Source organism: Odontesthes bonariensis, chromosome 2, assembly GCF_027942865.1.
Source record: "Odontesthes bonariensis isolate fOdoBon6 chromosome 2, fOdoBon6.hap1, whole genome shotgun sequence".
NCBI classification, from domain to species: Eukaryota; Metazoa; Chordata; class Actinopteri; order Atheriniformes; family Atherinopsidae; genus Odontesthes; species Odontesthes bonariensis.
Genome location: NC_134507.1, coordinates 44,657,510 through 44,790,168, shown reverse-complemented (window position 1 = coordinate 44,790,168; position 132,659 = coordinate 44,657,510). Strand labels below are relative to the sequence as shown.

The 132,659-nt window shown below is 44.1% G+C and overlaps 5 protein-coding genes across 8 annotated transcripts in view; 4 read left to right on the top strand and 1 right to left on the bottom strand.

Moving 5' to 3' along the window:
- Positions 1-3,913, top strand: part of cdk1 (cyclin dependent kinase 1) — a 15,021-nt gene extending 11,108 nt beyond the window's left edge. Inside the window, exons 7-8 of the mRNA XM_075485974.1 lie at positions 2,965-3,106; positions 3,678-3,913. Coding sequence (XP_075342089.1) covers positions 2,965-3,106; positions 3,678-3,794 — 259 coding nt within the window. The 3' untranslated portion in view covers positions 3,795-3,913. The remainder of the gene's footprint in view (positions 1-2,964; positions 3,107-3,677) is intronic.
- Positions 3,914-11,027: 7,114 nt separating this feature from the next.
- Positions 11,028-34,128, bottom strand: ctu2 (cytosolic thiouridylase subunit 2 homolog (S. pombe)). 2 transcript variants are annotated; one of them, XM_075482239.1, is made up of 16 exons: positions 33,858-34,128; positions 31,191-31,265; positions 30,744-30,822; positions 21,509-21,568; positions 19,600-19,660; positions 19,383-19,492; positions 18,745-18,986; positions 18,089-18,224; positions 17,829-17,960; positions 17,339-17,475; positions 17,166-17,263; positions 16,774-16,869; positions 16,422-16,530; positions 14,793-14,895; positions 13,559-13,617; positions 11,028-12,514 (listed from the first exon to the last, which is right to left on the bottom strand). In XM_075482239.1, the coding sequence occupies exons 1-16, from the start codon at positions 33,911-33,913 to the stop codon at positions 12,421-12,423; spliced, it is 1,647 nt and encodes a 548-aa protein (XP_075338354.1). In that variant the 5' UTR covers positions 33,914-34,128; the 3' UTR covers positions 11,028-12,420. The 2 variants fall into 2 exon arrangements, with proteins under 2 accessions (XP_075338354.1, XP_075338357.1); XM_075482242.1 differs by having other exon boundaries at positions 11,033-12,514; positions 17,339-17,430.
- Positions 34,129-53,496: 19,368 nt separating this feature from the next.
- On the top strand, positions 53,497-64,128 carry fam98a (family with sequence similarity 98 member A). Its single transcript, XM_075482231.1, has 8 exons — positions 53,497-53,625; positions 54,635-54,783; positions 55,196-55,330; positions 56,872-57,053; positions 57,329-57,409; positions 57,507-57,623; positions 58,454-58,621; positions 62,284-64,128. The coding sequence occupies exons 1-8, from the start codon at positions 53,588-53,590 to the stop codon at positions 62,953-62,955; spliced, it is 1,542 nt and encodes a 513-aa protein (XP_075338346.1). The 5' UTR covers positions 53,497-53,587; the 3' UTR covers positions 62,956-64,128.
- A 376-nt stretch (positions 64,129-64,504) lies between these two features.
- Positions 64,505-81,086, top strand: LOC142398247 (uncharacterized). 2 transcript variants are annotated; one of them, XM_075482218.1, is made up of 8 exons: positions 64,505-64,797; positions 72,442-72,551; positions 72,647-73,286; positions 75,802-76,390; positions 77,298-77,356; positions 77,455-77,551; positions 77,647-77,765; positions 79,924-81,086. In XM_075482218.1, the coding sequence occupies exons 1-8, from the start codon at positions 64,615-64,617 to the stop codon at positions 80,458-80,460; spliced, it is 2,334 nt and encodes a 777-aa protein (XP_075338333.1). In that variant the 5' UTR covers positions 64,505-64,614; the 3' UTR covers positions 80,461-81,086. The 2 variants fall into 2 exon arrangements, with proteins under 2 accessions (XP_075338333.1, XP_075338324.1); XM_075482209.1 differs by having other exon boundaries at positions 79,921-81,086.
- Positions 81,087-110,260: 29,174 nt separating this feature from the next.
- LOC142398230 (cadherin-1) overlaps positions 110,261-132,659 on the top strand; it is a 130,214-nt gene continuing 107,815 nt past the window's right edge. For both annotated transcript variants that reach the window (XM_075482192.1, XM_075482200.1), the window contains exons 1-6: positions 110,261-110,464; positions 112,054-112,159; positions 112,528-112,616; positions 114,568-114,741; positions 115,602-115,742; positions 121,100-121,255. In XM_075482192.1, the coding sequence (XP_075338307.1) occupies positions 110,390-110,464; positions 112,054-112,159; positions 112,528-112,616; positions 114,568-114,741; positions 115,602-115,742; positions 121,100-121,255 (741 nt within the window). In that variant the 5' untranslated portion in view covers positions 110,261-110,389. The remainder of the gene's footprint in view (positions 110,465-112,053; positions 112,160-112,527; positions 112,617-114,567; positions 114,742-115,601; positions 115,743-121,099; positions 121,256-132,659) is intronic.

The following is a 132,659-nucleotide window of genomic DNA, read 5'->3' as shown; positions in this document are numbered from 1 at the left end:
GCATTTTGGATCAACTGAAGGCTTTTCAGAGAATCTGTTCAGAGCTGGTGAAAGGTCTGGACTGCAGGGAGGTCAGTTCTGGACCCAGATTCTTCTTCTATGAAGCCATGCTGTTGGAATTACTTTGTCCTGCTGAAACATGCACGGCCTTCCCTGAAGAAGACAGCCTGGATGCGAGCAGGTGTTGCTCTAAAAGCTGTTTTTACCCTTCCTGAGAGGAACTCAGTTACTGGATCAGAATCAGAATCAGAATCGCTTTTTATTGCCAGGTATGTGGACACACACGAGGAATTTGACTCCGGTTACACCTCACTCTCTTTAGTGCAACAATTACAAAAAAATAGACATAGAACAAGATTAAATCAGAAGTGCAAATTGGTGCATGGTGCAAGGATGAAACACTGAAGTCCGGTTTTAGCTGTTTAACACAGACAGCCTGAGGGAAGAAACTGTTCCTGTGTCTTGTTGTTTTGGCGTACAGAGTTCTGTAGCGCCTTGCAGAAGGGAGGAGTTTAAACAGTTTGTGTCCAGGGTGTGATGGGTCTGCAGAGATGTAACCTGCCCGTTTCCTGACTCTGGACAGGTACAGATCCTGGATGGAGGGCAGGCTGACACCAATAATCTTCTCTGCAGATCTTATTGTCCGTTGCAGTCTGTTTTTTTCCTGTTTGGTGGTTGATCCGAACCAAACGGTGATGGATGAACAGAGAACAGACTGAACAATGGCGGTGTAAAACTGGATCAGCAGCTCCTTAGGTAGGTTGAGCTTCCTGAGCTGCCGCAGGAAGTACAACCTCTGCTGGGCCTTTTTGATGGTAGTGACTGTGTTGGTCTCCCACTTCAGGTCCTGAGAGATTGTGGGGCCCAGAAACCTGAAGGATTCCACAGCAGACACTGCGTTGTTGGTGATGGTGATGGGTGGCAGAGTGGGGGGGCTTCTCCTAAAGTCCACTGTCATCTCCACTGTTTTTAGCGTGTTCAGCTCCAGATTGTTCTGACCACACCAGCAGACCAGCCGTTCAACCTCCCGTCTGTATGCAGACTCATCACCGTCCCGGATGAGGCCGATGACTGTTGTGTCATCTGCAAACTTCAGGAGTTTAACAGACGGGTCTCTTGAGGTGCAGTTGTTGGTGTAAAGGGAGAAGAGCAGTGGGGAGAGTACACACCCCTGGGGGGCACCTGTGCTGATGGTCCGGGTGCTGGATGTGATGCTCCTCAGCCTCACCTGCTGCTTCCTGTCAGTCAGGAAGTTTGTAATCCACTGACAGGTGGAGGAGGGCACAGTGAGCTGGGTGAGTTTGTTGCGGAGGATGGCTGGGACGATGGTGTTGAAAGCCGAACTGAAGTCCACAAACAGGATCCTGGCGTACGTCCCTGCAGAGTCGAGGTGTTGCAGGATGTAGTGCAGTCCCATGTTAATGGCATCATCCGCTGACCTGTTTGCCCGGTAGGCGAACTGCAGGGGGTCCAGCAGGGGGTCTGTAATGTCCTTTAGGTACCCCAACACCAGTCTCTCGAAGGACTTCATGAGTACAGATGTGAGGGCAACAGGCCTGTAGTCGTTCAGTCCTGTGATGGTGGGTTTCTTGGGGACCGGGATTATTGTGGAGAGTTTGAAGCATGAGGGGACTTCGCACAGCTCCAGGGATCTGTTGAAGATCCGGGTGAAGATGGGGGCCAGTTGGTCAGCACAGACCTTCAGGCAGGAAGGTGACACACCGTCTGGGCCGGGTGCCTTCCTGATCTTTTGTCTGTGAAAGACTGACAGAACATCCTCTTCACAGATCGTGAGTGCTGGTGGGGGGTCAGAGGGGAGAGGTGGCAGAGTGGCAGGTGATGTCAATGGGGGGGGGAGGTGGAGAGGTGTGAATGTGTCAAACCTGCAGTAGAACACATTCAGCTCGTCAGCCAGTTGATGATTCGCTGCAGTGTTTGGGGATGGTCTCCTGTAGTTGGTGATGGACTGCAGGCCTCTCCACACTGACGCTGGATCGTTGGCTGAAAGGCTGTTTTTAATCTTTTCAGCGTAGCTCCTCTTGGCTGCTTTCACCTCCATTGTCAGCGTGTTTCTGGCCTGGTTGTACAGGACTCTGTCCCCACTTCTGTAGGCCTCCTCCTTGGCCTGACGAAGTTGCCTGAGTTTTGCAGTGAACCAGGGTTTGTTGTTGCTGTATGTGCGGAAGGTTTTGGTGGGCACACACATGTCTCACAAAAGCTGATGTAAGATGTCACGGTATCAGTCAGTTCATGCAGGTCTGAGGCTGCAGTCTCAAAAACACTCCAATCAGTGCAGTCAAAGCAGGCTTGTAATTCCACTTTGGCGTTGTTGGTCCATCTCCTCACCGTCTTGACCACAGGCTTAGCAGATTTCAGCTTCTGCCTGTAGGTCGGGATAAGATGAACCATGCAGTGGTCAGAGAGTCCCAGGGCTGCACGGGGGACAGAGTTATATGAGTTCTTATAAACAGTGTAACAGTGGTCCAGAGTGTTTGTGTCCCTGGTGGGACACTTAATATGCTGTTTATATTTTGGCAGTTCGTGGCTGAGGTTTGCTCTGTTAAAGTCCCCCAAAACAATGAGCAGAGAGTCCGGGTGTTTTTTCTCCACGTTATTAATCTGGTCGGCCAGGTGTTGTAACGCCTCAGTAACACAGGCCTGAGGAGGGATGTAGACTCCGACCAGAACAAACGAGGAAAACTCCCGCGGCGAATAGAACGGTTTACAGTTGATGAAGAGTGTTTCTAGTTGAGGACTGCATGATTTGTTTATAAGTGATAAGTTTACTGTATGTTTTCTGCACATGGTCTGGTTGTCTCTAACAAACTGAACAGTAGCTGTGAATCTTTCTGATTTTTATTTGTTGTCTTCATAGAAAGATCTACATACCTTAATTCCTTTTTGGAAAAACCAAACAAACGACAGAGTCCCTGTCTTCTTAAAATGTCTGTTTTCTCCTTCCAGGACTCTGGGAACCCCAAACAATGATGTGTGGCCGGATGTAGAGAGCCTGCCTGACTACAAAAACACTTTCCCTAAATGGAAGTCTGGCAACTTGTCCCCCATGGTGAAAAACCTGGATAAGAACGGTCTGGACCTACTTGCGGTAAGGATGAGGGCTGCTTGGGAGGAGATGTAGACGAGTAACACAAACACTGGGAATGATGAAGGGTGGTGAATCTACTAACCTGCCTATAAGGCCTGGGACAATCCAGTAACATTGCAATTTGTATAGGATCTTCATATTAAGGTGCCAATTTTGTCAGTGCTGTATGTTGAATCTTACAAGCTAAGATGACCCGTCATGTATTCTAGGGCTGCATGTCCGCTCCATATGGACAGATTCTTTTGTTTTCCTTTTGTGAACAGCGCTGTGTGGATTATTTTTGTGGAAGGTGGAGGTGTTCATGCTTTCTTGGCCCTAGCTTGATGAGCTGCAAGAATTTTGAATAGATGGACAAAAAGCAACCAGATGAAGTGAAGCACACAATCCACTCGGCCCATCTCTGTCAGCTGAAACAGTTGCACTTTGTTTCATGTGCAACTGGGAGTTCATAATTCTATATTGTTTAAAATTATAATGCTGAGCACTATTCTCACTGTACATGTAATCAGAACCAATGGAATCCTGTCAACACTGTAAGACCTAATGTCTCCTTTTCTTCTCTGTTCTGTAGAAAATGTTGATCTATAATCCTCCCAAAAGGATTTCCGCCCGCGAGGCCATGACACACTCTTACTTTGATGACTTGGACAAGTCCACCTTGCCAGCTGCCAGCATCAACAAAATCTAGATCAAATACTGACTTAGTATAGTAACTCGTTTCTATCCTTTGTGGACTATTATTCTGTAAATACTTCTGTGTATTTGTGTGGAAATTGTTGCAGTGTGTCTCTTCAATAAAACTGCACTTTGTTTGATTCCAATTTTTTTTTATTTTCTCTACCCCTCCCCCCTTCCAAAATTACCTTGGAAAAAAATGCCTGCTTATGTTTGGCCTTCTGGGAAGAGATGTTTTAGAATGGCGTTGTCAAATAGAGGGGTGGTGGGTGGTCCTCCTGCTGGGCTCCACTCTTCTTCTTTATTGCACAATGACCACAACAAGTGATCAGAGGTCCGTTTCACGAAGCAGGTTTAGTGAAAACTCTGAGTTGGTTAACCCTGAAATGAGGGAAACTTTGAGTTTTCCGTTTCACAAAGGGAGGTAACTCAACCCCGAGAAAGAGGGGTAACTCTAGCCTGTTTCACAAAGAGAGGTAACTTAAGCTCTCGGTCAGTTACCGTAGTAACAGACTCTGAACCTAACCTGGTCGGGACCAGGTTTTATTCAAGAAACCTGGAGTTTCTTTCTGTCTCCGCCCTCTTTCAGCCACACACGCCATTTGATTTCCTCATTCATTCAGTCAGCAGAGCGAGTTCTTCTACTTCTAGAAGTCCATTAGGCACAGTAGGAGATGACTTTTTTCACCAACATGTCCTTTTGACAACGATCCCGTGGATGAAGGTGCAGCGTTATTGCGCAGAGAATTAAATATTCGTCGGAGATGGTTATCAGACCGCGCATAGATTTTTGCATTTACAGACAATTATCTTTTTGAGCGGCACCATCAGAATGGGTTGGGACAAAAGAAAAAAAAGACAAATAAATATTTGTATGAATAGGCTTAAAAAAGACATATATAGGCCTATTGTATTTTATAAAGGCACTCGTGTCTTGGGGGTGGACTCCCTCCGGGGATTCCCTCAGCCACTGGCCCTCCCGTTAGAGGTGGCGGTGCTGGGCACCACCCGTTTTACGGGCATCTGCCTTCTTTCTGTTTGCTCAGTAGAAGTGTGTGTTAGTTTAAATAGGCTTAATTATTTAACAGAACATGATATAGATGATGACTCTAAATTGTCCTTAGTGTGTAGAGTGAGTGTGAGTGTGTGTGGTCGTTTGTCTCGTTTGTCTCTATGTGGCCCTGTGATGGACTGGCGGCCTGTCCAGGGTGTACCCCGCCTCTTGCCCATTGACCGCTGGGATAGGCTCCAGCCCCCCCGCGACCCGACTGACGGATTCAGCGGTGTATAGATAATGGATGGATGGATGATATAGATGAGAAGACATAGTTTATGTGTGTGAAAACAGCATTATGTTGGGAATAAAATAACTGCACAGTCAAATAGCCACTTAATATTTATTTTACAGTGTAAAACATGATCAAAATGAGGTACCTCCATGCCGAGGTCTCACCTGTTTGAACAATGTTTTTATATTTCATCTTAAACTGCTGCCAAGAGCGCTTCTCCCCTGCGGGATTGCACCTAAATGAAATAAATGAATGGGCTACCATTCAAGCAGTTTCCCTGTAATATTATTGTGATTGCAAAGGACTACATTTAAACTTACACTTTTGCAGCTGCAGCGGTGTTGCACTTCTTTCTAAAAATGTATTGAAACTCGCCGTATGAGCGCATTAAGATGTCCAATTCCAGGTTGGTGAAAAACGTAGCCCCTCCTCTTCCCCGTTGCCATGGTGACTTGTCGAATCGGGGCTCCATTGATGCTGGCTTTTTAAAGTTGTGGTGCACGTGCTAAACTCAAGATGAACCTACTCAGAGTTGATTAAACTCCCTCAAATCAGCGTTTGTGGAACCGAAAACTCAGAGTTTTCTTTCTCAGAGTAGATCAACTCAGAGGTCAGGAATAGACTCAGAGTTGGTTGAACCTGCTTTGTGAAATGGACCCCAGGATGTGTGCCAAGTCTCCGATAAGAAACAACAAACCTTACCTGCAGAAAACAATCATTTTCTATTAATGATCTGTGGGCTTGTAAGAAGAATAGATTCTTTTACATATTGATATCACAAAATAATTAATTGAATTCCAATTGACTTGAATTGGACTTTATTATCTAAGTGACTTGAGATGACATTTGTTGTATTTGGCGCTATATAAATAAAAATTAATTTAATTGAAAATATACAACCCGAAATCAGTTAGTTGAGATGGTATGTGAAAGGGGGGGATTAGTAACATTAATGTATTACACTTTTCTTTTTTCATACAAGCTGACAATTTCCTGAGGTCTTACTGAAATATGAGGTCTAAATATCTGGTTTACTGTGCCCGTATAGAGTGTTTCTAGACAATTTAACCACTCGCTGTGCCTGTGCACCACATTCAGCCATTCTCAAACACACGTATTGTACATCTTAATCTATACAATGATGCAGGCTACACTGCTTTGTCTCTGTCACATCGACAGGCAATGTGGGCTTCAGTGTCAACATGTTGTCGAAGTGTCCGTTCACATTGATGCCACCGACCTTTTGGTAGATGACTGCTATTTTTCCTAATAGTTAATAATTGCAGCTCAACTTTGTGATCATTTCCACAGAAATAATCTGTTTGAAGAGTTTCAGTCAGGATTCAGAGTGCATCATAGCACAGAAACTGCACTGCTGAAAGTTACCAATGATCTCCTCTTAGCCTCTGATAGCGGACTTGTGTCTGTGCTTGTCCTGTTGGATCTCAGTGCTGCATTTGATACGGTCGATCACAGTATCTTATTACACAGACTTGAACATGTTATTGGGATTAAAGGAACTGCATTAGGCTGGTTTAAGTCATATTTATCTGATAGATTTCAGTTTGTTCTTGTAAATGAAGAATCTTCCTCACACACCAGAGTAAGTCATGGAGTTCCCCAGGGTTCTGTGCTTGGACCGATTCTTTTCACTTTATACATGCTTCCATTAGGTAACATTATTAGACAGCATGGCATACATTTCCATTGCTAAGCTGATGATACCCAGTTGTACTTATCTATAAAACCAGATGAACCCAATAGGTTGGTCAGACTACAAGCATGTCTTAAAGACATAAAGACCTGGATCCAATTCAGTTCATTTATATAGCACCAAATTACAACAAATGTCATCTCAACGCACTTAAATGATATAGTCCAATTCAAGGCAATTGGAGTTCAGTTTATTGTAATTATAATAAAATCCAATTAATTACTTTCTAAATTAGTCCAATTCATTCATATAGAACAGGGGTGTCAAACTGATCCATGAAAGGGCCGTGTTGGTGCAGGTTTTTGTTCCAACCCTGCAACAGCACAGCTGACTTGTGTCCTTCAACCAAGTGAACTGGTTAAGACATTCAGTGCAGACAGTTCAGTTGATTGAATGAAACAAGTTAGCTGTGCTGACTGGATTATGATTACAATGAATTTGACTGTAATTGGCTTGAATTGGACTGTATCATTGAAGTGGCATGAGATGACATTTGTTCTAATTTGGCACTATATAAATGATCTGAATTTAATTCAATGAATCTGTTTAGCAGGTGGATGTGAGTAGGCGTGGCTTAGCAGAGGAGGTGGAGTGGACTTAACTCGTTACTTAAGTTTATACAGAAAATGTGAACAGCTCATTATGCGAGATATTTTAAAAGCAGGTGGGCCAAAACCAAAATTCTAGGGTTCAATTAATTTCAATTCAGTTGTGTTAGTCAATTCATACATTGCCAATTCCAAAACAATTAAGGAAACCAGAAGATTGGATTGAAACTTTCTTTTTGATTCAATCCTATCTTGAGCGTGCACGAGACGACTGTGAAAAGGAAAAAGTTCCTCAGTTTCGGTTGGAAGTGACTTCAGACACCAAATATATAGTTAATTTTTCCAGATGTCCCATTTCACTTGACTTTTTGTCATTGCTTATAGCTGTGATATTTCATTTTTCTCGTTAATAAACCTGTTTTCACATTTCAGGCCTACAACACATTCCAGAATGATCTCAACCAAGTGACTTATTCCTGATTTGGTCCAAAAGCAGCATCCATGATGGAAAAGGGTTTGATTTTCTCACACATTTGCTCACAAAATATTTACTCTTCACTGAACTGTTCAGAAACAATGTTCCTCAAGGGGTAAAACCACAAAGGAAAGCCTGAAAGCTCACAAAAGCCTTGATGCACCTTGAAATTCATGGAGAGGGTCGTCAGTGAAGTCAAGGTGTCAAAGTCCCCGGTCAGCATTCTTGGAGTATGCAGACAGGTTCCATCAGACATTCTGCTTGTGATACATCTTCACAGTGACAGCCAGTGGGATGCATTACTGTTCATTTCTGGAGCCATTCTCACACACGATGCTCCACATTCACTTCTGGAACTGCATGACATCACCTGAGGGCTGGACAGGGATAACAGGTTCGACCACAGCGGTTCGGATCTTTCTTTGGAAAACGGTTTTTCCTCATCACACTTGGTGCATCCTCACAGAACGGCAAAGTCTTTGCTGTTTGATGTTATCAGAACAAAATACACAGATGGCCTGACATCAGTGTGAAGAATAGAAACATTTCAACATCAAAAACCATCAATGAGGCTACACCAAGTCTTAATTGTACAAATGAATGAAAATGTTTTATTGAATTAACATTATAACATGATCAAATTCTTTTATTCTTTCAGGCAACATTTCAACCTGACTTTACCGTCTGGGAGAGCATCAGGTTTAAAGGCAGGGCATCTTTATTTATACAGCGCATTTCATACCACAGGCAACTCAATGTGCTTTACATAAAGACAAGGCATTTAAAAGAACAGCATAAAGCAGCATAAAACAAGCAATTTAAAAAGAAAAAAAAATAGAATACAAATTAAAACACAGTTAAAAGCAATCAAAGAAGAGGGGAAAAAGAAAGATATAAACTCAACCATACGCACACCGAAAGAGAAATGTTTTTAACCTGGATTTAAAAGTGCTTACAGTTGGGGCTGATTTCAGTTCTGCTGGTAGTTTGTTCCAGTTGTGTGCAGCATAACAGCTAAAAGCTGCTTCACCGGGTCCAGTTTGAACTCTGGGCTCCACTATCTGACCTGAGTCAGTAGATCTCAGAGCTCTGCTGGGTTTATACTCTGCTAGCATGTCATTCATGTGTTCTGGACCTAAACCATTCTGTGATTTGTAGACGAGCAGCAGAACTTTAAAATCTATTCTGTATCTGACCGGGAGCCAATGTAAAGACTTGAGAACTGGGGTGATGTGACGTGATCTCTTTGTTCGGTTAAAACTCGGGCTGCAGCGTTCTGAATGAGCTGCAGCTGTTTGAGACTCTTTTGGGGGAGTCCAGTCAGAAGACCTTTACAGTAGTCCAGTCTGCTGGAGATGAAAGCATGAATCAGCTTCTCCTGATCTGTTTGGGACATGAAACCCTTCATTCTGGATATGTTCTTAAGTTGATAAAAGGCTGATTTGGTGACTGATTTGATATGATTGTTGAAGGTCAGGTCTGAGTCTATCAGCACGCCGAGGTTCCGGACTTGGTCTTTAGTTACTAGAGACAGTGACTCAAGATGTTTACTGACAGCAAACCTCTTCTCTTTGTTGCCAAACACAATGACCTCAGTTTTTTCTTGATTTAACTGAAGGAAATTTTGATTCATCCACTTTTTGACTTGCTCTAAGCAGTCGCACAATGACTCTATAGGACTGCAGTCATCTGGAGACAGTGCCAGATATATCTGTGTGTCATCTGCATAGCTGTGGTAGTTGACTTTAGAGTTCTTCAGAATTTGACCCAGAGGCAGCATATATAGGGTGAACAGAAGGGGTCCAAGAACTGACCCCTGAGGAACTCCACGTCATAGCCACTCGATCAGATTGATTACTTCCAATAGTCACAAAATAACTCTGCTCCTCCAAGTAGGACCTGAACCATTCTAGGACTGTCCCGCTGAGTCCTGCCCAGGTTTCCAACCTGTTCAGCAGTATACTGTGATCCACAGTGTCAAATGCAGCGCTGAGATCCAACAGGACCAGAACTGACACCTTGCCTGAGTCAGTGTTCAACCTTATGTCATTTAACACTTTAATAAGAGCCGTTTCTGTACTGTGGTGAGGTCGGAAGCCTGACTGAAATTTGTCAAGGAGTCCACTGGAGTTCAAGAAGTTACTGAGTTGATTAAAAACCACTTTCTCAACAATCTTGGCTATAAAAGGAAGATTTGAGATGGGTCTGTAGTTGGTTAAAATGGAAGCATCCAATGTTGTCTTTTTTAGGAGTGGCTTGATGGCAGCTACTTTTAAGGGTTTAGGAAACGTGCCTGATTGAAGTGAGCAGTTTATTATTTGCTGCAAATCTGTTTGGACAGAGCTTACAATAGTTTTAAAGAAGTCAGATGGCATTGTGTCAAGACAGGATGTCGATGGTTTAAGATGCTGGACTGTTTCTTCTATGGTTTTTTGGTCAACTGTATTGAATTCGGACATCATAGTTGATGATATAGCTATAACTTCCATAAACTTAGCACTGGTATTCTCATTTATGTACCTTTTTCTAACAGACACACGGGTTAACTGAATGTTTGGAGTTAACTGTAAGTCAGAGAACACAATGAAATGATCAGAGAGCGCCAAGTCCTTGATATCAACAGAAGCACAGGATTATGCCATTAAAAGGGCCCCTTGCAGGTCAGACAGAACAGACCTGGGGTCCGGTTGCTAAGGTTCCTAAATGACCCGGAAACATCTGAGCCCAAGACAAGATAAGAGCTGGCCCAATTCTACAAAAACTGAGGAAACTTTAACATCCGGACCATCCTTTATGAAAGAAAAGAGACAAACCCACCCCCCCCCCATTCCTTCTGGCTGCAACTTTAATGCAAAACTCAATTATTTTCCATTAGTTGTGCGTTTTGTGTGGATAAATGTGAGGAGACGGTGATAGTCAGCAGCCTTTTTTAAATTTCCTTTCCACTTTTAACGGTGAACATTGATAAAGTGATATTCTGAGACGTAACAATGTGGTATGATTGCATCAGATGCGTTTGCAGAACATTTATTGTACATGTTTAAGTTCAAAGCTGCAGATCCCCCTCACAGCTGGATGTCGGTGCGCTCATCTTTTCATCAGGCAGAAGAGCTATTCCACCAAACCCCTGGAAGTAGAAGCTGATTTGTCTACCATCACTCCAGAAATAAGATTAGTGGGTCGTCTTAAAAGCTAAGAGGGTTCCAGGTTGGATTCTGACTGTGAGGAGCATGTTCTCCCCCTGTGGACCCTGCCTGTGACCCAATGACAGCTGCGATAGGCTCCAGCCCTGAGTTAGTTTGAGCAGGTATAGAAAATGGATGGCTGGGTTGTAGTGGTCTGAGCGATCCGATCCGACTGCGTCCTGCACGCAGGTTATTGCCCTCACACTCGGTAGCACCAGGTCTGATGGGCCTCTTGGGTCCCATCCAAAATGTAGCCACACCTCAGCCCTGGCTCACCTTCCATGGGTGAAAAGAAACTTTTTACATCAGGATGTATCTTGTTTTATTATATCATCTGTACAAGCAGAACAGAACCAGAACAGAACCAGAGCAACCAACAGCTGTAATATTTCGACCAGTAAAAAAAAAAAAAAAAAAAAAAAGTTTCAATTCAATTCAGTTTTATTTATATAGCGCCAAATACAACAAATGTCATCTCAAGGCACTTAGATAATAAAGTCCAATTCAAGCCAATTGGAATTCAATTCATTGTAATCATAATTATTAAATAATAATAATTATAAAATTTCAGTGCAATCTGTTGAATTGCAACAGATTGCAATTCAACAGAAATGAATTGCAATTGAAATGAAAATGAATTGTTGGTTTCTTTAGCTAGGAAATTGTTTTTGAATTGGCTCTATATGAACGAATTGGATTATTTTATGAATAATTATGATTACAATGAATTGAATTCCAATTGGCTTGAATTGGACTTTACTATCTAAGTGCCTTGAGATGACATTTTTTGTATTTTGGCGCTATATAAATAAAAATGAATTGAATTAAAACAGGCTGTGGTCAGTGTCTGCCTGATTTATAAAAAAAAAAAAAAACAAACAAACAAAAAAAACATCTTCAGGTTTAACTTGCAGGAACGAACATGTTGAGGGCTGCATGTTGGCATCAGAAGGCTGTACAGAGGCAGGATTACATGCTGTATCCACAGCCTGCACTCCGCAGACTGAAGTCATATTTCTAATTCAGATCATATACATCACAGTTGCAATGATTGAAAAAGGTGCACGTGGAGGATGGGAAAAGAGTTGATTCGATGCAGGTTGGATGGTGACGTTTTCTGGTGAGCTCCAGGCTTTAATGGCGGGTGAAGAACGGATCCATCACACACATTCTGCATTAGGTTAAACATGCCTCCTCCTTTTAAACGCACCTGTACAGATGTTACACATCCTGGTAGGTAACCTAGGTAATGAAACGGTTTCCACAGTGGAACTTTCAAAGTTAACATCCTGAACATCAAAGGGCCTTCAGGCCCAGGTGGTGCCTTGCTCAAGAGTTCAAAACACCATTTACAGGCTGCTTTTATTCATTTTGATTCAGTTTCAGTAACATTCATTATACTCAGAATGAACCTTCACTTCTGCTGGTTCATTTGTTTGTGCCGTCACTCGCCTCCTCTTCATCACCATCATCATCATCACCATCCAGCAGGAACTCACTGACCTCCTCCCTCATCAGAGTCCTGCAGAACACAACACAAAGTGTTACTCCTGTCCTGAGTTCTGGGGCTTTTCTACAGGTTGGGAAGTCCCATCAAACCCAACACAACAAGCATGAAGGACAGACGGTCGAGCCCGGAGTCAAGGGGACAGAGGGAGCACCAGGAGTGAGAACAGAGAGCCAGTCAGACCAGTACAAAATCAAACTCCCAGCACAAACAGCTCAGCATGGCATCCCGCAGTGGGAGGGTGCTGCATCGACCTGTTCCATGTGCAGCTGGAAGCCACACATTGTTTCCCTTTGAATCTAAAGGAACATTTCCAACATTTCCATCTAACAAACACAAGTGGCCAATTTATAGTTCATTTAGCCAAAAATCATGACTGACAAAAACAACAATAATAACAGTTAACAGCTGGGCACACATGGTTGATGTATTCAACCGTTCTGTCCGGTGAGTAAAACTTGCTTTCATGCCATCATTAGATGGGACTTGTTCTGGGTTTATAGCCACACTTGCTGGGCGTTCTTAACATAGCTGCACAGTCAGTTCCTGGTCTGACAGAGAGCACCAGATGATTGGTTGCGTGTGGTCAGGTGGTCTGTAAGCCCATGCTTTACTTCGGCCTTTGCATTCTGAACTCATCTGCTTGTTAAAAGCCTTGCACACGCACCGCTGGTGTTACTCTAAGTTTAATGATGATTTTGTACTATTTGTCCACCTCAGCTCACCCATTATGTTCAGCGTGTTCAGGCCATTTGGAGTTTGTATTTACATGATTTACAGTGTTTGCATGTGACGCTCTGCAGGTTTGCCTTATTTCTGCCGACTATGCAGACAAATAAATACTAAAGCTGAATATTGTTTTTCTTATTAGTTACTCATTAGATAATGAGTTTGATCACATTGATCATTTTCATGTTATTTTGTTCTCAACACATTCCACTCTGTGATGAATAATGATTTTCATCTGGAATATTTCCCTCATTGTTATTTTGGTGTTCCCTTTATGTGTGTGTGTTGTATAGTTGATATAAACGTGTGAAGGATGCAGTGAGTCCTCACCTCCTCTGCCTCCTCTGAGCCTCTGACAGGATGTAGTGAGGGAGACAGTTCACCGACGACTGGAAGGGAAACACAAGGGAAGCCTCAGATTCAGGTGGAATGAAGGAGTTCACCCTTTTCACACATGCACTGCAGTTTGAAATGAACTAAGCCTTTACTGGACATGTTCCACCCAGGCCTGATCAGCAGGTTGAAGGCAGCAGCGAATCCTTCTTTAGGGGGCGAGGAGTTTCTGCCCGAGCCCCAGTACTGTGGCTTCCTCAGATAAATGCAGCAGTGACAGTCATCAACCTGCTCTGCTCTGAACGTTCAGTGATGAAAACATAGTGAGCCGCATCTTTGAATGTCAGACCTGAACTTTAACAGCCACATTAAATCTGTAACATCAGCAGCTTTTTACCATCTAAAAAACATTGCCAGAATCAAAGGAATAGTGTCTAAACCAGACTTAGAGAGACTGATCCATGCGTTTGTCTCCAGCAGGTTAGACTGCTGTAATGGCCTGCTCACTGGGCTCTAAACGGGCTGTAAGACAGCTGCAGTACATCCAGAACGCTGCTGCTCGAGTCCTGACTAGAACCAGGAAATACCACCATATTAGTCCAGTGCTCAGGTCTCTGCACTGGCTTCCTGTCGCTCAGAAAATAGACTTTAAAACAGCTCTGCTTGTGTACAAGTCTCTTCATGGTCCAGCACCAAAGTACATCTCTGACATGTTAGAGCCATATGAACCAACTCGGGCTCTGAGAACCTCAGGGAGGGGTCTCCTGCCTCAGGGAGGGGTCTCCTGCTGGTGCCCAGAGTCAGGACTAAACAAGGTGAGGCTGCGTTTCAGTTTGATGCTCCTAACATCTGGAACAGTCTTCCAGAAGATGTGAGACAGGCCTCAACTCTGACAATGTTTAAATCCAGGCTGAAAACAGTTCTGTTTAGCTGTGCATATGACACCTGAAAGTAGTTTATCTGCACTCTTTATGGAATGATTTTATTTGCCTTCTTGTGATTTTATGTAGCTGTAAAGCACTTTGAACTGTGCTCTACAGATAAACCTGCGTTGCCTTGACAACCCTCCATCCTCCCTGATGGGAATCAAAGACCTGGTAGTAGGTCACACCCAAACCCATCTTTCTATGAATAAATCTAGAAATGACTTACTAAAACCACATGGGTTACATCAGTGGATGCTAACTTCTCTGCTGGTTAACCCAACAGGCACAGAGATGTCTGAGCTCACCATGTCCCTGACGGTCAGCCGGCAGCTGTAACACAGCAGGCTGCTCAGCTCAGGCGGCCCCTCAGGCGGCCCCTCAGGCGGCCCCTCAGGCGGCCCCTCAGCCCTGCAACACACAGAGAAACAACAGCTTTGAGGAATCCACATGCCCCCGCAGATGTTCTCCAGATGTTCTCAGGAACCTCAGGATTGGGACAGTTTCTGGATACATATTGGATGTATGGATATATTTAGTAGGGCTGGGTGAGTTAACTCGTTATTATCGTGTTAACTTGTTAAGGCGAGACACTACAGGTGAATAGGGTAATATTTTAAAATAATAGATATCACCATGAAACTTCCTCAGTTGATTACTTATACAAGTATGAAAAAAAAAGTATCAATTTTTTTTAATTTGTGTTTAATTATGCAAATGAGGCATTATCTCATTAAATATGCGCACATTTGCATATATTTCCGGAAGCTAGATCTGAACATGTGATAAAGCCAGGTGCAAAATTCTTTTTTCATTTTGTTTAAACACAAAATGAAAAGAAAATTACAGAGGGATTTCAGGATATCTGCTTTCATTTCCTAGGAAATCAAAATATACTGCCCATAGCCTAAAAAACATCAACTTTTGCCATATTTTTTTATTATAATGTCACATAAATCAGGCCAGGAATGATTTATCAACAAATCCTTCTGTAAATATCTTCAGAATACTGCTAAGTGTATAACTGGAAAGTTTGGTGTTAGTAGGTGCTCCATAGGCTGAGATATTGATGCTGGAAAAATACAAAAAAATTAGTTTGAGAAAACGGCATTTAAAGATTTAAATAGGGGAATTCATTTTGGTAAATTTGGGCGAAACGTACTGCCGCGAGTAAACAAAATGTGATGAAATAAACATTTTAATTTATGTTTTTAACGTTTTCTTTATAGCAGGTTGAAATAACACATATTGAAGGAGTAGACTGGCCCAGAATCTAAAAATTGACCACTGCATGAAAAATCCCTGTTTTTGCCCGCCGTGTCTCGCCTTAATTATTTAACGTTGATAAATATTTTATCGCATTAACGCAGGTTTTATTATTTATTGTATTTTGTTGCTCACAGGCTTTTATTTTGTAAAAGTCTGTTGCTGTCTGCTGTGGAACAGGAACAGGAAAAGAAAGTAATCGGCGGATCCACCAAACATGGAGAAGGGTACGGAACTTTTACTCGGCCGTTTTCATTTTAAAGTTCTTCCAGACGGCGGAGTCGACAGAACCAAAGTCATCTGTAAACACTGCCAAGTTGAATTGTCTTCTCAGCGTAGTAGTTCCAGTCTAAAATATCACTTAAAGGCAAAACACACAACTGATAGCAGCAAGTCATTCAAGGAAACAGACAGCGGAGCGAGGCTTGACCGGAAGGTGACCCGGTGATGCTTCCTCTTTAGATGAAGGCCTGAAAGCAGAGGAGACATGAGGAGGGGGCTACATGCACAGGTGAGTCCCCTCACCCCCCAGGACCTCAGATTCTGCCTCCACACAGGAAGACCCATTTAAAGACTTTCTATTTCCCATTCAGAAAACTTCCTGTTGGAATGTTACCCTAAGCTACAGATGAGTGAAAGTGTCCGTTAGGGCGAGATAAAAGCAAACTTACGCAGCTGAAGAGCAGCAGCCTCCCCCTCCTGCCGGCCCCCAGCAGCCCTCTCCTCCAGCGGAGGAACAGCACACTCTGGCAGCAGCAGCTGATTCCGGCTTTGCTCCACCTTTACCAAAGCAAAGACATGCGCAACATGCCTCAGAACTGAAAGGTGTACATGACATCTTCCTTTTACAGGACAACAAATGGCTGAAGACAAGAAACTGGACTGATACACAAGACCTGGGAGAAGCTTCAATGCTCACCTGGAATGATGACAAATCCATGTTCTAAACATGCTGTCAAAGGAAAGGGTTACGAGCCACACAGCATACGGAAGCTAAAGTCCTTCACTGACTGGGTACTGTACCTGGGTTCTGCTTTAGGATCCCAGATCTGGCAGCTGGACTTGCAGAATGAGAGAGCTGCTCCGAGATCAGCGTGGCCTGGAGGGCTGAAGCCTTCTCTAAAGAAAGAAGAGACCGGATAAATATAATTTTCATTTGTTATTTGCTTTATTTCCTGCCAGAACAAACCCACTGGTCAAATAAAAATGTGTACCAAATCAAAAGTTGGCATGGGTCTGAATAATCAGCTTTAACTGCACTTTATGGGGATGGCTATAAAGGATATAAATAACCCATAAATCTGTTTAGTTCAACCATATTTTACGAGAACCAACTGTTGGCCTAAAGTCTGACACCAATATAATATTACATCAAATCTATGTGAGATGGGACATTGTGTTGTTTTGTCGCTCACCAGCAGCAGTATCCAGGGCGCACACACACAGCAAACATCTGGCACATCTGTCAGCTGCAGCGGGGGTCCCGCACGCCGTCTGCAGCTTCTCACCGGTCCTGCACACACACATCTGCCCTTAATGAGGAGCAGTTTCCAACATGAACTCTGGCCCAGCAGGGTCACACACTGACCGGTAGATGGTGCTGACAGTGGAAGGAAAGTCTGCCTGCAGTCTGGTGACGAAGCTCTCAGTCAGACGCTGGATGCTGGCTTTGTCGGGGGCCTGCGGGACACACTTTCTCTTTTTATTGGTTTCAAAAGGTTTTATCTACCGAGGGATCACAGAAAGAAGCGCCTGGGCTCAAAATGTGCCGAGGAAAACAGAATACAAGGAAATAATCAAATCAATCACTACATAAGAAATTCCATAAGAAATCCATAAGAAATCATAAAAGCATGAAAATGAAAATAAAACAAAGCAGATGGGAGCAAAATGAAAAACTATGTGAAGCCATTGAAAAGATTCAATTCTTCAATGTTAACTGTTGCCATGGATGCGGCCACCGTCACCTGACAGCAAAGCCATCAGTGACGCTGGCAGAACATCTGGAATAATCAGCTGATTCAGCAGATTATTCCAGATGTTCAATCCGAGAAAATAATGCAGCTGCTCCATCTCACCTGAGTGTCCAGGCCTGGAAGCACCACAGATGGCACTCTGAACATATGAGCGTAGTAAGCAATTTCTTTGGCTGAGTATTCCCTCATTGGCCTCACTGATATGATGTCCCCATATCTGGAGTCTGAGAAACCCTATGAAGACAAACAACAACATTTACATTTGGTGTTTTTCCATTTAACTCTTAGATATGCCATCAGAAGAAAGGAAAAGAATGTCTGGGTGTACAGTAAAGTGCCCTCCTCTCCGCACACATACCCACCGTGTCCTGAGCCAGCTGTGCCCCCCGGCCCAGCGATATGCTGCTGAGCAGCTTCACAGCCAGCCTGGTGCAGTTGTCTCCCAGCATCACTTTGCTGTAGCCTTCAGTTCGAGCCGTGTGCACCAGCAGATGCTGCCTGTAAGACAATGCACTGGGGTTAGGCTGCTCTGAGCCAGCAGTAAACAGGAGGCATTCATGCCACCGCCAGGACACGTCAGCCAGAACATTAAAACCACCTGCTAATAACGAGTTAACCTGCCACCAAACTCTTCAAACCCGTACACTGGTGTCTTTGTTGGATAGGTGGCTGCCTAAGTAACCTTTTTGTGAGGTCAAGTTAGTTTAGAAGGGCTTGAACTCACTGCACATCAAAGCAGAGATCCTAACTGAATCCTCACAGCAGATGTAGGTTGTCCTGTAAGGTTAATTCAGTGAAATCAGAAGAAAGTTTCCACATGTGTCCGGTGTAGCACCGGTGGCAGCAAAGAAACCTCAGCCATGAGGACAATTCTCAGCTGTTTTTTTTTTTTATTGTTAAAACCTCACATTTCACAAGTCGCCCGTAGTTTCCCCAGAAGCTCTGAACCTCAATGCATTCAGAAGAACAAGTGTTTCAGTTTCAACTAAAAAAAAAAAAACACCTTAATGAACCTGACCTTAATTTGTTCAGCAGGTCCTCTTTGGCTGTCAGGCTCTGAGCAGAACCAATCAGCTGCTGCAGCAGACGTGTCTGCGACTCCGGAACATTAGGGGGCGACGTATCCTCCGGGTCCTGTGCCGTCAGAGAGCTGCTGCTGCCAGTCTGAATGAAGTGATCCACAGCTGCTTTGTAGCCGCTGGCCGGTCGCTCCGGAAGCGACGAAGCCGTCGCCACCACTGAACTCGGGAGGCCCAAAACCTTAATGGGGGGGTGGGGGACACGCGCAGTCGTAAGGTTCTTTTAGGAGGATGTAGCAGGACCTGCTCTGTGCTGTGTCACAGCATCAGTTTCAGTGCAATCTGTTGGTTTCCTTAGCTAGGAAACTGTTTTTGAATTGGCTCTATATGAACGAATTGGATTATTTTATGAATAATTATGATTACAATAAATTGAATTCCAATTGGCTTGAATTGGACTTTATTATCTAAGTGCCTTGAGATGATATTTGTTGTATTTGGCGCTATATAAATACAAATTAATTGAATCAGTGCTATTTGGGTCCTGTGGGGACCTTCATAGAAAAGTGCCTGAAGTGTTCTACGGGTGTAACATCTGCTAAACTCCAGCAGGACATCCCCCCGCAGTCTCACCAACCTGCTCCAGAGGAACAGTGTAGAAGGGGAAACCAGTAGTTCTGAACAGTGCCTGCAGCTCCGACACCGCCCTGCATCTCTGCTCCTGAGACTGACCGACAGCGCCCCCCTCTGGAAGCACACACACAAAATCCTTTTCATGACTTCAGAAATGAGCCAGCTCTTCTGAGACGCAGCACATGAAAACCAGCCTTTCAGGAATAATTGATTTCATTTACCATCGATGTAGACGATGCCAGGCAAGAATCTCAGCTTTTTGTGGGCATTCTGACTCAAACCCTGAGGAGGAAAACATTTCAGACGCGTAAGCTTCAGCAGACCAACATTAAACCCAACGTGGACACATTTTCAACATGCGATGGTTGAGTCTGTCAGTGTGAAACTGGATTCATCCACAGAGAACAGTTCAGTGGCTCCAGTACATCATGGTGTCCCACAGTAGCCCACTGCTTTCAGGAGTTCCATATAATGTGGTTGTGTTCTGTTAAATCTGTGCTTTGACAAAATTAGGCCTCTCATACCAGTACTGCAACAAATTTAAGAGATAAAATGAACCACAATAGATTGATTTCAGTTGGATTAAATTCCAGACAGTTAATCGTAGTTTGTCCCCCAACAAATCCCTTAATGAACAAGCTCCAATATATCACAAAGATGCCATAGCACCATAAAATCTCAGGCTTTCCAGAACTGCAATTCTACTTGAGGTTCCCAGAGTTTCTAAAAGTAGAATGGGAGGCAGAGCCTTCAGTTATCAGGCCCCTCTCTGTGGAACCAGCTGCCAGTTTGGGAGGCAGAGCCTTCAGTTATCAGGCCCCTCTATTGTGGAACCAGCTGCCAGTTTGGGAGGCAGAGCCTTCAGTTATCAGGCCCCTCTCTGTGGAACCAGCTGCCAGTTTGGGAGGCAGAGCCTTCAGTTATCAGGCCCCTCTCTGTGGAACCAGCTGCCAGTTTGGGAGGCAGAGCCTTCAGTTATCAGGCCCCTCTCTGTGGAACCAGCTGCCAGTTTGGGAGGCAGAGCCTTCAGTTATCAGGCCCCTCTCTGTGGAACCAGCTGCCAGTTTGGCTTCAGGAAGCAGACACCCTCTCTACCTTTAAGACCAGGCTTAAAACTTTCCTTTCTGATAAAGCTTATAGTTAGGGATGGATCAGGTGATCCTGAAACATCCCATAGTTCTGCTGCTATGCACTAAGCCCATCTCCGGAGACGGAGAAGTTTTACACCGGAACTCTGCCGACAACAGGATGGATTTTATCATTTATAATTTATTGGGTTTGTCTCTGTAAAGTGGCCATAGATAAGTTTTTGCAGTGAACTAGCAAAACTGATATTAAGGACAGATTAAAGGTAGGGTAGGAGATCCTGGATTTTGAGTCCAGCGAAGCTGCATTTTGAAAATACACAGGTAAAAAGTCCCAACACTTTTCTTCACTTTCCCCCCGAAGGCACGCCTCTAGAGTACATGAACGCGCACGAGCACGAAGGTGCACGAGCGCTGTTCTGACAGCAAGCATCGATCGTTGCCGTATTTAGTATTTAGTTTATGCTAACTATATGTTTAATAATGCTAGGTGCTAGCCAAGCTGGCTCTAGTTTAGCTTCCTGCCAAGCTTCTGGACGTTCACGGAGCAGGGTACGCGCACAGGGGGAAGGAGGGGGAAGGAGGGGGAGGGAGGAGCAGATTGCAGTTTGATAGACGGCATCAGAATCCAATCATTGTGAACGGTCCGTTCACAATGATTGGATAGTGTTTTTCCTAGATTGTACGTTCTAGAGGCCACTAAAACTTTTCATATTTGTGTCAAAACTTTTAATTAATTGGTTGCAATGGGGGTGTGAAGAGTATTTCAAGCAATATGTAAAAAAATGTTCCAGAAAAAGATCCCCTACCCTGCCTTTAAAGGCCAACTTGTTTATATCGTTTATAATATTTAAGCTCCACTTCAACCCGTTTATAATATTTAAGCCCAACCTAAAAACTAACATGTAGAGAACTGATTTCTGACATTCGTGAATCAACTGAGAATCCTCCTCCCCTTACAACCAAAAACATTAAGATGATTTCTCTTTTGTCCAGTCACCAGTTTTTATGAGCATCACAAAGAGACTGAGAGAAACGGATATACCTCTTGGACTTGACTGAGCATTGAACAGGAAGAAGGACCTCCAGATACAGCCAGCAGCACCTACAAACAGAGGAGGCACTCAGTCACACACAGTTCATTACATTATATCCATGTTTTCTCAGTTTGTAGATCCTAATCAGTTTCTTCATCTCATCTCCTTGTGTTTTCATCCCTCTGAGCTGAGATGTGGTGGCAGGAGAAACACAAGCGGTACAAGACATTCAACAAATCAGACATTATTGACACAGATGGTATTTTATGATCTCTGCCAGCACTCAGAGAAAATTATAGGTCTGAAAATATTTAGACACCAACGCATGTTTAGTTATTTTACTTGTTTAAGACATAAAGGTTCAAATTGGAGGAGGGGCTTAGTAATTACAGCTCTTCATTATGTGGAACCATTTTTCCTTCAAGGGACCAAAGAGGTGAGCAGTTTCCTCAAAAGCTTCTCCAGTTGAAAAGAGAAAAAGCCCCAAGTGTGATATAAAATGTTATTTATCATGTTTTAAAGCACAAGTTCAGGACAAGCCCACAGAAAAGTGCAGAACTCCACCAACACTTGAAAAAACACACACTGAGCTTTCACACATCAGAGCACAATTCAACAAACATCTGCTGCTTACCAGCAGCTCATTTTACCAAAATCCAACTATCTCAATATTTATGGAACAAAATCTGAGACAAAATACAGAAGCACTCAGTGGCTCTACATGAGATTAATGTGATTATAGCTATAGTTGGGTTCTGCTCCTTATCTGAGCGAGGGTAATTCTCCTTGGATATATGGCGGTGAATGAATGGGATCAGAGACACAAAGCGTGTCATACCCCGGTATGATAGGTGGCGGTGAATGAATGGGATCAAAGGCACAAAGCGTGTCATACCCCGGTATGATAGGTGGCGGTGAATGAATGGGATCAGAGGCACAAAGCGTGTCATACCCCGGTATGATAGGTGGCGCTGTACCCATTCCACCTGTTGCTAATAGAGCCACTTCCTGTTGACCTCTTCACCACCAACAACAACAACAAACTCAGGCATTGGAGAAAGATGGAGAACGCAGAGCCAGATGAAGCTACGTCCCTCTACATTTGGTCTGTGATGAGCTGCTTGTTGCACAAACTCGATGCCCAACGGAGCATTCTCCATCGCGTTGTTTCTTTCTTTCTGACGGCGACAACAACAGGAATATCGTCTCCTTTGACATCCGGGTCATGACCCCGGGAAAACATCTGGAGCATGCGCAGAACGCAAAGTCTGATTCACCACGTGCTTCAGCGTCTACAAGCAGGTTTAGAGTGACTTTCAACCCAGTTATCTCGGGGTCTGAATCCGATCCGATCCAATTCTTAGTCAGCTGTTCCAGGTCACTGCTCATGTGGTGACCGGTGGCATAGCAAGCAGCTCTTTTATGTTTTTATGTTGTTTTTTAAAGACTATTCTGGCGTAACGCTATCGTTGACGGCTCTTTGTCCCTTACATTCGGACATTCTGTGCCTGTGCAAGTGACTGTGAGAAGTTGTCGTGTGTGGTTGAAGGAGGTGTGGAGTACGGAAGCCAACGTGGCTAGTGCCAGCTAGCACTAGCCCAGTGACACGGAGGATGGATTACAGTAATATCCTGTGGATTACGGCGTTCCTGCTGCAACTAATGGACTATTGTCTCTGTCTAACAAGTGGATACAGTCTTCCGGACATACAGCGGATCGCATATTCCCGGGAATTACTTCTGCAGCTGCGGCTGCTGTCCAACCAAGTTGTTTTCACCGAGAAGCTAACGGAGGCGATACAAGGTAAATATACGCCTGGACATACAGACTCAGCACAACACAAAAAGAAGGTAACACGGAGGGGGAAGAAAAAGGCAGGAGGCAGAGCAAGACTGAAACGGGGTAAAGTGAAACATCGGACTCTCCCGTCAGTTATTTTAGCAAATGTACGTTCACTTCGCAATAAGACTGATGAACTGCAAGCTAACGTCAAGCACATGTATGAATATCGGACGGCATCAATTCTAGCATTTACTGAGACTTGGTTAAATGGGAATGACAGTAATGATGCCCTGCACATAGATGGCTTTGGCTCTCCCATAAGGCTTGACAGAGACTCTCTACTCACTGGAAAACATCATGGAGGGGGGGTCTGCATCTATGTAAACACAAACTGGTGCTCAAAACAAGTCATGGTTCTGTTTTGCCGAGCCGAGTTTGATGTGAACGCAATCGACGCGGGTCGGACGTGGGCGTGGCGTGAGGAGTTTAAAAGACAGAATGGACAGCTGATTCAGAACAACAGCGACAGGTGAGGACAAGTTTTACTCAAGTTCGAGACATTTTTGAAGATGGCCAACTGGGGAGACAAGGAGGTCCGCGAGCTCCTCAGCCTCCGAGCAGAGGACGTTATTTTGAAAGATGGACCTCTGCTGGAAGGGCTGGCGAGAAAGATGGGAGAGCACGGTTTCCCACGCAGCAAGATGCAGGTGACCAACAAATTAAAGGCCATGAGGAAAAAGTTCCATGCTGTTAATGACCACAACGGCAGGAGTGGCAGAGGGCGATTGGACTGGCCATATTTTGACATGTGCCACGCCATCTGGGGAGGAAGCCACTCTGTATTTAAACCTACCTCCGGCGCATGGCTTGTGCCTACGTCATTGTACACGCCCAGCATTTTAAGTGTTTCGTGTGACGCTCTGCCACTAGGCCACGCCCCCTGAACTCGGCTTCAGGCGACACGGGTCACCTAACACGGCAAGCGTTCACATTGCTCGACGCGGGTCGAAGGTGCAATTTGGACCCGCTAAGGTAGCGGGTCTCAGTGTGAAAGGGGCTAGTGATGAGCAAGTCGATAAAGTGACTTCATATATATCCTTTTGTGTGGACAGTGTAATCCCAACCAAAACCATTAAAATATTTCCCAACAATAAACCCTGGGTCACTAAAGAAATAAAACATGTACTCAACAAGAAAAAAAGGGTCTTCTTCACTGGCTTGGAGGAGGAAAAGAAGGAGGTCAATCGTGAGGTCAAGCGTGCCATCAAAAAGGCCAAGCATGAATATAAGAATAAAGTGGAGGCCTCCTTTTCTCAGGGGAACCTCCGCTCTGCCTGGCAGGGCCTGAAGAATATGGCAGCTGTTAACAATATCACATCCAGTCGTAAACCCATCCAGGTTGACGGCTGTAACATAACATCTCTACCTAACGACCTCAACTCATTCTTTTCACGATTTGAAAAGGACAACAGCGCAGAGCTAAATAACATCGTCTCCACACTTCATCCTGATGATTCAACCCTAATCTTCAGCAGGGAAGAGGTGGTAAAAACCCTTAAGAGGACTAATCCCAACACTGCTGCTGAAAACATCTGTGGCTGGACCCTGAAGTACTGTGCTGAGCAGCTGGGGGAGGTATTCCAGCAGTTGTTTCAGACCTCCATGAACTGCAGCTCTGTGCCCCTGAAGTGGAAATACTCCACAGTCATTCCCATCCCCAAGAAGGTACACACTAAGGTAATGAATGACCTGAGGCCTGTGGCCTTGACTTCCCTGGTGATGAAGGCGATGGAGAGGATTGTCAAAAAAAATCTATCACCAAGTCTGTTGAGCCATTAATGGACCCATTGCAGTTTGCATACAGGGCTGGCAGGGGAGTGGACGATGCCAAGTTATTCATCTTGGAGACCACCCATAAACATCTGGAAACCCCCAACACCATCGCCAGGCTCCTGTTTGCAGACTTCTCTTCTGCATTCAACACCATGCAGCCACACATCCTTGCAGGAAAGTTAAGTACCCGGTTCAATCTGAATCACCTGAGGTCCATTTCACGAAGCAGGTTTAGTGAAAACTCTGAGTTGGTTAACCCTGAAATGAGGGAAACCCTGAGTTTTCCGTTTCACAAAGGGAGGTAACTCAACCCCGAGAAAGAGGGGTAACTCTAGCCTGTTTCACAAAGAGAGGTAACTTAAGCTCTCGGTCAGTTACCGTAGTAACAGACTCTCTGAACCTAACCTGGTCGGGACCAGGTTTTATTCAAGAAACCTGGAGTTTCTCTCTGTCTCCGCCCTCTTTCAGCCACACACGCCATTTGATTTCCTCATTCATTCAGTCAGCAGAGCGAGTTCTTCTACTTCTAGAAGTCCATTAGGCACAGTAGGAGATGACTTTTTTCACCAACATGTCCTTTTGACAACGATCCCGTGGATGAAGGTGCAGCGTTATTGCGCAGAGAAATAAATATTCGTCGGAGATGGTTATCAGACCGTGCATAGATTTTTGCATTTACAGACAATTATCTTTTTGAGCGGCACTATCAGAATGTGTTGGGACAAAAGAAAAAAAAGACATAAAAGACAAATAAATATTTGTATGAATAGGCTTAAAAAAAAGATATATATAGGCCTATTATATTTTTGAAAGGCACTCGTGTCTTGGGGGTGGACTCCCCCCGGGGATTCCCTCAGCCACTGGCCCTCCGTTAAGAGGTGGCGGTGCTGGGCACCACCCGTTTTATGGGCATCTGCCTTCTTTCTGTTTGCTCAGTAGAAGTCTGTGTTAGTTTAAATAGGCTAAATTATTTAACAGAACATGATATAGATGAAAAGACATAGTTTATGTGTGTGAAAACAGCATTATGTTGGGAATAAAATAACTGCACAGTCAAATAGCCACTTAATATTTATTTTACAGTGTAAAACATGATCAAAATGAGGTACCTCCATGCCGAGGTCTCACCTGTTTGAACAATGTTTTTATATTTCATCTTAAGCTGCTGCCAAGAGCGCTTCTCCCCAGCGAGATTGCACCTAAATGAAATAAATGAATGGGCTACCATTCAAGCAGTTTCCCTGTAATATTATTGTGATTGCAAAGGACTACATTTAAACTTACACTTTTGCAGCTGCAGCGGTGTTGCACTTATTTCTAAAAACGTATTGAAACTCGCCGTATGAGCGCATTAAGATTTCCAATTTGAGGTTGGTGAAAAACGTAGCCCCTCCTCTTCCCCGTTGCCATGGTGACTCGTCGAATCGGGGCTCCATTGATGCTGGCTTTTTATAGTTGTGGCGCACACGCAAAACTCAAGGTGAACCTACTCAGAGTTGATTAAACTCCCTCAAATCAGCGTTTGTGGAACCGAAAACTCAGGGTTTTCTTTCTCAGAGTAGATCAACTCAGAGGTCAGGAATAGACTCAGAGTTGGTTGAACCTGCTTTGTGAAACGGACCCCAGCTCATTATGTGGATAACTGACTTTTTAACCAACAGGCCACAGAGGGTGTTTGTAAATGGCTCCTACTCCAACATCCTCCACACCTCCACTGGCTCCCCGCAGGGCTGTGTCCTGTCGCCCCTGCTTTACATCCTCTACACCGATGACTGCAGGTCCACCCAACCAAATTGTCACCTGGTTAAATTTGCCGACGACACAGTCCTGCTGTCTCTGCTCTCTACCTCAAGTCTTCACCACAGCTCTGTTCTTCAGGACTTCATCTCCTGGTGTGAGGGAGCCTGTCTCCAGCTGAACTCAGCAAAAACTAAAGAGGTGATTATGACATTTTCAAGCAAGCAGAGACAACTGGCAGAGGCTATCACTACCACCATCCGGGGTGAGCCTGTGGAGGTGGTGGGGGAATACAGGTACTTGGGTACAGTTTGACAGCCTTCTGAGGTTTTCTGCTAATACGGACGAGATCCTGAAAAAGTGTCACCAAAGACAATATCTGCTGAGGAAGCTGAGATCATTCGGAGTGAACAAAGCAATCCTCCTGACTTTCTATCGCTCCTTCATTGAGAGCGTCCTATCTTTTTCGTTCATTTCCTGGTTCTATTCCATCAGCCTGCAAGATCGGACGCGACTACTCAGCATCACCAGAGTTTGCTCAAAAATCATTGGACACCCTGTTCGAGCACTGTCTGTCCTCTGTGAACAACAAACACTCCGCACTGCTCACAGGATCTTACAGGACCCTTCACACATTCTTCACTCCGTGTTCGAGTGGCTCCCATCAGGTCGCAGGTTGCGTTGCCCACGCTGTAGAACTGAAAGGAGGGCCACCTTTGTCCCCAAAGCAATCCAGCTCATGAACTCTGACCCCACCCTGTCTCAACATCACTGCCCCCCCCCTTTTGACTGAATGCACATAGCACTTGCACTTTCATTTCACAGCACAGAGCACTTTGACTGTGTCAGAGGGTACTGACCAGAGTACTGACTGTAGCACTTTAGTTTTTTATGTTGTTAATGTTGTTTTTGTTTTTAATGATGCTGCTTCTTATGCCTTTTAAATTGCCCTTCGGGGACAAATAAAGTGTTATCAAATCGAAGATTAAGGTGTCTACATGCACTTAATAACTCAGTCTGATTGTAATTTAGCCATTAATCCGATTTTTACAGCCATGTAACCCTGCTGACTGTGTGATAAACTAAGTGAACCCTCACTGCTTCCACAGGAACTCAGAGGGTCAGTAGCAGCCAGGTGCTGCTGATCAATGCTCTGATTAACTGATCATCAGTCAGTGTGAGCTCCTCTGAAACATCCCATAGTTAAGCTGCTATAGGCCTAGACTGCTGGGGGGCCTCATCTGTCACACCTTTCCTCACTTTACTCTCTTTATGTATATGTGACATTATTGTGGTCATTAACTCGTGTTTCCCTGTTCCAACAGATATCCTTTGAATGGTGTTACAGTGTTTGTTGTCCCCTCTTTTCTGTCTTCTCAAACCCCAGCTGGTGGAGGCGGATGGCCACCCTTCCTGAGTCTGGTTCTGCCAGAGGTTTCTTCCTGTTCAAAGGGAGTCGTTCCTCTCCACAGTCGCCTCAGGCACGCTCAGGCCGGGAGATTGGACTGAAAACAAGTTTCAGTGGAAAACATAGAAAAAAATTAAACTCTTCTTGCATTTACTTGGAACTTTGATCTAATCTTCTTATCTGTCGGTTCATGGAAGCAACAGGTCCAGGAGGGAACCATTTATGCTCAGACATCCCTCTCCCCCGGGGGGGATCACAAATACCAGAGGGGATGTCATCCCAGTAGGACATGAAAAACCGACCAGAAGGTGGCCAAGCTCCTCCCCCTATCTCTATACCACTTTATATCCACAACCTCCTTCTTTGGGTCACTCCCCAGATCTGTGCCCACAGGTGAGGGTTGGAGCAGAGGTGGAGCAGCAACCTGAAAGCTTCTCCTTCCGGCTCAGCTCCTTCTTCACCACAACGGACCGGAGCAGCGCCCTCATTACTGCTGACGGAGCCCCGATCCGTCTGTCCATCTCTGACTGCAACTCCCCATCCAGAGATGCTGAAGCTCCTCCTCCTGAGGCAGAGACTCATCCCCGACCCGGATGTTCAGAACCGTGGCCTCAGATCAGAAAGAGCCGACTTTCATCAGGCTACTTCACACTCAGCTGTGAACTGCTCCAGAGCAGCTGAAGGTCAATAGCAGCAAACCACCCCCACATCCTGTCCATGAAAACACGCTCTATAAACAAGTTCAACCTGGTGCTCTTACTTTAGTTCTACAGTTTAGTTCTACCCAGCTCTGTGAGCACAGGTGGGGGTTGGAGCAAAGGTGGAGCAGCAGCCTGAAAGCGTCAGTGTGCTGTTGGTATTTAAAGCGCTGGATAAGTGCAATAAAAACAAAGACTATGAAAAGCATCACAGAGAGAGTTGTGCGTTTGGTTACGTCTGAGGGGTTCTGTAGGGCCCGATCCACTCTTACCAGGACAGGTTACTAAAGAAACTTTGGAAAAAAAGAAAAGAAAAGCTCTCTGTTCTCACTGCGTTACAGACGGAAAAGATTTCAGGAGTTCTGGCTCACTGAGCATGCTCACAATGTTCCAACTGGATTAATGTGGAGGTCTTATTGGTCTAGTAGGGGTGGAACGGTACAAAAAACTCACGGCTCGGTACGGACCCTACGGTCCGGTACATTTTCGGTACAGTGCCGAAGGAGGCGTGTAGCGAGGTTCGAGCACATGTAATAGATATCTGAATCCTGCCTCTTCTACAGGGGAATATGGGCGCATAGCAGATGCGATGTAAATTCCAATTGCTTCTGTAATTTTTTTTGCTCTGCATGTATTCGTATCCAGGGGTTGTTGTAATACATTTGGGAGACGTAATTGGTCGGGTCTTTTCATGGTTCTATAGAACAATCTGACGGAGGTGTGTGGTGGTCGGTAGCTACGCCCCATGTCATGCTATCACGGCTGAAATGTTTCATCATACCACACAGACAGAACCTTGGCGTGTTTAATAAGTTAAACTTACACGTTGTCTCTTTGTCTGTGGCACGCTGCTCTCCTTTCTTCCTTCATGAAATGAAGAAGTATCGCCTGCACTTGATCCTGACTCTCTGTGAGCTCTTCCAGCCTCCATGTTAGACGCCTGATGTGATCGTCCATGATTAATATCACCACCATGCAGACCATGAACACGGTGGCCTCCCCGCTCTCCATGTTAGCTTCTTTGTGGTGTTTTTTCTTCTCTCGAGTTTTGTTTTTTTTTGTTGTTGAATGTGGCGCTAAATGGCTAACGTGACACGTCACTGACGCAGACGGCTGCGCATCAGTCCCGATTCATGTGGGAATGCAGACTGAAACAGCTCCGCTGGGGAAGGATAGTTATCAGAACGAAATTCGAGTAGGACAGTTCTGATAACTGCGTTCTTATAACTACTCTGTCTGAAAGCGTATATCTCTACGGACCAATCAGAGCTTGCATGTGGCAGTGTTTAAATGGGTCCTGAAGGAAACTTAAAATAACAGTTCCGCGTTCAGAAAACTTCCGTACCGTGTGTATTCTGCGTGGAAATGCGCATACCGAACCGTGACCCCCGAACCGTGACGGTTCGGTACGAATACATATACCGTGCCGGCCCTATGGTCTAGCTTGATTCTTTTTCAGTCCTAAAGAAAAACATCTGTAGTACTCATTAACTGTAACTTGTTTTGCGTAACAGTTCAAATAGAAAATGTTTGTGTCCATAATTTCATTTCCAATCTTGCATAATGTGTCATTCCCCTTTTATATTCCAAAAGGACCTAAGAAAAAGACCGAGTTGTGTGTCCGTTCTCATAGACCTCTAAAACGTAATCCATACCCGGTCCCACAGCTGAACTGCCACTGGCAGCCCCCCAACAGCTGAACTGCCACTGGCAGCCCCCCCCCCCCAGCTGAACTGCCACTGGCAGCCCCCATTAATACACCTGGACATTTCTGAGGTGACTCACCTTCTCTCCTGGGAAAATCACTCTGGTTTTCCCCAGCATGGCTCTGAACTTGTGAATGAAGTTCTCTTTGAAGCAGCTTCTAACAACGAGAAAGGATTTCACAAAGCTTAGTACAACACACCGTTGCTTCTCCCCACACCTCCTGCCTCGCAGCCTTTTCTTTTTCAAAACTGTAGAATTTTAGAAAAATCGATAGAATTTTAGAAACTTTTCTGTAAATAGTCATTTGAACGCTTAATGCTGGAAATATAAAAGCTTTTTGTGCTTGAGCTCCAGATGTTCCAGATGAGAAACCGGGTTGGACAGGAAGGAATGCTGTGTGTGGGTTGTGGATCTCTGTGTCCGATCCAATCCAACGCAGTTCCACCCTGCAGCCTCCAGAACCAGCAGATATAAACCCTTTGTGCTGGAACATTAGGTGCCCCCCCTCACTAATGCACATCTCACCTGCAGTATGCATCTCCTGCTCTGATGACCACAGCTGCCAACTCTGCTTTGCATTTCACGCATTTCTTAGAAACACTAAAGAAAAAGAAAGAACAGCGTACATGTTAAAAACCCATGTGCACAACTTAATGCTGCATGGCCTCATTTCTACCAAAAACACAGACCAAACATACTGCACTAAAATCACTTCAATATTTCAGTTGATTATTGGAAACACTCATCTTTTTGTTTCTTTCCAGCAATCCACCGTACGAACTATCAGTGACAGTAAACAGTTGGTTTTTGACCGTTTTCTCAAAGAAATTTGACATTTAATATTCCCTGTTGAGCAGAACTTAGCCTGGTGTGTTTTAGTAGACAACCCAGCGGATTTTAAGGTCCTATAAATCCAACTGATCACTGGGTCACTGTGCTGTTAACTTCAACTATCATCCATCTAAAATTGTACCATCTTTTGACCCTGAACAGAGCATTTTACACAGTGAACAGACTGAAGGAAAAAAGGGTGGAGGTCAGTGATCAGAATGGGAATGATGTGGGGAAAGCTCAAGTCTTTAGTTTTTTTACAGTTCACATTTACTCATTTTAGAAGACTTAAAACAGACATTCAAGCACTTCAAATCTACAACTTTGCAATTCATTTGGTCACTAGTTTGTGCATTTTCCCTGATAAAATCCAAACCATGATATAAATGAAAGGCACCGGGGAAACAAACACACCATGCCTCAGCACAGCCACCTGCTGTGGGATTACATTACACTCTTTCTTTTGTGTGACTCCCATGAAATTTAACAATGAATTCATTGTACTGAAGAAGGTTCTCACTGGTGCCGAATTAAATGTGGAACAGATTAAATAAAACCAAACCAAAAAGCATAAAGATTTCCTTTTGGACCAAACTGATCTGATAAACCAAATGTGGGAGTTGTGTGGAGTCAACTGGGGCTGTAGATCGGTTTAAAGCAGAGGATGGCGTGCTGGTTAAATTAGTGGGTTGTGTAGTAAACATGTTAGAAGTGTTAAGCAGCTGTCGGCTTTAATCACATCTGTAAGCGTTCAACTCCACCTTTAAATTCATCCCCTCAGTCAATCACACTTCACTACACCTCAGGGGCGAGGCTAGGGTGTTTTTAGTGGTGTCAAGGCACCACCGTGAGATAGCTCGGCACCCCCTGGCTCAGCACATTTTTAAAATATTATTTATTATTATGCAAAAAACTTGCTCTGCCCCTGCGCAATACTTTGGTGCGACTGGCCAATCTGGCAACGTTGTGTGTCTGGCAACCCTGCTTCAAAACGAGGCTTGTGACCAGTCCACTTATCAACTACATCTCTTCTGATTGGTTGGCACATTCACGCAACTGCTTGCCACTAGAGTTGTCTATGGCTTGGCATTTTGTTCTGGTCGTAAGCTAGCTGTTCCACACATAGAATTCTACATTTTAGTGACCATTTTATTTATCTTCTAGCATTTGTTTTTGTTTTAACTCTTTACTCCCAAAATAAATGTTGAGTTATCTTCAATATTTGTCTCAGGCTCTCTGTTATCCCTGTCGAGCCACAGTCTTTTGAAATGAAGAGGTCACAATTGAATGTGAAAATACTACTCAAAGCAAAACTAATACGGGTCCAAAATTAATACACGTACTAGTTCGCCTCAATTAGTGAGAAATAATGTGCCTCTAAGCACTGGGGGCTGGGCACCCCTAAAGACCAGATCCTAAAATCGCCCCTGCTACACCTTCTGTCCTGAGGTAAAAGCCTTTAGTTTTATTCTAATGATCAGGAATGAGTCAGGAGGATGGGGGACCCAACATGCTGATCACAGTAAAACATGTTCCTTCTGTCACCAGGAGTTAGATGGGATCTGCTTTCTGATTTCAGGCTGATCATAGACCGCCTGAACTCAAATGATCTGAGGGGTCCTGAGGATGGGGCCAATAAAGGCCCATTTATGCCCTACGTTAACTACGGAAACGGACGCTTTCACCCGGTTCCGGGGGTCGTTTCATCCGTCAGTTTGTCCGTAGGTCAAGAGCTTAGCAATCCGATGAGCTCCGGGCGAAACGGAGCAATACCAGAGGAATTCGTGGGGGCAGTAGAGAGTCAGGAGCGTGTTGGCTCCGGAAGTTATGGAGGAAGAAGAAGAACGAAGAGTGGAAGATTAAAACATTTTAAGATTTAAAAATGCCAGGTAATGGAGGAGAGGATTTGTGAGATGGTCAGGGTGTATATACATTTGTATGACTGCAACTTCCTCAATTGACGCCATGTTTCTCAAACCCGCGGCCGACAATGACTCAATATATACCGCCCTCTAGAGGATTTCTTACGGACGTGCGCAATACGGACGGAGGCATAAATAGAAGCTCCGGGAGCAACGTATGGACCGGACAGACGAATTTCGTCCGGTTCCGTAGGGCATAAATCGGGCTTAACGCTGCTGCCCGACACGTTCAGACTTTAAAAATAAGTTCAACTGTTCCTGTCATCAGACCTTAAGTTCTGTAAACATGTAAGTTCGGCTGGACGCTTGTCTGAAGTCTAACAACAACCCTGAGTGCCCCCCTCTCTGGGGGAGTAATGGCCCAAAATGGCGGAGATAAAGTCGCGCTGCTGCTGGTGTCACGATTATCCTTTCTCATGTCAGAAATGTTCACTCTTACCTGAGCAGGTCTACGCGCTCCAGCTGATGTTGGTAGTCTTCATCCACCTGGCACATGGTGGGACAGGCCGCCTCCGTTTGGGGGCTTCAGCTCTGAACACTTCCGGTCAGCCGGTATTCTTCCAGCACGTGAGGCAGCAGACCTGAGGACGTCCTACGTCCTACTGAAGCTCAGTCAGAAAACTGTAAGCAAGCTAAAACATTTCTGTCCATGCCTCAACTCATGTGCCAACGCCGACCTCTTTTAATGACGTAACTACAACAACTTCTTCTTCTACGGTCGCTGCTGCTCCGGGTGGCAACCGCAGCAACGTTGCATTACCGCCCCCAGGTGTTCGGGTTGGCTGAAATGCACAACTCTCTGAAGAGATTTCACAGATTGTTCTCCAATCTGTTTCGTTCCCTTTGATCCCAGATCAGGGGCGATTTTAGGATATGGTCTTTAGGGGCGCCCAGCATTATTTCTCACTAATTGAGGTGAACTAGTACATTTATAAATTTTGGAGCCGTATTAGTTTTGCTTTGAGTAGTGTTTTCCCTACAACATTCAATTTTGACCTCTTCATTTCAAAAGACTGTGGCTTGACAGGGATAACAGAGAGCCTGAGACAAATATTGAAGATAACTCAACATTTATTTTGGGAGTAGAGTTAAAATAAAAAGAAATGCTAGAAAATAAATAAAATGGTCACTGAAATAATGCATCCTTGAGCAAAAAAAAAGTGTGTTTTTGCACAATATAATATTTTTAAAATGTGCTGAGCCAGGGGGTGCCGAGCTATCTCACGGTGGTGCCTTGGCACCGCTAAAAATACTCTAGCCTCGCCCCTGTCCCAGATAGAACCCACACGAGAGGAGATTCAAACCAGGAACCTTTCTTCTGAGAAGTGACAGTGCCAACCACACCCAGCTCTGCAACAAGCTGCAGAAGCACTTTTATTTGTAGCCTACTATTCACAGACATTCCCAAGCATGCAAACCCATTGTGGAGTACAGCCGCTTTTCGGCTCTTGGAAGTGTCAGATCAGACTTAAGTCTGGGAGTGGAAGAAGCATTAAAAATACATAAAAGAATATAATTTCATTACCCCCTACCCGAACCAGGGTTTGCATCCCCACCCCGCTGTGACTGGTGTGCAGTTGGTGAGAGGCTGAGGTAGCTTGTGGCTGTAAAAAGATGGTTGTTGTGGTGTGAGGAGCAGATCTATATAGGGAGTATAGGGAATTACTCACTGAGTCTGGTCCTTTATTTTATTATTTATTTTTTCGTTAGCACAAGTTTCTTGTGTTTACCTTGAATAGGGATGGCTCAGGTAATCCTGAAACATCCCATAGTTAAGCTGCTATAGGCCTAGACTGCTGGGGGGTCTCATCTGTCACACCTTTCCTCACTTTACTCTCTTTATGTATATGTGATATTATTGTGGTCATTAACTCGTGTTTCCCTGTTCCAACAGATATCCTTTGAATGGTGTTACAGTGCCGCCGCCGCTGCACCCCCCCCCCCCCCCCCCCTTTCTGTCTTCTCAAACCCCAGCTGGTGGAGGCGGATGGCCACCCTTCCTGGTTCTGGTTCTGCCAGAGGTTTCTTCCTGTTAAAAGGGAGTCGTTTCTCTCCACAGTCGCCTCAGGCACGCTCAGGCCGGGAGATTGGACCGAAAAACAAAAAGTTTTCAGTGCAATCTGTTGGTTTTCTTAGCTAGGAAATTGTTTTTGAATTGGCTCTATATGAACGAATTGGATTATTTTATGAATTATGATTATTATTAATTAATTGAATTCCAATTGGCTTGAATTGGACTTACTATCTAAGTGCCTTGAGATGACATTTGTTGTATTTGGCGCTATATAAATAAAAATGAATTGAATTGAATTGAATTGAATATAAAGAGAAACAAATAAAATCATTTAAATGAATTTAAAAACAAGCAACAGTCCAGATAAGTTCAAAGATAGCGTGCAGATTTCATGCATAGACACATGAGAACAGAAATGTCTTTAACCTGGATTTAAAAATGTCTCCATTTGGTGAAAGTTTAATCTCCACTGGCAGTTTGTTCCACTTGTTTGCAGCATAACAGCTAAATGCTGCTTCTCCATGTTTAGTCTGGACTCTGGACTGGACCAGCTGACCTGAGTCCTTGGATCTAAGAGCTCTGCTGGCTTTATATTCTCTGAACATATCACAGATCTATTTTGGGCCTAAACCGTTCTGGGATTTGTAAACCATCAGCAGGCTTTTAAAATGATGATAATGTACAACACAGATGTCCCAGTTAATAATAATAATATTTTCAAATGTGTAAACTTTCAGTGTGTACTGCACCATTCCTTGACATCCATTAAACAGATCCAACAAAATGCTATATTATTCCATTTCCATGGGGCAACTCAGTGCCATATTTTTTCTTTCAATTCAGTTCAGTTTATTCATATAGCACCAAATCACAACAAATGTCATCCCAAGGCACTTCAGTGATACAGTCCAATTCAAGCCAATTAGATCCAATTCACACAGAGCCAATTAAAAAAGCATCCTAGCTAAGGAAACCAACAGATTGCACCGAAACTTCTCTCTGATCCAATCTCCCGTCCTGAGCGTGCCTGAGGCGACTGTGGAAACGACTCCCTTTTAACAGGAAGAAACCTCTGGCAGAACCAGACTCAGGAAGGGTGGCCATCCGCCTCCACCAGCTGGGGGCTGAGAAGACAAAAGAGAAAAGAGGGGACAACAAACACTGTAACACCATTCAAGGGATACCTGTTGGAACAGGGAAACACGAGTTAATGACCACAATAATGTCACATGTACACAATATCATTTGAGAAATTGAGAAAAAACACAGTAAAGTGAGGATGAGGCCCCCCAGCAGTCTGGGCATATAGCAGCTTAACTATGGGATGTTTCAGGGTCACCTGAACGATCCCTAACTATAAGCTTTATCAGAAAGGAAAGTTTTGGCTTCCGGTGATGATGTGGACAGGAGAGGCTGCGACTAGGGTTGCCAACCGTCCCTTGAAAAACGGAATCATCCCGTATTTAGAGACAAATGTACGCGTCCCGTATTGAGCTGAAAAGGGACGCACTTTGTCCCGTATTATCGTGAGAATCAAAAATAGTCCATAGAATGTCAGTGGAATAAATGAATAACACGGCGCTTTATATGAAAATGTAAGGTAAACTTGCTCCCTGGCCCTCTCCTGCTCTGTGACCAATGAGCTGACAGCATATTCATAAAGGAGTACGACAATACGGAATCCCGCTCATCTCATTGGTCGAGGTTGCCTAGCTGCGAAGAAGATAGCGGAGGAGAACAAAGCAGCATGGGTGACCGTGACAGTGACACAGACGCCGAGAAAAAAACTAAAAAGACTGCAAAAATACAGAGAGGAATGGGAGAAGGTAAACACCTGGGTGGAAAAGGTGCGCGTTTTACTCTGTAGCACTCAAAGACAAACAGCTCCTTGCTGCAGCAAGAGCTCAGAGGAAGTACAGATGGAAAAAGTAGCGTAGAGTTGCGCATGCAAAATTTCATTGACTTGAGTTGTGCATTAAGTTCATAAGTTCCATTTTGAAATATGTTTACAAGTTTACAAGTCTGTTTGCACTTTTGTTATTGTCTATCTATTGTTTTATATTTCTTTATACCGTTTTAAGTTTAAGACAGATTTCCGTTTAAGAAAGATATTTATTTGATTCAGTTTATTTTGTTAGTTTGTAATAAAGTACATTTCTGGTTAAACATTTGTTTTCCATGTGTTTAATATCACTCAAAATATGCATTTAATTCAATTTAGGTTCAAGTCAAATAGTTAATAGTTACACAGCAGAAAATGTATATATATGTACACACACACACACACACACACACACACGTGTGTAGCCTATATCACAATACCACAAGACTTTAATTTTAGCTTAAACATTCTATCTATCCATCTTTCTCTGTGTATATTGAAATGAACGATAAAGGCAAGGCATCTTTATTTATACACACAGGCAACTCAATGTGCTTTACATAAAGACAAGGCATTTAAAAGATAAAAATTAAAACACAGTTAAAAGCAATCAAAGAAAAGGGGGGGAAATAAGAATATGGGCGGACCAAAATAGCTCAGTGGCGCCCCCTAGAAATTTTCAAAAACCCCTCTGCCTTGGGGTAATGATGTGCTCGTACGTACGCAGAGGGTATCGTGCGTGTTGGCAGAGCTGCGGCTCCAGCGTCCAGCGCATGCCCCAACGTACGCACATCCCAACGTACGCACACCTCGGTCCCGCTCACAGCTGCTTGCAGCTTTCTAGTTAGGGACCGAGCAGTGAAACTGCAAGGACCCTATTGTGTCTGTAAGGTTTATTATTATTCCGATTTTCTTCTTATTCTTTGCAAAAGGTATGGGAAAACTCAGGAAATTTTGCGAGCGCCACCTGCCAGTCGACGACATGAAAAAATCTAAACTTTATATTTTTGGGAGTCGCTCATTGACTCTGTAGCGCCCCCTATGATGCAAAAAAATGGTCCCCTTAATAGGATTAGTTTCGCGTGGGACGACGTAATTCGGTACACTCATTCATCATGTCCAGACGCACAAAAAAGTCTCGGGTCGCCATGGTCCCATGTCCACAGGAAGGCGGCCATTTTGGATGGAAATTGCGTTTTTGACCGATTCCACGCCTTGCATAAGATCGAACTTGTCCTACAGATTTAATGCTACAGACTTCAAACTTGATCAGGTTACTCTTAAGACACGGAGGGAAAAAATCATGGAGAAACTTTTTCAAAACTTAAAGGGCATGGGCGTGGCGACGCCTCAAAGTTTGATGACTCGCCATCACTCGCCACAAAAAATGAAGTCGCTTATAACTCCCACATACATTATCCAATCTGTCCGAAACTTCTTACAGTGAATGCTGGACCCAGCCTGAACGCGTACATATTATCATAGTATCATCCACCTATAGCGCCACCTGCTGGTGGTTGGAAACATCTTTTTTTTTCCACACCTCGCATTTGATCAAACTCCTCCTACATATTTAATGCAAAAACCTTCAAGCTTGGCCAGGTTACCCTTAAGACATGGGGGGAAAGAATCATGGAGAAACTTTTTCAAACCTCAAAGGGCGTGGCCCTGGCAACGCCTCAAAGTTATGACTCGCCATGAAGAATTAAGTCGCTTATAACTTCCACACACATTATCCAATCTGTCCCAAACTTCATACGGTGATTGCTGGACCCAGCCTGAACGTGCACATAAAAAATAGTGACAACCACATATAGCGCCACCTGCTGGTGGTTGGAAACATCTTTTTTTTTCCACACCTCGCATTTGATCAAACTCCTCCTACATATTTAATGCAAAAACCTTCAGACTTGGCCAGGTTGCTCTTAGGACATGGGGGGAAAATTTCATGGAGAAACTTTTCAAACCTCAAAGGGCGTGGCCGTGGCAACGCCTCAAAGTTATGACTCGCCATGAAAAATTAAGTCGCTTATAACTCCCACATACATTATCCAATCTGTCCCAAACTTCATACGGTGATTGGTTGACCCAGCCTGAACGCGCACATATAAAATAGTGACATCCACCTACAGCCCCACCTGCTGGTGGTTGTAAACATCTTTTATTTTCCACACGTCGCATTTGATCAAACTCCTCCTACATATTTAATGCAAAAACCTTCAAACTTGGCCAGGTTACTCTTAAGACATGGGGGGAAAGATTCATGGAGAAACTTTTTCAAACCTCAAAGGGCGTGGCCGTGGCAACGCCTCAAAGTTATGACTCGCCATGAAGAATTAAATCGCTTATAACTTCCACACACATTATCCAATCTGTCCCAAACTTCATACGGTGTTTGCTGGACCCAGCCTGAACGTGCAAATATAAAATAGTGACAACCACATATAGCGCCACCTGCTGGTCGTTGGAAACGTCTCTTTTTTTCAACAACTCGCATTTTATCAAACTCCTCCAACATATTGAATGCTACAAGCTTCAAACTTGGCCAGGTTACTCCTAAGACATGGAGGAAACGAATCATGGAGAAACTTTTTCAAACTCTCAATGGTGTGGGCGTGGCCACGGCCACGCGTTGAAAATCGTGTGATTGCATTTGTGATTTGAAAGCTTATCATCATCGCAAAGTCATGAAACTTGCCCCACACGTCCACATTTACCACCTCACACGTATAAAAAGGGTATCGTGTGTGGGCGGATTAAAATGGCTTATTGGCGCCCCCTACAATATTTAAAAATTGTCCACGCAATGGGGTTATTTTGACGTGGGACGACAAAATTCGATACACTCATTCACCATGCCCAGACGCACAAAAAAGTCTCACGCCAACATGGTCCCACATCCACAGGAAGGCGGCCATTTTGGATGGAAAGTGCATTTTGGTGCCATTTTTTAACGATTCCACGCCTTGCTTAAGATCGAACTTGTCCTACAGATTTAATGCTACAGACTTCAAACTTGGCCAGGTTACTCTTAAGACATGGGGGGGAAAATTCATGGAAAAACTTTTTCAAAACTTAAAGGGCGTGGGCGTGGCAACTCCTCAAAGTTCGATGACTCGCCATCACTCGCCACAAAAAATGAAGTCGCTTATATCTCCCACATACATTATCCAATCTGTCCCAAACTTCATACGGTGAATGCTGGACCCAGCCTGAACGCGTATATATTATCATAGTGACATCCACCTATAGCGCCACCTGCTGGTGGTCGGAAACGTCTTTTTTTTCCCACACCTCGCATTTGATCGAACTTGTCCTACAGATTTGATGCTACAGACTTCAAACTTGGCCAGGTTACTCTTAAGACATGGGGGAAAATATTCATGGAGAAACTTTTTCAAACCTCAAAGGGCGTGGCCGTGGCGACGCCTCAAATGTATGACTCGCCATGAAAAATTAAGTCGCTTATAACTTCCACATACATTATCCAATCTGTCCCAAACTTCATACGGTGAATGCTGGACCCGGCCTGAACGCGTACATATTATCATAGTGACATCCTCATATAGCGCCACCTGCTGGTGGTTGGAAAACTCTTTTTTTTCCGCATGTCACATTTTTTCAAACTCCTCCTACAGATTTAATGCCACAAGCTTCAAACTTGGCCAGGTTACTCTTAAGTCATGTGGGGAAAAATTCATGGAGACACTTTTCCAAACTCTGAACGGTGTGGGCGTGGCCAGGCGGTGAAAATCATGTGATGGCGTTTGTGATTTGAAAGCCTTATCATGATCGCAAGGTCATGAAACTTGGCACACACGTCCACCCTGATGACCTCGTACATATGTAAAGGGTATCGTGTGTGGGCGGAGCAAAATGGCTCAGTGGCGCCCCCTAGAAATTTTCAAAAACCCCTCCGCATTTGGGTTTTTATGTGCTCGTAAGTACGCAGAGGGTATCGTGCGTGTGGGCAGAGGTGCAGCTCAAGCGTCCAGCGCATGCCCCAACGTGCGCACATCCCAACGTACGCACACCTCGGTCCCGCTCACAGCTGCTTGCAGCTTTCTAGTTAGGGACCGAGCAGTGAAACTACAAGGACCCCATTGTATCTGTAAGGTTTATTATTAGGGACCGAGCAGTGAAACTGCAAGGACCCTATTGTATCTGTAAGGTTTATTATTTTTTTTAGGGACCGAGCAGTGAAACTGCAAGGACCCTATTGTATCTGTAAGGTTTATTATTATTATTATTAGGGACCGAGCAGTGAAACTGCAAGGACCCTATTGTATCTGTAAGGTTTATTAGGGACCGAGCAGTGAAACTGCAAGGACCCTATTGTATCTGTAAGGTTTATTAGGGACCGAGCAGTGAAACTGCAAGGACCCTATTGTATCTGTAAGGATTATTATTATTAGGGACCGAGCAGTGAAACTGCAAGGACCCTATTGTATCTGTAAGGTTTATTATTATTCTTTCTTTCTTATTCTTTGCAAAAGGTATGCGAAAACTCAGGAAATTTTGCGAGCGCCACGTGCTAGTCGACGACATGAAAGAATCTAAACATTATATCTTTGGGAGTCGCTCATTGGCTCTGTAGCGCCCCCTACGATGCTTAAAAATGGTCCCCGCAATAGGATTAGTTTCGCGTGGGACGACGAAATTCGGTACACTCATTCATCATGCCCAGACGCACAAAAAAGTCTCAGGCCGCCATGGTCACACGTCCACAGGAAGTCGGCCATTTTGGATGGAAAGTGCGTTTTCGTGCCATGTTTGACCGATTCCACACCTTGTATAAGATCGAACTTGTCCTACAGATTTAATGCTACAGACTTCAAACTTGGCCAGGTTACTCTTAAGACATGGAGGGAAAAATTCATTGGCCAACTTTTTCAAAACTTAAAGGGCGTGGCCGTGGCGACGCCTCAAAGTTTGATGACTCGCCATCACTCGCCACGAAAAATGAAGTCGCTTATAACTCCCACATACATTATCCAATCTTTCCCAAACTTCATACGGTGAATGCTGGACCCAGACTGAAAGCTCACATATAAAATAGTGACATCCACCTATAGCGCCACCTGCTGGTGGTTGGAAATGTCTTTTTTTTTCCACACCTTGCATTTGATCAAACTCCTCCTACAGATTTCATGCTAAAATCTTCAAACTTAGCCAGGTTACTCTTAAGACATGGGGGCAAAAATTCATGGAGAAACTTTTCCAAACTCTGAACAATTCGGGCGTGGCCAGGCGGTGAAAATCGTGAGATGGTGTTTGTGATTTGAAAGCCTTATCATCATCACAACGTCATGAAACTTGGCACACACGTCCATCCTGAACACCTCGTACGTATGTGAAGGGTATCGTATGTGGGCGGAGCAAAGTGACTCAGTGGCGCCCCCTAGGGTACTTATAAATGGTCCACACATTGGGGTTAGTTTTGCGTGGGACGACGAAATTCGGTAAACTCATTCATCATGCCCAGACGCACAAAAAAGTCTCATGCCGCCATGGTCCCACATCCACAGGAAGGCGGCCATTTTTGATGGAAAGTGCGTTTTCGTGCAGTTTTTAGCCGATTCCATGCCTGGCATAAGATCGAACTTGTCCTACAGATTTCATGCTACAGACTTCAAACTTGGCCAGGTTACTCTTAAGACATGAGGGGAAAAATTCATGGGGAAACTTTTTCAAAACATAAAGGGCGTGGCCGTGGCGACGCTTCAAAGTTTGATGACTCGCCATCACTGGCCTCAAAAAATTAAGTCGCTTATAACTCCGACATACATTATCCAATCTGTCCCAGACTCCATACGGTGATTGCTGGACACAGCCTGAAAGCACACATATTATCATAGTGACATCCACCTATAGCGCCACCTGCTGGTGGTTGGAAATGTCTTTTTCTATCCACACCTCGCATTTGATCGAACTCGTCCTACAGATTTAATGCTATAGACTTCAAACTTGGCCAGCTTACTCTTAAGACATGGGGGGAAACAATCATGGAGAAACTTTTTCAAACCTCAAAGGGCGTGGCCGTGGCGACGCCTCAAAGTTATGACTCGTCATAAAGAATTAAGTCGCTTATAACTTCCACACACATTATCCAATCTGTCCCAAACGTCATACGGTGAATGCTGGACCCAGCTTGAACACGCACATATAAAATAGTGACATCCACCTATAGCGCCACCTGCTGGTTTTTGGAAACGTCTTTTTTTCCCCACACCTCGCATTTTATCAAACTTCTCCTACAGATTTAATGCTACAACCTTCAAACTTGGCCAGGTTACTCTTAAGACATGGGGGGAAAAATATATTGAAAAACTTTTCAAAACTCTGAACAGTTTGGGTGTGGCCATGCGGTGAAAATCGCGTGATGGCGCTTGTGATTTGAAAACCTTATCATCGTCGCAAAGTCATGAAACTTGACACACACGTCCACCCTCTCAACCTCGTACATATGTAAAGGGTATCGTGTGTGGGCGGAGATAAATGGCTCAGTGGCGCCCCCTAGAATTTTTCAAAAACCCCTCCGCATTGGGGTTATTATGTGCTCGTACGTACGCAGAGGGTATCGTGTGTGTGGGCAGAGCTGCAGCTCCAGTGTCCAACGCGTGCCCCAACGTACGCATATCCCGACATACGCACACCTCGGTCCCGCTCACAGCTGCTTGCAGCTTTCTAGTTCTTCTTCCGATTCTTTGCAAAAGGTATGCGAAAACTCAGGAAATTTTGCGAGCGCCACCTGCCAGTCGACGACATGAAAGAATCTAAACTTTATATTTTTGGGAGTCGCTCATTGACTCTGTAGCGCCCCCTACGGTGCTTAAAAATGGTCCCCGCAATAGGGTTAGTTTCGCGTGGGACGACGAAATTGGGTACACTCATTCATCATGCCCAGACGCACCAAAAAGTCTCATGCCATCACGGTGCCACGTACACAGGAAGGCGGCCATTTTGGATGGAAAGTGCGTTTTCGTGCCATTTTTGGCCGATTCCACGCCTTGCATAAGATCGAACTTGTCCTACAGATTTCATGCTACAGACTTCAAACTTGGCCAGGTTACTCTTAAGACATGGGGGGGGGAATTCATGGAGAAACTTTTTCAAAACTTAAAGGGCGTGGGCGTGGCAACTCCTCAAAGTTCGATGACTCGCCATCACTCGCCACAACAAATGAAGTCGCTTATAACTCCCACATACATTATCCAATCTGTCCCAAACTTCATACGGTGAATGCTGGACCCAGCCTGAACGCGTACATATTATCATAACGACATCCACCTATAGCACCACCTGCTGGTGGTCGGAAACATCTCTTTTTTTCCACATCTCGCATTTGATCGAACTCGTCCTACAGATTTAATGCTACAAGCTTCAAACTTGGCCAGGTTACTCTTAAGACATGGGGGGAAAGAGTCATGGAGAAACTTTTTCAAACCTCAAAGGGCGTGGCCGTGGCGACGCCTCAAAGTTATGACTCGCCATGAAAAATTAAGTCGCTTATAACTTCCACATACATTATCCAATCTGTCCCAAACTTCATACGGTGATATCTGGACCCAGCCTGAACGCGCATAGATAAAATAGTGACATCCACCAACAGCGCCACCTGCTGGTGGTCAGAAACGTCTTTTTTTTCCATACCTCACATTTTATCAAACTCCTCCCACAGATTTAATGCTACAAACTTCAAACTTAGCCAAGTTACTCTTAAGACATGGGGGAATAATATTTTGAGTAACTTTTCTGAACTCTGAACGTTTTGGGCGTGGCCAGGCGATTAAAATCGTGTGATGGTGTTTGTGATTTGAAAGCCTTATCATCATCGCAAAGTCATGAAACTTGGCACACACGTCTAGTCTCTCAACCTCGTACGTATGTAAAGGGTATCATGTGTGGGTGAATTAAAATGGCTCAGTGGCGCCCCCTAAAAATTTTCAAAAACCCCTCCGCACTGGGGTTATTATGTGCTCGTATGTACGCAGAGGGTATCGTGCGTGTGGGCAGAGCTGCAGCCCCAGCGTCCAGCGTCTGCCCCAACGTACGCACACCTCGGTCCCGCTCACAGCTGCTTGCAGCTTTCTAGTTATTATTCCGTTCTTTCTTTCTTTCTTTCTTTCTTATTCTTTGCAAAAGGTATGCGAAAACTCAGGAAATTTTGCGAGCACCACCTGCCAGTCGACGACATGAAAGAATCTAAACTTTATATTTTTGGGAGTCGCTCATTGGCTCTGTAGCGCCCCCTACAATGCTTAAAAATTGTCCCCGCAATAGGATTAGTTTCGCGTGGGACGACGAAATTCGGTACACTCATTCATAATGCCAAGACGCACAAAAAAGTCTCAGGCCGCCATGGTCCCACGTCCACAGGAAGTCGGCCATTTTGGATGGAAAGTGCGTTTTCGTGCCATTTTTGACCGATTCCACACCTTGTATAAGATCGAACTTGTCCTACAGATTTAATGCTACAGACTTCAAACTTGGCCAGGTTACTCTTAAGACATGGAGGGAAAAATTCATTGGCCAACTTTTTCAAAACTTAAAGGGCGTGGCCGTGGCGACGCCTCAAAGTTTGATGACTCGCCATCACTCGCCACGAAAAATGAAGTCGCTTATAACTCCCACATACATTATCCAATCTGTCCCAAACTTCATACGGTGAATGCTGGACCCAGACTGAAAGCTCACATATAAAATAGTGACATCCACCTATAGCGCCACCTGCTGGTGGATGGAAATGTCTTTTTTTTTCCACACCTCGCATTTGATCGAACTCCTCCTACATATTTAATGCAAAAACCTTCAAACTTGGCCAGGTTGCTCTTAAGACATGGGCCGAAAAAATCATTGGCCAACTTTTTCAAAACTTAAAGGGCGTGGCCGTGGCGACACCTCAAATTTATGACTCGCCATAAAAAATCAAGTCGCTTATAACTCCCACAAACATTATCCAATCTGTCCCAAACTTCATACGGTGACTGCTGGACCCAGCCTGAATGTGTACATACAAAAAAGTTATATCCACCTACAGCGCCACCTGCTGGTGGTTGGAAATTTCTTTTTTTTTCCACACCTCTTATTTGATCAAACTCCTCCTACAGATTTCATGCTAAAATCTTCAAACTTGGCCAGGTTACTCTTAAGACATGGCAGCAAAACTTCATGGAGAAACTTTTCCAAACTCTGAACGGTGTGGGCGTGGCCAGAGGTGAAAATCGTGTGATGCCGTTTGTAATATGAAAGCCTTATCATCATCGCAAAGTCATGAAACTTGGTACACACGTCCACCCTGACGACCTCGTACGTATGTAAAGGGTGTTGTGTGTGGGCGGAGCAAAATGGCTCAGTGGCGCCCCCTAGAAATTTTCAAAAACCCCTATGCATTGGGGTTATTGTGTGCTCGTATGTACGCAATGGGAATCGTGCGTGTGGGCAGAGCTGCGCGAATACGGCGTCCAGCGCATGCCCAACGTGCGCACATCCCAACGTACGCACACTCGGTCCCGCTCACAGCTGCTTGCAGCTTTCTAGTTCTTCTTATTCTTTGCAAAAGGTATGCGAAAACTTAGGAAATTTTGCGAGCGCCACGTGCTAGTCGACGACATGAAAGAATCTAAACATTATATCTTTGGGAGTTGCTCATTGGCTCTGTAGCGCCCCCTACGATGCATAAAAATGATCCCCTTAATAGGATTAGTTTTGCGTGGGACGACGAAATTCGGTACACTCATTCATCATGCACAGACGCACAAAAAAGTCTCATGCCGCCAATATGCCACGTCCACAGGAAGGCGGCCATTTTGGATGGAAAGTGCGTTTTCGTGCCATTTTTGCCTGATTCCACACCTTGCATAAGATCGAACTTGTCCTACAGATTTAATGCTACAGACTTCAAACTTGGCCAGGTTACTCTTAAGACATGGGGGGAAAGATTCATGGAGAAACTTTTTCAAAACTTAAAGGGCATGGCCGTGACGACGCTTCAAAGTTTGATGACTCGCCATCACTCGCCACAAAAAATTAAGTCGCTTATAACTCCCACATACATTATCCAATCTGTCTCAAACTTCATACGGTGAATGCTGGACCCAGCTTGAACGCGTACATATTATCATAGTATCATCCACCTATAGCGCCACCTGCTGGTGGTCGGAAACGTCTTTTTTTTTTCCAGACCTCGCATTTGATCAAACTCCTCCTACATATTTTATGCTACAAACTTCAAACTTGGCCAGGTTACTCTTAGACATGGGGGCAAAAATTCATGGAGAAACTTTTTCAAACCTCAAAGGGCGTGGCCGTGGCGACGCCTCAAATTTATGACTCGCCATGAACAATTGAGTCGCTTATAACTTCCACATACATTATCCAATCTGTCCCAAACTTCATACGTTGACTGCTGGACCCAGCCTGAACGCGCACATATAAAATAGTGACATCCACCTACAGCGCCACCTAATGGTGGTCGGAAATGTCTTTTTTTTCCACACCTCACATTTTATCAAACTCCTCCTACAGATTTAATGTTACAAGCTTCAAACTTGGCCAAGTTACTCTTAAGACATGGGGGGATAAAATCATGGAGAAACTTTTCCAAACTCAGAATGGTGTGGGCGTGGCCAGGCGGTGAAAATCGTGTGATGGCGTTTGTGATTTCAAAGCCTTATCATCATCGCAAGGTCATGAATCTTGGCAAACACGTCCACCCTGACGACTTTGTAGATATGAAAAGGGTATCGTTTGTGGGCGGAGCAAAATAGCTCAGTGGCGCCCCCTAGAATTTTTTTTAAAAACACCTCTGCCTTGGGGTAATGATGTGCTCGTACGTACGCAGAGGGTATCGTGCGTGTTGGCAGAGCTGCGGCTCCAGCGTCCAGCGCATGCCCCAACGTACGCACATCCCAACGTACGCACTCCTCGGTCCCGCTCACAGCTGCTTGCAGCTTTCTAGTTTTTTTTTTATTTTTGTATATGCAGAATTGGAGCGGTCAGAGGCAAAGCAGCATTAGCTCTGTGTGGATCTTCAGGAGCCCTTTTGGGAGGTATCCAGTGTAAGGTTGGCTCTTGCATTTCCTGTCCTCCATAGTAATCACCTGTAGTGTAGTTTGTAGTAATCATGGAGGAGGAAGTGTTCGAGCTGAGAGAGCTGATTGCGCAGTTGAAAGCCGATAATGAGCAGCTGCGACAAAGCCAGGCCTAGTGTAGTACCGTCAACCTCTTCAGCACCACCTGTAGCACCTTCCGCTTCTGGTCTCCCTGTGGCAGAGAGACTAATCTTTGTACCTAGGGATAGTGAGGTGTATGGACCCACAGACAAAATGGAGGAACAGGCCTAATTGAGTTCATTGAGTCCACAGCTGGTTAGTTTCATCAAGTGCATAATTGTTGTGCGCGCCTCCGCGCGTCTCCTTGCAAGGCACTGAGATACACTGAAAATAAACACTTAATATGACCAAATAAGGTAGATTTGATGGGAGACATCCTTACAGTCAGACCATATCTCTTGGCTTTACGCCTGGACCAGTGGCCTTGAATCTTCTTTAAAACGTAGGGACTTTCTCTCCAAGAGCAGAGGGTTTTCCATTTTTTAGCGATTTGACACACTCTCCCAGAAGATGCATTTTCTGTAAATGAGACGGACCTGACGACAGAAATAAAGATTTCTTTTGTTCGACTACGTCCGTTTCAGCAGCTTTCTTCATCACTCATTTTCTATACCGGTTTTTGAGGCGACCTCTCTCAGAATTCACCACAATAGGAAGTGTTCCATCTTTAGGGGAAGGGTAGGCATAGGATTGAGTTAGTGGATGGAGGAGGTGCAGGCGAGTATAAGGGCTCGGCATCTGTCCCGGTCTGACCAGGCGTTTTTTCTGTTTGACCACCTAGATAGAGAGGCTAAGAATGAGATTAAATATCGCACTGCCGCTGAAAGGGAGGACCCTGCCAGAGTATTTGCCATTCTACAGGAGCTGTATGGGTGTGCAGAGTCTTATGTTTCACTGCAGCAGGCTTTCTTCTCCAGGAGACAGCAAGATGGAGAAACTCTTCAGGAGTTCTCCCTCGCTTTGATGGGCCTCATGGAGAGGGTGAAGCAGTGTGCTCCTGCTGGCATGCCAAATGCTGGTGTTCTTTTGAGAGACCAGTTTGTTGAGCATCTTGTTAATAGCTCTTTGCGCCGTGAATTGAAGCAGTATTTGCGTGGCCATCCTGACTGTACGTTGCTGGAAGTGAGGGCCGAGGCAATCCGCTGGGAGCGTGAGGGTTCGCCTGGCGGGGCAAGAGGTCGTAGTCAATCAGTCCCCTCAGTGTATGGTGTCCAGTATGGCGTTCATGGTGGCGTCCAGGCTGCTGATTCATCCATGTCTAAGATGCGGGCCATGTTGGAGCGTCAGCAAGAGCATCTTAGCCAGCTTATGGGAAGCATTGCTCAGCTGCAGAGCTCCCATCAGTACCGTCGTCCACCACGGTCTGGACCCTTAATATGCCGACGTTGCAATCAGCCTGGGCATTTTGTACACGAGTGTGACGGGGTGCGTGTCCCATCCCGCTCACAATTCACTTCACAAGCTCCTTTGAATGCTGGTCGGCATCCTCATTCTCCAACGTCGGAAAACTAGTGCCCACCGAACAGCAGAGCCACAGTTTGGGTGGGGCCGTTACTGGCTCACAAGTTGCTTCACGTAATGTGGATGGTTCTGAGTTGATTTCATCTTGTCCCCATTTGGAGGTGAACATGGGTGGTGTGAGGGTTTCTTGTCTGGTAGATACTGGTTCTATGGTGTCAACAGTTTCTGAGAGCTTTTTCCGCCAGCATCTCGAGCCTTGGGGTCAGGAGCGCCTCTGTTCGTGTCACTGGTTGGAGCTTAGAGCTGCCAATGGACTAACTATTCCGTACCTCGGGTACCTGGAGCTTGATGTGCAGCTTTGTGGTAAACTGATGCCCCACTGTGGTGTTTCGATTGTGAGGGATCCCCCTGGTGGTGTGCCTTCTCAGGTGCCCGGTGTTTTAGGGATGAATGTAATCCGTAAATGTTACCAGGAGCTTTTCGGACGGCATGGTGTAGCTTTGTTCTCTCAGGTCTGCATCTCCGAGGCTCTCAAACCAGTTGTGCAAGCACTGCAACAGTGCCATCATGCTAAAGCTCTAGCCCATGAGGATGGGCCTGGGGCAGTGAGAGTCAGGGGCAGGAGAGGCTGGCAGATTCCTGGTGGTGTGATGAAAATTGTGGCTGTCACCTGTTCCGAACGGTTCTCGGGTTGTACAGTCCTGTTTGAGCTTCTAGATGCCGGCTTGCCCACTGGGTCACTGGCTTCCCCTGCTTTGGTTCGTGTCATTAGAGGCACTGCCTATGTACCTGTCCTTAATGTTGGCTGCAATGATGTTGTTTTGCACCCACGTACTGCTGTTGGTACACTGGATTTTGTGAATGTGGTTAGCCTTCCTCCAGGGGTCACTGAGGTACCATCAGCTGTGGCTACTATGTCTTCTCAGACGGCTTCTCCTAGTGTGCAGCAGCAGTTGGAGAGCATTGACCTTTTTCCGTTGTCTGTGGAGGAACAGGGTCAGGCGAGAGCATTGCTTGGGCAATACTCTTCAGTCTTCTCTACCCATGACACCGATTTGGGTTGTACTAACCTCATATCTCACGACATCCCTTTGGTGGATGATACCCCCGTGAAACAATGTTATCGGTGTATTCCACCCTCAGAATATGAGGTTGTGAAGGAACACATCAGTCAGCTGCTCTCCTCGAACGTTATTCGTGAGAGTAGCAGTCCTTATGTGTCCCCTATTGTGCTGGTACGGAAAAAGGATGGTAGCCTGCGTGTGTGTGTTGACTATAGACAGCTCAACAGCAAGACTCGAAAAGATGCTTTTCCTCTACCACGCATAAAGGAGTCCCTGGATGCATTGTCAGGTGCGTGTTGGTTCTCAACCCTGGACTTGGCCAGTGGTTATAACCAGGTGCCAGTCACCGAGGCAGATAAGCCAAAGACCGCCTTCTGTACCCCTTTCGGGTTGTTCGAGTGGAACAGGATGCCCTTTGGCCTCTGTAATGCTCCCAGCACTTTCCAGAGGCTTATGCAACGCATCTTTGGGGACCAACAGTGCCAGTCGTTGTTGTTGTACCTCGATGACATTGTGGTGTTCTCCTCCACTGTAGGACAGCATCTGGAGAGACTGAAAGTTGTGCTGGAGCGGCTTCAACATGAGGGGCTTAAAGCCAAGCTCAGCAAGTGCTCTTTCTTCCAAAGTGAAGCACATTACTTGGGCCATGTGATTTCAGCTGACGGTGTCTCCACCGATCCGGGCAAGGTTGAAGTGGTTGCCAATTGGCCGATTCCCACTTCTGCGACAGAGCTTCGATCCTTTCTTGGTTTCGCCAGTTACTACCGGCGGTTTGTGGAGGGATTCGCCAAGTTGGCGGCCCCTCTGCACAAAGCTGAGCTATGTGTGGCGGCTCCAAGACTGGGAAGAAAACTGATCGACAGCTTCTTACGTGCTGGACTGAGGAGTGTCAGCAGAGCTTTGAGACACTAAAAGCCAAGTTCACTACAGCACCTGTGTTGGCTTATGCAGACTTTACTCTCCCGTTCATCTTGGAGGTTGATGCCAGCCATGGTGGCCAAGGAGCGGTTCTCTCTCAGGTGCAGGCAGGCAAGGTGAGACCAATTGCCTTTGCTAGCCGGGGCCTGAGGCCTACCGAGAACTTATGAACGCTTTATTCCAATCTGTCATCATCAGGCAAGAAAAAACAGAGTTGGACATCATCCATCCACTCCATTTAGCTCAGACAAGTGTTCCACCAAAGAGCAAAGAAACAGAACCACAGGGGATCCCTGAGCAACCAAAGGAGAACGTCGCATCAAAGAAGCGTCGGCGCAAGAACAAAAACACTCCAGAAACCATCGTAAAGAACGACCAGCCTGAAGTCGTGAAGGAACCTGAAGACGCGGAGGACATTTCATCACCGATCATGGTCCAGGAACTTAAGACGATTTACGCACCTGTGGAAGAAAAAGAAACAGAAAGGAGTTCTGAAGACACACAGGAAGTGATTCCATTCGACTTGGCTCATCAGACTGGAGTTCCACAACCAGATGTGGTCCCAGAACTGGTGAGTTTCATTGAATCGTAATTAGTCCAACAACCAAAGGATGTCTCAAAGCCACCGAAAATAAATATTTCTTCCAAAAAGCATCGGCCCAAGAACAAAAACACGCCAGAAACCATTGTAAAGAACGACCAGCCTGAAGTCATCCAGGAAGCTGAGAAGATATCCGAATCTGTGGAAGAAAAAGAAACAGAAAGGGAACAGTGGACCAGCTCTATACCCTCCGCAGGATCCTGGAGGGAGCATGGGAGTTCGCCCAACCGGTCTACATGTGTTTTGTGGACTTGGAGAAGGCGTTCGACCGTGTCCCTCGGGGACTCTTGTGGGGGGTGCTCCGGGAGTATGGAGTGCCAGACTCCTTCAATTCAATTTCAATTCATTTTTATTTATATAGCGCCAAATACAACAAATGTCATCTCAAGGCACTTAGATAGTAAGTCCAATTCAAGCCAATTGGAATTCAATTAATTAATAATGATCATAATTCATAAAATAATCCAATTCGTTCATATAGAGCCAATTCAAAAACAATTTCCTAGCTAAGGAAACCAACAGATTGCACTGAAAACTTTTTGTTTTTTGGTCCAATCTCCCGGCCTGAGCGTGCCTGAGGCGACTGTGGAGAGAAACGACTCCCTTTTAACAGGAACAAACCTCTGGCAGAACCAGACTCAGGAAGGGTGGCCATCCGCCTCGACCAGCTGGGGTTTGAGAAGACAGAAAGGGGGGGGGGGGGGGGGGGGGGGGGGGGCGGCACTGTAACACCATTCAAAGGATATCTGTTGGAACAGGGAAACACGAGTTAATGACCACAATAATGTCACATATACATAGAGAGAGTAAAGTGAGGAAAGGTGTGACAGATGAGGCCCCCCAGCAGTCTAGGCCTATAGCAAAAATAAAGTTTTCAACTTTATTCTCGACATGTGAACTTTATTCTCGACAGGCAAAATATTATTTTTTCTTATGCCCGGCCCTGATACTCTTCCGTAATTCTACACTCCCGTCGCTTGGTGGCGGTAAATTACCTCTGGCTTGTTTATCAACTCCCAATAAAAACAAAAGAAGAAGAAGACGAAGACCAAGTTAAACGTGTACCAGACGTGTACTATCCTTTAGTACGTGATTTGTGAACATAAATTACTGGAATGGAGAATGACATTCTTATCTCTCTTGAGGATTTAGGGTAAGTGAAGCAGCAGTAAATGTAAATGTCTGCAGTGTGAGCCTTTTGTTCAGAACCCGGCTCCCTCTCCTCTGCTCCACCTTAGCTAGCCACTGGGATATAGCTTACTTTAACTGAACAATTAATCTGCTGTGGTTGCAAACGCTTTTTTTTTAAGGTGGTAATTTCTGCTCTTGCCTCCAGGCGTTCTAGTTCAGCATAGCTGTGTAAATTCAGCTACAGGCAGATTTACATGTTGTGCGACGAGATGCGTCAGCAGAAGTAACGCCCGGTGCGTGCCTGTCAATCAGCCAGCTCAGGGTCAACTTTCTGGAAAGTTTGATAGGTTATTTGTTATGCTGAAATACGTAGTAAATTAGAAACATTTATCTAGAGTTTAAGATACATTTTCTCTGTCGGCAACAGTGAAGGCTTCCACGAGCAAAACATTTCCAGAGTGGTCTGACTCAGGGGCGATTTGAGGATCTGGTCTTTAGGGGTGCCCCAGCCCCCAGTGCTCACAGAGGCACATTATTTCTCACTAATTGAGGCGAACTAGTACATTTATAAATTTTGGAGCCGTATTAGTTTTGCTTTGAGTAGTGTTTTCCCCTACAACATTCAATTTTGACCTCTTCATTTCAAAAGACTGTGGCTCGACAGGGATAACAGAGAGCCTGAGACAAATATTGAAGATAACTCAACATTTATTTTGGGAGTAAAGAGTTGAAACGAAAATGAATAAAATGGTCACTAAAATAATGCATCCTTGAGCAAAGAAAAAAAGTGTTTTTGTATAACATAATATTTAAAAAATGTGCTGAGCCAGGGGGTGTCGAGCTATCTCACGGTGGTGCCTTGGCACCGCTAAAAATACCCTCGCCTTGCCCCTGCTGCTCGTGACTGGCAAGAACAACTCAGAAAAAAGCACTTGACTTTAAGACACGGGGCAATACTTCTAATGTGCACCGCCATGCAGTATCCATAGGGGGGTCAGAAGGTCTAACAGGATTTTATTCTGTGTCTTTAGCTACCAAGGCCCTCTATTGGAAGAAGGAGCTCTTGATTCTTCTGTGAGCAGCGGAGCAGTTTCGCCTGAGTTTACCAAGCTCTGCGCCTGGATCACCTCAGAGCTCAGATTTTACACCAAACTGGAGGAAAATGTCCATGCAACCAACTGTAAGATCTGTTTTAACTCTTTGATGGTGCCAGCTGATAGAATCATTTCACTTCAGATAGCGGTGTTGCATTGTTTTCTTTTCAGTGGATGGAAGTTGATGATGGAGATGGATCAATTATAAACCCATGCTGTGGTTAATCTTGGATGGTTATTTTTTTTATCTAAAGGTGAAAGGGGGAAAAACCATCTGAAAATAGCTTTTCAACCATCTGAAATCTTTTCAAAATCTTTTCAACCATCTGAAAAAGCTTTTCAAATCTCTATCACTTTTGCAGGAGAGGGATTAGACATTCTAGAACTTGAAGCTGTCTAGGGAGATTGCAGACTTTGATGTTGCCATGTGTGAAACCCAGCCAACGTAATTCTGTTCAACTGACATTGTATGCAATACTGTCCTATAACCCATGCCAGGCCCAAGTGAGGCGGAAGGCTTCCAGCTGGAGATGAGTGGTCTGCTGTCGGAGCTCGCCTGTCCTTACTCTGTCCTGACCAGCGGAGACATCACCAAGAGGTTCCTCAGCAGGACTGACTGCCTGCTGCTCATAAGTACGTTAGCAGTATTTACTCACATCTTTATTCAGAGAGCAAACAAGATGTGAAACCTGTTAGTCTGCATTGAACTCCAGATTACGTACAGGTTGTGCATGTGCCACACCCACATATGATACATATCCACCTGTTATTGATGTATAATATCAATTTGTCTAAATGAAGGGAAATCTGTATTGATGCAAGATGTATAATCATGTGAAGGAAAGGGGGAGCTAACAAAAAAAAGCACATATCACACTGTGTCATTGTTTATTGAACAAAAACTGAGACAAAACACAGAAGCAGTGAGTTTAAAAACTAAGTGAACCCTCACTGCTTCCACAGGAACTGAGAGGCTCAGCAGCAGCCAGGAGCTGCTGATCAATGCTCTGATTAACTGATCATCAGTCAGTGTGAGCGCCTCTGTAAAAGCAGAAGTTCTGTCAGTTTATTCAGGTGTGTGTTAACACGATGCCGAGGAGGAAAGACATCAGCAGTGATCTCAGAGAAGCAGCTGCTGCTGCCCATCAACCTGGGAAGGGTTAGAAGGCCGTTTCCAAACTATCTGGAGTCCAAAACACAGATATGACACTGAACAGTTTCCTGTAACAGGTGGACATGCTGGCTTTGTAAAACACACCTGAATACACTCTAACAATTTAAGAATTAGACAATTAACTATTAGAATTTTTTTTTTTCAGACAAAGTAGAGGAAACAATTATTGAATGCATTATGGCTTCCCTCAAAGACCACCAACCCAATTGAACTAAACTGACAGAGAAGAGGCGTTCTTTAGCAAACGATTACATTTTGATGTAAGATGTAAAAAGGCTCAAATACCACAGAGTCCCTCACTGGAGACACACGATGTCCTGAACAGCCTGCTTCTGCACACTGCCACTAAGTGCTTTAATTTGTTTTATGTGTAGGACCAACAAACTACATGTGATAACCAAGAGTAGCCGTTAAATCTTAATGCCTGGAAGCAAGAGGAGAGACGCATTTAAAACACACTGTTAGCAAGTAAAATCAACCATCGACGTGTTCAATTTTCCACGAGAGGACTCGCATACTCAATTAGAAAAGCATTTCATTGGCCACAAAGTTGGTATAAACCTTGGAGTGCAGGATGAATTGTTTGAAAGTTCTGCCAAGAAAAGGTCAAACTCTAAAATACTGTTAAGAACATCATATAAAGGGGCGGTTCATGAGTTCTTCAAAGAGCTTGGAGGGTTCATACCTGTGGTGCAGTGCTGGTGCCAGCTGTGGATGCTGGCTTTGGGTCATCTTTGTCAATGATCTAAGTTGGTAGCATCCACTCTACCACCACAAAAGTACAAAATAAATCGTAATGAATGTGGGAAGATTCAGTTTGTATGAAATGGATTACAGGATCAACTTGAGTGTTGACAGTTAGAAAAGTGCATTTTATAACCCTTTTGTTGTCCCAAACCAGAACTATTGTTCTGTATCAGTGATGGAGGTTTTTTTTTTTTTTTTTTTTAACTGAAACATCTGTTCTAAAGATGTGATCAGGTCCACTTTTGTACCCTAGCCTTTTTAGTGTCTGAGTTGGAGGCGTCGAGGATGATCCTGATTAACAAGCCTCAGAAGAAAGCCCAGGAGTCCGGCAGCCCCGTCTTCCAGGAGCTGAAGGGCATCTGCGTGGCACTGGGCATGTCCAAACCTCCAGCCAACATCACCATGTTCCAGTTCTTCAGTGGAATTGAGAAGAAGGTCAGGTGGTTGGACTTTGTTTTCTTGTTGTTGTTGTTGTTGTTTACCCACTGAAGATGGCTTTTTGCAGACACAACCTCCAGCATAGAACTTGAGGTCCAGGGGTATTGTCGTGACAGGAAGCCTGTTTACACACAGTTTGGTTTGCTTGTGATCTACAGTCTGACTGGAATATATACATTGAGCTGCGCTCTTGTAGTTGTTGGTTGTCCATGCATTCGTATGACACATATCTGCATGTTTTTGTACATCATTTTTTCTTTTTGACATCCTAGTTGAAAGAAGCCATAAGTCGAGTCCCAGGAAATCATGTCGGGGAGCCTTTGCTGAAGAGGGCTCTTGGACCTGTTCACTTGGTAAACACTCGAAGAATGACTGAAATACTGTGCAGTCTGCTAACCCTGCATTGGTGACTGACTCCTCTCGTATTTTCTGCCTTTTCCACTTAATCAGGAAAAGATTGAGGCTATAAACCAAGCGCTGGTAAATGAGTATGAAGTAAGAAGGAAGATGTTGTTGAAACGTCTCGATGTGACGGTACAGTCCTTCGGTTGGTCAGACAGAGCAAAGGTAAGTGGCTGCTTGGAATTCTTATAGATATATACTGTACATATATATTAGGGGTGGGCAATGATTAAAAGTTTTAATCTAATTAATCTCATGATTTCCCTGATTAATCACGATTAATCGCATTTGTACGCAGAATCCAAAAATGAATCCAAAAGTAGCGTATAGCTTTTAGCATTTAGTTTTATTTTAAATGTGCTGCCATATGAATGAAAGTGCCATAACATTTGTTGTGCAAACACACTTTTAACATCAGCATCTTTCTGTAGTTTTTATGTAGAAGCCTCGCTCCACTGTCTGTTTCCTTGAATGACTTGCTGCTATCAGTTGTGTGTTTTGCCTTTAAGTGATATTTTAGACTGGAACTACTACGCTGAGAAGACAATTCAACTTTGCTGTAAATGCAGGAGTTTTTAAAAAATGTATTTTGAAATGCGTGCTTTTATGTTGAAACAAGTAAAACAGGAAGTTGCGCTGGTTAGCTCCGTGAGCTTCACACCTGTAACGGTGATGTTACCTGCTAGTTTATTTTTATTTTATTACTCCATGCTTCGTGGTGTTTGCTGTAACTGTGTGAATGTGATGCATTCAACAGACTTTTACAATAATAAAAACTGCGTTAATGCGCAACGAAATATTTATCGGCGTTAAATAATTAACAAGTTAACGCGATAATATAAACGCATATATATTATTATATGAGCTACTGTTTTAGAAGACATTGGCACCACTCTGAGGTTCCTCTTGTCATAACATGAGTTGGAAAGCTTAGTGCCTTCCCTGCGTATCTGTGTAAAAACCCCTTTTTTTCCCTTCTGTATGTGTAATGGCAGACACGTGCTGAAAACCTGGGGAAAGTGTACCAGCCACTGCGCTCTGCTCTCATTACCAAAAGTAAAATCTCTGTTGCTCACCTTCTCGCGGCTCGACAAGACTTCTCCAAGATCCTTCGCACGAGCAGCGGCAAGATCAGAGAGAAGACTGCTTGTGCCATTAATAAGGTGGGCAGCTGCACTCCTTTCCCCCTCCGTGTGTGCGTCCAGCTCGTTTCTGCCGTGGTGTCAGTCAAATGGTTGTGTGGTTGCTTGTCTCACAAATGTATAGATATTTGATGTTTGATCAAGTTTGCAGTCTCCATTTGTTTTTATGTGACGGATTGGTCTCCACCTTTCTATAAATGCACAGTCCTGTGTTAAAGTCCTGATCCAGTCCTGATTTCCCTCCAAGCAGCCCGACTTTCTCGTAATCTTTAAAGTCCTGATCAGCAGTTCTGCAGCTTCCTGAAGCTCTCAGAGTTTCTCTTTGGATATTTTCTGCTTCTTCCCTCATTTTCAGTCCAGTCCTCGTACCTGAGCATCTTCAGAGGAATGTGTTTTTTCTTTGTTGAGCCACTTAACTCTGAGCTATGAACCATTCAGGCAGGAAAAAGGCTCCTAACTCAAGGGATGAACCAGTGTTGTGTCCAACTTAGCAAAGAAGCCGTTTTAAACTGGATCTTTAGGCACTTTGTTCCCAGCAGCCTGTCACAGAGACACATCATTTGTTCCCATTTCTTTAGCTGCATGTGTGAAAAACAGCAAAGATAACACAGTGTGACAGACAGAAAACAGGATTTCTGCTGCAACAAGGTGATTCCCAAAGAGCTGTTAGCTGAAAACTTGGCATATCTCAGCATGGTGTGCAGTGTGTCCTTAAAACATTTGAGGAAACTGGACAAGTGGAGGACAGAAGAAGAAGTGCCAGGCCTAAAGAACTATCTACAACAGGTGAACAGGATCTGACAGTGATGTCCTTAAGAAAGAGGAAAAAAATCCAGCAAAGACCTGACACAGGAGCTGAGAGATGCATCTGGACCTTCAGCTGATCCATCTGCTTTTGGCCCAAGCCTCATCAGAAATGGGCTCCATGGAAGGGTGGCTGTCAAGAAGCCGTTCTTAAGGAAGGGAAACGGGGAGAAAAGGCTGAGCTGTGCCAAAGGACACAAGAAGTGGGCTGAAAATCAGTGGCAGCAGGTCTGATGGAGGGATGAATCCTCCCCAGAGCCCGGAGCTCAACATTACTGAAGCAGTGTGGGATCATGTTGGCAGAGAACAGAACAAAAGGCAGCCCACATCCAAAGAAGAGCTTTGGGATGTCCTTCAAGAAGCCTGGAGAACTATTCCTGAAGACTCCTTAAAGAAAGGACAGAAAGCTCGTCTGAGAGGGTTCAGGCTGTGTTGGAGGAGAAAGGAGGTTAGAGCAGAGATTCACTTTAAAGGATAAGACCGGTTTTTTGACATTGGGCCCTTGATTTCACATTATAACATGATGTTCTACTCACCCCTGCTTGTTGTTGGTCATTTGGAGCTGTTCCGAAGATATTCGCGAGGCGTCTGGCTGCTCTCTTGAGATATTCGGCCATGAAACGGTTTCCTATGGGCAAGCTTATACAGGCACAAACTATGCTGTTTATAATTTATTAATTACTGTACACTAGCACTGATAACGTGGAGGTGCGTCGCTTACTTAAAAAAATCCGGGTTACTAATTTTGAATTTTAGCCGAATGAATAAATAGGCAGCAGGTCTGTGGGCTGTCTGTGGCAGTAGCACGATGAGGAAGTCAGTAACACCCGCTTTACGACAAAAAAATCAAAATTACATTAACCCGGATTTTTTTAAGTAAGCGACACACCTCCACGTTATCAGTGCTGGTGTAGAGTAATTAATAAATTATAAACAGCATAGTTTGTGCCTGTTTAAGCTTGCCCATAGGAAACCGTTTCATGGACGAATATCTCAAGAGAGCAGCCAGACGCCTCGCGAATATCTTCGGAACAGCTCCAAATGTCCAACAACAAGCAGGGGTGAGTAGAACATCATGTTATAATGTGAAATCAAGGGCCCAATGTAAAAAAACCGGTCTTATCCTTTAAAGCTGCTCAGAACTGAACTAACTCTGGTTCTGACTCAGATTCTGGGTTTATGTTCATGTTGGAACATGTTTCAATAAAGTGCTGTTCCTTTTCCCATAAAGAAATAAGTCACTTGGGACTTCTTTTGGCCCATTACTTTGCAGTTGCTGTGTGGTCATATCTTTTCCGTTTTCCATTCGCCCTGTATGGTGCATACAGGTGCATACAGGTGCATACAGGTGCATACAGGTGCATACAGGTGCATACAGGTGCATACAGGTGCATACAGGTGCATACAAAGCTTCTGCCTGAAGCTTTTGCCCATGCATCCAAGTAGTTTTGTTTCCACTCCTTCGGTTGTTTTTTTTGTTTGTTTTTCTCCTTTAGAGCTCATGTTTTACCTAACATTAAAGCTTTCATGAACCTGTTGAAACGACATCATGCAGTTCAGAAATGGGTCCCTTTTGCATTCTGGTCCACACAGCTTAATTCAGACAGGAACTTTGTGTGTTCACAGTGAATCCAGTGAGCCGTACCACTAAAGCCCTGTTCCCACTCTGCAGTCCGGTACGGGTCGGGTCAGAACGGTTCTCTTATTTCAGTGTTTCCACTCCCACCAAAGCGTACTGGTCCCATGGAACCCATGGTTCCCATGTCTGTAACCCTTCTGCTTGGGGTACCGAGCACACAAGACCGGTTCCAGGCTCTGCTCTCCGGTGTTGGTGAGGAGGCTGTGCAGCGGGAGCTCGATGGCGCTGCGCCAAACTTTTCCAGCTGATTGCTGCAGAAATGTCAGAGAGTGGTTTCACCTGGACCGCGAGCCAGTGTGGCATTAAAGGGATAGTTCCCCTCTTTTGACATGAAGCTGTATGACATCCCATATCAGCAATATCATTTATGAACATTGACTTACCCCCTGCTGCGTCCTGGGAGCAGAGTTCCAGGCGAGTTTTGGCGTTGACGAAGGTAGTCCGGCTAGTTGGCTGGGGTTTAAAAAATAAAGCGTTTTGCTTCTCAAAACAATATGCGTTCAAAAGAGTAATACATTTGCATCACAAAATCGTTGTGCATGAAAAAGTCAGACCTCACAATCACTTGGCCCCAGCCAACTAGCCGGACTACCTTCGTCAATGCCAAAACTCGCCTGGAACTCGGCTCACAGGACGCAGCGGGGGGTAAGAAAATGTTCATAAATGATATTGCTGATATGGGATGTCATACAGCTTCATGTCAAAAGAGGCAAACTATCCCTTTAAGCTGAAGAAGCTTGGAGGTGGTTCCAAATTATGGATGTTATTTGGTATTTGCTATTTACGCTTCTGCACGCACTCGGCCCACCCCTGAGGGTCCCCTTTGTACAGTGGGAACGCAAGCTGACCCCAAAGCGACCCGACTCGTACCGATACGAAATGACCCGAACCGTACTGCATAGTGGAAACCAGGCTTAAGGTCCTCAGAGGAACAGTTTTCTCCCAACAGGCTGGGCACCACAGCATTTCATATCGGCGTGTGTAAAGTCATTGTTATGCTTTTGTTTAGTTGCACCACAGTGGTATCAGCTCATGATAAAATGATGCTTTCATTCACCTCAGCACTCAGCTGAACTTCTTCATATAGAACTAACAAAGGCGGTGCAATGTGTTGAACAATGTGGTGCGAGATGGGAGCAGTTGGAAATACTGCTGTAGGGTCAGAAAGGGAGCAGAAGTGTCTTTATCCAGATGTGGAACTCTGCCAAAACTCTCAGCTGTCTCATTGTCTCATCCTCAGGTTCTGATGGGCCGCGTGCCCGACAGGGGAGGCAGGCCCTGCGAGATCGAGCCTCCCCCTCCAGAAATGCCCTCCTGGCAGAAGCGTCAGGATGCTCCCCAAGGTGGAGGACATTATGGTGGAGGACAGGGTGGCAACAGGGGGGGCTACGACCACTACTCCCAAGGTGGCCGTGGAGGCTATGAGAGAGGAGGGGCTGGACACAATGACAAGGGAGGCAGAGGAGCTGGTGGCAGAGGGGGAGGGGGGAAGGTTCAGGGAAGCTGGGGAGATGGAGGTGGTGGAGGAAGAGGTGGCTATAGCCAAGGCCACTATCAAGATTCAGCGGGTCATCATGGGGGAGGAGGGAGAGGAGGTTATGGAGGAGGAAACAACCGAGGAGGAGGAGGAAGCACCCAAGGCGGTTACCAGGAGCCCAGCTATCATGCAGGTGGCGGGGGTTACCATGACAATTATCACCAAGACGGAGGCTGGCATCAGGAGAGAGGCGGAGGCCGTGGAGGTCGAGGGGGTAGGGGTAGAGGTAGAGGAGGACAAGGCGGCGGCGGTGGCTGGGGAGGCAGAGGGGGGCAGAATTCCAATCAAGGAGGACAGTTTGAACAGTTCTTCCAACACGGAGGGCAGCACTACAACCAGGCCGGCTTCAGTCAGGGCAGACACTACACCAGCTGAAGACAGCGCGAGGCGGCGCTGCCATTGCACTTCAGATCCACTACTTCTCATTCATCAGCTGATGGGAAGTTCCATGTCTTCAGCATTGCTACTTAAAATGTTAAAGGAGGAGCTCAGACCTACAAACACACACATCTGTTTAGCGCATACATCTCCTTAGGGACTGCAGTGGGATAGTAGTCTGTTATTTTCTGTTTGATCTATTTTTCAGGCTAACGGCTCCACTGTGAGTCAGTGAAGTGGATTCTGCTACTTTTACCTCGTCTTGATACATTATCAGCCTTATTGGATATTCTTCCTAAAGCATGAAAGGTTCCTGAGATGTCAGTGTTGATGCACCTACTGTGTACAGTGCACATCAGTATTACATGTAGGTTTCTGAAAGTATAGTTTCATTGAATTTGGTGATTACTTGAAAACATTTGACTTTTTCCAGATTTCATTTTGTTTCAGTGTATTTGACTAAGACATCCTTTGTTACTTATTTAAAAGACGCCGTCTCACCCTGCTTATGGATGGTTAAATGCATAAAGATACGGATGTGGGAAGGTTTGCATGGATGTGTGAATGAGCAATAAAAGTTACAAAGAGATTATCCCGTTTTCATTCAGTGGTGTAGGAAAGTAAAGCGAACAGTAAATCAACCAATGAATGATTTCCACATACATTTTAGTTTAGTTAAAGCACAGAGATGAAAACACTACACTGGGCAAAACTTGAGGAGCTTTAATTTTATTTTTGGGGGGTTTTCAATGAGTATTAATATTCAAATTAATATTTTATGTTGTGTGTCATTACATTACATTACGGCCATTTTGCGGACGCTTTTATCCAAAGCGACTTACAATAAGTGGGTTCCACATCGGTAGGCAAAAGAACTTCGGGTCACAAGAAATCATAAGTGCATTTCCTTCCAAAAACCAAACGGCTAAGAGCATAACTGGTGCTAGAGTAAGTGCGGTAAGTTAGATACAAATGGGGAAATAAAGACAATTTAGGAAACGATCATCATATGCAAATAATTAGCTAGCCCACACACACCGACGCATAGCCATAAAGCAGTGTTTCCCAACCGGGGGTACGCGGCGCACAGGATTATTATTATTATTTTTTTAATATTTAAATATTTTTAAAAATATTTTAAAAAAAGAGAAATGTTACTTGTTTAAGTTAGATAACAAAGGAAGATTATTTTGATTTAGTATTTATACTATTTTGGTAAATCATTTATATTTCAAGAAAATGTTTTTATTCTTATGTTGAATTCAACTGAGGTTAAAAAAAAAGAGAGAGAAAGCCTGAGAATTTTATGTTCAAGTTAAGGATATTAAATAAAACAATTTTCATGTAATAACCACTGTGTTGCTCTACTTTTGGAGAATCATCGCACGCGTTGTATGTGTGAGGGGTACTCGTGGTGTGACAAGAAGGCTCAGGGGGTACTCAGGCCAAAAAAGGTTGGGAAACACTGCCATAAAGAGTCTTTGTATGTCTATGCCCTGACGCTTTTACTTTGAAATGTGTAGGCCGGATGTGCGGTGTCATTTGTATTTCCGGCAACAGTAATTCATACGCGGGACTGAGACGCCATTGCATGGGGAAAAAATAACATTTACATCGAAAGCGGTCTTTGTGTGTAACTCGGGTACCGCGTGAGTCATGTACCACCCAGATCAATCCGCACGTGGCACTGCGCCGCCGTTTGGCCCCCCGCCACCCCACATTCCTTCCTTCAGACTTCCCTCAGGGGCCTGTCCCGTGCCTCCTCCGGGACATCCACCCCCAGGACCGTCGGATAACCATTACCTCCACAACAGGCCACCGAGAGGGCACTACATCAGCGTACGTACCCGAGGCTAGTACAGCTAGCTTTTAGCTTAAAAAAAAAAGAAAAAGAAAAGAACAATTTAGCTTTTAGCTGGTTCATTCACGTGACGTAGAAATGATAAGTTAGCTAGCGTAAAGCAAGGAGACAAGCGTTTTTTTTTTTTTTAAATACTGTACACCCATATGTTCCAAAGTCATGCTTGAACTTATTCGTGTCTCCTATTTAAGCCTATAGTTTCCAAGCTTTATGGCTGGTGTACATCTGACCAGGGGCGATTTTAGGATCTGGTCTTTAGGGGTGCCCAGCCCCCAGTGCTCACAGAGGCACATTATTTCTCACTAATTGAGGCGAACTAGTACATTTATAAATTTTGGAGCCGTATTAGTTTTGCTTTGAGTAGTGTTTCCCCTACAACATTCAATTTTGACCTCTTCATTTCAAAAGACTGTGGCTTGACAGGGATAACAGAGCCTGAGACAAATATTGAAGATAACTCAACATTTATTTTTGGAGTAAAGAGTTAAAACAAAAACAAATGCTATAAAATAAATAAAATGGTCACAAAAATAATGCATCCTTGAGCAAAAAAAAAAGTGTTTTTGCATAATATAATATTTTAAAATGTGCTGAGCCAGGGGGTGCCGAGCTATCTCACGGTGGTGCCTTGGCACCACTAAAAATACCCTAGCCCCGGGCCTGCATCTGACGTCACAGACCGGTGTTATGCCGAAAAGTGCATGCCTGCCGACAAATGCATCCCCATTCGCGGGACCAGCAGGGGGTGCATACTTCGGCAGACCTTTGCCGAAAAAAGCATCCCCTGATGGTCCCCTGCTTTAAAGAGAGAATGGAATGATATAACTACATTATCATTTGTTTACCTGGTTGAATTAACAGATGCGAATTTCAATAAGTTCAAAATTGTCTTTAATAGTTTTAGGTTCATTTTTAGATTATTTCAACTGGGCTACACTGAGTAAAGATTGATATCCATAGAAAATGTCTCCAGCCGTCTTTCAGGCTTACTATAAAAGTGTTTGTCACGGCCCTTACTTTGGAATATTTGCACAGTAATATAATAATAGTTGAAAGAGATGCTATAAAATGTGCAATTGTCGGATTATCATAAGTGTACATGTATTATTAATCCAAATGAAAAAATGAGAAAAAAGATGAAGGAATGAAACACCATTGTCAGCTCAATATTATCACTGTAACTTTATTGGACAAATGTAATAATCCACACCTGAAATGCTCCCGCGAGTGAGGATGCACTTCTCGGCATAACACCGGCAGCGTGCTGTATGAACTGCTGAACTCTCAACTGTTCATATACATCATGGGGAAGCTATATGACGGCATACTGACAAGGGCCTGGATAGCTGTGGGAAGCTTTTTATTCTGTTTGTTGGTGCCTTCTCTTAATATTGTGCCAACCATCTCTGGCTTTGGTATCACTTGTTCATGACATTTGCAAACCAAAAATATAAATCCGCTTTCATGTCCATGATCATCTTTGACCAAGCCCTGGCAACAATTATGGCACCACCACTCCTTAACGATGTTTTATTTATTCATTTCTTTTTACAAAAAAACCCAGTGTCCTCTCTCTTTTCTGAGCAGTTGAGCGGTCAGCTCTAAGAAAACTCTTTCTGAGTTTTGTTGAAGCTTTGACATTGCTTGCTTAAAAGTGTCTCCTGGTTGCCACCAACTCCAACTGGGTGTTGTCACCCTCCCCAGACTGGACCAGTGTAATATGGTCCAGGTATGTCCGAGATCAGTGCTCCAAGGCCGCAGTCCTGCAGGTTTTAGATGTTTCCCTGATTCAAAAGAAATGGATCTCTTCCAAAGTGTTAAGTTCTGCACAAGCCTGTCGTGCACCTTTTGCATTCCATCAATATTACCTCATCTGTTTACATTTATGGAATTTTATTTATGACTCATTTGAAATTATTCACATTTGCATTTCAGTGCATCTTAAGATTTATTCATTCCCTGAACCTTTCTAAAATAATGAAAAAAACAAACCAATCATCTAAAACTGGGTTGATTGGTTCCAGACTTTCTGAGGATGCGGTCACTGTAAAAGCCATGACTCCTTTACCCTGCTTGGAATAGTGGGAATCATTTATTTGTTTAACATTTCTCACCCATAACGAAATACAGATGGATGTTCAGATTTGTTTGGAACACAAGCCACCTTACAGCTGTACCGTTCTATCGGAGGTGTGCATGATGGCTGTGCATGTGTGGGCTTCCATCCTCTTACAGTCCAACGATCTGCGCAGCGATAAAGGTTCAGTGCTAATGCTAGGAAGGTTGTTGGTCTCTGTGTGGTAGCCCTGGTCACCTGTCCACAGTGGAATAAAGAACTTGTTGAATAAACATAAGAAAATAAGTTATTTCCATGCAGTTAGACGGCTTTCTCTCAGCACTAACTAGTTGTGTTGTTTCAACCTAATGTACTGAGGTTGGGTTGGATTCAGTTTATTCAAGTTGGTTTAACAACTTTAGGTGCAAATTACAAAAATACATTAAGTAGATTCAAAACAATTTATTTGGACAGAATCAACTATTAGTAACGGGAACACAGCATAACCTATGTGAGTGAGAACGGATAAGACTACACACAGTTTGATCAAACTCATGGCAACAAACGCACTGCCATGCCGTGAAACTCAATCCGACACAGTGCAATTTCTCACTGAAATGGAGCTTTCGACAATAACCTGTTGGGGTCGAGATCATTTTCTGTGTCAGTATTTCAACCCACGTAACGGGCTTTGATGACTAAAAGAACAAGGAGACATCAGTGTTTTTGTTGTTTGACCTGATGCAGATGTTCCTGGAGGATATAATTAAATTATCTTATCCGCATCAAGCAGACTTAATCAACTTTCAAAATATAACTTTCAAAACAACAGCCCTTTCTGCTCATGAATATTGCAGTAGTATAAAATAATAATGCACAGATTGCATTAACGTGGATATTAATACATTATTATAACTCAGGCTTTTAGCCCAATAATCTGCAAAACAAACCAAACTGGCTCCTCCATGTCTTTATGGAGCTTGCTTTGTGCACTGGTGCGCAGTCATGTTAGAACAGGAAGGGGCCATCCCCAAACTGTTTCCACAGATCTGGGAGCATGAAATGGTCCAAAAGCTCTTGGTATGCTGAAGCATTCAGAGTTCCTTTCACTGGAACTAAGGGGCCGAGCCCAGCTCCTGGAGAACAACCCCACACCATAATCCCCCCTCCACCAAACTTTACACTCGGCACAATGCAGTCAGATAAGTACCGTTCCCCTGGCAACCACCAAACCCAGACTCCTCCATCAGATTGCCAGATGAAGCGTGATTGGTGGACAAACAGATGTCCTTCACACTCTTAGGTATTTTATGGATTTCTCAACTGTCGTTCTGCTCCAATAAAATCCTGACTTTATAACCGCAGCCTCATCTGACAAAATCCCCATTCAAATAACTTTAAGACTGTGCGAATTCAGCTGTACTTCCATGTAGCATGATCTCTTACATCAGCAGAATGTCTCTCAGAATGTTTCTTACATAGTCTGCAGCTCTGTTGCGTTGCACATGCCTCTGGAACTAACTCTGTCACGGCTTAATCTACGTATTCTGACTACCCTTATGAAGCGCCAGACAACACAATCACATTTTTCAGTGCAAGTGGATCAGACTTTTGTTCATTTCATTTACCTGCTCTTCATCAACATGGGTAAGTTTGCATAGCACTCCATGCTTCTTTAAAAAAAAAAAAAGGAGTGCTGAGCTCTTCTTCATGTTCTATATGTCCAGGATCTTCAACTAGAAGACTTTTCTTTTTGCAAAAGCTAACAATTATTATTTAAGGTTGATTTATCTCTTGGTTTTGTGTATTTGATTTGAAACCTTAGGCTACGGCTACACGGAAACGTTTTTCACTGTAACCGATACTTTTTCTTATCGTTTGGCACACGGAGCCGGCGTTCCCACTACACCAAAACGATAGTTTGGTAGTTGGTGAACGGGTTCCAGAGTGGGAAGATCTGAGAACGGCGTCGTTTCGTTTCCATTGTTACAGCCAAAACGGATTTGTTTACGTCTGCACAGCCACATGGCCAACGCCAGTGACGTATACACATACGTCAGTGACCAGAACAAAATCCGGAAGAAGACAACACAACAAGGACAGACAGCGATCATCATGGACCCCACAACATTGATAGTAGCACTGCTGCAGACACTGCTAACTACAGCGGCGTTGTTGAAGGAACAACGTGAGCTTCGCGCTGGTAGAAGTAGGGGCGTACACGCATGCGCATTGCTTCTTCTATTGTTCTGGTGTAACCGGTGGGGGTGGCTTACAGCGCACATAGAGGTGTTTCGTGTGTACTGCATCGTTTCCAGCTTTCCTGTGTGGTCGCAATAATTTTCGTACCCGTTTTCAAAAAAACCCTCGTTTCGTTTCCGTGTAGCCGTAGCCTTAGCCAGTCGGGCAGATGGCCACCCTTCCTGTTTCTGGTCTGTTAAAGGGAGATACTTCTTTCCACTGTCACCTTGTGCACGCTCAGGATGGGGAATTTGAAGAAAGAGAAGTTTAGATGCAATCTGTTGGTTTCCTTAGCTAGTCAACTTTTAAAAAAAAATGTGGCTTTGTATCTCTTGGACTGATTTGAGCTTTGATCAATTTGATTGTATTGGACTTTGATTGTATTGAAGTGCCTTGAGATGACATTTAGCGCTATATAGATCAAATAGAATTGACTTGTGAGTGCTTTTCAAATTGTTTTATGTATTTTGCAGGGTAAAATATAAAAGAATGAACTGGACCCTGGAGATGGGTGGAGAAAGGGAAGAACTTGCAGATGCACAGAAGAAAGAACAGATCCGATTTGCAATGATTTCAATCGCATCTTATTTGTGGACGAAATGAAAACAAGTACAAGTATGACAGATACATCACAACCGATCTTATCCCTTCTTGTAAAGTACTTCGGAACATTGTTAGAAGAAATGCTGTAAAATGCTACAAATAGTACACTATTCCTATTTTTATCATTATCACATTATTTTTATTTTATCATATTTATCACATTGTAAGAATCAGATGACTTTTTCAATATACTGCCACATGAAGCTTTTAAATTGAAAGATGTACTTTGTCTATCCAGATGTACTTTATACACTTTATCTATAGATGATAACTGTGTTGATTTTGTAATGGTGAATAAATGGTCAGAAACCGTGACTGATTGAACTATTTGATTGAATGACATGCAGAGAGTGCACATTAGTGTAACTGACATGAAGCATACCCCTTGCCTTGTTTAACTCCTGTACTTACAGTAAATGAAATTAATACAACTCTACCAAATACAGCGGAAAAGGCCAAGTGCCTACTTGACTAAAACTTAGTTTAAACTTAATTTTCCTTGAAATAAAAGGTCAAATTTCTTCATATGTTTTGAAGTATTCCAATGATTTCTGTGAATTCATAGTTTTAGCTGCTGGGACTATGTGACACAAAGAGCAAAGCTTTGAAAAATGTATGTACTCTATTCATTAACCAGCAAAGCTGGCTGAGATGTCTTTATTCTTTCTGTGCCGATGATGAAAGCACATTTCCAGTTTCAAACCGACTGACTTGGAAATAAGATCACGCAAGAAATGAAATGTTTAAAGTCATTATGACCACTGATTTAATTGATGTATTTTGCTTTTTCACATCCATTTAAGAATTTGATATGTTTAATATTGACGGTACCTCTTAATCATAATTTATTTATGGGACATGCTTCAACCAAAAGCAGTGTTTCCCTCGACTTTAAAAAGGCTCAGAAAATGTGTTCCGTCATTCTTCATCTTGTATTTTGTCCTTCTGTAGTCCTTTGTCTGAACACGGGTGTCAAGCAACATAGCAACAGCACAACAAAAAGGAACGCCAGTCAGAATATTTACAGTTCCATTACTTATTCTCAGAGAATTTTCGTCCACCAAATGTGGAAAATGAGTGAGGGAAAAAAAAAAAGAAGATTTTTACCGCCCTTCAGTACAAAAATGGAACTTTCTCTCCTGCAAACTAATACACTTCTAAGATGTGCAGCAGAGCGTTTTCTTTACTTTAACAGTTCAAAGCTGTTGGTAACACACTGAGTTCAGCCTGTTGAAATGACTGCATGCCAACCACACGGCATACCGAACATCCACCACAACTGCAATGTCCACTTTTTTCTTGATTTTTCATGATTCAGTGTTTATGTACTTTATATACTGTAAATGCTTAATTCAAAACAAGAGTATCAAGCCTGGATGTCAAACAGCAGAGCTTGGATGCTGGACCCCAGATCTCAGATCACTCAGACTTGGTATGTCACTGAGAGAGGAGGTGATTTGAAATTGTTACTCGTTTAACAGCACAAGTTTGCCAACACTGTATATACACTAATATCTATGTCGTGGTATGAGTTGCGTCTCAGTTCAGAAGGTGTAGCGATGGGTTCTGTAAAGAAAGGGTTCTCACACAGTGCAGCCTGTACATCTGTAGGTGTGTGGTAATGTGCCATCTGTCTTATCTTTAAAAAGATCAAAGATCCTACTGTAATCAAATGTCCGGACTTATTTTTAGTTTGAAAAGTTCTTACCTTGAAACTGAATAATTGACCACAAATGCTTTGAAACTTTGAACAGAGTTAGTTCAGTTCTGAGCAGCTTTAAAGTGAATATCTGCTCTGAGCTCCTTTCTCCTCCAACACAGCCTGAACCCTCTCAGACGAGCTTTCTGTCCTTTCTTTAAGGAGTCTTAAGGAATAGTTTCTCCAGGCTTCTTGAAATGAGGTCTTTATTACAGGCTGCTAGTGACAATGTGCCAAAACATACAATTTAAAATAGATTGCGAATGTTGTTTGTTGTATGTTGATACAACACTGGTCAATCCTTTGAGTTTATTCCCTATATGTCAGTGTTAAGTGTCTTGACTAAACAAAATAGATAAGTCATTCTTCTGAAAATGGTCAAGTCAGTCAAGTCTTTTATTGTCAGATACACAGAACAACAGAGTCGGACTGGGCACTGAAATTCTTAGGACAGGACACCGTACAGCAGCTACCATAACATGCCGTAACATGTCATGTCATAAGTACTCTACCAAAAATATTTACAGACAGTAACAATAGATAGATAGGCAATGTGGATACTACAATATACAATATACATTTTAACGCTAATTACAAGAGCTGTACTGAACATATAATACACACAATAGCCTATGCTAATCTAAGACCTATACTAACCTATAACATAAGGAAAAATAAAAAATACAGGTACAAGGACCTGACTGAAAATGATCTAAAGAGCAGCAAATCTCAAAAGAAAAACCGTCATTAACTAGTACTCAAGACTCTTTACAAGATTCCAAGAAAATCTGGCTGCTTGGAATGAAATGCATAGAACTGAGGGCTGGATCATCACTGGCATAGCAGGTCTTTATTCTGTGTTACTGGTCAGGAAAACAAGTTGACATCCTGACTTGGTCGCGTTCGCTTACAAAGAAGAAAAAGTCTTTAGCCACTTCTCCTGGTATACATTTTTGCCCTAACTGATGATTAATGCAGTTCTGTCATGTACAGCACTATAACATGAATTCTGAATACTCTCAGCCCCACTGTAGCAACTTCTCCATTGACCGTAGTACAGTGATTGCTTTGGGAGGAAGCCAGCAGATTGTCCCTCCTGCAGAAACTCCACATCATCATCATCCAGACAGCAGGTACCATATACGGTCATTTATATTCATCAGAGCTCAAGCACTTATGTACTTGTTGTTTTTGCCAGTGTATGATATACATGCCTATTTACTTCTAGTGACCGAGCTGGTGAGGAATTTCTGAGATGCATCGCAGCCAACAAACCTCTCCCGAACTATCTCAAAGGGAACATGGCATACAACCTGGCTGACGCATTTAAATCTGCCAATGTCTTGAAAGAAGCTGTCAAATCAGACCCTCAGTTCCAGAAGCATGTGGCCAGGAGCAAGAGTCGTAGTCGATCCCGAAGCCGTGGCAAAAGCCGTGGCAGAAGCCGTGGCAGAAGCCGTGGCAAATCTCGAGCTAAAAGCCGACCGCGCAGCAAAAGCCAAGCGCGCAGCAAAAGCCAAGCACGCAGCAAAAGCCAAGCACGCAGCCGAAGCAGGGGAAGGAGCAAAAGTCATGTTCGTGGCAAGAATCGTGGCAGAAGCAAAAACCGGACACGCAGCAGGAGCCGCAGCCGCAGCAAGAAGAGTCGCATGCGAAGCAAGAGCCGAGTCAGAAGGTCGAAGTCGCGAAGTAGCAGTCGTGAAAAGAGCCACGGCAAAGACCGGAGGAGGAAGAGGAGTCCTGGCCGCTGTGGCAGCAGCAACGATCTAACAGGCAACAGTCTGTTGGAAGGACTGAAACTGGTCATGAACAGCAAAGACTTGGAAGACAGGTTACCTTCTCTCAAGGAAGCCATCCTCACTATTCAGGTAGAGCTAATCTTTTATGTCACATATCTCGAATCTGTTGCTTATGAGTATAATATTTTCATCAAAAATCAGACTGGTGTTGGGAGTCATTTTCATCATTTTGCTTCTCTAGGCAAAATAATCTGCTGTAATTGGGCTGGATATTTTCATCTTTAAGAGTTTTTACAAAACTTTCAGAATTACACACATTTCTCACAGGTATTTGTCACCTGATTGCATATTTTTGGACAGCATTTGGAGATCTATTAAAAGCAAATTCAGCTCTTTCATCAACTCCTTTAACCTTTTTATATCCTTAATTTTTCACGAAATAAAAGGCAACAGGCCACGCCTGCTCATGAAGCCATTTACCAGCCAGTTTTCCTGTTAGTTAGGGAAAAAGAATTCTTCCAATTCTTTTTCATTTTGTGAAAATGGAGGCATAACTTAAAATGGATTCAATTCCCTGAACGATCAAAGTAGTATCTTTCTTTGATCCCCTGACTTAAAGCCAAAAGACGGCCATGTCACAGCCATCGTAGAGGAGTATAAAGGCTGTCTGGATACTTATGGACCTTACTTTTTCTGTTCCGCACTGCTGATGGTGAGCATACATTTATGCGAGATGTATCTAATGATTTTAGATACACAAATCCCCCCAAAATTATTTTGAGTTACTTTGTTGACCAAATCTAGAAAAAAATTGAGCACATCTGGAATTTGATACAACACACTCAAATATTTTTTGTGAAATATTAAAGTAACATTGGGCCTCATGCAAGAACATTTTCGTATGTTTATTCTAAATTTCTCTTACTTTTTTCGTACAAAGGTCTCGTACAAACACGCCACGTCAGATTCAACAAACGCTCTTAACTTCGGAAAAAGTGTGTAAACGACCTGCGTAAATGATGAATGCCACCCGTGCGTATTTAAGTGCACGTGCACGAGGATAGTAGATTTGCATACTCCACGCCCAAAATAATACCATATAAGGCTGTGCTTCCTCGCTCCTGTGGCAGGAAGTGTTGAGTGTTGAGTCATGAGAATGGCATCAAGGTGCAAAAAGAACAACTTTAGGGGCTCTGAGACTGAAGTTCTGCTTTCAGATATCCAAAAAGGAAATTCTGTCATTTTTAGCAGAGTCAGCAGTGGAATTACGGCACCTGCTAAAGCCAAGAAATGGGAAACAAGTGGGAGTGCTGTTAATTCCGTGTCACCTGTAGTTCGTAATGTCACCGAAATAAATAAAAAAGAAAGAAATGGTTCATTAATATGAAAATGGCTTAAAAAAAAACGTCTCGCCATGGCCAGGCGCTCGATGACTGCAACTAAAGCCGTGCAATCAGTTGTTGCCTCATCATGATGGCTCTTTGATGGGGCGGTCCATGAGGGGGGTCTTCTGGCACCACACCTTCTGGTCTGCCTGGGCAGGTTCAGGTGGAGACCCTCGTTCATGCAAATCTGGCATGTCTTCTCTGGGCTATAGAGCAGTTTGCCCCCCCGCTGTATGGAGACACACCCACCTGGCCTTCAGCTCAGTGCGCTCCACAACAGCACGGGTGCTTTGATGCGTATATGTGTCTAGTGCTCCAATTATGTTTGGCAGTCCAGCCAAGATATGAAAGTCCCTCTTAATTTGTATTTGTTGGACAGCGGTGTATGGGAATCTGATGTACCATGGGTGATAAACTGATGAGAGCTTTGATGACCAAGGGGAGCGCACGACTCACAGAGGACTGGGACACCCCCGATCTGTCTCCAATCTCCCTCTGAAAGGTTCCCGTGGCCAAAAATCCAAGGGTGGTGAGGACCTGGACGTGTGGTGGAATTGGGTTTGATCGACGTGTTTTTCTCTGGAGTTGTGGCTCTAGCAAGCTGCATATTTGCAGCAGCACAGTCCTTTGCAATCTGAATTGCGATGTCACCCCATTCGTCTGTCTCCGCAGGACATCTACACGGTCTCGGAACGCACGCTCTCTTTCAAGAGCATGACGTGCTAAGGCATCCAAAAGTAGCAAGTCAGCCGCTGGTTACGCTTCCCATTGACCTTGTTATATAAAATTAACCTTCAATTAGTGCATAATTTAAGTCAAACAGAATAATGTCAGCATCATTGTGGGGTATAATGGGATGGGAACAGGACTCTGGAACAGGATGGGAACAGGACTCTGGAACAGGATGGGAACAGGACTCTGGAACAGGATGAGAACAGGACTCTGGAACAGGATGGGAACAGGACTCTGGAACAGGATGGGAACAGGACTCTGGAGCAGGATGAGAACAGGACTCTGGAACAGCTTTCACTGAGTGTTGATGCTTAGGATCCTGGATCTGGTTCTGTTTTCTCTCTAATCCTGGAAAAGAGGTTTTGAATTAGTTGCTTCTTGAATACTATAAACAAGCACTAGTTAAGTGCTTCAAGATGCTGGGTTTCAAGAATGACTTGCAAATGCTGATCTATGCAAACTCGAGTAATACTGTAACATTAACATAACATACTATGCATGTAATAACTGTGAGTTCTTCTCCACAGGCCTCGGATGAAAGCAAACGAGTGCAGTGTGTGGCTGATGAGCCCAGCTGTCAGCAACATGACAGTCAGGACACTTCAGCGTCAGTGGAAAATGACAGCATGCTGCTTCCCCATGAAAGAGTGGGCAGTGACTTCTCTTGGCTCCAAGAGAAGAGTGTGGAGGACATCTCAGCCCAGAAAGCCAATGAGCTGGAGGATGAAGAGTCATTCCTGTATGGCACTGAAGCCTCTCCCCAGACTGGAGAAAATGCCACAGTGCAGGACATGGATAGTTCTCATGTTGGCAGTCACCAGAACATGTCCCTGTTCAGTAGTCTCCGAAATCTTCTCGATCCCAAACAAACCCTTCAGGTGGCTTCATCGGCCTTTGTCTCCTCCGGCTTGGGTGGCACGGAGTGTGAGAAAGTTGAGAACATATTGAATAGCCTTGGTACATCATCAGATGTTTGTAAGGTTAAGGTGAAGACACAAGGTCCAAAGGAGGGCAACAAGCTGCCTCCTGGCCTCCTCAGTTCAGACACAGCAGTATCAACACTGAATAACCCCAATGTTCGCAAGGCTCTGGAGTCCCTGCAGTCTCTCATCAAAGGTAACAACTGCTTCTTTTCCCATAGAATATCTCTAACCATGCCTTCAAACTTTTGTTTTATAGGTTATGATAAATGTGATTTTTATTTTCAAATCTTTTCATAGCTATTGTATTTTAAGATCAATAAACCAAACCAAAGCTTTCTTAAAAAGACGATGCTTACGCCGTTGAGCTTAACATTTGAAGTAGAAGATTGTCAAAAAATCCGATTTAAAAAAAGACTAAAACTAATCTGATCTGGCTGACATCTTTGATTATATAAGACCAACTGTAGTTTATTTCGTATTATTCCAACCTACACTAATCTGCTATAAATAACAGGTTTGTCAGGGAGTAGGTCATTATGTCTCAGAAAATAGTTCCTCTGATGAAATACACTTTTTGTTCACTGGAAACCACAGAGACGAGCACCTGTGATGGATGACTGAACCCTTCTCTTTTCAATGAAAGGTTGCGTTTTATTATAGTGTGTGTGAATGTTCTTTGACATGGTTCCTGCAAACAAGAACAAGAACTCAAAGTATGGAAAGAGGGATTAACAAGCCATTGCTTTCAACTTGTGTCCTGAAATGTCTTCAATCCACCTCCTACAGGAGGGCAACAGTCTGCTGATTAGTCACTATGGTTCATGTCTAGATATAAAAAAAAACCCAGATCCTTACATAGTTTATTTTGCTCTGTATTGTACTTGCTTAATAGCTTACTTTTAAGATTAAATGACAATGATGTCTGATTTTGGATTCTAAAGGAAAGCATTTAGTGACAGCTGAAGGTGTGCGCAGTTGTAAACTGATACCATCTGGTCTTATGATTTCATTTCTTCATTTTACAGTTTAGTGATGTAAATGGAACATGTACAGTTCTAAATATATATACATGAATATGACTTTGGTCTTTTGTTCTTAAGCAACGAAGGAGAAACGGACAAAAAGTGATGAACCATCTCAGACATCTGATAAAGTGAAGGTAAGAGACTCCCAGCTAACATCTGTCACAAACTACAATATGAATGAAAGGCTCCACATTTTCGTATTGTTTTCCAAACGCTGACTTGTGTTCCGCAGGAAGGTGACAGTGAGGAAAGGAAAAGAGAAAAACAAGCCAAAATAAGTCAAATGGGGACATTGGCAAAAGAGTTGGAGGAGTTGTTTAAACAGGATGGTAACATGCTGTTCTTTTGCACGCTTTCCCTTTTATTGTTCCCCACTTTCTATAATACTCCTCATGTTGACGGTGTTTTTCTTCTCCACTTGCAGGACTGAGTTTTCTGTCTCCAGTGATTGGGTTTTACTGTCAGAAATGTGAGGAGTTCATTGGAGATCTGAATTCAGCTGAAAAGCATGCTGCTGTCCACCACCACATTCACTCCAGCAGTGTAAGTGTCCACTCCTTTCTTCATGGAAAGAGGAAATGGACAGCACTTACAAGCCATGGATGCATCACTGTTGCTTAGGAATCCAGTATCTTCATAGTCTCTGAAAATATAGCCTTGATTAATACAATTCTTTATGATATTGTGACATTTCTGTTAAGTTCAATAAACTGTAGGCAGCATAGGACTTAGCCATAAAACGGTCTCAATTATCACAGAACAACATGTGTCAGCACTGAATCTGACCCTTTCTGATCAACATCTGTGCTGACTTTTATTCAGCCCTTAAGGCCTCAGTATGCTTCTCCGTCAGCTCTCCGTCCTTTCGAAGTTCTCCGTCGGGCTGTCAGATACGCAAGGCAGTTCCCCTCCCGATCAGCAGGCGTCGCTAACGACCCAATCTGGCGACGTCTATGGTGAAAGTGGTTGATTGGTTGTTCCCCTTCCGGCTCCGTTCCACTCCTCACAGAGAACGATGGCGACCGAGAGAGAAAGACTGCTGTTGGAGTTGGAGCTTGTTGATGTTGAAATGCAAAGAATTTTGACCAAATGTTGACCGGCACACAGTAAACTCTTTCAAAAATGGCGGTGTTGTTGTTCTGAGAGGAAGGAGCTAAACCGGAAAAGTAATTCTGGAAATGATGTTGTTAGCCGACCAATCACAACCCTTGCGGTCTCCGTCTCCTCGACGGATAGATAGAAATGTTGGCCGACGCATGCAAGCGACGGAGAGCGTCTCCGGGAGGGTCTCTGTTGACAGAGAGGGCTCTCCATAGGCCAGAAATCAGCCCTTATGCCTTCACACACAAAGTCCATATTTTTCATCCAATGTTGTGGCGTATTGCGTTTTTTTTTTTCATGGCTGGTCCCACATTAATTGGATGTCCTTTTTATGTGAGGTTCCATTATTGCCAGCAGGGTATAAAACTGCAAGCGGTTGGGACTCGGCAGCTTTTACCCCCTCTGGTGAAACTCCCATCAGATCAGACGTCAGATCAGAAGGACCAAACAAACATTTTTTTTATGTTGATGTGAGGAGCACACAGTCCTCCTCGGTTTGCCTCATATAGCAAACACCTACGACAGATATATTCATCAAACGTATTGAGCATCAGGCTTTCAGGCTGTTCAAGACGAGTGGGCGGGGCTTCTTTTTTGAGTTGACTCACTGATTAAACCCAGTCACTCTCATTATTCTTATGATTAACCTAATTTGACTGAATTAGAGCTTACAATCATTACAAATGTTTTCCTGTTGCGATATTATATTTGTACTACTTTGCCCATTTCCACTAACCTACCTGAGTCATGGCATCAGATCAGGCATCAGATCGGGCATCAGATCAGGCATGAGATCATGCATCAGATCGGGCATCAGATCAGGCATCAGATCTGGCATCAGATCAGACATCAGATCGGGCATCAGATCAGGCATCAGATCGGGCATCAGATCATGCATCAGATCGGGCATCAGATCAGGCATCAGATCGGGCATCAGATCATGCATCAGATCGGGCATCAGATCAGGCATCAGATCTGGCATCAGATCAGACATCAGATCAGATCAGGCATCAGATCAGATCCGGCATCAGATCAGATCAGGCATCAGAACAGATCAGGCATCAGGCATCAGATCAGACATCAGGCATCAGATCAGGCATCAGATCAGGCATCAGGCATCAGATCAGACATCAGATCAGATCAGGCATCACATTAGATCAGGCATCAGATCAGGCATCACATCAGATCAGGCATCACATCAGATCAGGCATCACATCAGATCAGGCATCACATCAGATCAGGCATCACATCAGATCGGGCATGCTTGTGCCAGGAGACACTTGTTAACTGTTCTGGACTGTGTTACAAACTGCAGATGAGATCGATGGAGGTTGCTCTATGAATCTTTCTGTGGCACCTTCTGCTTTCAGGATTTCTAGCCTAGTTTTAATGTCTTGCATGAAATCTACTGAGCACAAAGACTCTCAGATTGGTTCTAGTCAATGAATTTTCTCCAGCTAGTCTCAGGACAAACTTTAGATTTGAGCCTGATTGCTGACAAGGCCAGTGAAAAGCAAAAGCTGTGGTTTCCTTAAACTTACTGTAGAGCTGCTGCTTTCTTTTTTTTTCACCCTGAATTTTTTTCCTCTGTTTTTAGCAGAGAGAGCAGTTGGACAAGCATGGAAAAGACGGCAAAGGACACTCACACCATCACAGCACTGCCAGCAGCCAACAATCCCACTCCTCTGAGAGAAGGGAGCACAGGGAGCACAGTCACCACGGTAATGCAGGTGACCGCAGGAATAACAGGGACCTCCAACGGAACAGGAAGGATGCTCAGCATGCAGACAACCTCAAAAGCCACAGGACTGGGCAGGAAAACAGCTATTTGAAAGAGGAAATGAAAAAAGAAATGATGCTTATAACCGTGTCCCGTGGACTGACGCCTCCACCTCCGAACATCCGAGTCAAGGAGGAGGGGAGCAAAGAGCCGGCTGGCACCGGCCGCGGCACATTCAGAGCTGGAGACGCAGACGGCAAAGAGAAATCTTCTAAGAGCAGCAGAGGTGCAGACAAAAGAGAAAAAAGTGTGAGCAGTGGCAGCAGTGATGGGGACAAATCACCGAAAACCAAACAGCCAAAAAAGAAAAAGAAGAAAAAGGAGAAGAAGAAGAAGAAGAAGGAAGACAAGTCTTAAATTTTGTATAATACTTGTCCTTCTCCCCAGGAAGATGATGTCACATTGTTGCTGCCCAAGATTCTAAACTTTTGGATCTTTAAAACCTTATCTTTTAGCTTTAGAAAGCCACGTTGTTTCTTTTCTCTTCCAAGTTTGTTCTTTCTGATGCTGTGTTCATTACAGAGAGGCAGGCGGGCCCCAGAGGGTCGGGAGGTTTAAGGGGACGGTCTGCCATGTTGGGAAGGACAAGTGTTTGCTCCCAAGTGCCAAAGAGTAGATTAGAACAGGTTTCCTCTGACCCGGACAGATTCTACATTTTCCCAAGCGGAACACCTGGAGACGCCTGGAGACTTTCACACAGCAGCATGCTGAGGTCTGGCAGGAAAGCCATCTTCCTTTCATCTCGGGAGTAAATGTTTGAGAAGAGAAGCTTTGAGTTTGCTTTTTTCTTCGTCTTTGCTACATTTCCATTTGCATTTTATTTTATTTTTTTACCAATGAGCAGCAGCATAGTGGTGATAGAAATGTGATGTGTATTTAAATGTTCATCATGTGAAACACAGGATGGCTGGTGTCTACCTTATGGTTGATAAAAGGAAGACATGGAAACATTTCCATTTCAATAAAATGTTTTTTTAAAAGTCCGATGTTCTGATTCTTCATCTCTTTAGCCCGTCTCTCACAGAACCTCTCCCAGGTCACCGCTCTACAACATGTCAAGACTCCAGTCCTTGTTTGGAAGTGGCTCTTTGCTATTACTGCTTAAATGTCAGCATCTCCAGCTGTTCTGAAGTTAATGTACGGGGTGTAGATTAAGCAGCTTTTTGGAGTAAGTGTTTTTCTGTTGACATTAACAGGTTGTTATTAAAGCCAGTATGTGCGATGAAGCCTTTTTCTCTGCAGACACTTTGACTTGCCACGGCAGACAAGCAGGTGTAGTAATACCATGAGTTTTCCAGCTCATGTACACAAGCAGATTGCTCTTACTGCGTTTTTTTTTTTTTTTTTTCAATTGCAACCTCAGGCTATTCGGTGCAAGTTCTTGCTACCAATTTGTGGACACATACAGGTGATCAGGGACATATGAAGATGCTTTAAGTACGGTCAGCAGTGCTGCATGTCTGCTGCGCAGCGCCCAGAGGAACCATCACTGTGGAGACCGTGTAATCACATGGTGGTGTTTAAATAAAGAAATAAGCTGAGCAGGGACTACAGAAGCCCTAAACTGTGTGTGGTTGAAATACTAAATGGCTAATCAAGTATCTGTTCATCTCAGAATGTCCTTTTGACTTTGACCACTGGATAACAGCTCCTTACCATTTCAGAAGCACATTTCATTTCGAGGTCTGATTATTTCACTTTGGGTTTCTCTTTCTATACTTGTAGGCAGCAGTTTGATGCCGATGGTTCCAATAAAGGTGAGTGGGCTGTCGTGGAAATCTATGACTATAACACAACCGCCTCTGTCTCTCAGCGGGCAGCAGGTCCAGTGGCACCCATCAAAATTTCTACTTGGTTTTACTATTGCATGGAGCATGGACTTTTTCTACTCATTTTATTGGTGTCGTGGACTGATGAGAAGCCCCTGGAGACTGATTTGTGTGACACCCACAGTGTGTGATTGGCACAGTGGGCAGACAGCAGCAGAACAGCAGACTCCAGTTGAGAGGAAAACGCAGGCCGACTAACTTAGGAGGCCACGACGAGACCGGAGAGCGTGGGAGAACAAGGCAGGAGACTGTAGAAGACTTGGTTCCACGCCTATAAAACGGTAAGGAAAGGAAGGTTCCTCACCATTATGTGTGCGTGTGCTCTGCCCCCTCTCAGCAGGATCTCTGCCCCCCACAGCAGCTGCTGGAAGAGGAATCCGTGCAGAGCTGCAGTGCAGGAGCAAGGAAACGGACGGACGGGGGGCCCTCTCCCCCTTGGAGTACATTATCTCTTTTATTGTTTTTTTTTTTTAACAATCTTATCATGCTATTGTAGGCATTTTATTTTTGTTTGGTTTCATCGTTTGAAATAAATGAAACTGTATACAGCAAAGTGGAGATCTTTATTGGCTGGTGTCCAAGAACCTCACACAGAGTGTGAAATAAGGATATATATAATATATATGCTCATAGGTTTTGTAAGTACAAAGTTAATTTGGAAAGTAACTAATTGTAGTTAAATGATAGAAATGCTCACGTAAAGTTCCTCCAGTTGACAATGTTTGAGTAGACTCGGATAATTCCTACCAGCTGGTACTGTTGATACACTATCCTGCCAAAAGTGTTCACTCACCCATCCAAATAATTAAATCAGCTGTTCCAATCACTTCCATGGCCACAAATCCAAGCACCTCGGCATGCAGACTGCTGCTACAAACATCTGTGAAAGAATCAGCAGCTCAGTGAACTCCAGCATGGTACCATGATAGGATGCCACCTGTGCAACAAGTCCAGTGGTGAAACTTCCTCGCTGCTAAATATTCCACAGTCAGCTGTCAGTGGTGTTATAACAAAGTGGAAGCCATTGGGAATGACAGCAGCTCAGCCAGGAAGTGGTCGGCCTCGTAAAATGACAGAGAAATAACTCCAATATCCAGATGAGTTGAAGTTAAAGATGCAGAGCAGGAACAAAATGGAGAAAAATGAGGAGGAAATTTCAACTATTTCTTTCCGTGATCATCATAGGAAATTTGAGCTCACTGGTGGACAAGCTCGGAGCCCTGATGAGGAAGCGGCAGGAACATCAGGGAGGCGATCTTATTTGTTTCACCAAAACATGGCAGCAGGAACAGCTGTACCATGGCAGCAGGAACAGCTGTAACATGGCAGCAGGACCAGCTGTAACATGGCAGCAGGACCAGCTGTAACATGGCAGCAGGAACAGCTGTAACATGGAAGCAGGAACATCTGTAACATGGCAGCAGGAACATCTGTAACATGGCAGCAGGAACAGCTGTAACATGGCAGCAGGACCAGCTGTAACATGGCAGCAGGAACATCTGTAACATGGCAGCAGGAACAGCTGTAACATGACAGCAGGACCAGCTGTAACATGGCAGCAGGAACATCTGTAACATGGCAGCAGGAACAGCTGTAACATGGCAGCAGGAACAGCTGTAACATGGCAGCAGGAACATCTGTAACATGGCAGCAGGACAAGCTTGTAACATGGCAGCAGGAACATCTGTAACATGGCAGCAGGAACAGCTGTAACATGGCAGCAGGAACATCTGTAACATGGCAGCAGGACAAGCTTGTAACATTGCAGCAGGACCAGCTGTAACATGGAAGCAGGAACAGCTGTAACATGGCAGCAGGAACAGCTGTAACATGGCAGCAGGAACAGCTGTAACATGGAAGCAGGAACAGCTGTAACATGGCAGCAGGAACAGCTGTAACATGGCAGCAGGAACATCTGTAACATGGCAGCAGGAACATCTGTAACATGGCAGCAGGAACAGCTGTAACATGGAAGCAGGAACAGCTGTAACATGGCAGCAGGAACAGCTGTAACATGGCATCAGGAACAGCTGTAACATGGCAGCAGGAACATCTGTAACATGGCAGCAGGACCAGCTGTAACATGGCAGCAGGAACAGCTGTAACATGGTAGCAGGAACAGCTGTAACATGGCAGCAGGAACAGCTGTAACATGGCAGCAGGACCAGCTGTAACATGGCAGCAGGAACATCTGTAACATGGCAGCAGGACCAGCTGTAACATGGCAGCAGGAACATCTGTAACATAGCAGCAGGACCAGCTGTAACATGGCAGAAGGAACAGCTGTAACATGGAAGCAGGAACATCTGTAACATGGCAGCAGGACCAGCTGTAAAATGGCAGCGGGAACAGCTGTAACATGGCTAGCAGGAACAGCTGTAACATGGCAGCAGGAACAGCTGTAACATGGCAGCAGGACCAGCTGGAACATGGCAGCTGGAACAGCTGGAACATGGCAGCAGGAACAGCTGTAACATGGCAGCAGGACCAGCTGTAACATGGCAGCAGGAACATCTGTAACATGGCAGCAGGACCAGCTGTAACATGGCAGCAGGAACAGCTGTAACATGGCAGCAGGAACATCTGTAACATGGCAGCAGGACCAGCTGTAACATGGCAGCAGGAACAGCTGTAACATGGCAGCAGGAACATCTGTAACATGGCAGCAGGACCAGCTGTAACATGGCAGCAGGACCAGCTGTAACATGGCAGCAGGAACAGCTGGAACATGGCAGCTGGAACAGCTGTAACATGGCAGCAGGAACAGCTGTAACATGGCAGCAGGAACAGCTGTAACATGGCAGCAGGACCAGCTGTAACATGGCAGCAGGAACATCTGTAACATGGCAGCAGGACCAGCTGTAACATGGCAGCAGGAACAGCTGTAACATGGCAGCAGGAACATCTGTAACATGGCAGCAGGACCAGCTGTAACATGGCAGCAGGAACATCTGTAACATGGCAGCAGGAACAGCTGTAACATGGCAGCAGGACCAGCTGTAACATGGCAGCAGGAACAGCTGTAACATGGCAGCAGGAACATCTGTAACATGGCAGCAGGAACAGCTGTAACATGGCAGCAGGAACATCTGTAACATGGCAGCAGGACAAGCTTGTAACATTGCAGCAGGAACATCTGTAACATGGCAGCAGGAACAGCTGTAACATGGCAGCAGGAACATCTGTAACATGGCAGCAGGAACAGCTGTAACATGGAAGCAGGAACAGCTGTAACATGGCAGCAGGAACAGCTGTAACATGGCAGCAGGAACATCTGTAACATGGCAGCAGGACCAGCTGTAACATGGCAGCAGGAACAGCTGTAACATGGTAGCAGGAACAGCTGTAACATGGCAGCAGGAACAGCTGTAACATGGCAGCAGGAACACCTGTAACATGCTAGCAGGAACAGCTGTAACATGGCAGCAGGAACAGCTGTAACATGGCAGCAGGACCAGCTGTAACATGGCAGCTGGAACAGCTGGAACATGGCAGCAGGAACAGCTGTAACATGGCAGCAGGACCAGCTGTAACATGGCAGCAGGAACAGCTGTAACATGGCAGCAGGAACTGCTGTAACATGGCAGCAGGAACATCTGTAACATGGAAGCAGGAACATCTGTAACATGGCAGCAGGAACAGCTGTAACATGGAAGCAGGAACATCTGTAACATGGCAGCAGGAACAGCTGTAACATGGCAGCAGGAACAGCTGTAACATGGCAACAGGAACAGCTGTAACATGGCAGCAGGAACATCTGTAACATGGCAGCAGGAACATCTGTAACATGGCAGCAGGACCAGCTGTAACATGGCAGCAGGAACATCTGTAACATGGCAGCAGGAACAGCTGTAACATGGCAGCAGGACCAGCTGTAACATGGCAGCAGGAACAGCTGTAATATGGCAGCAGGACCAGCTGTAAAATGGCAGCAGGACCAGCTGTAACATGCTAGCAGGAACAGCTGTAACATGGCAGCAGGAACAGCTGTAACATGGCAGCAGGACCAGCTGTAACATGGCAGCAGGAACAGCTGTAACATGGCAGCAGGACCAGCTGTAACATGGCAGCAGGAACATCTGTAACATGGCAGCAGGAACAGCTGTAACATGGCAGTAGGACCAGCTGTAACATGGCAGCAGGAACAGCTGTAACATGGCAGCAGGAACAGCTGTAACATGGCAGCAGGAACATCTGTAACATGGCAGCAGGACCAGCTGTAACATGGCAGCAGGAACAGCTGTAACATGGCAGCAGGAACATCTGTAACATGGCAGCAGGACCATCTGTAACATGGCAGCAGGACCAGCTGTAACATGGCAGCAGGAACATCTGTAACATGGCAGCAGGAACAGCTGTAACATGGCAGCAGGAACAGCTGTAACATGGCAGCAGGAACATCTGTAACATGGAAGCAGGAACAGCTGTAACATGGCAACAGGAACAGCTGTAACATGGAAGCAGGACCAGCTGTAACATGGCAGCAGGAACAGCTGTAACATGGCAGCAGGACCAGCTGTAACATGGCAGCAGGAACAGCTGTAACATGGAAGCAGGAACATTTGTAACATGGCAGCAGGAACAGCTGTAACATGGCAGCAGGACCAGCTGTAACATGGCAGCAGGAACAGCTGTAACATGGAAGCAGGACCAGCTGTAACATGGCAGCAGGAACAGCTGTAACATGGCAACAGGAACATCTGTAACATGGCAGCAGGAACAGCTGTAACATGGCAGCAGGAACAGCTGTAACATGGCAGCAGGAACATCTGTAACATGGCAGCAGGAACATCTCTAACATGGCAGCAGGACCAGCTGTAACATGGCAGCAGGAACAGCTGTGACATGGCAGCAGGAACATCTGTAACATGGCAGCAGGAACATCTGTAACATGGCAGCAGGAACAGCTGTACCATGGCAGCAGGAACAGCTGTAACATGGAAGCAGGACCAGCTGTAACATGGAAGCAGGAACATCTGTAACATGGCAGCAGGACCAGCTGTAACATGGCAGCAGGAACATCTGTAACATGGCAGCAGGAACAGCTGTAACATGGCAACAGGAACAGCTGTAACATGGAAGCAGGAACAGCTGTAACATGGCAGCAGGAACAGCTGTAACATGGAAGCAGGAACATTTGTAACATGGCAGCAGGAACAGCTGTAACATGGCAGCAGGACCAGCTGTAACATGGCAGCAGGACCAGCTGTAACATGGCAGCAGGAACAGCTGTAACATGGAAGCAGGAACATTTGTAACATGGCAGCAGGACCAGCTGTAACATGGCAGCAGGAACAGCTGTAACATGGCAGCAGGACCAGCTGTAACATGGCAGCAGGAACATCTGTAACATGGCAGCAGGAACATCTGTAACATGGCAGCAGGAACAGCTGTAACATGGCAGTAACATGGCAGCAGGAACATCTGTAACATGGCTCCACTCAGACCAACAGAGAACAGGGAAGGAGGCGTTACAGTGCATGTCAACAATAGATGATGTAATCCTGGACTGATCCATGTTGCCTGCTGAGAGAGTTCCCCGTGTTACCTGCTGACACTGTGTGGGACCTCAGGTGACAACATTTCAATCCATTTCTGACCATCTCTGAAGATATCGAGCACACCTCTCTCTGTCAGCTGATTTTTCATTTAATTTATTTTGTTTTCTAGCTTTAATCTTTAATGATAAGTTATATTGCAGCCCCATCGTTTCTCTTTGGGGATTGATAAAGTATTATTGAATTTAATTGAATTGTTCTACTGTTCAGAACAAATTGCCCAGTAACCTGTTTGTTTGTCGGTCACATCTGTTCAGTGTAAACATTCATTGGCAGGAGGTGGAACGAAAAAGGTCACAAATTACACAGCTGCAGGCAGGGGCGCCGCTAGGGATTTTAGGCCCCATGGAATAATTTTGACTGGGCCCCAAAACAGAAATCACAAAATTTGTGATGCTATTTTACATGAAACTGTGCATTTTGATGGTATTTTTGACTATCATTCCGATATTTGTGAAAAAAGAAAAGCATGACAGTTGACAGGAAGCACTGAGCACTCTGAATCCAATGGAATTCATTTAGATTCATTTATTTGCTGCAACACTGACACTCTAATTCTAAACTCTAAATTAGGCTGCCTGAAAAATACAAAACTTAAATATAAAATAAAATACTCTTCCATGAAAATAATAGCAATTGTCATCTGTGGAGAACCAAAAGAAACGCCATCAAAAAAACAAAATAGCCAATTACCTATTATGATTTCTCATCATTTCAACATCATCGTTTATAGAATGATACAACAAGCAAAAGAATAACATCAGCAGCAGATGTTAAACTAAGTGGGCTCATACATAAAAACAGAACAGGACTTGTCAGGGTATATTACACCGTATGACAGTGAACTGAACATAATAAGGTCACCAGTAGCCCACAGTGAATTGTTTTTTGTTCTTATCCGACATTTGAGACTGTAATAAAGTTTATCATTATTATTAATTCAACACACAGCTGCTCACCTCCTTCCTCAATGTCATGATTTTTCTAACATTTTCCTCTTGTTTATATCAGGTTAGTTAATAACGTCATATTATTTTTTGTCAGTATTATAATTTTATTCGGGCCTCTCTGGGCCCCTCTTAATCATGGGCCCCTAGAATCCTTCTCCTTTCCCCCTCCTTTTCTGCAGGACTAATGTAACACCATTTATTCAGAAAGTGTTCTTCATAAAAGCACATATTTGCAGATAATATGTGGTTGTAATGCAGATTTGAGCTCTGTGGATGTGTGGTCATAATTAATGTTCATGGTAAATTTTACAAGGGACTCTAACTTTCATTCTTCTCTTTTGAGGAATAGTTTAATTTGAGAAAATCAGTAACTTTGGAAAGGTTTAATAATGGCCGTTCCAGTTTGTACTGATGATACTGGCATATACTCTTGCCATAAGTCACAGATAAAGCCAGAGTTCCATGAATAGGCTTAGCCAAGCCTTGCTTTTTATTTTGCATGATGGACACCAACATATTGTACATCTGCACTGTGCAAGACTGAAGAAAGACAATAATTAACAACAATCACCAGGCTGTTATATCCACCGCGGGCCAGTAGATGGACACAGATTCTCATGCACAGTAGTGGTATAGACTCTAAGTTGGCCCTGGCAGTGAGTGTGAGCGTGCATGTGTGTCTGGTTTGTCTCTGTGTGGCCCTGTGATGGACAGGTGACCTGTCCGGGGTGTCCCCCGCCTCTCACCTAATGGCAGCTGGGAAAGGCTCCTGAATTGGATTAAGCAGGTAAAAAAAATGGATGGATGGATGGATGGATGGATAGAGTGTTGGTGTAATCTTATATGGTAAATAGGAGTATTTTCCATCCATCCATCCATCCATCCATCATCTTCCGCTGGTCCGGGGATCGGGTCGCGGGGGCAGCAGCTTGAGCAAAGAGACCCAGACGTCCCTGTCCCCGGCCACTTCCTCCAGCTCTTCTGGGGGGACCCCGAGGCGTTCCCAGGCCAGCCGAGAGACATAGTCTCTCCAACGTGTCCTGGGTCTTCCCCGGGGCCTCCTCCCAGTGGGACGGGCCCGGAACACCTCACCGGGGAGGCGTCCAGGAGGCATCCTAACCAGATGCCCGAGCCACCTCATCTGACTCCTCTGGATGCGGAGGAGCAGCGGTTCTACTCCGAGCCCCTCCCGGATGACCGAGCTTCTCACCCTATCTCTAAGGGAGAGCCCAGACACCCTGCGGAGGAAACTCATTTCGGCCGCTTGTATTCGCGATCTCGTTCTTTCGGTCACTACCCACAGCTCGTGACCATAGGTGAGGGTAGGAACATAGATTGACCGGTAAATCGAGAGCTTGGCCTTCTGGCTCAGCTCCTTCTTCACCACGACGGGCCGGTGCAGAGCCCGCATCACTGCAGACGCCGCACCGATCCGTCTGTCAATCTCCTGCTCCATTCGTCCCTCACTCGTGAACAAGACCCCGAGATACTTGAACTCCTCCACTTGGGGAAGGATCTCATTCCCGGCCCGGAGAGGGCATTCCACCTTTTTCCGGTCGAAGACCATGGTCTCGGATTTGGAGGTGCTGATGGTCATCCCAGCCGCTTCACACTCGGCTGCGAACCGCTCCAGTGAAAATTTAAAAAGAAAAAAATTCAAATTTCTTTAAATTCCTAAATTGTAACGAGTGAACATCCACTGAGGACCACTGGCAGTCTCAGTCTCATTTTAGGCAGCAGTCTCGTCTAACTTAAGCTGAGTAGTAAGTCGGACATGTTTCCTGTAAGGGTTGGACTCCGTCAGGGCTGCCCTTTGTCACCGATTCTGTTCATAATTTTTATGGACAGAATTTCTAGGCGCAGCCAGGGCGTTGAGGGGGTCCGGTTTGGCGACCTCAGAATCGGGTCTCTGCTCTTTGCGGACGATGTGGTTCTGTTGGCGTCCTCAGGCCGTGACCAGAGTATTTTCCAAACAGTTTAATTTTCAGGCCTCCCAACCTCTATCCCAAGATTAAGAAACAGCTCCCCAACAGGAGACACAACAGAACAGCTCATGTCGGGGCTGTACCAAAATCATGTGATCTCCAAGACTATTGCCTAAAATACAGAGTGTGCATTGCCCTGGATGAATAAAGAAACAAGGTAACATACCACTGCACACATTGAGTCCAATGAGTCCTTCTTTTGAATGGTGTATCAACCTTGCAGCTCTATGGATATTTCTTCTTTATCATTCACAGTTTTTTCTTCTTCCAGCCCACATACAGACTGAGGCTTCCATAAAAACAAAACCAAAAGCAGCCTCCAACAAACATGCTCAGACGAGCGGACTGTCTCCACTCTGCCCTGCAGCTAACAGTAAAGATGGCGCGAACAAGATGGTTGTGAAGTAAAGCTGAGGAACAGTTGACAGTGCACACGTACACATAGCACACATGTACACGTTTTAGCTTTATCAGTTATGCCTGCTGTGTATATGCCAGTACAGTCACTACAACGCTGTAAGCTGTATTGTACATTTCATTTGATGTCATTTATTTGCACTAAACTGTCATTACTGTGATTGTTTCATTGGTAGTATGACTGTAATGACAGTATAGATTTTCCATTCTTTTCTAAGTTCTGGAAATAGGAGAGTTCGCATTTAGTGTAGTTCATCAAAACACATAAAGATCTAACAACCACGCCGAATGCATTTTTTCCCATTAAAAATGCTACATCTATATTTAGGTAGATTCTTTAAGACCATCGGAGCTGATTTGCATGCACACAGAGAATATCTATTTGAATTATTTCTTCAATTTATAGTGCCTCATTGAAACTGAGAGACATATTTTTGATGTCTTGGCATGGCGCTTTGTCTTTTTCTTATGGATATACTCATTGCAGCAGAAAACATGACAGCACAGGCTGAGCTGGAGGCAAGCTCGCTCAGGTTTTTAAGATGTGTTAACAGTAAACATGGTTAGGTGGTGAGGTAAGAAAGTGAAATCACTCCACCGTAGTTATGTAAAATTCCCATTTGGAAAAGTATCAATGGAAAAATAATGTGTAATAGATGTAGATCCTCAGTCATCCAGGACATGGTAATCTGAAGAACAACTGGGACTTCTTGGATCTTGAAGATGTGTCACCTCTCATCCTAAAGGCTTCTTCAGCTCTGAACCAGATGGTGGGGGGTGTCAGCTTCTAAGCAGAGAGGGTCCTTACTGAGCCCCCTGACCAATGAGCATGTTGTTAGAGTCATTATCACCCCTGAAGGTGTGAATGAACCGCCCGGGGAGGAGAGACGATGCTGCTCTGTAGGGGCTGGGAAGGTGATACCTGAGACCACCTCTGTTTCTCTCTGTGATGAATGTGAACATTACTGTCCCCGGTGTCCCTTTTCCTTCAGAGGTAGGTGCACTGCTGAGTCTGGACCTGAAGAGCTGGCTCTCCGATGTTGTGCCATGTGCACACTCCTCGCTGCACTGCGCTGCATACACAACACCACCCAGCTTGTGTTTGGGTGAAGCAGTCTCTGTCTGAGGGTGAGGGGGTTCGAGTTGGTTACAAAGAAATTAGACTTTGAATATGTTATGTAAAATCAAATATGTTATGTAAATTTTTCAAGAAGTTGAAACACTGTTCAGTATTAGTAAATGTTCCGTCAGTTAGAGTTTGATTGGTGTAGATTTGGTTTAATTTTTTAAAATACATTATGGTATTAAAGGCAGTCAGGCCTTCCTTTAAGAATAGCACTTGTGTGGCCCAACAGTATTTTCTGTTTTATAACACCAGCTCTCACCTCTCTTTCCCTCTGTTACACCATTACTTGCACTAATGTGACTGTTCAGGCAAAACCACAGAGCAAAACACAATTAAGAAATCAGTCGTGAGCAGACCCGTCCAACACTCAAACACACTGATACCATTATTAACGTTATCTAATCTTTGGCCTTTTGTGGTTCGAGATGCTTCAACTTGTGGCAATTCACTGACAAGGTGAGGTTGTTTTTGTCTTCAAGTTTAGACATGTAGTCACGTGACTGTTGATGCAGAGTTGAAGTAAAAAGACTTTGTCATGATGATTTGATTTGAACTAAAAACTTAGGGGAAGTTTGATGGCGGGCTGTACAACAAGAAATCTCATGTTTCCTGATAATGACAGCTCCTGTCAGTCACAGATGAATCGATCATCCTGCCATCTCTTATGCTGACCTCCTGATATAAACTTTTGTATCCTTTAGGCCACGTAATCATTTCTACTTCTGTATAACTACTTATGCTGCAAATATGTACCTGTTGCATTAGAAGAACAGCTGCACTCAAAGGACGAAAGAGATGCCAGAAGGGAGTATTCCACAGCTTTGCTGCCTGCTACTATGAGATGAACAAAGAACTGTTTCTTTGTTTAAAGAAGTGACTCATATCGGTAGAGACGCAGGCATCCACCCCTTCTACCCTATAAAGGTTTTCTGAGAACTCTGTATCCTTGAACATTTGCATCCAAACCTCTGTGAGTAAAATGTGCGTACATTAAATATCCTCTGCTTTTGAAATTCAGACTGTAGTCCTGAGTATTCTTATTCATTTTCCTCACACCTTCCTATGGAGCTTTTCCTCTTGTCTCATTGTGTTCAGCGCTCACACTGCATTTTCACTGAAGAAAGGTGCTTTTAGAAGCCATCTTCACAATGTCTGACTTTATGTGTGAAACGATTCCTTGACATTTACAATAAATTTGATGATAACTAGGTGGAAACTGAAAACACCAGCATACACAATTTACAGAAAACATTCAATAATATTAATCTAAAGTGAGTCTTACAGTACGCCAGCTGTACATGTAAAAATGTAACTTGTCATTCAGACAAGTAAACATCATTAAGAAGAAAAATTTTTTTTTTTTTTTACTTGATTGAATTGGTTCCAGTCCGGGTCAACACCACACTGTATTCATCTAACCAACCAAGATGGGGTTGACTATTCACAGATGTGTTTGACTGTTCTGTCCAGATGTTGGTTCATCTAAATTACAGTAAGGCAAGGCAAGTTTATTTGTAGAGCACAATTCGTACACAAGGCAATTTAAAGTGCTTTACAGCTACATAAAATCACAAGAAGGCAAATAAAATCATTCCAAAAAACCATAAAAAATAATCATTAATTAATTCATTAAAAAGTGAAGAGTGTAGATAAACTACTTTCAGGTGTCATATGCACAGCTAAACAGAACTGTTTTCAGCCTGGATTTAAACATTGTCAGAGTTGAGGCCTGTCTCACATCTTCTGGAAGACTGTTCCAGATTTTAGGAGCAGAAAACTGAAACGCAGCCTCACCTTGTTTAGTGCTGACTCTGGGCACCAGCAGGAGACCCCTCCCTGAGGTTCTCAGCGCCCGAGTTGGTTCATATGGCTCTAACATGTCAGAGATGTACTTTGGTGCTCGACCATGAAGAGACTTGTACACAAGCAGAGCTGTTTTAAAGTCTATTCTCTGAGCGACAGGAAGCCAGTGCAGAGGCCTGAGCACTGGACTAATATGGTGGTATTTCCTGGTTCTAGTCAGGACTCGAGCAGCAGCGTTCTGGATGTACTGCAGCTGTCTTACAGCCCGTTTAGAGCCCAGTGAGCAGGCCATTACAGCAATCTAACCTGCTGGAGACAAACGCATGGATCAGTCTTTCTAAGTCTGCTTTAGACACTATTCCTTTGATTCTGCCAATGTTTTTTAGATGGTAAAAAGCTGCTGATGTTACAGATTTAATGTGGCTGTTAAAGTTCAGGTCTGAGTCCAATATTACCTCGAGATTTCTAACTTGATAGTTAGGTTTTAGAGAGAGAGTCTCAAGGTGACTGATAACACTTTCTCTTTGTTTCTGTGGGCCACAGACAATGATTTCAGTTTTGTCTGAGTTTAGCTGGAGGAAATTGTTTTGCATCCACACACTGATCTGTTCGATGCAGCGACACAGTGTATCTACAGGCCCATGTTCTCCTGCCGTCAGTGACACGTAGATCTGAGTGTCATCTGCATAGTTGTGGTAGGACACATTATAGCTGCGTATTAGCTGGCCCAGTGGAAGCATGTACAGATTGAACAGCACGGGTCCCAGGATTGACCCCTGGGGAACCCCACAGGTCATAGCCATTTGGTCTGAGACACAGTTACCAATTTCAACAAAATACTTCCCGTCCTCCAGATAGGACTTGAACCAGTTTAAAGCACGACCAGAGATTCCCACCCAGTCTTCTAACCTCTGTAATAAGGTCACATGGTCAACTGTGTCAAAGGCAGCACTCAGGTCCAGCAGAACTAAGACTGAGACTTTACTTGCATCTGTGTTCAGGCGGATGTCGTTTGTCACCTTGATCAGAGCTGTCTCAGTGCTGTGGTGGGGCCTAAAGCCTGATTGGAAAGTGTCAGGCTTTAGTAGCATTGTTAGACAGGAGAAAGTCACTAAGCTGTTGGTATACAACTTTTTCTAGGACTTTGCCTAAGAATGGCAGGTTTGATATGGGCCGGTAGTTGTTCAGTACTGTGGCATCAAGACTGCTCTTCTTTAGAAGAGGCTTAAAGCTGCAGTCGGCAGGTTTTCAAAATTCCGAGTCTAAAGTCGGAAAATTTGAACTGATACAACTTTCAGGTCCCTCCCCCTCTGTGGACGAGGTTGTGCACGTGAGTTCACACCAGTGTGCGCACACAGAAGCTGGGGGCAGACTCACGCTCAGCATGGAAGACGTGGTTGGTGACTGTTCTGCTCAGATAATAGATCAATAATAAACCTAACGTGATTGGTTAAAAACAGCCGGGAGCGCTCGGTTTTTGCAAGCACGATTACAGGCTTTAGAGGGAGCTACAGAATTCGGGATTTTTCCTAAACAGCCTATTTAATATTCTACTTCCAGAATCCCATGACAGTTCAAGCTAATATGACTAAAAAAAAGTTGCAGACGGCAGCTTTAATGACAGCAGTTTTTAAGGCCTTTGGAAATGTTCCAGTCTGGAGTGAGATGTTGACTAGATGAGCGAGTTGTGGTAACAAACTGCTCAGCACAGACTTTAGGAATCTAGTGGGCAACTCATCAAGGCAGCACGTTGATGAACTCAGACTGCAGATGATCTCTTCGACTGTTTTGTCAGTAACAGGTGTGAAATGTGTCAGCACTAGGTGTCCAGCTGGCTGCAGAGTAGTTATTTGTGTTGTGGAAATTATTGCATTTTTAATGCCTGGAACTTTGTCATTAAAGAATATTGCAAACTCATTACACTTGGATGTAGAAATGAGTTCTAAAGGCAGTGAAACTGGAGGGTTTGTTAATCTGTTTACTGTAGCAAACAGGACACAAGAGTTGTTACTGCAGTTTTTGATTTCAGAAAAATAACTCTCCCTTGTTCTATGCAAAGTCTGGTTGAACACACATAGCTTTTCTTTGTAAGTCTCATAATGAACCTGGAGCTTTGACAGTACTGGGTTAAATGAATTACATAGATACAGAATCAGAGGAATTGCGCTATCAGGGGTGAAAAGTTATTTTAAAAATCTAAACCAGTTTTTAAAATATGAATGATATTAACTCACAAATAAAAAATTTCATGTGAGGAAACCCCCAGGAATCTGTCTTCGGACCACTTACCTCGCTGTACATCACTGATGTGTGGAAGTAAAGTAAAGGTTGCTGTAATTAAACCTTTACTTAAAAAACCTACTCTTGACTCAGAAGTGTTAGCTCATTATAGACCTATATCCAATCTCCCTTTTATGTCTAAAGTTCTTGAAAAAATAGTTGCAGCTCAGCTTTGTGATCATTTCCACAGAAAAAATCTGTTTGAAGAGTTTCAGTCAGGATTCAGAGTGCATCATAGCACAGAAACTGCACTGCTGAAAGTTACCAATGATCTCCTCTTAGCCTCTGATAGTGGACTTGTGTCTGTGCTTGTCCTGTTGGATCTCAGTGCTGCATTTGATACGGTCGATCACAGTATCTTATTACACAGACTTGAACATGTTATTGGGATTAAAGGAACTGCATTAGGCTGGTTTAAGTCATATTTATCTGATAGATTTCAGTTTGTTCTTGTAAATGAAGAATCTTCCTTACACACCAGAGTAAGTCATGGAGTTCCCCAGGGTTCTGTGCTTGGACCGATTCTTTTCACTTTATACATGCTTCCATTAGGTAACATTATCAGACAGCATGGCATAAATTTCCATTGCTATGCTGATGATACCCAGTTGTACTTATCTATAAAACCAGATGAACCCAATAGGTTGGTCAGACTACAAGCATGTCTTAAAGACATAAAGACCTGGATGACTCAGAACTGTCTGCTTCTAAATTCAGACAAAACTGAAGTCGTTATCTTTGGACCTGAGCGTTTCAGGGAGAAATTGTCTAGCTATATAGTTACTCTAGATGGTATTTCCTTGGCTTCTAGTTCTACAGTGAGGAACCTTGGAGTTATTTTTGACCAGAACTTATCATTTGACTCGCATATAAAACAGGTTTCTAGGACTACCTTCTTTCATCTTCGTAATATTATTAAAATCAGGAACATCTTGTCTCAGAGTGATGCAGAAAAACTAGTCCATGCATTTGTTACTTCAAGATTGGACTACTGTAATTCTTTATTATTGGGCTGTCCCACATATTCTCTGAAAAGCCTTCAGCTGATCCAAAATGCTGCAGCCAGAGTTCTGATGAGAACTAACAGCAGAGATCATATTTCTCCAGTTTTAGCTTCTCTTCATTGGCTCCCTGTTAAATTCAGAATAGAATTTAAGATTCTTCTCCTTACATATAAAGCTCTTAATGACCGAGCTCCATCATATCTTAAAGATCTCATTGTAAGATATTTTCCTAACAGAGCACTTCGTTCCCAAACTGCAGGTTTACTTGAGGTTCCCAGAGTTTCTAAAAGTAGAATGGGAGGCAGAGCCTTCAGTTATCAGGGCCCTCTCTGTGGAATAAGCTGCCAGTAAATGTCCGGGAAGCAGACACCCTTTCCACTTTTAAGACCAGGCTTAAAACTTTCCTTTTTTATAAAGCTTATAGTTAGGTCTGTTGAATCTGATGGTGTGTCTGCTAGTGTGTCTTGTCCTGCCTCCACCTCTGGCACCTTCTATACTTTCATTACCCCCTACCCGAACCAGGGTTTGCATCCCCACCCCGCTGTGACTGGTGTGCAGTTGGTGAGAGTGAGTTGTATGGCTTTGTTTTTGCTGGTATTTTTAGTGATTATAGGACTGTTTAGGTGAGTTTGTCTGCTGAATCTGCCAGTGTGTCTTGTCCTGCCTCCACCTCTGGCACCTTCTATACTTTCATTACCCCTACCCGAACCAGGGTTTGAATCCCATTCCCGCTTATCTTACCTCTTTTATTTCTCCCCCTACCCGAACCAGGGTTTGCATCCCCACCCCGCTGTGACTGGTGTGCAGTTGGTGAGAGGCTGAGGTAGCTTGTGGCTGTAAAAAGATGGTTGTTGTGGTGTGAGGAGCAGATCTATATAGGGAGTATAGGGAATTACTTACTGCTTACTTACTTACCTTTATTTATTTATTTATTTTTTCGTTAGCACAAGTTTCTTGTGTTTACCTTGAATAGGGATGGCTCAGGTGATCCTGAAACATCCCATGGTTAAGCTGCTATAGGCCTAGACTGCTGGGGGGCCTCATCTGTCACACCTTTCCTTACTTTACTCTCTTTATGTATATGTGATATTATTGTGGTCATTAACTCGTGTTTCTCTGTTCCAACAGATATCCTTTGAATGGTGTTACAGTGCCGCCGCCGCGGCCCCCTCCCCTCCCCCCCTCCCCCCCTTTCTGTCTTCTCAAACCCCAGCTGGTCGAGGCGGATGGCCACCCTTCCTGAGTCTGGTTCTGCCAGAGGTTTCTTCCTGTTAAAAGGGAGTCGTTTCTCTCCACAGTCGCCTCAGGCACGCTCAGGCCGGGAGATTGGACCGAAAAACAAAAAGTTTTCAGTGTAATCTGTTGGTTTTCTTAGCTAGGAAATTGTTTTTGAATGGGCTCTATATGAACGAATTGGATTATTTTATGAATTATGATTATTATTAGTTAATTGAATTCCAATTGGCTTGAATTGGACTTACTATCTAAGTGCCTTGAGATGACATTTGTTGTATTTGGCGCTATATAAATAAAAATGAATTGAATTGAATTGAATTTTCAAAACACGAAAGACTATTTGCTGATTGTCACTGATTGGCGGTGGAGACGAAGGAGGACCCAGATGCAGACACGGGACAGGAGGAAACTCAAAGGGTTTATTTATAATAAAAATGAAAAAACAACAAACAACTAAGGCAGAAATAACAAAAACTAAACTGTACAAAACCAGGAAGCTGAATCAGCATTATTTATGTTTACTAGCCACACAATGTTATGAGAACTTGAGTTAAGATAGTAATGTTATGAGACATTGAGTTCAGACAGTCAAAAAACAATCTCATTAGCTACAGAATGTTATGAGAACCAAAAGATAGCCCACTGTAACAACTCACCATCTCGTACAAATAATATTGAATTTTTTATTTTTATTTTTTAACCCCTTGTCCTGTCCAGCAATATGGAAGCAGAATTGTAATCTGAATAACGTTTATGCCAAACACATTTGCTATGCCAAGGGAAGCTATATGTATGTAAAGCTCCCCTTGATTCCCATCAACTCCTTATTTATTTATTTATTTTTGTTACAATACTTACAGGGATAATCCGGCGTAAAATGCACTTTAGATCAATTTACGGGATGTTGGGAGTACATACGTTGAGTTGACATCAAAATCATGTCATTCGGATGTGTTTTGAGAATTTCGATTTGACCGTTTTTAGCCAAAAGTCGTTAGCCTGGAAGTGATGAGGGCATCGAGTATCGCCGCTACAAAACGCTATTTTTATACCTCTTCTACAGCTCCAAACAACATAACACTTACGTGGTAGTGAGTAGAGGGTCCCTAAAGCCAAACCGAAGTGTCCCGAGGTCTTCATGTGGTCGGATATAGAGTCCAGAATGAATTTAATCAAGCCAGTACCTTTCCGGAAATGTTGCTGCTGCAGCTGCCACTTAAGACCGTGGTGAAGTTGGTTTGATATTGGATATTTGACAGATATTCACAATAAGGAAATAAGGTGTCTTTTTTTTCAAACCAATATCATCCATCAGCATCTATAATAACTCCTTGATTTAATTGAGTTACATCAACATTTAATTTCCCTCTGGGATAAATAAAGTATTTTTGAATTGAACATAGATTGACCGGTAAATCGAGAGAGAGATAAACCGCATCACTGCAGACACCGCACCGATCCGCCTGTCAATCTCCTGCTCCATTCGTCCCTCACTCGTGAACAAGAACCCCGAGATACTTGAACTCCTTAACTTGGTGAAGGATCTCATTCCCGACCCGGAGAGGGCATTCCACCCTTTTCCGGCCGAGGACCATGGTCTCGGATTTGGAGGTGCTGATTCTCATCCCAGCCTTCACTGCGAGTGGTTCGGCTGCGAACAGAATCGGTGACAAAGGGCAGCCCTGACGGAGTCCAACCCTCACAGGAAACATGTCCGACTTTCTGCCGGCAATACGGACCAAACTCTGACACCGGTCATACAGAGACCGAACAGCCCCTATCGCCATACTGCCAGAGCACCCCCCCCACAGGAGTCCCCAAGGGACATGGTCGAACGCCTTCTCCAAGTCCACAAAACAAATGTAGACCGATTGGGCGAACTCCCATGCACCCTCCAGGACCCTGCTGAGGGTGTAGAGCTGGTCTACTGTTCCATGTCCAGGACGAAAATGGAACGTTACCCATTCGGACTCAATGTCCCCCACCTCCCCCGGGACATGGTTGAAGCTCTGCCGGAGGTGGGAGTTGAAACTCCTCCTTACAGGGGATTCTGCCAGCCGTTCCCAACAGACCCTAACAATACGTTTGGGCCTGACAGGTCTGATCGGCATCCTCTCCCACCAGCAGAGCCAACTCACCACCAGGTGGGGATCAGTTGACAGCTCCACCCCTCTCTTTACCCGACATACGGCCGCAAGTCCGACAACCTAAGTCGATCATTGAGCTGCGGCCTAGGGTGTCCTGGTGCCAAGTGCACATATGGACACCCTTATGCCTGAACATGGTGTTCGTTATGGACAGTCCATGATGAGCACAGAAGTCCAACAACATAACACCACTCTGATTCAGATCGGAGGGGCCGTTCCTCCCAGTCACACTCTTCCAGATCTCACTGTCATTGCCCACGTGAGCATTGAAGTCCCCCAGCAGAACGAGGGAGTCTCCCGGAGGAGCACTCTCCAGTGCCTCCTCCAGGGACTCCAAAAAGGGTGGGCACTCTGAACTGCTGTTTGGTGCGTAAGCACAAACAGCAGTCAGGCTACCCTCTCGTCCACCGGGGTAAACCCCAATGTCGCACACAGCCGCTGTGCGCCTCTCACCACGGGCAACTCCAGAGTGAAAGCGAGTCCTACCCCTCTCAAGGAGACTGGTTTCCAGAGCCCAAGTCGTGCGTCGAGGTGAGTCCGACTATATCTAGCCGGAACCGCTCAGGCTCCTTCCCCAACAGAGAGGTGACGTTCCACGTCCCAAGAGCCAGCTTCAGTAGCCGAGGATCAGACCGCCAAGGTCTCCGCCTTCGGTTGCTACCCAGCTCGCACTGCACCCGACTCCCTGACCAGGGACTTTGTTAATCCCGCAAGGGGAAATTCTTTCCCCTTGCAGATAAAAACTTATCTAGAATTTCATGCAGCAACAAACAAGTGAGTAGAGTTTGTAGAATCTACCATATGCCATATATCAACTCTGTGCTGAAACTAGTCTCCACAGGTAACAACAGCCCTGACCCACAGACTGTTGAGCAGCTAAAATCTTATATTCAGCGGTCACCGGTTCCTCTGAAAAAGTGCAACAATTAGTGTCCTCATGTCCCAAACAATTAAAAAAGTATAATTATAAGGATGCTGATGGAACACAGTGGTAAACATAGCTCTTTGAGTGCTGCATCAAACTCTAGATTTGCTTCTATCTTCTAAATACAGTGGTCAAAAAAAAAAGGGAACACTTAAACAGCTTTGCTGAAGCTGTGACGCTTTGCGGTAAGACGTGTTGCATCACTTCCTGTTACCTTGCTTGTGCACTGTGGAATTTCTTGCTCCGCTTGGAGTACTGATAATCACTTTATTTCGATCTATAACTTACACAATTTTGCATAGTTAAACTCTATAGCTTACCGTTCTGTTCTAACACACTCCTACAGATCTTTAATCTTTATTCTCACTTTTTAGCGGTGTGTCTGGTTCTCTAGCGTAGCATGGCTACCGGTTCTCTTCCTCCTTCTCCTGCTTTCACCTGCTCCGTGTGTCAGATGTTTAGTTACTCCTCTGCCTCCTTTAGCGATAATGGTACATGTAACAAATGTAGTCTTTTTGTAGTTTTGGAGGCGAGGTTATCTGAATTGGAAGCTCGGCTCTGCACTGTTGAAAATCAACCGATAGCGAGCCAGGTCCCTTTTGCCAGTGTGGAGCCACCTAGCGTAGCTAGCTCCATTAGCCTCCCCCTAGCAGAACCTGAGCAGCCAGGATTACAACGTGGCTGGGTGACTGTCAGGAAGAGGCATAGTTCTAAAGTCAAACCCGTTGTTCACCATCGACCTGTCCACGCTTCTAACAGATTTTCCCCACTCAGCGACACACCCGCTGAGGAAAAAACCCTGGTAATTGGCAGCTCTATAGTCAGAAACGTGGCATTAGAGACACCAGCGGCCATAGTCAAATGCATACCAGGGGCCAGAGCGGGCGACATAGAATCCTATTTAAAACTGCTGGCTAAGGATAAACGTAAATATGGTAAAATAGTTATTCACGTCGGCGTTAATGACACCCGGTTACGCCAATCGGAGGTCACTAAAATTAATGTTGCATCGGTGTGTGATTTTGCCAAAACAATGTCGGACTCCGTAGTTTTCTCTGGACCCCTGCCAAATCTGACCAGTGATGTCATGTTTAGCCGCATGTCATCCTACAATCGCTGGTTGTCTAGATGGTGTCCAGCAAACAACGTGGGCTACAGAGATAATTGGCAATCTTTCTGGAGAAAACCTGGTCTGATGAGGAGAGACGGCATCCATCCCACTTTGGAAGGAGCAGCTCTCATTTCTAGAAATATGGATAAATTTATTTGCCACCCTAAAACATGACAACCCAGGGCTCAGACCAGGATGCAGAGTTGTAGTCTGACACACTTCTCTGCAGCTTCCCACCTGCTGCTACCCACCCAATCGATTAACACAAAAGGAGCAAATCCTCTTGTGCAAAAAGAAATTATTAAAACAAAAACTTTAACTAAACAAAAACATCAAACTATTAAATGTGGTTTGCTGAATATCAGATCTCTCCTTTCGAAGTCTCTGTTAGTGAATGAGTTGATTTGAGATCATCATATTGATATATTTTGTCTTACAGAAACCTGGCTGCAGCAGGAGGATCATGTTAGCATTAATGAAGCAACTCCCTCTGACTGTTTAAATGTTCACGTTCCTGGAACCACAGGCAGAGGAGGAGGAGTGGCAGCTATTTTCAGATCAGGGTTACTCATCAGTCCCAGACCCAAGATTAGTTTGAGCTCTTTTGAATATCTGATTCTCAGTTTTTCCCACGCAAAGTGGAAATCCCAGAAACCTCTTGTGTTTGTTGTTGTGTATCGTCCACCTGGCCCTTATTCTGAGTTTCTGTCTGAATTCTCAGAGTTTTTATCCCAGTTAGTGCTGAGTACAGATAAAGTCATTGTAGTGGGTGACTTTAATATTCATGTAGATGTTGAAAATGACAGCCTGAATATGAACTTTAATTCTATATTAGACTCTATTGGATTTTCTCAGAGTGTTCACAGAGCGACTCACTGCCTTAATCACACCCTTGATCTTGTGCTGACTTATGGCATTGAGAGTGAACAGTTAACAGTGTTCCCTCATAACCCTGTCTTATCTGACCATTTTCTGATAACCTTTGAGTTTACATTACTTGACTATACAGTTTCTGAGAAGAAATTTATGTATAGAAGGTGTCTATCAGAGGATGCTGTAACCAGATTTAAAGAATTAATTCCATCATCCTTTTCTTCACTGCCATGTGCAGATATGACAGAGGACGACTACCTAGACTTTACTCCAGCAGCACTTGACTCTCTTGTTGACAGCACTATAGTTTCAATGCGTACAGCACTGGACAATGTTGCCCCTCTGAAAAGGAAGGTAATCAGTCAGAAGAGGTTGGCTCCTTGGTATAATTCACAGCTGCGTGCTTTAAAGCAGACTGCAAGAAAGCTGGAGAGACAGTGGCGTTCCTCTAATTTAGAAGAGTCTCAGTTAGTCTGGAAAGATAGTTTAACAATGTATAAGAAAGCCCTTCGTAAAGCTAGAACTGCTTATTATTCATCATTGATAGAAGAGAATAAGAATAATCCCAGGTTTCTCTTCAGCACTGTAGCCAGTCTGACTAAGAGTCCGAGCTCTGCTGAGCCAGGTATTCCTTTAACTCTCAGCAGTGATGATTTCATGAGCTTCTTTATTAATAAAATTGTTTCTATCAGAGAGAAGATTGATGGAGTCCTTCCCACTATTATCAGTGATGTATCATCAAGTACAGCAGCTTTAGAAGTATCTTTAGAACCTGATTTATATTTAGACGGCTTCTGTCCAGTTGATCTCTCTGAACTAACAACAGCAATAGTCTCTTCTAAACCATCAACTTGTGTTTTAGACCCAATACCAACCAGACTGTTCAAGGAGGTTTTCCCATTAATTGACACTCCCATATTGGATTTGATCAATCTGTCTTTGTTGACAGGATATGTACCTCAGACTTTTAAGGTTGCTGTAATTAAACCTTTACTTAAAAAACCTACTCTTGATTCAGAAGTGTTGGCTCATTATAGACCTATATCCAATCTCCCTTTTATGTCTAAAGTTCTTGAAAAAATAGTTGCAGCTCAGCTTTGTGATCATTTCCACAGAAATAATCTGTTTGAAGAGTTTCAGTCAGGATTCAGAGTGCATCATAGCACAGAAACTGCACTGCTGAAAGTTACCAATGATCTCCTCTTAGCCTCTGATAGCGGACTTGTGTCTGTGCTTGTCCTGTTGGATCTCAGTGCTGCATTTGATACGGTCGATCACAGTATCTTATTACACAGACTTGAACATGTTATTGGGATTAAAGGAACTGCATTAGGCTGGTTTAAGTCATATTTATCTGATAGATTTCAGTTTGTTCTTGTAAATGAAGAATCTTCCTCACACACCAGAGTAAGTCATGGAGTTCCCCAGGGTTCTGTGCTTGGACCGATTCTTTTCACTTTATACATGCTTCCATTGGGTAACATTATTAGACAGCATGGCATAAATTTCCATTGCTATGCTGATGATACTCAGCTGTACTTATCTATAAAACCAGATGAACCCAATAGGTTGGTCAGACTACAAGCATGTCTTAAAGACATAAAGACCTGGATGACTCAGAACTGTCTGCTGCTAAATTCAGACAAAACTGAAGTCGTTATCTTTGGACCTGAGCGTTTCAGGGAGAAATTGTCTGCTATATAGTTACTCTAGATGGTATTTCCTTGGCTTCTAGTTCTACAGTGAGGAACCTTGGAGTTATTTTTGACCAGAACTTATCATTTGACTCGCATATAAAACAGGTTTCTAGGACTGCCTTCTTTAATATTGTTAAAATCAGGAACATCCTGTCTCAGAGTGATGCAGAAAAACTAATTCATGCATTTGTTACTTCAAGATTGGACTACTGTAATTCTTTATTATTGGGCTGTCCCACATATTCTCTGAAAAGCCTTCAGTTGATCCAAAATGCTGCAGCCAGAGTTTTGACGAGAACTAACAGGAGAGATCATATTTCTCCAGTTTTAGCTTCTCTTCATTGGCTCCCTGTTAAATTCAGAATAGAATTTAAGATTCTTCTCCTTACATATAAAGCTCTTAATGACCGAGCTCCATCATATCTTAAAGATCTCATTGTAAGATATTTTCCTAACAGAGCACTTTGTTCCCAAACTGCAGGTTTACTTGAGGTTCCCAGAGTTTCTAAAAGTAGAATGGGAGGCAGAGCCTTCAGTTATCAGGCCCCTCTCTTGTGGAATAAGCTGCCAGTAAATGTCCGGGATGCAGACACCCTTTCCACTTTTAAGACCAGGCTTAAAACTTTCCTTTTTGATAAAGCTTATAGTTAGGGATGGCTCAGGTGATCCTGAAACATCCCATGGTTAAGCTGCTATAGGCCTAGACTGCTGGGGGGCCTCATCTGTCACACCTTTCCTCACTTTACTCTCTTTATGTATATGTGATATTATTGTGGTCATTAACTCGTGTTTCCCTGTTCCAACAGATATCCTTTGAATGGTGTTACAGTGCCCCCCCCCCTTTTCTGTCTTCTCAAACCCCAGCTGGTCGAGGCGGATGGCCACCCTTCCTGAGTCTGGTTCTGCCAGAGGTTTCTTCCTGTTAAAAGGGAGTCGTTTCTCTCCACAGTCGCCTCAGGCACGCCGCTCAGGCCGGGAGATTGGACCGAAAAACAAAAAGTTTTCAGTGCAATCTGTTGGTTTTCTTAGCTAGGAAATTGTTTTTGAATTGGCTCTATATGAACGAATTGGATTATTTTATGAATAATTATGATTACAATGAATTGAATTCCAATTGGCTTGAATTGGACTTTATTATCTAAGTGCCTTGAGATGACATTTGTTGTATTTGGCGCTATATAAATAAAAATGAATTGAATTGAATTGAATTGAATTAAACAACACAATGTCGCTCCATGTATATCCCACTTCTGTGAAACCAACCTGTCCAGTTAGGAAGCAGCACTGACTGTGGATCAGTTCCACCTGCTGCTGTGCAAATGGAACAGACAACAGGTGGAAATGAGAGGCATTTAGCAGAACCACCCCTATAAAAGAGTGGATCTGCAGGTGGTGACCACAGAGCATTTCTCTGTTCTCATCCTTTCTGCCTGATGTTTTGGTCACTTTGCATTTTGTCAGTGCTCTCACCCCCAGAGGCAGCATGAGGTGGTGTCTCCAACCCACAGAAGGTGCTCAGGTAGTGCAGCTCATCCAGGATGGCACATCAATGTGAGCTGTGGCAGGAAGGTTTGCTGTGTCTCTCAGCACAGTGTCCAGAGCATGGAGGAGATGCCAGGAGACAGGCCAGTACACCAGGAGACAGGCCGGTACCCCAGGAGATGGGCCGGTACCCCAGGAGATGGGCCAGTACACCAGGAGACAGGCCGGTACCCCAGGAGACAGGCCGGTAAACCAGGAGACGGGCCGGCACCCCAGGAGACGAGCCTGTACCCCAGGAGACGTGGAGGGGGCCGTAGGAGGGCAACAACCCAGCAGCAGGACAGCTACCTCCTCCTTTGTGGAAGGAGGAACAGGAGGAGCGCTGCCTGCAGAATGACCTCCAGCTGCCACTAACATGCATGTCAGAAACAGACTCCATGAGGGGGGTATGAGGGCCCCACGTCCACAAGTGGGGCTTGTGCTCACAGCCCAACACCATGCAGGGAGATTGGCATTTTCCTGAGAACACCAAGATTGGCAGATTCGCCATTGGCCCCTTCCTGCAGCATCCTCCAGCATGACCGGTTTGGCAGTGGGTCAGTAATGGTGTGGGGAGGCATTTCTTTGGAGGGCCCCACAGCCCTCCATGTGCTAGCCAGAGGTACCCTGACTGCCGTTAGGTACCGGGATGAGATCCTCAGAGCCAGTGTGAGACCACATGCTGGTGCAGTGGGCCCTGGGGTCCTTCTGATGCATGACAGTGCTCGGCCTCATGTGGCTGAAGTGTGTCAGCAGCTCCTGCATGATGAAGGCATTGATGCTGTGGACCGGCCCGCCCGTTCCCCAGACCTGAATCCAATCGAGCACATCTGGGACATTGTGTCTGGTTCCATCCACAAACGCCACGTTGCACCACAGACTGTCCAGGAGCTGACTGATGCTTTAATCCAGGTCTGGAAGGAGATCCCTCAGGAAAAGATCCGCCGCCTCATCAGGAGCCCAGGCAGGTGGAGGCCATACAGGCAGGTGGAGGCCATACAGGCAGGTGGAGGCCATACAGGCAGGGGGAGGTCACACAGGCAGGGGGAGGTCATACAGGCAGGTGGAGGTCATACAGGCAGGTGGAGGTCACACAGGCAGGTGGAGGCCATACAGGCAGATGGAGGTCACACAGGCAGGTGGAGGTCATACAGGCAGGTGGAGGCCATACAGGCAGGTGGAGGTCAAACAGGCAGGTGGAGGCCACACAGGCAGGTGGAGGTCCAACAGGCTGGTGGAGGTTATACAGGCAGGTGGAGGCCATACAGGCAGGTGGAGGTCACACAGGCAGGTGGAGGTCCTACAGGCTGGTGGAGGTTATACAGGTAGGTGGAGGTTATACAGGCAGGTGGAGGTTATACAGGCAGGTGGAGGTCCTACAGAATGGTGGAGGTCACACAGGCAGGTGGAGGTCATACAGGCAGGTGGAGGTCATACAGGCAGGTGGAGGCCACACAGGCAGGTGGAGGTTATACAGGCAGGTGGAGGTTATACAGGCAGGTGGAGGTCACACAGGCAGGTGGAGGCCATACAGGCAGGTGGAGGTCACACAGGCAGGTGTAGGTCACACAGGCAGGTGGAGGCCACACAGGCAGGTGGAGGTTATACAGGCAGGTGGAGGTCATACAGGCAGGTGGAGGCCACACAGGCAGGTGGAGGTCACACAGGCAGGTGGAGGTTATACAGGCAGGTGGAGGTCACACAGGCAGGTGGAGGTCACACAGGCAGGTGGAGGCCAGGCAGGTGGAGGTTATACAGGCAGGTGGAGGCCATACAGGCAGGTGGAGGTCACACAGGCAGGTGGAGGCCACACAGGCAGGTGGAGGTCACACAGGCAGGTGGAGGCCAGGCAGGGGGAGGTTATACAGGCAGGTGGAGGTCAAACAGGCAGGTGGAGGTCACACAGGCAGGTGGAGGCCAGGCAGGTGGAGGTTATACAGGCAGGGGGAGGTCATACAGGCAGGGGGAGGTCATACAGGCAGGTGGAGGTCACACAGGCAGGTGGAGGCCACACAGGCAGGTGGAGGCCAGGCAGGTGGAGGTCACACAGGCAGGTGGAGGCCATACAGGTAGGTGGAGGCCACACAGGCAGGTGGAGGTCACACAGGAAGGTGGAGGTTATACAGGCAGGTGGAGGTTATACAGGCAGGTGGAGGCCACACAGGCAGGTGGAGGTCATACAGGCAGGTGGAGGTCACACAGGCAGGTGTAGGCCACACAGGCAGGTGGAGGTCCTACAGGCTGGTGGAGGTTATACAGGCAGGTGGAGGCCATACAGGCAGGTGGAGGTCCTACAGGCTGGTGGAGGTTATACAGGCAGGTGGAGGTTATACAGGCAGGTGGAGGCCACACAGGCAGGTGGAGGCCACACAGGCAGGTGGAGGTCACACAGGCAGGTGGAGGCCAGATAGGTGGAGGTTATACAGGCAGGTGGAGGTTATACAGGCAGGTGGAGGTCCTACAGGCTGGTGGAGGTCACACAGGCAGGTGGAGGCCACACAGGCAGGTGGAGGCCACACAGGCAGGTGGAGGTCACACAGGCAGGTGGAGGCCAGATAGGTGGAGGTTATACAGGCAGGTGGAGGTCACACAGGGAGGTGGAGGCCAGGCAGGTGGAGGTTATACAGGCAGGTGGAGGCCATACAGGCAGGTGGAGGTCACACAGGCAGGTGGAGGCCACACAGGCAGGTGGAGGTCACACAGGCAGGTGGAGGCCAGGCAGGTGGAGGTTATACAGGCAGGTGGAGGTTATACAGGCAGGTGAAGGTTATACAGGCAGGTGGAGGTCACACAGGCAGGTGGAGGCCAGGCAGGTGGAGGTCATACAGGCAGGGGGAGGTCACATAGGCAGGAGGAGGTTATACAGGCAGGTGGAGGCCATACAGGCAGGTGGAGGTCATACAGGCAGGTGGATGTTATACAGGCAGGTGGAGGTCACACAGGCAGGTGGAGGCCAGGCAGGTGGAGGTTATACAGGCAGGTGGAGGTCACACAGACAGGTGGAGGCCAGGCAGGTGGAGGTCATACAGGCAGGTGGATGTTATACAGGCAGGTGGAGGTTATACAGGCAGGTGGAGGTCACACAGGCAGGTGGAGGTTATACAGGCAGGTGGAGGTCACACAGACAGGTGGAGCCCAGGCAGGTGGAGGTTATACAGGCTACTGAGACTCATTTTCACTTGTCTATAGGAATCTCCACTGAAGTTGGATCAGATTTTCCACTTTTATTTTTAGTATGATTCCAAATCCAAACCTCCATGGGATAATAATTTAGATTTACATTGATCATCTCTGTTATTTTGTTTTCAACGCATTCCACTATATGATGAATAATGATTTTCAACTGGAATATTTCACTCATTGAGATGTTGGAAGTGTTATTTTGGTGTTACCTTTATTGTTTTAAGCAGTGTATAATGTGTACAAAGTTAGTCAGTGAAGACGCCATAAATCATATCTTTGAACTTTTCTTATCTGTTTGATAAAGATTCAAACCACTTAGAAAATGAAAGATTTGGGTTTTTATTGCATTTTATTTTTAAGCTTCCTGACATTTCTGGAGTCGTTTGATACCTAATCTGCTCTACGTCTTCCAGCTTTACATGCACATGTAACAGAAACTTCTGGTTCTTGACTCCTCCCATCAGCCTGCCCATATTAGGAACAAAGAGTGAACCTGCATGCAAGCCAATGCCATATATATAAAACGTTCTTGCTGCAACTCGCTCAGGTATTATTAACAGGCACTGAAATCACCTTTGAGAGAGAAGACACAACAGATTTTGAACAGAAGCATACATTTCTCAGCTTTCATTGCAAACTGTATGGAAAAGAGGATTTTCGGGCAGATGGGGACCATTTGGTTCACAGTTTGGGGAATTTTATTCATCATTACTCAGGTAAGATATTAGGTTAGACTTTTTTTTCTCATATTTCTACAGTTTCTTTCAATTTAAATAGCTGTAGGGAAAAAAAAACCACAAATATAATACATTCAGAATCCATTTTTTAATGCATACATTATGTTTTGGTTCACTTCAGAAATGACTTGCAGTTGCCTTTGATTACAAGTAAGCATTAACATGGCAGGCTACAGGGATAACTGTTTATCATAGCATGTATACAAATATGTGTTACAGGTTTTTTAATTAGAGATCTTATCAAATCTCTTGCAATTTACCTTCTAGAGCAAATAATTTCCATGAGATTTACTTTTCACACTGCATTTATAGTAAATAAAGATATTGTTAGATTAGCCAGCAAACAGAGTTTTGAAGGCTGATCCAATTCGTCCCCATTAATTTCAATATACTGAGAACTGAAATTACAAGCTTCTTAAGTAAACAGAAAACATTTCCCATCCTATGATTAGGCTACGACATAACCACATTTGTATTTCCTGTATTTTGTTGGCTCAGAATTTATTATGACAATGTGATAAAATTGCATGCTTAAAGTTATTTAATCAGAGATGCTCAGCTGTATGAGTAAGAAGGCCCACATTTACGAGCTTCAGTATCAAAGCATTTTACCACTGAAATTTACAAGAGATACTCGAGAGATACACTCTGAGAATACATTTGTCAGTCATGTATTTCTCTGTTTGGTTTATGGTAGTCTGAGTTCTCACGTAAATGACTGTATTCCCTATCATATAGTAGTAATGTGCTTTAGGGTGTGCTTTAAAACTGACATTTTCATGGTAGCTTCAAGGTGTTGGACAGATTGTTGATGCTCAGGCTCAGTCAGTCATCTAAAAACAGAATCTATTAACAGAGCTGTAAATTCATGGTTTAAAAGGAAAGTGCTATACTTTGTCTTGTGTTTGTTTTGTTTTTTTACTAAATCAGACCTCAGAAAATGGTATCAATCTGAGAGAAAAAGGGCATTATTTGTCTTCTCTAACAGTTTAATAGATAGCACATATGTTAGATTAATAAATTTTTTAATTAATAATTTTTTTAAAATTCAATTAATTTTTATTTATATAGCGCCAAATACAACAAATGTCATCTCAAGGCACTTAGATAATAAAGTCCAATTCAAGCCAATTGGAATTCAATTAATTGTAATCATAATTATTCATAAAATAATCCAATTCGTTCATATAGAGCCAATTCAAAAACAATTTCCTAGCTAAGGAGCTTTGATAACACAACTGTAGAATAAAGAAACCCTACTGCTGTTCAAAGGGCATAAAACACATTCGTCCCAACTATATGGATTGAGTGTCAGTCTTTAGACTCTTCTGGAAATAGACTGTTCATGCTTTGCTTGTCTGTCTTTTTCAGCACTTTTTAGCCCTTGTTACTTTACACCCTCTGACCCTGTTTAATGTTTGTTGCCTCCATTTTGTTATAATCACCCATACTGACTGCCATTTGAAGTCTTGCTCACAAAATCCGACTAAAAGTTATTTTTGTATCCTATGAAACATTTCATATTCCTCCAACCGTGGTTCATTAATTTGCAGTGTCCTCTCTCCTAGGCTTCACATGTAATGTGCTACACATGTAAACCGGGATTTGAGTCATACACGATTACTTTCAAAGTGACCAGAGAGCAACTGAGGCAGGGCATGAAGCTGGGAAAAGGTAAGGAGAAGCCAGAAAACTGCTGTTGGCCTTTAAGCCAGAGCCAGCCTGGTCTGATAGAAGCAGACAAGTTTCATCCTAATGGAATATGGACAGGTTTGTTATGGGAGACTTAAGGTTCCACAGGTACCAAGTGATAAGAGAGTCTGCCATGTTTTCCAAAGTACCTGTGCAGATTATTATTTACTACAACATGCAATCACTTGCTGTTGTACCACTTTTATATGCACTAAAAACATTAATAGAATCCTATGAGTGTCCATATTTCTGTTGTAAGCCACAGATTTATTCACCCACTTGTTTCTTTGACGTCTCCATATGTACTACAACTGAAAATTTCAACCTGTAATTCTCTTGTCCAATCCCAGTGAACTTCACCGACTGCACAAAGCGTACGAGATTCCTTTTCAGGAGTGACGATGACCATTTTGTGGTGGAGACAGACGGCACATTAATGGTGAACTCAGAATAAAAAGATTATCAAAGGATTAGAACACATTTTAAATGACTAACTTAGAATGTAATGTTGACACATCTAGTATTAATGATGCTTTCTTGATTTGTGATTTCAGGTCATATTTTGTGGTTAATGCGAGACACGGCGGGCAAAAACAGGGATTTTTCATGCAGTGGTCAATTTTTAGATTTTGGGCCAGTCTGCTCCTTCAATATGTGTTATTTCAAAACATAAATTAAAATGTTTATTTCATCACATTTTGTTTAATCGCGGCAGTACGTTTCGCCCAAATTTACCAAAATGAATTCCCCTGTTTAAAGGTGGGGTATGAGATGTTTTCTGGAGCATTTTTTATCATATTGTCTGAAAACCTCCTCACGACCCCATTGCACCCACTAAAATAGAATGTTTGGGAAAAAAATTAACATTTTAGTCCATTGTAGAGGGTGTAGCAAGAGGAAATGTCTGACCAATAGAAGTAATGATGAGAGTTACTTCTATTGGATTCTGACACGCCAATCAACCGTCAGCCCCCCCCCCCCTGCGCGTTCACAGACTCGTGACTCGTTCATGTGTTTTGAAGGCGTGGTTTCGAGGGGTGGGCTGAAGGGAGAGGCAAGGTTGTGTATTTTCAAAAATATAGCTTGCAGGAACCGTTTTTCCAAGATCTCAGACCCCACCTTTAAATCTTTAAATGCCGTTTTCTCAAAATCATTTTTTTGTATTTTTCCAGTATCAACATCTCAGCCTATGGAGCACCTACTAACACCAAACTTTCCAGTTATACACTTAGCAGTATTCTGAAGATATTTACAGAAGGATTTGTTGATAAATCATTCCTGGCCTCATTTATGTGACATTATAATAAAAAAAATGGCAAAAATGTTTTTTAGGCTATGGGCAGTATTTCCTAGGAAATGAAAGCAGATATCCTGAAATCCCTCTGTAATTTTCTTTTCATTTTGTGTTTAAACAAAATGAAAAAAGAATTTTGCACCTGGCTTTATCATATGTTCAGATCTAGCTTCCGGAAATATATGCAAATGTGCGCATATTTAATGAGATAATGCCTCATTTGCATAATTAAACATACAAATTTCTAAAACTTGTAATACATTTTTTTTCATACTTGTATAAGTAACCAACTGAGGAAGTTTCATGGTGATATCTATTATTTTAAAAATATTACCCTATTCACCTGTAGTGTCTCGCCTTAATTTCATATTGTAAATGAATCAGCTTAATCATTGCTAAAATGCAGATGCATATTATGTTGACCTAGAACTTTTTTTTATCTTTTTATCCCAGGAATGAAACGTTCATTGGCACACATTATTTGTGCAATTTAACAGATTTAATTACATTTATATCACTTCGCTAAAGCAGATATATGATTAAACAAGTATTCCCCTCTATCTGAACTTCCTTTAATGAATTCCCCACTTCATTCTTGCTGACGCACTAACCTCAGCCACAGCAGCCAGGTCTCAGGTCAATAACAGCTGCAGCAGATGATGACATTTCCACTGGATAAAAACAGTCACAGTAATTCTGTCTGTTCATCGGTTGTATACTGCCTTATTTTAATGCTGTTGTTTTGCCAATCTGAATAATAAGAGACAGTGAAAAAGAATGTAGCCTATGTTATTAAATCATTGAGTGATTTCTATTCTTCTCAGAAGGACCATTTTATGGCTATTTATGCTAAGACTTTTATAAGTGTTCAAATCTATGTTTTTCCTTTGCGTATGAACACCAGAACTTTATTTTGAAATCTTGCAGGATTAGTTGAACAGCAACTACAGCAGTAATGATCACTGTTAATCGGTGAAAATTGCTGTAAATCGCCTGCAACACCCTCAGTGTCTCAGCAATTTGTATCATATAGAGAACTCTTGTTAAATTCCGATCTGTTGGTAACTTCTGCTGATGTGTTGTCTGTGTCCTTTAGGTTAAGAGACAGGTTGTTCTTCATGAAGGACACCGGGACTTCTTCATCCACTCCTGGGATTCACAAGGTCACAAAATGACTGTTCCTGTCATGGTATTGCTACTTGGGCACCATCATGGAAACCATAATGCCCAACACCACCTTATCACTTTGGACTCTGGAAATAACACAGAGGCAGGTTTAGAGACACTTAAAGCAGAATTTGTTGGAAGTAAAAAAAAAAAAAGTTGTTTCCCACAAATCGTTTAATTTATCATTTCCACGGACTGGTAATTAGCAAATTATGTTGAAATTATGTCAAACATCTAAATTGGAATATGAATAATAACATTGAATTTGGATTATCACATAAAGCATACAATAATGGCCGTTTAATTTTTCCACTTCGGTGGAAATTCCCACAGCACATTCTGCCGTCACAAATCTCATGTTGTTGTTTATCAGTTAGCAGTTATCAGAAAATGAAAAACCCTCTTGTTGGCAGTTCACAGTATAAAGGCTCTGCGGGAAAAGGCAAGTTGGTGGCAAATCTTTGTTGAAGCTGGAGTGAACACCATGAAGGCTGCTTTTCATCTGTAAATTGATCAGGTTTCCATGACTGAACTAACACTTGCTCATCCATCAGGCACTGAGAGAACCTGATGGATCCTCTGCTAATAGTTGAGCTCTGATCATTTCAGAGTAGCTCTAATATTCACTCACGTAACACCTGGATCGCTGCAGCGTGTGCACTGTGGTCAGCTGCCTATAGTTGGAGGTTCACTCATTAGATTCAGCTCAAGAGAAACTTTAGCAGGGGTCAAATCTACTCTAATGATGTTATGAGGTCATTTCCTAGTACAGTTAGTGTCATCAACAGATCAGGCTGTTAGCTGTATGTGTGGAGAAACTCCAGCAAAGTCTGTGGGCCATTAAAACATGAAGCATTTTCAGCTAATGCTAATGCATACTACATTACAGTGTTTCACTGACTATTTTTAGAAGTGTTTCACTGTATCACAAGTTCTTTATAATACAATGTTTGTTTTTCTCAGAGTGCAACTGATGAAGCTGTGTCCATCATACACTTCCCCAAGTCTGCTGAAGGTCTGAGGAGGAGGAAGAGAGGCTGGGTTATTCCTGAAATCTCTGTTTCTGAGAACGAAAGAAAAGCTTATCCTCTAAAAATCTCTCAAGTAAGATGAAGTAAATTTGTTGCTGAAGTGCATTTTGAATATTGTTTCCTCTGCACTGTGCTGATTATTTGCAAGGCTCTATTTCTAGTATGTTTAAATGATCCTAGCCTCTTTAGAATGACCTTAAAGGGACAGTTTGCCACTTTTGACATTAAGCTGTATGACATCCCATATCAGCAACATCATTTCTGAACATCTTCTTACCCCCTGCTGCGTCCTGTGAGCAGAGTTCCAGCCTCGTTTTGGCGTTGATGAAGGTAGTCCGGCTAGTTGGCTGGGGTTTAAAAAATAAATATTGTTTCTCAAAACAATATGCGTTCAAAGGAGTAATACATTTGCATCACAAAATCGTTGTCCAGGAAAAAGTCAGACCTCACAATCGCTTGGCCCTATTTTCTCTCCCTTCGTATCACTGCCTGCTGCCGCCTGCCGACAGCCGCGCCTGTTACGGTGTTTGCTGCTTGGTCTGCACTTCGGTCTGCACGATCTTCACGGCACTACTAAACCCGACAATTTGAGATGAAGGTTCATTACTTTGTTCTGGGACAGTAAAGATGATTTCTAATGATCACATTTTATTGCTGGCCAGAGTACAGAGAACTGACACAAATCAGTCACTGAACAGTCGTAGCGTTTTTACTATTGAATGAACTTAATATTCAATATCTTCGTTTGGGGCACCACCTCCCGTTCAGTCGGGAGGAAACAAAATTAGGAGTTTATCAGTCTCAAGATGTGCTACTTCAAGAGTTCTCGCTTGAATTGACTGAAATTACTTCAAGAAGCATTCAACCACAACTAGTTACTAATATGGATTATTTATTGAACACTAAGCAGCAACAGAAACCCTAGTTAGAGTCGGTTGTCCAATAACCGGAAGGTTGGCGGCTCGATTCCCACTCTCGTCACTCAAAAAGATTGGTGGAATCTGGAGGGGTGTCAGTCCACCTTGTCACGGCTGAGGCACTTTTTTGTTGAACAGCTTTCCTCTTTCTTTCACCAGTCGTCTGAAAAAGCGATGCCCAGAGCGTCTATTCCCAGTCCTCACTCTTTTTAGCGACATGGTTTGTTCAATGGATCAGCTAGAGGGCTCTCAGTGCGTCATGTAAGATGATGGTGAAGACTCGGCTTCTGCCATCAGACCTCTGGAGCTGGTTCAGAAAGCTGCTGCTCATCTGGTGTTCAACCTCCCCAAGTTCTCCCACACCACTCCCCTTCTCCGCTCTCTACACTGGCTCCCTGTAGCTGCTCGCATCCAGTTTAAGACTCTGGTGCTGGCCTACAGGGCAGTGGAAGGAACAGCTCCTTCATACCTCCAGGCTGTGGTCCAGTCCCAGACCCCCGGCTCTGCGGCCTCCAGGCGGCTGCCCCCTCACTCAGGGGTCCCTGCGCACCATCCACACGGTCACGGCTTTTCTCTGTTCTGGCACCCCGATGGTGGTACGATCTCCCGACTGATGTCAGGACAGCTGAGTCGCTGCCCATCTTTGGCCGCAGGCTGAAAACCCATCTCTGCAGGAAACACTACTCAGATCCGCCCTCTTAGGACATCACCTGTTTCGTCCTAGCTCCTTAAGGCTCTAGCATGGTTGCCGCGTCTGCTAGCGCGAATGGTGTTGATGACATCATGATTTCGTGCCCGTAATATATAGTGGCGCAAGTCGTTGCGCCAGTAGTTGCAATTTTCTCCGTCACAGAGGTGTCGCTGCTACGTGAAGGTTACCTCTACTCTACAACCAGGAAAGTTTGTTTCCCTGCAGTGTCGTACAAGTGCCTGTACACACCTCCTGACTGAGCCTGGTCTCACAACGGTCCATCCGGTCTGTCGTTGTTGGCGCCGTCAAGTTACAAAAATCGAGTGGTGCATGACAACGCACTGCGCCGTCTTTTCAAGGCAAGCGCAAGGCCTGATACGTCATTTTGACGTCACGGTCCGCCACCGCCGCGACAGACGTGTCAACTATAACTCCAGCTTTACGCACTTATCTGTTTCCTAAATTGTCTTTGTTTTCTAAATTGTCTTCCCATCTGTCTAGGTACCTAACTTATCGCACTTACTCTAGCACTAGTTATGCTCTTAGCTGTTTGGTTTTGGAAGGAAATGCACTTATGTTTTCTTGTGGCCTGAAGTTCTTTTGCCAACTGATGTGGAACACACTTATTGTAAGTCGCTTTGGATAAAAGCGTCTGCAAAATGACTGCGTAATGTATGTAATGTAATGTAATGTCACGTCTTTCACGTCTCTCTTGGCCGAAGATGCGTGGAGTTTGAGGTTTGGTACATAGATGTCGGAACTAGGGGTGCGGGGGGTGCGGTAAATGAAGATGCAAATTTAGGGCTTAAATAAATGTGAGAGTACCATACCTACCTATTTCAGAGCCTTTAAATGTATGATATGCAAAAGGGACAGTGAACCTGTGAAAGAAAATATTTAGCATCAATCAGGTGTCTCAATGAAAACACACACACACACACAATCCTAAACATGTCATAAATACATACAAGTTCTTATTTCCCCTCCTCCCCCACCCACCATGGTCACAGACTGATCGTGACCATGGCGTGATTTGGAACGTTTAACCATGGAGTTAGTTTACCTGAGTATCTGAACACAGAATTGTCTTCACTTAAAGGTTTGGTACCACTGACCTCTAGATGGCACTGTGGCTCCATAGGAGATGTTATTGCATACTATCTATTTTCTTGGTGTACTACCTACAACATTGGGAAAAGTCTTAAAATGAAGTTTGAGACAGGAGTGAGAATTTTAATCAACTTGTACAAAGGTATAAAACATGTTTAATGTAGTTCCAATAATCAGGTTTTTAGGGTGGCTCTGAAACATTGTTATGTTCCAAGAGTGTGGAATGGGACTTGATCAAGCCTGGTTTTTGTCTGGATTAGATAGATGTCCTCTTTGATTTGCAAGTTTCAGATAAGAGTGTAAAGGCTGAGTTATACCTCTTTTAACTGCCCTTGCGCTTGCGTCTTGCTTGCGTTAATGGCTCGAGACGTTTATGCTTCATTTAGCTTTGTCGGCGGTTGCGTGTGCTGCGTGGCGATTCACCGCCAGGACAGTAGGTGGAGTAGCGGGTTTTTTCAATGACAAGCCTACTACGATAAAAGGAAATTCACCGCCAGGACCTCTTCGGCAAGTCTCTCTTCCATAGATTCATGCTTCTCCTTCTTCTTCTTCTTCTTCTTCTTCTTCTTCTTCGCTTTCTACCTTGGCGTTTGAAAACAGCGGTCTTTTATTAGGGGATGAAACCATAGACATAATATATTGTATATATAATATAATGTCTATGGATGAAACCGGAAGATGAACACGCCGCCGGATGTGATGTAGATAGTGGCTTCCGCTCGCGTCTTGCGTCTTGCGTGAAGTTTAGAAAATTGAGGTGACACACGCAAGCACGCAAGGGGAGACTTGCAACCGCGCAAGGGCTTGCGTTGCGTCTTGCGTCTTGGTGTGAGTTCTCTCCCCCACTCCGCTTCAAAGAGGAGTCTTTGTATATTGCAGGCCAGCTCGTTAGTTGGCATAAAAGTGTTAATCTTTCCCAGCTATCATGACCAAAAGGTGAAAGCTTGTGCGGAAAAGTTTTCTCAAATCCTTTCCCAAGACGAAAGGTGACTGTAAATAAGGTGGTGTCTGCGTCTTTGAAACCAATATACAGGAAGGAGGAATGTTATTGAGTCTTTGAAACCCATACAAAGAACAGGGAATGTTAAAATCTCTACCATCAGCTCTGTACTGTACATGCTAAACAACAGGGCTCTCAAGTCTCACGCAATGAGCGTGAGACACACGCATTTCAACAAGTTCACACGCTCACACGCCACACATGCCATTTCTCACGCTGAGAAATGATCAACTTCGTCGCACAGAAATTCTAATGGCCGATACTATAAACGAGTCAATGGCAGGTTACTGTGCGCTCGTACAGCTCAGAACTATAGCTCTGGTACAGCTGTCTTGAATTAGCAACCCATCGGCAAATCACAAAATAGAATTTCTCAGCCAATCAGAAAACAGAATTTCTTGTTGCCAGGTGTGAAATAGCTTTCAGCTGCAAGCACGCGTCCCATGAATGCACAGCGGACATAGCCTATTATGCTCTGAATGCGTGCAGAAGTTGTAGACGAGCTGGAGCTGGTAGGCCTAAATATTCAGCACACACCCTTTGACATGAGCAACTTAATGAAAAATGAAAAATATGTAGGAGTGTAATTAGGCTTCCGTGGTTAATTTTTTTCAAAGGTGACTGGTATGAGCAGATTCCCAATAAGGTTATCTACAATTGCCAAACTGGTATTAGTTCTGCCACACTGAAATGCTGATGCAGAGAGGGTTTTTTCCATGGTGGGGCTCAATAAAACCAAGACCAGGAACACGTTGGCTCTGAATGGAACTCTGTCATCCATCATGACTGTGAAAATGGCTGACATTGAGCCACAGTGCTTTAAATGGGAGCCCCCAATATCAGTCATCAAGCATCAAAATCTGCCACAAACACTTACAACAACACTCATAAACAAACACACACAGAGAGGGACTGCTCAAGGGGCCCATTTGGGGTTATGTTTGTTTTTCTTAATTTAATTTGTCTGTTTTTTTGTTTGTTAAGACTTTGCATACCTAAAACAATTTATTTTAAAATATAGCAGAATTTAGTGTAAAAGTGAAGATTTGTGATTTTGGTATAAATAAAACAATTTTTTTGTTCTTTAAGTAGCTAGTTTATGGCGATGGGATACTGCAAGGGACCCCCCCCAAAAAAAACCCGAAAGAAACCCCCCCACGCACACGGCCTGGCCCCTGCCCCGCCCGAATCTCACTCCAAGCAAACTTGAAAACTTGAGAGCCCTGTCAACAATATTATGACTATACTTGTTAGTTAGTGGTATTAAAGCTGCGGTCGGCAACTTTTTTTTAGTCGTATTAGCTTGAACTGTCATGGGATTCTGGAAGTAGAATATTAAATAGGCTGTTTAGAAAAAATAACGAAATCTGTAGCTCCCTCTGAAGCCTGTAATCATGCTTGCAAAAACCGAGCGCTCCCGGCTGTTTTTAACCAATCAAGTTAGGGTGGAGGAATCCTACCTGTCAATCACAGCTTGTGCACACGCTGCTGAGCGTGAGTCTGCCCCAGCTTGTGTGCGCTCACACTGGTGTGAACTCACGTGCACAACCTCGTCCACAGAGGGGGAGGGGTTTGGGGGGCGATTCGGAGCTTGTTAGAGGTTGGGGGAGGGACCTGAAAGTTGTATCAGTTCGAATTTTCTGACTTTAGACTCGGAATTTTGAAAACCTGCCGACGGCAGCTTTAACTAAGGCTGGGTGTGCTTTGTCCAGATCCGCTCTGACGAGGACCAAAAGAGGAAGATCTATTACAGCATCACTGGTCCAGGAGCTGATGAGGAACCTGTCGGCCTTTTCACCATGGACAGGACCAGTGGTATTCTGTATATCACACAACCACTCGACAGGGAGAAGCAGGCAAAGTACATGGTAAGCATCCTCTCTGGTAGCTTTATACACCCTTTGTCTCAGTTTGAACTCCCCTGGGATGAAAGGGAAAACCAAATTACTGCTTTCTTAGCTCATACAATCAAGAAATCCAGTGAAACACACCTTCACTAAATCCTTCACTGAGTTAGGTCATAAGCTTCAGGTTTTCCACAGACTTTAGGCATTGATTTAACAGTGTGCTGGTGTTCTCCTGTTGGATCGCACCATATTATACAAAGTATGAAATAAGAATGCACGCTGCTGGTCAAAGGTTTGAGCACGCACCTACCCATTCATTTTGAGGCGTCCTGACTTGAGTTGGACAGTATATTGTTATGTCTTCATGTACAGAAGCAGTTGACAAATGAATACATCTCAAACAGCACAAAGCTGAACGGACAAGTTGATGAAAACTAAGAAAAAAAGGTCAATCATACTGAGCTGCCCCCTTAATATGTTTCTCTGGACACATGTTCAACAGAGGTGTCAAGTAACGAAGTACAAAGAGTTCCGCACCTTACTTAAGTAGAATTTTGGGTATCTGTACTTTACTTTACTGTATTTTCAAAACAGCCTCGTTACTCGTATTTCATTTCAGCCTCGGTTTTTTCATAGTTCAAAAACATTGAGTGAATTTGATTGCGATTGGATGAGAAGTATAAACATATACCAATCCGACACACTATTGGTCAGTACGCAATCCATTGCCCCGGCACGTCACAAATCACGTCACACGCAAGCAAGCTTCGTAGCAATGGTTCTATGGAATTGTAGTTCAGGGTCTGAGGCACGTATCGAAGCTTCAGTGTTGCGCTCCACTGCCATCACCACTGCTTCGTCCCTGATACACACACGCACACACACACACACACACACACACGCACACACACACACACACACACACACACACACACACACACACACACACACACACACACACACACACACACACACACACACACACACACAAAGTGGATGAAGGGAAGGATGTTTCATTATTGTTTTACTTTTTATTAATCACCTGCAGCTAAGCTTGGATATTCAGTTACATTCCAATAAAGGTTATTGAAAACATGCCTCGGAAGTTTGACTTTTTGCACCATTACAATACTTATAGGCATATAACTAGTCATCATATCATGGAGCGGACTCCATGAAGCTAATGCTCAGTAGCATACATATATGGTTCTTTAATGCATTTGCATTATACTAAAATGCATTCATTTTCATTGGGCATATATGAGGCTGAAACAGGTAGCCTTAGTGCATCCCAAATTATTCAACATTAACATTTTAATATAACAGTATAGTCAATATAGCCTTTAGAAAAAATATGTTTTCTTTTTTTGGGGGATGGGGGGTCGTGAAGTACGCTATAGGGCCCTGTGGTGCGGGGCCTATATAATTTGATGGGTTTTTTTTTCTTTACATTACTTTTACTTTTATACTAAGAAGTTTTGAAGGCAGTACTTTTATACTTCTACAATTTGATACTTTAACTTCTACAGAAGTCTTTTTTAACTCTAGTATACTTCTACTTGGGTAATGGAATGTGAATACTTTTGACACCTGTGATGTTCAGGACACACACGACCCAACTCATGTTCATGTTGTTCAGTTGTCTAATTTTTCAGCTTCTTTGTAAAACCAAATCTTAATCAAGAAATACCTGCTGTAAGTACATTTGTATCTCACTTTTATAGCCTTGTTGACCTCTCAAAGCGCTTTACACTACACGCCGCATTCATCAATCACATAAACATCATTGGCAAGGCAAGTTTATTTGTACAGCACAATTCAGCAACAAGGTTTGATTGATTGATTGATTTTATTTGACATTCTCCGTTCATATTAAAAAATAAATACATGATTAAGTTCCATATAAACCGCATCACATACTTAAATTTAAAAAAACAGAGCGCCATGATAACACAATAAAGCTTGGAAGCTTATTTCCATTGTGGTCCTAGGTGATTCAAAGTGCTTTACAGAGACATTAAAATGGTAGAAATAAAAAGCATGATTTAAATTTTAAACAAGTTAAACTATGATTAAGTTTTGAAACTCAAGCTTCAGATTTGGAGCTTTAGTCAAATGCAGCTGAAAATAGGTGTGTCTTCAACCTGGACTTAAATACACTGAGTGTTACAGCTGATCTGAGGCTTTCTGGGAGTTTGTTCCAGACATTCTTGGACCTCTTCTGTTTAACTTGTATATGCTCCCTTTGGATCAGAAATTGCAGAACTTTGACATCAATTATCACAGTTATGCAGACGATACACAACTTTATGTGTCTCTGTCACCGGACGACTGCAGCCCAGCAGACGTTCTGTGTCAGTGTCTGGAGGAAGTAAACACCTGGATGAGAGAGAATTTTCTACAATTAAATGAAGACAAAACTGAGATCATTCTGTTTGGTAGCAAAGAGAAGAGGGTCAGCGTTGGTACATATCTTGAGACTCGGGACCTTATAATCACTGACCAAGTTCGTAACCTCGGAGTGTTGATAGACTCAGATCTGACTTTCAGCAGCCACATCAAAGCTGTCACCAAGGCAGCTTTTTACCACCTCAGAAATATCAACAGAATTAAAGGTTTCCTCTCCCAAAAAGACCAGGGGGGTATTCCTAGAAGCTGGCTTAGCGGAAAGCCTGGCTTATTTCGCTACTTCTGGCTAAAGTTAGCGAGAGTTCCGTTCCATAAACGTGGCTTATTTGAACTCCCGCTGAGTAACCATGGTAGTTTATGCTGCTGAACTAGCCTGGTCGCGGGCAGGCTAAAGTTGAAGCTTAGCTTAGCTGCAACTCAAAAAATGTCCGACCGGCTGAAACAGACTCCGGAAAGAAATGTTCACCTAGAATTCTGCGCTCCCGCAACTCATGTCTTGTCTAAAAAACGAAACAAAAACTGTGGTTATCATATCACCACTTTCACTGTCTCGAAAAATCAATCAGTCGGTGCCAGTGCAACTAAAGAAACGCAACTATACACACGTATTGAACATGAAATTAAATGAGAGAGAACATGGTATTCATTAAAACTAATCAATACCTAACAAACATCCGATCTACACCCACGTAGGACCAGACTCAGAAAAATGGGGGACAGGTAATAATGTTAAAGCTGCGGTTGGCAACTTTTTTTTAGTCATATTAGCTTGAACTGTCATGGGATTCTGGAAGTAGAATATTAAATAGGCTGTTTAGGAAAAATAACGAATTCTGTAGCTCCCTCTGAAGCCTGTAATCATGCTTGCAAAAACCGAGCGCTCCCGGCTGTTTTTAACCAATCAAGTTAGGGTGGAGGAATCCTACCTGTCAATCACAGCTTGTGCACACGCTGCTGAGCGTGAGTCTGCCCCAGCTTGTGTGCTCTCACACTGGTGTGAACTCACGTGCACAACCTCGTCCACAGAGGGGGAGGGGTTTGGGGGGCGATTCGGAGCTTGTTAGAGGTTGGGGGAGGGACCTGAAAGTTGTATCAGTTCGAATTTTCCAACTTTAGACTCGCAATTTTGAAAACCTGCCGACTGCAGCTTTAATGATACAAATTATTGAAAGCTCCTTTCAAAACAGTCAAGGACACTGTACAAACAAGATATTAGATAAAACGCAGGAATAAAAACATCTTACCATATTAAAAATACACAGAACGGAGCAATAAATGGAGGTAAGCAAAGTTAAACGGATGGGTTTTGAGTTAAGACTTGAACAGAGGGAGAGTGTCAGTATTGCGAATGTCGGGGGGGTGGGGGGGGGGGGACCTCTGTCCTTTCAAGCTGCTGCTCCACATTTACAGTAGCCGATAATGTAAAACAACCTACTGGCTGAAGTATTTGCATTAAGTTCATCATCTCCCTCAGGCTTCCCTAATGTTATCGGTGCACTACACTGTGCCCATGTACGCATCCAAGGCAAGGCAATTTGTAGATCACAATTCGTAGACAAGGCAATTCAACGTGCTTTACAGCTACATAAAATCACAAGAAGGCAATAAAATCATTCCTAAAAAAAAAAAAATCATTAATTAATTAATTTAAAAGTGAAGAGTGCAGATAAAATACTTTCAGGTGTCATATGCACTTCTAAATAGAACTGTTTTCAGCTGGATTTAAACATTGTCACATTGTCCAGGCCCCTGCTGGACCCGTGGAGGCTGACTATGTAAACCGAAAATTTTTCCATATCCTAAATGTTCAGGTACACTTGGGGATAATTGTCCATAGACTCTGAACTGGATTTCTCATTTTGAAAAACACCACATCAACCCCTTTGAGTAATGCTGAGCAATGTTACATGTATGCCCTGTGAAACCTCATCACTGACTCCTATCCTCTGTGCATACAGATGATCTGTGATGGAGGTCATTTAATTTCCAACATTGAGGTTAAATGGCCGGGATCAGTTCATGATTCTTGAATCTTCCGAGCATCCTCACTGGCACAGAGGTTTGCACAAGGCGCAAGAATTTTACTTACCTAAAGGAGTGTACTTTTGAAGTAAGGTGTAGCATAGGCAGAATTTTGGTGATGTAATGAGAGGTCAGCTGTTGAGGTCATCTTAAGGAATTTAAAGTGCTCGTCATACTTTATTATAGATAGCCATATAAGGCACATATTGCATCAAATTGCCAAGTTTTAACACATGTATATCCATCCAACATTTCTCTTATTCTGCAGGAGAGTTCAATGGTGTCCTGCTTGGGGACAGAGGCTATGCATGCTGGCCGTACCTCCTCATGCCATATCCTGATCCAGGAACAAGGGCGGAGAGGGCGTTCCACCATGCACATGCTACAACAAGGGCACGGATAGAAATGACCTTTGGCCAAATTAAATACAGGTTCATTGCTTAAAGTTCTCAGGCACCATGGCTGACTTCTGACAGAGCCATCTTAAATTAATAGTATACTTCATATTTTATACATTTTGTCTTGTGGACAACTTTTCAGGCTGAAGTCTGAGTCCCTGGAGCTTCCAGTGCCTGAAAGGACTCAGTTTCTCCTGACACAGTGAGGGACCTGTACAGGAACACATATTTCCTTTGATCCTTATTGTTGTGACCTTTGAGTTAGAACTTCTTTTCATAATTTAGCATTGACACAGTAGCAGTTTAAGTCAGAGCAAGTGTAAGAAGGCTAAATGGACAGAGATGATTTATAACTTTCCACACGTTAGGTCATGGCACCCCACTGTGAATATAAATGTAAAAAACACATTTCTAACACGTTGCATGAACCGTACAATAATGACAAGTTTGAGTTCAAGTTGTGTTGAATTGTTTAATTATTATTACATGTTTCTCAAGCTGTGGAGAGAAAACAGAATTAAATACAGTTCACAACACGAAATTCTCCTTTATCTGAATTTATACTAACATCCCTCTCCAGTTTCATAATCTCCAGCTTGATCTTTTTTATTTTCAGTTTCTTGTATTCCATGTCTAGTTTGGTGCTCTCTTTATTGGACAAACACATTTCTTCAAAGGCTACTTACCACACTGAAATATTTTCCTGTACTTTACCTTCACTTGCTGCCAGGTACGCTTTTGGCTGTTAAGATTGCTCCTGTTGAGATGTCACAGTGAAAAATTAATATGTGGGTCACACACAGGATAATATAGTCACTACAGTATGATGATGCGTGTCGATTATTGGGTTATTAATAAACTGAGCAGGGCCAGTATATTTGTGGTGTACATCTCATACAGAGACAATTCAGCATGCTTTATGTAAACACATTATAACACAAAGAGGAGAGCATCAATACATGAGGACAGTAAAATAAATGTCTAACAATTGACAATGGTATGAAACTTTCATAACTTACGCGTTTAGTCTGTCTGCAGTTGTTTGCCATGCCGTTTCTTTGCTTTTTTGATCGCAGCTGTATTACCATTTCTGGTGATGACACTTTTAAAATCCTCGTACAGCTCCATCAGCATTATTTGTTCAGCTGCAGAAAAAATAACAGCGCTTCTCGCTCTCATTTTCACACAGATCTCGGTTTTTCCACCATCTTACGTTCCTCGTGCACTCGCACTAAACTAGGCTATGTAAGCCTCGCTTGGATTAGCCTCACCGAGATGCAGCTAAAATGTCTTTGAGAAACGACTTGAGGCTTAATTGGGAGATGGCGCTAGTTCAAGCGATGCTTACCAGCTATAGCCTGGCTTACTTTAGCTACTTTCTGGGAATACCCCCCAGGTTTCATTCACTTGTTTTCATTCTTTCACAGGATTGATTCACTTCATTGGTTTATCCGATTGCTGGCCGCCGAGCCATTATGTGTCTGGGTTTGTGTAGGTTACTGATCATGGTTGTTAGCAGTCGATAGTCAGGTTGTGTGATGTGTGTGTATTTTTCTATGGGTACATGCCATTGACTGAGCGGTCTGTGCTCGTTTTTTTATTTTTATTTAATTCGATTGGCGATACTAATTAATACTGGGGGGGAGGGGCTGGTCCCGGGGAAAATTGCCAGGGCCGATTACATATAAAATAGTCACATCCACCTACAGCGCCACCTGCTGGTGGTCGTAAACGTCTTTTTTTTTTCCACACCTCGCATTTGATCGAACTCCTCCTACATATTTCATGCTAAAATCTTCAAACTTGGCCAGGTTACTCTTAAGTCATGGGGGGAAAAATTCATGGAGAAACTTTTCCAAACTCTGAACAGTGTGGGCGTGGCCAGGCGGTGAAAATCGTGTGATGGCGTTTGTGATTTGAAAGTCTTATCATCATCGCAAAGTCATGAAACTTGGCACACACGTCCACCCCGACGACCTCGTACGTATGTAAAGAGTATCGTGTTTGGGCAAAGCAAAATGGCTCAGTGGCGCCCCCTAGAAATTTTCAAAAACCCCTCCGCATTGGGGTTATTATGTGCTCGTACGTACGCAGAGGGTATCGTGCGTTTAGGTAGAGCTGCAGCTCCAGCGTCCAGCGGATGCCTCAACGTACGCACATCCCAACGTACGCACACCTCGGTCCCACTCACAGCTGCTTGCAGCTTTCTAGTTATTAGGGACCGAGCAGTGAAACTGCAAGGACCCTATCATATCTGTAAGGATTATTATTAGGGACCGAGCAGTGAAACTGCAAGGACCCTATTGTATCTGCAAGGATTATTAGGGACCGAGCAGTGAAACTGAAAGGACCCTATTGTATCTGTAAGGTTTATTATTAGGGACCGAGCAGTGAAACTGCAAGGACCCTATTGTATCTGTAAGGATTATTATTATTTTTCTATATTCTTATTCTTTGCAAAAGGTATGCGAAAACTCAGGAAATTTTGCGAGCGCCACCTGCCAGTCGACGACATGAAAGAATCTAAACTTTATATTTTTGGGAGTGGCTCATTGACTCTGTAGCGCCCCCTACAATGCTTAAAAATGGTGCCCGCAATGGGGTTAGTTTCGCGTAGGACGATGAAATTCGGTACACTCATTCATCATGCCAAGACGCACAAAAAAGTCTCTTGCCGCCATGGTCCCACGTCCACAGGAAGGCGGCCATTTTGGATGGAAAGTGCGTTTTCGTGCCATTTTTGACCGATTCCACGCCTTGTATAAGATCGAACTTGTCCTACAGATTTAATGCTACAGACTTCAAACTTGGCCAGGTTACTCTTAAGACATGGGGGGAAAAATTCATGGAGAAACTTTTTCAAAACTTAAAGGGCGTGGCCGTGGCGACGCCTCAAAGTTTGATGACTCGCCATCACTCGCCACAAAAAATTAAGTCGCTTATAACTCCCACATACATTATCCAATCTGTCCGAAACTTCTTACGGTGAATGCTGGAACCAGCCTGAATGCGTACATATTATCATAGTGGCATCCACCTATAGCGCCACCTGCTGGTGGTTGGAAAAGTCTTTTTTTTCCCACACCTCGCATTTGATCAAACTCCTCCTACAGATTTAATGCTACAAGCTTCAAACTTGGCCAGGTTACTCTTAAGACATGGGGGCAAAACTTCATGGAGAAACCTTTCCAAACTCTGAACGGTATGGGCGTGGCCAGGCGGTGAAAGTCGTGTGATGGCGTTTATGATTTGAAAGCCTTATCATCATCGTAAGGTCATGAAACTTGGCACACACGTCCACCCTGACGACCTCGTACGTATGTAAAGGGTATCGTGTGTGGGCGGATCAAAATGGCTCAGTGGCGCCCCCTAGAAATTTTCAAAAACCTCTCCGCATTGGGGTTATTATATGCTCGTACGTACGCAGAGGGTATCGTGCGTGTGTGCAGAGCTGCGCGACTACGGGGTCCAGCGCATGCCCCAACGTGCGCACATCCAACGTACGCACACCTCGGTCCCGCTCACAGCTGCTTGCAGCTTTCTAGTTAGGGACCGAGCAGTGAAACTGCAAGGACCCTATTGTATCTGTAAGGTTTATTATTAGGGACCGAGCAGTGAAACTGCAAGGACCCTATTGTATCTGTAAGGTTTATTAGGGACCGAGCAGTGAAACTGCAAGGACCCTATTGTATCTGTAAGGTTTATTATTAGGGACCGAGCAGTGAAACTGCAAGGACCCTATTGTATCTGTAAGGTTTATTATTATTATTATTCTTTCTTTCTTTCTTATTCTTTGCAAAAGGTATGCGAAAACTCAGGAAATTTTGCGAGCGCCACGTGCTAGTCGACGACATGAAAGAATCTAAACATTATATCTTTGGGAGTTGCTCATTGGCTCTGTAGCGCCCCCTACGGTGCTTAAAAATGGTGCCCGCAATGGGGTTAGTTTCGCGTAGGACAATGAAATTCGGTACACTGATTCACCATGCCCAGACGCACAAAAAACTCTCTTGCCGCCATGGTCCCACGTAGACAGGAAGGCGGCCATTTTGGATGGAAAGTGCGTCTTCGTGCCATTTTTGACCGATTCCACGCCTTGCATAAGATCGAACTTGTCCTACAGATTTCATGCTACAGACTTGAAACTTGGCCAGGTTACTCTTAAGACATGGAGGGAAAAATTCATTGGCCAACTTTTTCAAAACTTAAAGGGCGTGGCCGTGGCGACGCCTCAAAGTTTGATGACTCGCCATCACTCGCCACGAAAAATTAAGTTGCTTATAACGTCCACATACATAATCCAATCTTTCCCAAAGTTCAACCGGTGATTGCTGGACCCAGCCTGAACGTGCACATATAAAATAGTGACATCCACCTATAGCGCCACCTGCTGGTGGTTGGAAATGTCTTTTTTTTTCCACACCTCGCATTTTATCAAACTCCTCCTACAGATTTCATGCTACAAGCTTCAAACTTGGCCAGGTTACTCTTAAGACATGGGGGGAAAAAATCATTGGCCAACTTTTTCAAACCTCAAAGGGCGTGGCCATGGCGACGCCTCAAATTTATGACTCGCCATAAAAAATAAAGTCGCTTATAACTCCCACAAACATTATCCAATCTGTCCCAAACTTCATACGGTGAATGCTGGACCCAGCCTGAACGCGCACGTATAAAATAGTGACAACCACCTATAGCGCCACCTGCTGGTCGTTGGAAACGTCTCTTTTTTTCCAAAACTCGTATTTTATCAAACTCCTCCTACATATTGAATGCTACAAGCTTCAAACTTGGCCAGGTTACTCTTAAGACATGGAGGAAATGAATCATGGAGAAACTTTTTAAAATTCTGAACGGTGTTGGCGTGGCCAGGCGGTGAAAATCGTGTGATGCCGTTTCTGATTTGAAAGCCTTATCATCATTGCAAGATCATGAAACTTGGCACACACGTCCAACCTTACGACCTCGTACGTATGTAAAGGGTATCGTGTGTGGGCGGAGCAAAATGGCTCAGTGGCGCCCCCTAGAACCTTCCAAAAACCCCTCCGCGTTGGGGTTATTATGTGCTCGTACGTACGCAATGGGAATCGTGCGTGTGGGCAGAGCTGCGCGACTACGGCGTCCAGCGCATGCCCAACGTGCGCACATCCCAACGTACGCACACTCGGTCCCGCTCACAGCTGCTTGCAGCTTTCTAGTTATTATTATTAGGGACCGAGCAGTGAAACTGCAAGGACCCTATTGTATCTGTAAGGTTTATTAGGGACCGAGCAGTGAAACTGCAAGGACCCTATTGTATCTGTAAGGTTTATTATTATTATTATTCTTTCTTTCTTTCTTTCTTTCTTTCTTATTCTTTGCAAAAGGTATGCGAAAACTCAGGAAATTTTGCGAGCGCCACGTGCTAGTCGACGACATGAAAGAATCTAAACATTATATCTTTGGGAGTTGCTCATTGGCTCTGTAGCGCCCCCTACGATGCTTAAAAATGGTGCCCGCAATGGGGTTAGTTTCGCGTAGGACAATGAAATTCGGTACACTCATTCACCATGCCCAGGCGCACAAAAAAGTCTCTTGCCGCCATGGTCCCACGTACACAGGAAGGCGGCCATTTTGGATGGAAAGTGCGTTTTCGTGCCATTTTTGGGCGATTCCACGCCTTGCTTAAGATCGAACTTGTCCTACAGATTTAATGCTACAGACTTCAAACTTGGCCAGGTTACTCTTAAGACATGGGGGGGGGAATTCATGGAGAAACTTTTTCAAAACTTAAAGGGCGTGGGCGTGGCAACTCCTCAAAGTTCGATGACTCGCCATCACTCGCCACAAAAAATGAAGTCGCTTATAACTCCCACATACATTATCCAATCTGTCCCAAACTTCATACGGTGAATGCTGGACCCAGCCTGAACGCGTACATTTTATCATAACGACATCCACCTATAGCGCCACCTGCTGGGGGTTGGAAACATCTCTTTTTTTCCACATCTCGCATTTGATCGAACTCGTCCTACAGATTTAATGCTACAAGCTTCAAACTTGGCCAGATTACTCTTAAGACAAGGAGGAAAAGAGTCATGGAGAAACTTTTTCAAACCTCAAAGGGCGTGGCCGTGGCGACGCCTCAAATTTATGACTCGCCATGAAGGATTACGTCGCTTATAACTTCCACACTCATTATCCAATCTGTCCCAAACTTCATACGGTGAATGCTGGACCAAGCCTGAACGCGTACATATTATCATAGTGACATCCTCCTATAGCGCCACCTGCTGGTGGTCGGAAATGTCTTTTTTTGCCACACCTCACATTTTATAAAACTCCTCCTACAGATTTAATGCTACAAGCTTCAAACTTAGCCAGGTTACTCTTAAGACATGGGGGCAAAAATTCATGGAGAAACTTTTCCAAACTCTGAACAATTCGGGCGTGGTCAGGCGGTGAAAATCGTGTGATGGTGTTTGTGATTTGAAAGCCTTATCATCATCACAACGTCATGAAACTTGGCACACACGTCCATCCTGAACACCTCGTACGTATGTGAAGGGTATCGTGTGTGGGCGGAGCAAAGTGGCTCAGTGGCGCCCCCTAGGGTA

What these genes read in the sequence shown, in the direction of transcription:
- ctu2 (XM_075482239.1), bottom strand. Translation starts at nt 33,913, where the DNA reads ATGTGCCAGGTGGATGAAGACTACCAACATCAGCTGGAGCGCGTAGAC. An exon ending in GCAGGAGATGCATACTGCAG is followed by an intron (nt 30,823 to 31,190) that starts GTGAGATGTGCA and finishes TCTCGTTGTTAG; the next exon opens with AAGCTGCTTCAAAGAGAACT. An exon ending in TGATTTTCCCAGGAGAGAAG is followed by an intron (nt 21,569 to 30,743) that starts GTGAGTCACCTC and finishes CTCTGTTTGTAG; the next exon opens with GTGCTGCTGGCTGTATCTGG.
- fam98a (XM_075482231.1), top strand. Translation starts at nt 53,588, where the DNA reads ATGGAGAATGACATTCTTATCTCTCTTGAGGATTTAGG. An exon ending in ATCTCTCTTGAGGATTTAGG is followed by an intron (nt 53,626 to 54,634) that starts GTAAGTGAAGCA and finishes CTGTGTCTTTAG; the next exon opens with CTACCAAGGCCCTCTATTGG. An exon ending in TGACTGCCTGCTGCTCATAA is followed by an intron (nt 55,331 to 56,871) that starts GTACGTTAGCAG and finishes TTTGTACCCTAG; the next exon opens with CCTTTTTAGTGTCTGAGTTG.
- LOC142398247 (XM_075482209.1), top strand. Translation starts at nt 64,615, where the DNA reads ATGTACCACCCAGATCAATCCGCACGTGGCACTGCGCCGCCGTTTGGC. An exon ending in CGAGAGGGCACTACATCAGC is followed by an intron (nt 64,798 to 72,441) that starts GTACGTACCCGA and finishes GAATACTCTCAG; the next exon opens with CCCCACTGTAGCAACTTCTC. An exon ending in ACCACATTCACTCCAGCAGT is followed by an intron (nt 77,766 to 79,920) that starts GTAAGTGTCCAC and finishes CTCTGTTTTTAG; the next exon opens with CAGAGAGAGCAGTTGGACAA.